The following is a 120,717-nucleotide window of genomic DNA, read 5'->3' as shown; positions in this document are numbered from 1 at the left end:
TCCGGTCGTTAATCCATAGTAGTACGAGTTCTAAACACAATTCTCCTCCTCCATCGTATGCCTAACTAATCTCTAAGGACACGTCACATCATCAGCATCTACACTAGCTAGCTAGCTAAGCTAGCGGCCAATTATTACACCATGGAATTCCACTGCTTCTTCCCAATTCTACCCTGGGTTCGGAAGTTTCTTCGGCGCCGAGCGTACAAGCAGTTTAGCACGCAAAGCACATGGGAATTGAAGAGATGGGGGCAATGGTATATGTATGTTAGGCATGACACACAGATAAACAGTGTTTAACGTACTTAATTAACTAACTATTTACCACTCAACGTTGTCGGTCTCTATTAAGTAACTTCGGACAATTACAGTTTCTTTAAGAATAAAAGCTCCTCAACAATTTAGTTTTCATTCAAATCCTGGAAAACTATAGCTGTAGAATTAAGAAAATAACTAGTACAAGCTAGAAGCTTGTTTTCCTAGCTTTTCCAGATTTTTACTAGCACCAGGTGCTTCTCAAAATTTTTAGCTTCCCAACCGATAATGTATCCTGATTCCTTGAACTAATGCACAACCATATAGCACTTGTCACTACTGCAGGGATGCGTATCTACCGTTAAAAAAACTGATAATACCAAAATCATTTTTGATAGTGCAAAGATTAATAACACATGTTAAATCTAAGAGCAAATTTCTGAAAATATAAGATAAGTACAAAGAGCATTACCAAAGCATCGTAACATTGAACTGCTTGTTTGGGCCCTTGACCTTTGTGACGCTTTGGGCTTAGGGCGTACCCGTGCGTGCTTTGGGCTTTAGGCCGAAAGCCTTGTGGCCCAAACAGGAACAGAATCATAGCTACCTCTAACCTAATAATAATGTCCTTCACTCCATCTTCATACATTCAGTTCTTTCATATATGTGTGTAATGTAATAATCACAACTTCACAAGGACCTCAAGTTTCGTATCTGCTGTAACCAGTTAGCTATATATGGATGGGTTGCATGAAGTTTTATGCTAATAGTAGAAAGCTATATACTATACAGTAGTACATGCCAATATGGGCCTAGTTCTGACGATGAACTTTTTTTTTTTGAAAGGAAAGCTCTGATGATGAACATAATTAACGTTTATTCAGAATCAGTGGAGTCAAATTCAGGAGGCTAAAGTCTCGTTGTTAGTGAATGTTATTTTTATTTGTTAGAGCAGGTTTAATAGTGGAGCTAGTAAGCACCGGCGCCAATTTATATCCACGTCATTTAGAGTATCTTCACAGAATCATTTTTTTATGTGTGTGTGTGAGGACCGCCAGGTTTACTCCCATTGGACCATACTGGAATAATGACATGCAGCCGTGTAAAAATCAACAGAGATTAGAGCAAGTTTAATAGTATAGCCAACTACTAACTCCAATTCATCTATAGCCAATCTAATAGCTCATTCGTACAATAGATATATACTACACTATTAATACCCGGTCCCACCTGTCATACACACACTATGTCTTGGAGTCCGTGCTACAGCTGGCTATAAATTTGTAGCCCGCTACTCTTCTCTCTCATCATTTATCTCCTTAAAATATATTTGCAGCTGGCTTATAGCACTACCCTAGGCGCTTGCGCTTGGCCGGCTCTCATGCAAGCGCCGGCTACCTTCTCTCTCCAGGACTCTCTCTCTTCCATGTAGATGTAGGTTGGCTATTAGCCAGTTATTGTACCCGCTCTTAAGCTGGAAGACTGGAATAAGACGCATACAAACCATATCACTCCAGGTGACAGATGGCTTTGGTCACGGAGGTTCATAGCCAGTGCTGCTTATTACTTAGTCTACAGTGTAATTTTGTCTAGTTTCCCCTCATCGATCTTGTATTCATTCAGCTTGGACTATTGGACATTAGTTTCCAGAAATGCAGAGTATATTTAGTTAGTCTTAGACATGACTGTCACTGTCTTTTGGGATGAGCATTTTTTAGAGTTTGTTAACCATTTAGTTGGTGCACACACTACTAGCAAAGTATTTCAACTAGTCGCGGTTAGTCGTATACTAGTCGTAAAGTCAGTCAAGTCACACGACTAGAGGGCCACGACTTGACCAAAAAGCAAGTTGTGCAATTAGTCTTGGTTATTCATAAAGTCGGTCATAGATTAGTCGTGATTAGTTATAGCAAATCATAATTTCACCATGCTAATTGTCTTGTTGTGTTTAGTACTTTAGTTTTATGTCTTGAACTTATTATCTTGCTGGCTACTCCATTGTCCATAGTTTGTAATACTATATATAGTGCTTAGTATAGTATAATGGTAGTAGAGACTAGAACTGGGACTTGGGCCGTGCTTTCTCGGGCTAGCCCACGGCACGATGGCCCAGCACGAGGGAAAGCACGACACGGCTATGGGCCAAGCCGGCACGGCCCGTAGTTGGGCCGTGCCTGGGCCAAAGTTGAGGCACGCGCTGGGCGGGGCCAGCCCAGCACGAAAAAAAGGCCCGAAGGCTGGCCCAGCACGAAAAAGGCCCGAAGGCCGGCCCAACACGAAAAAGGCCCGAAGGCCAGCCCGAGCTCTAGCCAAGCCGAGTGCCTGAGGAGTCAGGAGCGCGTGCAATTCGGGACTTCCGCGAGGAGATCAGGAGGCAGGAGCGCCGAGCCGCTGAGCATGCATGCGTGGTCAGACTTTAGCCGACGCGTTCATATATGGGCTGCGACCGCGAGGAGTCGCGTTCAGCCGGCGGCCGCGCTGAATACTGATCAGTAACTGATGAGCCGTGCTTTCAATCTTTCAGAATTCAGAGAGCTGTGCATGCATGGAAAGCATGATTTTCTTGGCTAATTAATTCTGGGATCACTTACCATTAGCGATTAGTATCGTGTATATCCACTATTAGTCAATGAAATTTTTGTTCGTGGTTTTTAAACTTTTTAAATGGCTAATGACCCGCGTCCTTGTTCACTGCAACGGTGCATGCATGGAATTATGGAAAGCATGTAACGCAGCAGGCGACGGCGGCGACTCTCGGTGTCGACGGCTGGCGCGGGCAGCGCAGCAGGAAGCAGGCGGCGGCGGCGCGACGCGGCCGTGCGGACCCCGGCAAAAACCCTAGGCACGGCACGGCTCCTCCTCAGGTAATCCTAGGCCGTGCTTGGGCTGACACGGCCCGAAGAGGCCCGACATGTCTTTGGGCCATGCTTGGGCCTTATCTTCTCCACCTTGGCCTGGCACGACCCGGCACGGCCCGTTCTAGCACGAAGCACAACGGGCCGGGCCGTGCTAGCCCAGCATGGCCCAAGTCCTAGCTCTAGTAGAGACTATATAACACATCTCATGTTTTCGTATGAGCAAGTTGTGGATTTAGTTCATTAACAAGGAGAAGTAATACAACATTGATATCATGTGTCAGCTGCACTAATGACCAATGTCCCTGGCTCCCTATGAAGTTGTATCTCTCACGTCAACACTTAAGCTACATTAGAAATACTTCCTCCATCCCATAATATAACGTGTGCACGTATTTCAATATTCAACCTTTAAATCATTTGACCAACACTTAATATAATATGAAATGAATTTTATTTGTTAAAAATTATATCATTAGATTGTGATTTAAATTTACTTTCATATAATCTTGTTGCTACAAACTTTATTGTATATGAGAAATTATAAGCTAAAAATTAGTTTTGAAGACCGTGCCAACTTTGACCATGCTTTATATTACGGGATAGAGGGAGTATATAAGAACAATTTATGATACTTGATCCTTCGTGAACTGCAAGATCTTCTGTAAGATCTTCGTGAACTCATTTTGAGGATATCGTACTATTAATTATGTATAAAGTTGTGTGTTAGTTTTTTTTTTTTGGGGGGGGGGGCATGTGCCCCTTGCCATACAATTAGGTAGTAGACATTTTGATTAGGCAATCTGAAACAATTAATTTCCTTGGTTTTAATTAGTAGGTTACTAAGTGGTAATAGTTATTGATATGCATGTGGTCATATGGTAATTTGGTTTACACGACATCTTGGTCGTTTTCATCCATTAAAAGAATGTTCCTCCTATATACCCGGAAATCTTAGTATATTACGAGCACCTCGTGTGACACGTCTATAACCACACACTGATATGAAATCTGAAACATCAATATGTCTCAATGAGTTCATGACTAATCATATCTTGATTTATGTTAGTAGATATCTCATTGTTTATAACTAGAAGATTTAGATTTAATATGGTGTTTGGACTTATAAGAGTTTTATGAATGTAATTAGCATATGTGAAGATTGAAAATAGACAATTAGGAACATTAGAACACCCTACAAGTGCATCTGGCCCCTAAGTGGGTTTTGAGTGATTAACGAAATGTAATTAGAGATCTGATTGTTTCATGAAGTAAAAGTGCATTGTCATAGTCCCGAAAAGTTTTTGAGATGAAAAAAACCTCCACCGGCATTTAAATTTTTGCAACTTTTAAGATGTGGCAATTAAGGATTTGTCACTCACAATTTATGACATGTGGGTCCTCGTGTGTCTATGACATGTGGCTCCAGTGACAAATCCTTAATTGCCACTTGTAAGAGTGGCAAATTGTTAAATATCTCACGCAATTGTGGATCTCTATGATGTGGAAAACAGAGTCATAGGATTATCATACTATTAAGAGAGGTTCTTAATCTTAGCCAAAGTTCGTATCATGTGCTCAATTCCAATCCTTTGATATTTATCGAGAGACATTAGGCACCGCACTCACAAGGGAAAATGAGTGATTTTCTTAAGTTTCGTCGGAGCGTGTCTGGTCAAAATGTTTGGAATCTATGTTCAAAACATGCCGTCTCACACTTCTATGTTTTTCCTACCCTGCGTTTCAAAAAGACCTTACTATGTGAGATTGATACTTGAGCTGATAACGAATGATTCATATATAATGTCAATCACTTTATATTGCAATGTAGATTGGGTTGAATGCATGTGGTACACAATGACATTGTAGCTCTAGAGCTTAAGCATCAATGCTATGCTTGCAAATTAAACCAAACATCAGTAAACAGAATCAGAAACCTGAACACAAGCAAACCAAATCATGAAATCATGATCACTGCGCCGTACTTGGCGACGAACGCGGCAATGTTGGCGTCGGAGCTGCCAGTTAAGTGTAATATAAGCTATGTAATGTTGATGAGTCCAACCAACCTTTCCACAACTGAATCTTGCAAGGGAGTCTGGTAACTGGCATTTCCCAAGATGACAGACAAAACTATCATTTATTCATTTTGACAAACGATTTCAAATTCGACACTCAGATGACACGGAAAATTCAGGAATTCTCAGCTGTTAAAGCTAGCTCAGAGTATTATGTACCAGTAGCACAATATGTACTACCTCCGGCCCCAAATATATATTTGTCCAGATTCATAGCTAAATCTTGTTATATTTTAGGACAAAGGGAGTATCATTCGGGAACATGCATGGAAAAAAGGGGTAACAGAGGGTGCAGACACACACAAATTTTTTCAGTTGTTTGATGGTTTGCTCGTTTAATATTCATCAATGAAATTTGATGTACAAGGGGTGTGTCACTGATAAGTGATCTTATTAGCATAACGTGTTTAACTCTAACATGAGTAATTCTCAGTAATCTGTCTATGAAATCCAAATGGTTCAGAGAAGGAACCATTGCAAAACAAATCATAAAAAACACATGTAAGTTTGACACCATCTTGTATATCCAGCAAGGAAATAAGACTATTCTCATCCTGAACTCTGCTGGTCTCAGTTTTGACCTTTGCCAACAACTCAGGAAAATGGGAAACGTTGAGCACAGTAGCAGGTACCTCAAGAGCACAATTACTGATTATACTGCATGACCTTGCTGGAATTGACGGTTTCTGCACCATGTTCTGAGACACAGATGATGCATTTACCCAAAGGTATACCGTGTTTCTACCATGTAAATGAAGGCAAAACATAGGTGGGATAGGAGCCATGCTTGCGGCACAATGAATCGATGGTGTCCTCTCCAGCGATTTCTCCAATCTCATTGAGTCCAAGTTCAGTTGCATGAATCCCTCCAGTAATGAATGCAGAAGCGACTCTAGATGCGTTTGCACCTTTGATGTCGTGGTGCAGTGAATCACCTACTGTGATACATTCATGAGGATTAACCCCTGCCAGGGACATTGCTGATGTATAGATCACCTGAGAAAGCAATATCAGATTAGCACTTAGGCAACCGAACTAGATATGTTACCGATAGATGTTAAAATTCATGAAGGATAATCACAGAAAAAAACTGAAAGTTATTCAAGAGAAAAATAATTACACATGGTTACAACTATAGGTTATCAAACTTGTGGCTCATCATAACACATGACTGACATTTCAACATGTTGAAGTAGCTGAACCATTCAGTAATATATATAAAAAAATACATGTCCTATACCTTATCAGGCTTCCCCATCCATTTCACCTCACCACCAAGACTCTCATATTTGGCTGCCAGAGTGCCTAAAAGGACAGATTGGCCATTTATGTTATATTACAACAAATGGTTGACATAGTGAAAAGCAGTATAGCTGTAGTTACAGTATGACTAAACTGATCCATGCATCAGGGGAAAATGATTGTTATTAGGTATCTGCTAAATTATCAGAATATCATGAAATATGAAACAAAGTAACATACCAGGCATGACTCGCAGATCTCGTGCTTCAACAGTAACATAATCAGGGTTAGCTACTACCATTGGCAGTCGCTTTTCTAGGCATAGCATTAGAACCTGCTCAAGCTCCTCAAGACTTTTGGGAAGTGGATCCCCTGAAGGTAGACCCAGGGCCTCAGTACCATGGGCTAATATAAACTCTGCCTCTTCGACATTGCTCACGACTTGCAAACCAAGGCCCTAATAGGAGAAAGTAAACTGATTTCATAAAGTCCATTTTGAATGCAAATACTATCAATAATAATTGTAAAATATTTTTTATCTCTTGTTTGTCATTGTCAATATTAATTCTTCAAATATGTTGATCTGCCTTACTATTGGATTGCAAGTTTGCAATTGCAACATAGCCCGAACAAATTCTAATGCTAAATTGCTAATACTGCTTGAAAGAGAGAAATAGGAAGAGAGATGTAACAGGAACAACAAACCTCCAGAGAAATTGCGCCTCGATTACCCCATGTCAGATGGACGCACTTTCTTCCAAGAGCTGCAAACCAAGGATCATCTCTCCTATAGATTATTTCGAAATTCAGTGTAAGCTACACCAAGTTACCTCATATAAACATATCACTGTAAGGAGTAATCTCCAACTAAGCGAAATAAAGAACTCTACTTAGTATCAGAAACATTGTTTGCTTAGTGTAATATGGTAAGGTAACTTTAATTCTGATCATAATATGCATTGCACCCCACATTCCTCAAGGGGGCTCCACTGAAACCTATGTCAGCAGAAGATATCAACAGCAAGAAGCTCACTTCTGAAGGTACTGATGTGTGAGTTCCCCGCTAGTAATGGCCCCGAGGAAACAGGATGGGTCAAAACCAAGGCTCTCTAGCTTCTCCATGGTTACAGACGACCTCCTCGACGAATTGCTAATGATTACCATCTTCGCCCCTTTCTCAGCGAGCTTCTCCACTGCAACAGCCAAAATGAACCTAAATCAGTGCATTGCATCAACGAAGGGGAAAATATAAACTGAACAATATACAGTCTGTATACCAACATACACGCGAGAACGGCACCAGGGTAAGGCTTCTTCCCATCGTGAAGAACACCAAACTGATCGAGGAACCACGCCTGCAAGCCAGCCAAATGCAGATATAAACGAACGAGCAGCAGTGGTAGTGGCAAATGCTACGCGCAGAGGAATAAATTTCTAGTCGAAATTTCCCCCCGTTCCCTATCCAGAACTGAATCGACCGCGTGATTCAGTTCCAGAACTGGGAATCCCACGAATAATCAATGGCCTACTGATTGAGCAAAAGCAGCAGTAATTCCGCGCAAAGCTGCTTACTTAATGGTGGTGGGGGCTATTACCTTGAAGCGGCCGGACTCCGCCAGTGCCCGGATCCCGGCCAGCCTCTCGAACGCCGGCGCCGATGCCGCGGAGGCCATCCACCCCCACCGCCGCCGCCGCCGCCGCCCGAAGCCCAGCAGGGAGGAGGGAGGGAAGGGGAGAGAGGAGAGTGGGTAGAAGTCCGAAATGGGTGAGGTTCGTTGCCTTTGGTGACCTGTGGGAGACACGTAGTACTGTATTACATACTGTTAATTCAGAGGTTTAAAATTTAAGCAAATTTTACATTGAGCCACATGTTTCTCTGGGAAAAATAGAGTACGCAATGAACCATTTTCATTAGAATGTATCCAAAACCTTCACATCTCGAACCGCTTGGTCAGACACATAATCATCCACAAGTTTCAGTAATGTGAAACATTTTCGTCGCAAATTCACAATATACTGTAACCTTCACATCTCAAGTCACTTGGTCAGAGAATAGAAGTTCTCAGCAGCTAGTTTCGGCACAACACTTGAAAGCTAAGAACAAGAAGGCAGGTTTGAAAACAGATTATGCTATTTCATAATCTGATCCCAAACATTCAGGTACGCTTTCAGAAATAAAGGTACAATCGGCTAGGCTATTACAAAGCTAACAAGGTAATGGATTCATCCCTTGCACACAAATGGCGATTTGGGGCATGTTCTGCATTAATTTAACTTATCAATTAATTCGTTGATTTTATCTTCACGGTCTCCCAAATCACCACCAATCCACCATCCTTGTAGGGTTTCTTCTCCATCTGTAACCTCCTTCTTGACACTTGAGCTTGAAGGGCATGAGGAAGTTTGAAGCTTGTCTGAAGTGTGGACCGACTGTTGCGATTTCATGCTCATCTTCCAAACATATGATGCCATGTTCTCCTAGAGCCTGTTTTCAGTGAAGTACAGATGGTGATGTTACAGTGTACATTACCAAACCATGAGAAACAGCTAGAAGTATCTTCTTTACTCCACCAAAAAAAGGGAAACCAAATATCCTTTTTTTTGTTTTCCTTTGGAGACAGAAACTGCATCTTTATGTCTGGGAAGTTACAAATGATCGAGACGGTTATCAATGCAAAAATTTAAGCATAACCCACTATGATTTTTATACTTGTGGCAGGACACCAAAAATTGCTCTACCGAACAGGTGACAATGAAGATGATCCTAAATGAAGTCCTGGTAGCATTTTAAATTTGAGCTCTTGAATCCAACAAAAATATTAATTGAGATTAGAGAATCAGATTTCAGACATTGTTACACCTAGTGATTTTTATTTTTATTAATTTTTTTTTTGTAAACTAGACCTTCAAAATAAGTCCACGCAAAAAAAAAAAAAAAAACTGAGAGCTATGTGTTATTGAAAGTTCCAAATTTCCATGGTTAACATAAATTTTTAGAAGGTGCAACAAAAGAAATACCTTCTTAAATAGATCACTGCTGGTAAGCCAACTTTAATTCTGATCATAATCGATAACCATCTTCGCCCCTTTCCCACTGCAACAACCAAAATATAACTCAACCAGTGCATCGCATCAGAGAAGGGGGAAAAAAAGTAAACTGAACACTAGTGCAACAACCAAATATAACTTAATCAGTGCATTGAGTCAGATGTAGAACAAAATAAGAGAAATGGATATATAAGTTAGAGAATATAATTATATACAGTGTGTACCAAGATACATACATGCAAGGATGGCACCAGGTAAGGCATATTCCCATGGTGAAGAACACCAATCTGGTCGAGGAACCACGCCTGCAAGCCAGACAAATGCAGCTTTAATCAAACGAGCAGAAGAAGTGCTAGTGGTAAATGCTAGTACTACGCGCTGGGTGGGAAATCAACTTTCCCCGTAAATTTTCTAGCCGAAATTTCCCCCAAATAATTCCATATCCACCCCTGAATCGACCGCGTGATTCGCAGTTACCATAACTAGGAAACGCACGAGTAATCAATGGTTAGGGGAATAATCACAAGCACAAGCGCAACTGAATGAGCAAAACGAGTAGTAATCCGCGCAGGTCGGCGGTTGCTAACTTGATGGATAGGTGAGGGGGAAAAGAGGGGGCATACCTTGAAGCGGGCGGAGTCGGCGAGTGCTCGGATCCCCGTCAGCCTCTCGAACACCGGCGCCATCCACCCCGCCGCCTCCTCCGCCGCCTGAAGCCCTGAACACCGCGGCGGAGGAGGGAAGCAAGGACAGAGCGGGGCGAGTCCGCGAGAGGTGAGATTCGTTGGTGACTTGTGAGGGGCAAGGCAGTGAAGGGACGGGACAAAAAACTCCAAACTATACCAGCGAATGCATCAGAAAGTTGAGAACAGCAGCAATGGCCTAATGTTTGACAAATTTAAGTCACTTCTGGATGAAATATTTGGCAAATGACGAATCAGTGAATCATGCCGCGTACTTTCTGTCGTTGACTCAGTTTAACATGCGGTGCCAAGCCGAAATACTCTCCACCCTCTTGGAAGCGTCTTACCAAAAATGGGCAGTCACGTATAATCAGGGATTTCAGGGCCGGGAGACGTCGAACGAGACCCTCAGGGAACTTCTCTATCGGTAAACAGTTAAAAATCTCCAATTCCTCAAGAGCTGTGAAGCCATTCATCCCATCGGGCAGCATCTCCAGCATATCCATGCAATACGTAGTAAGCGATCTGAGTCTGGGCAGATTTCCCAGGTGCGAAGGCAGTGCCACTAAACTTCGGCAATGTGAAACTTCCAAATTCACAAGTGACGTCGGCATCTTGGGTATGTCCAGTAAATTGTCACAATGCGATACTTCAAACCTCTCTAGTTGGGGCAGCGGAAGGGCTTCATCCGATAATCTGCACTTCCCCTCCAACTTGCCACATGCACGAAAAGACAGATGTCGAAGGCAAATCAAGCAACGGAGCTCCTCCATTGGCCACTGCACAAGATCATCACAACCATGGACAGTCAAATCCTTCACAAAAGCAAAGCACTCCCAGAGCCCAAGATGCACTTTTGACAAACTGCACGTTGCGAGAACGAAGACTGCCATCATTTGCTTGTGTCCTGTGATTATACGGCGGCAGTTTGGTGCAAGCTGAGACGTTGGTGCAACATTAACGTTGCAATCCCTGCGGAAGATGGCAGGCCGCTTGCAGATTGGTGGATCGCGACAAGACGGCGTTTTCAGAACACGTATAGGACGGATTTCGATAGTCTGTTCATGCTAATTTGTTGGCTTATCTGGAAAGAGCGAAATACAAGGATCTTTCAACACATCGCCAAGTCGGTTGACTGGCTAGCGGGTGACATCAACGAGGAAATCGCAATTTGGAGGGCAGTAGGGATTTTTTCCCAGGCTAGCGAGTAATCCCGATTAGAGGCGGGACTTGCCCCATTTTTTCCTTTTCTTTCCGGGCTTGAGTTTGCTTGAGACCGGCGCGACATCCTTCATGTCGTTGTAATTAAAACTTTATTTCCCCCAATCTTAATGAAATTGGCCAGCCTACCTTTGGCCGTCCCGGCAAAAAACAAACTGCACGTTGCTAAGAAGCAGTTAGAACCACGCAGAGTCAAGCTCCGTAGGGCTTCGAAGGGTCTACGGCTTTTCTTGTCTTCTAGAGGCACCATCATGTTCGCTGGTGAGCTAACATCTAAGCTCACGGGAGAAGCCCAACAAGGGTCCAAAGGCATCCTCATAGAGTCAATATCACCTGCTTTGTAATAAAGGTCAGACAATGATGTGAGATGTGAAAGTGAGAAAATTGAGAGGCTGTAACACCCCAGAGCCTCCAGCCTTTTGAGAGCCGGGCTTTCCGGAACACTTGAAATTTTCATGCAACTCTTCAATTCTAGGCTTTCAAGCTCCGGGAAAATGATCACATCATTATTCTCCCCCTCACTGTTTTCTGCCCACCTCTCCAAGTTCGGTAAAACAAATAATATCAACTCCTTCAACTTTGGAAATAACTGCACTGGGGTGTTCCCATCAATGTTCTTACATAATGAGATCAAACTAGTCATATAAGACAAGGACAAATACTCAAGAGAGGCTGATAGCCACACTGTTGGAATGTCCTTACATCTTGGACATCGTTCAATAATGAGCCTTTTTAAGCACCGGAACATTTGAGGGTCTCTCATCCACACTGAGGCTTTACTTCCACCATAACCATATAAATCCAAAATTTTAAGCTTGCTGTGAGGTTTAAGAGATTCCAACATTTCTTCCTCATTATTGTCTTTGTCTCCAGGCATGTAGGATGACATGCAGCCCCAAAATAATTGTAATATACTCAGCTCTTGTTTCTGATGGAGATTGGCTTCTTTCGCGTTTGATGTACTCTTTATTTTTCTCAAATTGTACAGCCCCAACATATTGGTAAGGTATCTCAACTGTTTGAGCTCCTCAATTCCCCTGCCAGCATCGGTGTCCACGACAAACGTTGTTAGTGTCAGTAGATTGTTCAGTAGACTAAAATTTGGGGGCATCCGTTTTAATCTATCGCATCCCAACAGATAAAGGTGGTTGAGTTTCCTTAGATTTGCCATGCCTTCAGGTAAACATTCTAGATAGCTGCAGCCATTGAGCCTCAGTGATTGTAAGTTATACAATGCACATATTGAATCTGGCAGTCTATGTATATTAGACCTAGAAAGGTCAAGATATCGTAAGTGTTTCGTATTTATGAGATGGCTAGTGATAATAGAAGAATCGTACCTACAGTGACACCACAGTCCTCTCAACGACCTCAGTTTTAACCTTTCTAAGAAAAATGACCTCAGTTCCAACACTTCAAGACCCCTGTATAATGGTAATTCCATCAACAAAGTGCGGAGAGATGTTGTACCTTTGAATGATCCACTGATTTGTTTTAATTCACCTTCTGATATTTGCACATGCCAAACATCTTCAGATGGTGCTTTCTGTTGAATCAGTTCTTCTATAGTTGCACATTCACTTGAAACGTCTTTTGCTAAGTCATGCATTAAATCATGCATTTTACATACAACAAAGTCATAATCTAAGCTTCTGAATAATATTGTTTTAACATCTTGAAGAAATGACCTCCAAACCAACTCACTGAAAACAAACTCGCCTTTTTGTGACAACTCAATTGTGCCCTCTTCTTGAATAAAACCATTTGCTATCCATAGTTGGATCAACATGTCCTTCTCCATCTCATAGTCCTTGCAGAAAATTGCACAGAAGGTGAAGCATTGTTTCATTTCAGATGGCAAGTGTTTGTAGCTCAATTTTAGTATTGATAAGATTTCGTCTTTTCCTTTGACACTATCACCAATATTACTTCTTGCGATGGCTTCCCATTCCTTGACTTGGTGTTTGGAACTCATTAGACCGCCCATCGTCTTCAGAGCAAGCGGCAGCCCCTTGCATTTATGTACAATACATTTGCCAATGGTGACCAAATCTTCTTGCTCTTGTACGTCTCTACCAAACGCTCTCTTCGAGAACAATTCCCATGATTCATCTTCACTTAGACATGCTGGCTTATAGGGTTGAAGGGTTTCCATTATAGATGCCACCCGCCGATTGCGAGTTGTGATGACTATGATGCTCCCTAGACCCCCGACAGAATTCAGAAGTGGCCTTAGGTGTTCATTCCACTTGTTGTCGTCCTCATTCCATACATCATCAAGAACAAGTAGAAACCTTTTCCTGTCAATGACTCCTTCAAGTCGCCTTCGCAACAACTCAATTGAGTCAGGTAGGTCACATTTTCTATTTGTAGCCAACTCAATGATAGATTTCACAATAGAAATAGGTTCAAAGTTCTCCGAAACACAGTGCCACATCTTCAGTTGGAAATGTTTCTGGACAATCGGATCGTTGTACACCATCTTCGCAAGCGTTGTCTTGCCCAAACCGCCCATCCCCACGATGGGGAGAACCTGGAAATTCTGTTGATCATGCTGATCCAGCATCAGTTTAACCAACACCTCCTTGTCATGCTCTCGCCCAAATATGTCTGCTGACTCGTCCAGCCCCGAGTGTGTTAGCCGATAAGGAAGCTGTGGCGCCTCTGCGTGCTCCATCAGGCTAAACTTGTTCATCTCTTCAACCAGATCGTTGATCTTCTTGAGGACATCGCCCAGCTTCCTACTCATGGTAACACGGAACAGGAGTGGGCTGTGCGGCGTGAAGTAGCCGAGTACCTTGCGGGTGGTGGAGTCGCCGATCTTGACCTCGCGGCGCAGAGCCTCGTACTCGAAGTCGTCGAGGACGTCGTCGGCCTCGTAGGCGACAGCCTTGAGGTCCTTCATCCAGCGCTTGACGGCGGGGTTGGTCTCGCTTAGGGGTGTAAGTGGCTAACCAGTGAAACCCACTTATAGGCTAAAATAAGCCGCGAGCCCGCTTATTTTGACCTATTAGTAGGTTCGCGGCTGACCCATTTACACCCTTAGTCTCGCTCTTCGCCTCGGCATCGGCCAGCTTGCACTGGACGGCCAGAAGCTGGCGCTCCAGCTTGCAGCGGTAGCCGTCGACGCCGCACACGCGCGTGACGCTCTGGACGAGCGCGTTCGCCGCCTTGCCAGCCACCCCGCGCACCACCGGGAAGCGATTCCGCCATGTTGCGTTCTCAGCTGCAAAGCACGGTGGAATGAATGAAGATGAAAGGCAAAGCATGAAGCGCTCTGGGCACTCTGGTCCGTAATTCAAGTGGGCATGTTTGGCCCGTATGAGTATAATATGGAGAAAATTTACAACTTGACTTACTTTTGCGTCCTTCTCAAAAAAAAAAAAAGACTAACTTTTGCGTAGTGCATTCATGTCGTGGAATCCACCAGTTTGGTTGGCAGTTTCGTTGAAATCTCCTCGGCCCTCGCCGTCTTTTCTTATCAGCAAAAACATACTTTGCTGAAACAAACTGGCACGGCAGTCGGCAAATCCTGGGCTTCGAATATGATCCTGTTGAGACGAATGCATCAGAATTCAGAATAGCAAAGGCCAAATTTTGACAAAGTCTGGATGAAATATTTGCTAAACATACTTCCAACGAACAAATCCCAAACAAACATGACGAATTCTCCCAAAAAAAAACAGAGCACGAAACCAACCATTTCCATGGGAATACCCAATAACGAGAACCTTTACATCTCAAACCACTTGGGTCAGATATAATCAGCAACAAGTTTCAGTAAGGCGGAAACATTTTCATCACAATATGCCGTAGTACCTTCCAACTCAAGTTACTTGGTCAGAGAGGTTCTCAAAAGCTAGATTCAGTAGAATCACTTCATCAAAACTAAGAACGAGAAGGCGGGTAGGAAAACAGATTCTGCTATTTCATAATCTGAGCATGAACACTCTATTAAGCTTTCAGAAATAAAGGTACAATCTGCTAGGCTATTACAAAACTGATAAGGTATAACGGATCCATCCCTTGCACATGAATTACGACTGGGCATAGGTTCTGCACTAATTCAACTTCTCAATTAATTCATTGATTTTATCTTCACGGTTCCCTGAGTCACCACCATCCTTGAAGGGTTTCTTCTTCATCTGCAACCTCCTCTCTGGACACTTGAGCTTGAAGGGCATGAGGAAATTTGAAGCTTCTCTGAAGTGTGGGCCAACTGATGCGATTTCATGCACAAGATCTTCCAAACATATGATGCCATATTCTCCCAGAGCCTGTTTTCAGAAAAAAAGCAGAGATGGGTATATTTCAGTGTGCATTACCAAACCATGAGATTGTCTTCAACATCGAAAACTGAAACCAAATATCCTTTTGTTTTATTTAGAGACTGATGAAAATGTATCTTATGTCTGGGAAATTATACATAACCGAGATGATAATCAACACACAAAAAAAAAGCATAACCACAGTGATTTTTACACTTGTGGAAGGAGACAGAAATAGCTCTACCAAAGCAGTGCATGCAACAATGGAATTGATCCTAAATGAAGTATTGTAGCATGCCAAATTTGAGGTCCAGAACCCAACAAAACTATTAGCCGAGATTAAAGAATCAGGTTTCAGACAGCGCTACACCTAGTGGTATTATATAAACTATATCTCCAAAATAAGCCAGCCCAATTCCCATGCTCATTGCAAAATAGCCTGTTGTAGACAAATTTACTAATGCCGTGCAACCTCAAGTTTTATAAGGTGTAACAAAACAATACCTTCTCAATGAGATCATTGCTGGTAAGAGGGAAAGGTTCCTTGTCCAGGAACCCACGGCCCTTCTTGTAAATAAGATCCTTCACATTCTTCAAATTTGGGAACCTATATTACACAACAATAAATAAAATTTCAGCACTGCAAGCTACAGATGGACAAATCAATATGTTTTTGTACAAAAGAACTGTTAATAGAGAAGCATGTTTGAGTTCAGTTACCCATAAGTGATAAACGGCTCCACAACAAGAAGCCTCTTCATAGTAGCGTCAGTGGCCTTGAGGAACACGCCGGTGAGGACCTGCGTCAGCCGCAGCTTGCGCAAAATCCTCCTCATGTGTGGATGCAAGTCCATTGTGCTGCAGATTACACACAAACAAAATTGTTAAAATTGTGAACCGCAATCATCACCAATGAAAAGAGACAAACCTTGCAGAAACAAAAACAAGAACTCCTCATCACTTGTACTGCTGCTAAAATACAGTAATAATACTGACCCAGGGATGCGAATCGCGAAGACGAGCTTGGAGTTGAGGGTCTCGGCGGGGGGGAGCTTGCGGACCTTGAGGCGGGTCTTCATCCGGACGAAGTCGAGCTCCTTGTTGCGGAACTCCCTGACGAAGTCCTCGGGCCTCTTGATGGCGCCCTTGCCGTCGTCGCGGCGGCGCTGCCTCTTGGCCGCCTTCCGCTCCCGGTTCTTGACCGCCCAGTCCTCGTTCACCTTCCGCTTCTTCAGCACCGTCTCCCGCACGTACGGCAGCTGCTGCGTCCCCTCCTCCGCCATCATCGTCGCCGCTATCTCTACGCAAGCTTCGCCCTGGACGACGGCGGCGGCGGCGGAACGACGCGAGGGAGAAGGGTTTCGGGGATCGGCGGGGTCTGGGTCTCACCGTCTTATTATGGCCTTTTCATCTCTTACTGGGCCGGGCTCACGAAAGTTTAGGCCCATTAATGATGTGTGGCCCAGTTGTAGTGGGCCTGTTGGGCCTTTTCTTGCTGGTTGGTGTGGCCCAGTTGTAGTGCCGGTCAGGTTGGGTCGGCGGCGATGACACGTACAAGAACAGTCGTCGTGACTCAAGACGACGACTCACTCAAAGGCAGCGGCGGCGAGCCACGCCTCCGCCGCTCTCTCCTGCTCTTCAGTCGGCGGGCGATCGCCGGCGGCTCTTCCGGCGAACTCGCGAGTCGCCCCCCCCCCACCTCCCCTCTAGCCTGTACTAAGGAAGGTATGTCATGTGAGGGGTGGTCTATGGTCGCCGCCGCGCCATGGCCACGAGCTTTTCGTGTTGATTCTAGAAGGTGCGCTTATTTTCTGAGTGGAATGGCGAATAAGTGCACTCGGTGATGTCCTGTGATTTAGTTGTGCTTGGAATTTTGGGTGTACTGAATACTGATGCTTATGTTCTTCTTGCTGTGTCATTCAGGCTTGTAATAATTTATTGGATTTTGATAATTTATTCGTGCAATATGGTTCGCGGTTCTGTTGATGTGGCAACCAAGGAGATGGAGGCTTTATGTATCGGACAAAATCAAGAAACCAAAGTAGGTGTGCTGCACTAGTTTCATCTTTGGCGTGAATTAAATTGTTTTGTGCACTAAGCAATACTGCTGACCATGCTTTGCACTACCATGTTCCATAGGTGATACCGTGATAATAGATGTGTAACTTTTGAAAATTGGGTGCCAGACAATGATGCGAATGCCGTTTAGAATTAACCTGTTATTCAGTGTTTGCAGTGTTTTCTCATTTATTGATATTGTTAGTTTGGTTATGTTCATAGTTTACCTTAATATATCCTTGTAAGTTGTTACCAATGGCCTGTTTGCTAATCTTTTTTGTTAGAGATCAGAGGTATCATTTCCATACCAGGAGTTTGAAAGCTATATGTATGATTTCAATACTCCACCTAATAGTAAATGACATTTGGTTTCTAGGATAGCTGAACCTCTCATGGCTTCCATCTTTTCATTGGTCCTTGGCTCATTGCCTTTCTATAAATTTACTTTCTATTAAGTTAACATTATTATTACTTCTTTGGCTGCAGGAGGAAGTCAGTTTTGAAACACAGGAGGCCTCATTAAAAGCAAGCAAAGTTGCAGATAGCAAAGGAGCTCCGTACTCACCACCAGAAAATGATGATGATGCAGAAGTGGACTATCCATCTCAAGATGGAGCACAAGGTGACAACTCTGACTTGCAAGCTCTTATTGCTGAGTTCCTCAGCTAGAGTTGAAGCTTTTGCAATTCTCTTTAGCACTTGCTATTAAATAATCTCATTCCAAGTTAAAATAATCTCATTGCAAGGAACAGTAATAGCTGCCAAGAAGAAAAAGAAGAAAAGCAAAGCGAAGTAAGTTTATGTTAAATTAAGCCATTACTGTTCCTTTTCTTTTTAGAACCATGCTTTAATTTATTTATTCTGTAGAAAGAAGAAGGGACCTCTTCAGCAGACAGATCCTCCATCGATCCATGTTGATGAACTCTTCCCATCAGGAGAATTTCCTGAGGGTGAGATCCAACACTATAAGGATGAGTAAGTATGCATTTATCCTCATAAAATTTGTTTTTTTTTTGACGCAATCCTCATAAAATTTGTATATAATAGCAAACCTGGCACACTAATTTCTTAGCCATTTTCACCTCTAAAAATTCCTAATGGCAAATTCAATGGACTGTAATAACAGTGAGCATATGTTTGCATAAATTAATTGTGCTATTGCTCATCAGTAACTTATGGAGGACAACTAGTGAAGAAAAGCGGGAACTGGAAAGATTGCAAAAGCCAATGTACAATGCTGTTCGTCGGGCAGCAGAAGTTCATAGACAGGTTTAAAATTTATTGATATCTTTGAATATTTGCGAATTCATTTGAATATGCTCTATATGTTACAACTCTGAAACATATGTTGTGGTTTGCTAGGTCCGGAAGTATATGAGAAGCATTTTGAAGCCCGGGATGCTAATGATTGATCTATGTGAAACTTTGGAAAACATGGTCAGGAAACTTATCAAGGAGAATGGATTGGAAGCTGGTATTGCCTTTCCAACAGGATGCTCCTTGAATTGGTACGGTATTCCAGTATTTTACATTTAGTACTTCGTAAGTTCCTTACTCTGCATTCCCTTATGAAACTAACGAAAACAAAAATGCAATGCTTAGTGTTGCAGCTCACTGGACTCCAAATGGTGGTGATAAAACTGTACTACAATATGATGATGTGATGAAGCTGGATTTTGGGACACATATAAATGGTATGTATATTGTTTTTTATACGCGACAGAGTTTTTTGTGGCTTTGTCCTTGAAAGTATAAACTCACACCTTTTCTATTGCCAAAAATAATTTGGTATTTCAATTCTTCTCAGGGTACATAGTTGATAGCGCATTCACTGTTGCATTCAATCCCATGTTTGATCCATTGCTTCAAGCATCAAGAGATGCCACAAATGCTGGTGTTAAGGTAATTCTCTACACTTTTCTGTGCATTTTCTGAAGCCCTCAATATAGCAAATCAATGGGCTTGGAAATGGCCCCTTAAGAAAACACCTTTGTCATGTGACTTGTTAAGTGCTTGTTTTAACGGAATCCATTCATAGTTGTTCATTAAACTGTTAGTCAAATTGTTGTGTAGCATTTATACAGTTTTTTTGGCTAGTTATTGCATGGTGTTCTTCACTACTGATTTGATGGATGTATAATGAATCTATTGTTTTATTTTCTCTAAATTGTAATAGAATCTACCATTGTACTTCAGTAGTGTTTTGGTTGTTCCCTTCATTTTAGGAAGCTGGAATAGATGCACGGCTATGTGATGTTGGCGCAGCAATTCAAGAAGTCATGGAATCATATGAGGTTGAAATTAATGGAAAAGTATTCCAAGGTAAGTGCTAGTGCATCTTTTTCCCATTTCACACTGGTAACGTAAAGTGATAAGTTGACAACGCAAATTAAATTATTGCTATGCGGCAGTAAAAAGTGTGCGGAACCTCAATGGACACGGCATTGGGCCATACCAAATCCATTTTGGGAAATCAGTTCCAGTTGTGAAAGGTGGTGAACAAAAAAAGATGGAGGAGGGGGAATTTTATGCCATTGAAACTTTTGGATCTACAGGTATGTCAATCTATAGCTTAGGTTGTCACATTACTAATAGTTGAAATTCAGTTTTGCATCAAATATAACAAGTAACTACTAATATGACCCTCCTTGGCTAAAGTGTAGAAGTTTTCAAGTGTTGAAATTATCTTTTTTTAAATAATGTATATCAATCCGGCCTCTATATGTTGAAGTTCTTGAAGAATTTTATGCTTACTGTCTGTCATAATGTTTGCAGGAAAGGGATATGTCAGGGAAGACTTAGAATGCAGCCATTATATGAAGAACTTTGATGTTGGCCATGTACCTTTGAGGGCAGCAAAAGCTAAGCAACTACTTGTGACGATAAACAACAATTTCGGAACACTTGCCTTCTGCCGGAGGTATCTGGACCGGCTTGGTGAGACCAAGTACCTCATGGCACTGAAAAATCTGTGCGATGCTGGCATTGTTGAGGTATGTATAGAAGTCCATTCTCTACTCCAATATTGTTGTAGGTCTTGCCATAACCATATTCGTGGTTGCTCATAGTTGTATGCTTTAATTGTTGGCAGCCATGTCCTCCAATGTGTGATGTGAGGGGAAGCTATGTGTCACAATCTGAACACACCATTTTGCTCCGGCCAACCTGCAAGGAAGTCATATCCAGAGGTGATGATTACTGATTGCAATGGCTGTCCCTCTTGTACTGGTTTTGTGAGATCATTGCTCGCCATTTTTTATTTTGGGAAACCTGTATACACTGTTGTATGTATCATATGATATCACTATCATAAGATAAATAATGTGCAGTAAGCACCGTTTGTTGCTGCTGCTGCTTACCACTTGGCAGTTGGTACTCTTTAAATAATTTTTAGTGGAAGCTTGATACTATTTCGAAGCACAGTCTTCATTTTGCTGGAAATGTGCCAATCTGTTGTATTTTGGTTTATTGGTATGTAGGATTACCATCTAATTCTGATATGTTGGCAAAAAGTAATAGAGTTTCCAGAGAAAAATGCAATTGCAAATTTACAATAGAAGAGAAGAAGCTTGAAAGAGGAGGCCCATATTAAAGCCCATAAACGAAAGCTTAGCCCATCTAATTGGAGCCCTTCTATGCCTAGGCCCACCTGCAGCGAGTGATGGGGGCATCTCCGAAAACTCGCGCGCATTTAACTAAGGGTTACCAGCTCAATATAAAGTGTGTCTTCCCTCCCCGCCGCCGCCGCCTCGTCGTCGCCGCTGCCGCAGCCGCCGCGGCCGCGCGAGAGGAACATCCGTTGGCTCTAGGGACTCGCGTGGAAGATGGTAACTATTCCTTCTGATCCTTCCCCTTCTCCCTAGCGAAGCCGGTTTCTACCGCCAAAGTGCGGGTAGGTGTTACTCATGCCAGATCGGTCTCAAGATCCGGGATGGTGTGAAGGAGAGCTGCGTTTGATCTTGCTTTGTGCGGCATGTAGCTTGGATATTACGCTGCTGAGGAGATGCCGCTTTGTCTGTGGCACTCTGTTCCGTTATGGTGACAGGAATGTGGGAGGAGATTTTGAGTTGGCTGTTGCTTCAGTTTATGATGTTCCGTAACTTTCCTGTAAATCTGTAATTGGTTGATATGTGCCACTTGTTATTCTATTGCTAGGTTCAATTTGAGGAACGAGTGCTTGGTAGTTTTTGCTTGCAGTGGTTGCCCATCGCTACCGTGTTCCGTTTTCTATTACTCCCTCCGTTTCATAATGTAAGACTTTCTAGCACTGCCTGCATTTATATAGATGTTAATGAATCTAGACATATATTTTAGATTCATTAACATCTATATGAATATGGGCAGTGCTAGAAAGTCTTACAATTTAAAACGGAGGAAGTAATAATTTTATCAGGCTCTGAAGTTTAGTTCATCCCAGATTACTGTAATATAGCAATTGTTAAGTGGTATATTGACTGGAAATGAATTCCAGGTTGTGTAATCTACACCCGTTTACCTAGTTTGTAGGTAGGATTTCTGTATGCTCACCAGGACTAGTTATGTTTTCCCAATATCCCTGTCATGGAACATTTATTTTCGTCATGCTACTGCTTGCGTGGTTTCATTGATGTGCATGTAAATTTCAAATGTGATATGATGCTAGAATGGAGCCGATTAATTTGTTATCTACTGTCATCCTGTGTCTAAACTCTAAACTAAACAATTATTATGATTCCGTAGCCAAAGCAGATTCGTGAGATCAAGGACTTCTTTCTCACTGTGAGAAGAAGGATGCTCGTTCAGTGAACATCAAGAGGAGCAAAGATGTTTTCAAGTTCAAGGTCGGCTGCTCCAAGTACATGTACACCCTCTGCACCTTCGAGCTGAGAAGGCAAAAAGGTTGAAGCAATTTATCCCACCAGGTTTGTAAAAAGTGGCTCTAGTTCTGTTTAGCACTATCTCATTTCTGTTTGGGTATCTGAGTAGTTTGTGCTGGTATAAATCTTGCTTACAGTTTTGTTCTTCTTACTGATGGGCATTCTTTCTCTGCAACATGATGCTTTGTTCCAATATGTTTGTTGTTTATAATGCTGGTATTGCTTATATCTGTTGGTTGATGTCCCAGTGACGATAAAATTTTGCTCCAAAGATGATTATTCTCTGGTTTTAGCTTCAAGCCCTCTGTCATACCATTTTGACACGGATGGCTTGTGGCTAAAACCATTATCAAGAATCATCAATGATGGCCAATAATAGCTATGAGATCTGAGGGACAACCCTACAGTACAACATATTCTGGTATCTCAATTCTTTGTTATCCTTGGTTCCTATTGAACTGGATGTGTTATTGGAGATGTCAACACATTCTGGTATCTCAGTTCTTTGTTATCCTTGGTTTCTCTTGAACTGGATGTGTTATTGGAGCTGTCCCCAAGGAAGATAAAAACTTTGTACCAAAGATGGATTTGCAATTAGTTTTAGCTTCAAGCCATCCTTCCTAATTCATATGATGTGTGTGGCTTTTGGTTAAAACTAGGTTATGCTTTTAAGTTCATCAGTGATTGGCAATAGCTATGAGATCCGAGGGATATGGGTTATGGTTTTTTCAGCCAAAAAAAATACTATTAGCAGATCAAGAAACTATTTGAGCTGTCAATTCTGTTTTTTTTAAATAGAGATGTTTTTAATGATGTAGAGATTTTCTTTATATAAATTTCTGCAGCTGATAATTTTGTTTTCATTGATCCATGTCTGAGCGTCCAAGAGGTATAAAGATACAAAGGCAACATCTTAATGAAGTATCCAAGGACTTTGGTGCTGAGAATGCAAACAAGTTGAAGCAATTTCTCCCACCAGGTTCACAGAAAGTGTCTGGTAAGTTGATGCCCTAGCGAAGATAAAGTTTTGGTCCAAAGATGTTTGGTGTCTGGTTTTAGCTTCAAGCCTTCTGTCTGACCATTTTGACAATTGGATGGCTTGTGGCTAAAACCATTATCAAGAATCATCAGTGATGGTCAATAATAGCTATGAGATCCGAGGGACAACTGTACAATATAAAATATTATGATATTTCACCTTTGTTATTTGGGATGTCCCCATGAAGATAAATTGTTTGGACCTAAGATGGATTTGCAATTAGTTTTAGCTTTAAGCCATCCTTTTAATTCTTATGATGCATGTGGCTTGTCAAAACTAGTTCAATTTTTAAGTTCATCAGTGATGGGCAGTAGCTATGAGCTTTGAGGGACGTGGACTATGGTCGTTTCAGACACAAAAGGCTGTCACCTTTTGTTCTCTGTCTCGTTTTGTATGGTCCTTCACTGTTCTGACCAAGAAGCTATTTGAGCTGTCTGTTTTGTTTTGTGAATGCAGAGTTTTTTTTTTCATGTACCAAAGTTTTGCATTTGATGACTTTGCATTCCTTGGTCCAGGTTTGAGCATCCAGGAGATCTGAAGACACAAAGGCAACATCTTTAGTGTCCAAGTTTCTGTCTGTTAGCAGTTCATGCAATGTGTTGAATCTTTTGGACTCCTAAGCAAATTAGACCTGCCTGTTCTTGATCTGTAATCTCCGCTTTGGAGAAAAGGTGTCTTTTGCCACAGTTCTGTGATGCAGATTTTCAGCTTATTTTAACCCAGCAGATTTTCAGCTTATTTTAGAAATAAACTGCTTACTGGATAAGATTTCTCTCTTACAGTTTACATTGCACCTGAATGAAGCTTTTTTTTTGTCAAAGTACCTTCTGGGATAAAGGTGATCAAATGCGATATAAAATCGTCCTGTGCTGCTGTCACGTATCACCCTGCCATATATTCTGGGATCTCAATCATGGTTCATAGACGGGCTACAGTGCTTCATCTTTGATTCTTTGTTTAACTTGTGAATCATGCATGGATAATATAAGTAGCTATTAAATCCTTGATTCTCACTGGAAGAATTGAAGCTACTTTGGCCGTGTTTTTAGTTTATTTACCGGACTGTGAAATGGATTACTTTGCTCCATGTTTTAAAAATATATTTTCTTAAAAGTACTTCACTTAGACTGCTTATTTTAAGCTATTTATTAAATTTATTTCTAAAAACTATTTAATTTATTCATATATTTAAGTAGATAATCCATAACAATAATCTAAGGCAAACATCGGCTATTGAGAGAAATCTAACTTTCTCTGTTTTTTTTCGTTGGGCCGGCGAATAGCTCGCCGATGTATATTAAGAGTAAGAAAGGGAATGTCAAGGTAGCGCGATAAGTCAATGCACCACCATTATAAACATAAAAAGAAAGCTAAAATCTCACAGAATGAGTTGTTACAGAGTGACATATGGGGTTAACAAGTCGTGCAGCTATTCAAGTCTCTCATTCATCCGCCCCAAGTCCTGCAGCTATGCAAGTCTCCCGTTCATCCCCCATGGAACCGATGCCGCGATCCCTTCGAACACCCTTGTGTTTCGCTCTTTCCAAATCAACCAGGTTACAAGGATCACCCCTGCATCGAATGTTTTATCGTCAACCTTAGCAACAGATTTTCGGGCTATAAGCCACCAATCAGCAAAATCAGCCGACGGCGCTCGCAAAATCTGACTCTCTGTGATTTCTTTTGTGATGAAGTTGTACTTTGGGCATGAAAATCTTTCACTATATCGAAATGCACAATTTGTAACTTCAAACTGCCATTTTTCATTGTCTTTGAAAGGTTACCACTTTATTTTTTTTTACAGGAGGTAAAATAATCCTATAAACTTTCAGTTAGTAAAGCAGCCCGATGAGATCGACGGCGATGTTACAGTGCGTCGCCGTCGTCCTGTCGATGTCGGCCACCGGAGAGACCTTCGAGCGGCGGACGATCATGTTGCCGCACATGATCCCGGCGTAGTAACCGGCCAGCTGGTGCCTGACCACGTCGAGGTACGCGCCGCCGGAACTGTAGGCGTCGACCGCCGCCTGGGCCTCGCCGGCGGCGAGGTCGTACATCCACCAGCACTCGAGCAGCGTCAGCTCGAGGACCTGGCCGTGGTTCTCCAGGAACTTGCCGTACACGGCGGCGGCGCTGGACTTCACGGTGGCGGCGGCGATGTCGACCGCGATGCCGGCGAGCTGGTGCACGGTGGTGGCCCTGGCGCTCCGCCGGTCGGCGCTGAGCATCTTCACGCACTCGGTGTGGTTGGTGCGCTTGCACGTGCGGGCGACGAAGCGGGCGTCGCCGACGACGGCGGAGGGGAGGGAGGCGGCGACGGAGACGAGGACGACGACGGCGAGGAGGACGGTGACGGCAGCAGCTGGTCTCGCCATTGCTGAACCCAACTCAGTTTGATCGATGAACTCTAGTTCTTGTGTTTGTTGATTTTGCCATGAGTGTTCTAGCTAGTTTGTGTATATATAGGCTTTGAAAAGAATCCCAAATATAAAAAACTCATTAATTGAAGCATTTAATGTTTTTTTCCCTTAGAGCAAGGTCAATAGTATAGCCAACTACTGACTCCAAAATATCTATAGTCAATCTAATAGTCTATTCATACAATAGTTAACTATAAAAATATACTACACCATTAATACCTGGTCTCATCTCTCATACACACATAATATCTTAGAGTCCGTGTTACAGCCAACTACAAATCTGTAGCCTGCTTTTTTCTCTCTTCTCTTTTCTTCTCGATATATGGTTATAGCCAGCTTATAGCTTGCTATTGTACCTGCTCTTATGGAATCCAAATAGGAGTAATGCCTTTGAGCATCCAATTTGAGGAATTTAATGCTATTTGGAAGAATTTAGTGTATGTATCTTTAATGAATTTATTGCCTTCACCCCCTAGAAATTCCAATTTTCTTGAGGACTTCATTGTATTTTCCTCAGGAACCCAAATGTTTGTGTGCATTTATTTTACGTGGAATCCAATATTTTGCTATGAAATTTATTGTGGATTTTTTTTCTTTTTGAACCCAATTATCTAAACCCAAACCGTGCAGAATATTAAAAAGGTCATATAGATAGAAAGATGGTGATTTAACATTGGAAGTACACATCTTAGAGGAACGTGACTATACAGCTAGTGGTAGCTGGTTTGTCTAAACCAGCTACCACTCCATCTATGTTAGACCCTATCCACATATACTTCAAATAAAATTTTCTCTTAAACTACTCATTCGATCGACGATCCGATTACACCGTTGTGTTAGTAATAATTATTCCCTCCGTTTTTTAATAGATGACGCCGTTGACTTTTTTTACATGTTTGACCATTCGTCTTATTCAAAAAAATTTACGTAATTATAATTTATTTTGTTATGAGTTGTTTTATCACTCATAGTAATTTAAGTGTGATTTATATCTTATATATTTGCATAAAATCTTTGAATAAGACAAATGTTAAAACATGTGAGAAAAAGTCAACGACGTCATCTATTAAAAAACGGAGACAGTAAATCTTTATAACAAGATCTCATATGATTATATTTTGATGAAAAAAATATAAATTACTTTTATAATATATCTAAATTACTTTTAGATTTCACTAAATTACTTCTTGGATATATAAAAGTAAATTCAATAAAACCTAAAAGTAATTTACATATATTGTAGAAGTAACTTATAACAAAAAGAAAATAACTTTAATGCATGCCTTTTTTTTCATTTTGGACGTGACTACACAGCTAGTGGTAGCTGATTTGTACTCCATCTAGTGTCTCATTTTAACTTGAAAAATGCAATAGTATGTATCTTTTTTAATCTCTTTAATAACTTATATCTTTTAAATCACATATTTTTTTAAGATATATTTATAGAGAGTTACTTCTGAACCATGCAAAAGTTACTTCCATTTAACATTGAAGTTATTTTTAAAAATTGTTAAAACTTTCATGTGTTGATCTGTGCTGATTAAATTTAATTTCTAGATAGTCATATTTTTATCCCTACAACAAATTTACCTCTAATGTCGTGACAAAGTTACTTCCGTTTTATTTTAAGTTACTTTTTATAATATATGTAAATTACTTTTAGACTTTATTGAATTTACTTTTATATGTCTAAGAAGTAATTTAGTCAAATCTAAAAGTAATTTATGTATATGATAGAAGTAACTTACATATGTAATAAAAGTAATTTACAAATATAATTTTATTTCATCGTAATATAATCATGTAAGATCTTGTTCTGAAGATTTAATTGCAATGAACACAATTGTGTAATTGGATTATAGATCGGATAAGTAATTTGAGAGAAAATTCTATAAAAAGAAAAAAAAAATAGACATGCATTGTGTGCACTAGTAACAACTGGACCTTTTCTCACGTAACTATACTAGCAACACTGGACCTTCTCTCACGTACTAGTAGCACTGGTCCTTTTCTCACGTATGAATGCATCGCTCTTTAACACTAAATCGAGAGCGCTGTCGGTTTAGATTTTGCGATCTTAGAGCTTATACTAGTTATAAGTAAGATTGGAGCTAGTAGTAAAGTATAGGTAAGCTCTGATCCAATATTGAGCCCCTGAGCTTTACTCCTTTGCAACTATACTCCTGTGCAAACAGTTAGTGATGATTCATAACTGCTGACTGAAAATGGACGTTAGATGTCTATGATATGATCTCGTTCAGAAGCAGAACTGCAGAAGCATTAGGGTTTGTTCGGTTCATGCATGATCCTGCCATGATGCATGACATGGCATGCTCAGTTCGTTGAGACACATTCAGAATATGGATGGATCAAATTGTCAGACAACTCTTTTTATTTAGGAGTACATTTTATTTCCATCCAACTAGATGGTTTGATCTGGACACAAAAAATATCTGAAACTCTGTGTTGATCGTTGTTATTAATTTATCTGAAAATCAATACAGGGATTTGATGCACAAATACTTGTTACAAATTTCACACCAAGCACAATCTATCCAAATACAAAAATTTGGCTCATACATAGCTCATTGCTAACATCTATCATCACTTGTACGTAATGGGCATCCATGTACATCATCGGAATTTTTTTCCCCAATGGTTTCAGAAATTACGGCGTAGGAATGATCAGTTGAGCCTCTTGATGCGAACGATGCGGTTGAGCTCCTCGCGAACGGAGACGAGCAGCACGTACGCCTCACGTGCGCCCTCCACCTCCACGTCCACCACGTGCTCCACCGTGCCGGAGTCGGGGTCGTAGTAGCCGCCGCCGCCGTCGACCACCCGCACCTCGCCGCCGTCGACCACCGCCACCTCCTTCTCCGTCGTCACCGTGAGCAGCAGCACGGCCCCGTCGTCGTCGACGTACTCCACGCACCGCACCGCCTCGCGGACGCCGCCGCCGTCGTGGAGCGCCGCCGGCACCGTCCTCTCCTCCATCAGCGGGAACACCTCGCCGGCGATCTCCAGGCACTCGCGCGCGTCCTCCTCGTCGTCGTCAGGGACGAGGCGGCGGCGACAATCCTCGCGCGAGAAGAAGAGCGGCTTCCCGTCGTACTCCACGCAGTCGCGCACGACGCCGCCGGACGTCGCGACGCGCCACCTCGTCAGCTGCGGAGCGTACAGGGACGCCATGGCCGCGCGCCGCCGGTGTCGCTGGATCACACCGGAGAAGCTAAGCTAAGCTAAGGATCAGCAAGTGCAATGCGCTCTGATCGATGGCGACGATGAGCTTGCGATCGAATTGCTTGAGCTCTCATCAGGGCCAGCATCTGAATTTATCATGAGCATCAAACTCAGTGTGGAATTCGGAGTCGGACACCGACTCCGAGACACAGTCGATCCGGCACTGCCGCTCCTGTGGGACCCACATAATGTATTCTCCTGGAGCCCATGGGCCCATGACCAGTTCAGTGCCATCTTGGGCTTCGAGTTTCTATTCTCCATAGGAATAAGTTCATCAGAGGTCCCTTAACTTGTCAACGAATCCGATTTTCGTCCTGGAACCCCAAAACTAGATACAACGGGTTCCTCAACTATCATAACCGGTGCAGATAAGGTCCCTCGGTGGTTTCAATGGCGGTTTTGGCTGACGTAGCGCCTACGTGGTTATTTTGACTCGGTCTTCATCCGACGTGGCACTGATGTGGCGCTTAGGTGGCAATTCAGTGTAGAAAAATAATAAAACCTGTGGGACCCACCTGTCAGTTTCACATTCAAAAATATATTTAAAAAAGTGGGACCCACGTGGGCCCCACATGTCATCCTCTCTATCTTTTTTTTCCCTTTTTCATTCTTTTTCTTCTTTTAAGATGGCATCCGGAGGCCGATGCGAGCGCCGCGCCGGCGGAGAGGGCGGCCGACGGGAATGGAGCGACGGCCGGCAGGAGGGAGGGAGAGGAGTGGCGGCCGGCGGGTGGGAGGGAGAGGAACGGCGGCGCGCGCCGCGCTGGCGGAGAGGGCGGTCGATAGGAGCGCCACGAGGGAGGAGGCGAGCTCGTTGGGGCGGCCGGCGGGAGAAGAGGCAGCACGCGCCGGCCGACGGGAGGGAGGGAGAGGAGCGGGAGGTGGCTCCGGCGGCTGTGGGCGGAAGAGGAAGGGGCGGCGAGAGGTGGCCCTGGTTGCGGCTGCCGTTGGGAGAGGAGACGGCGTCGATGGTGAGGAGGACGTACGCTCGCGGCGCTGGAGACGCGGTCGCTAGGTTGGTCGAAGGGTGAGAAGGGAGTGGCGAGGGAGGTGACGTCGGGGCGCACTAGTCACGGTCGGCGAGCGCGGCATGCACGTGGCGGACCGGACCGAGAAAGGCAGCGGGGACGACGACGAGAGGAGATGGAGCGCGAATCGGGACAGTAGACGGCGGCGGCGTGACCCCGGTGTCGAGGCCGATCGAGGTCGAGTAGCGTGACCCCGGCGTCAAGGTGCGCGGCGACGGCGGTCGCGTCCCCCTCACCTGCCAACTCAGGATATCTGGTGGTGGTGGTGGCCGGCGACGTCACACTCCCCGGTCTAGGAGGAGCGGCGGCGCGGGCGGTCGTCATCGCCGGAGTTGCGCGGAAGATGGGGAGTTCTTGTTGTTGCCGGACGGGCGGCGGCCGGAGGCCCGGAGCAGAGTAGCGGAGCAGGCCAACTTTGCCACTATGGATCGCCACGGCCACCTCCTCGCTGGCCATCCCACTCGAACGCCATCTTCGTGCGCGCTCGCCGCGGGCCACTGTTTTTCTTTTTATCTGACCGACATGTGGGCCCCACATTTTGTTTTTATTTTTTATTTTTATATTTTACTTCCAGTGCCACGTCACCGCCACGTAGGACGAGGACCAAGTCAAACCGGTCACGTAAGCGCCATATCAGCCAAAAACCACCATCAGAACCGCTGAGGGACCTGCTTTGCACCGGTTTTGATAGTTGAGGGACCTGTTGTATCTGGTTTTTTTCGGTTGAAGGACGAAAATCGAATTAGTTGACAAGTTAAGGGAGCTTAAGTGAACTTATTCCTTCTCCATATATTGGGCCAGATGACTAAATGGGCCGGACACAGACTTTGTTTCTGCTGCTCTCCCTGTGGTCTACTGGTCTCGTCGCAGAGCAGCAGCATGGCAGTTGGCCTGAATGCAACGCAGAATGCTTACTGTACTACTTGCTTATTGCAGCATATTCATTGAGGGTTTCAGAAATTCAGTCTCAGAATGCAAACAGTTGGATTCTCTAGAAATTTCAGGACCAACACATGTAATCATCGATATGAAGCATAAATTGCATTGGGTTAAAGTTCAAAGTCAAGGATCACAAATTTGACAACAAATCACGGAAACTATCACCAGTTGTTCGAGCGTAGCCAGTTTGCAGTGCCATATATACTGCCATCTCTTGTTTCCATCAGAACCTACAAGCTAGGAGGAGTACCGATTAAACTTGCTTTGTAATTGCATCCCACCAAGATATAGTTATGAATTCATGACGAGGAGCAGCACAAGGCTTGCATTGCATGGCTGCATCATAGCTTACCATACTCCATAACTGTTACTCCTAGCCCATCCATCATGATGCATATGCCTTGCCATGCTCTCTTCAGACTTCAGATCATGGATTGATTCATCGATCGTTTCGTCAGAAACCTTAGTTCCCCAAAAAAAATTTCCTAAAAACATCACATCGAATTTTTGACACATGCATAGAATATTAAATATAGATTTAAAAAACTAATTACGCAATTAGAGGAAAAATTGCGAGACGAATCTTTTGAGCCTAATTATTAGTTCATAATTAGCCATAAATGTTACAGTAACCCGCATGTGCTAATGACGGATTAATTAAGCTCAAAAAATTCGTCTCGTGGTTTCCAGGCGAGTTATGAAATTAGTTTTTTCATTCGTATCCGAAAACCCCTTCCGGCATCCTGTCAAACATCCAATGTGACAAAAAACATTTTTTTCTCGAACTAAATATGCCCTTATTTTGATTTCCCATATAGGATTACTTCCTAGTGCCATTCAAGCAACGATCACTGTTTAGTAACAGTACATCATGTCGCACTCTAAAAAGCACATAATTTATCTGAAACTCTGAGCAGATCTGTTGTTTCTTTGGAGTAACAGAGATTCAGACAACAGAATGATCAATGCAGCACTTACAGGTAGGAAAAAGATTGGATTTGGGGGGAATTGATGCATGCAAGATGGGAGTTGATAATGCTCTGTTCAGAAAGTCAGAATTCCATGCCCCCACGCATGTGACATGTAGCAATACCACCATCCATATCCACTGCCTACTCAAGTGTTCCTCATCAACTGCCATTTTCTCCTTATTAGATAATGGAATAATCCTATCAACAGTCCATGGAACACAGTAATTTCACAGTACCTACCTACCATGACAAGTCATAAATATTTCTAAAAACATTCTGGTGTTCCAAATGGCACATTAAATCCTGAATTAATGTGCATGATGGATCAATGGGACAGATCTAGTACATGATTAATATTTCAAAACAACAAATTTATCTGATCTGTAAAATTATACTCCTACTCCTGTTTATTTTGTTACGGTTGTCTGCATGCAGTGTGATGCTTGCCTGTCATCCAGTGATTATTGCAGAAGCAGCAGCAGCATCACATTCACATCCCACGTTGGCGCCGACATCCTGTGCAGCAGCCACATGCGCATGACAAAACCGAGAGGTATTAAAAAGGGGATTAACCTAGCATAAATCCAAGATTAAATCCGTTTTTGTATGCTTTGAGATTGGTGGGAGGCTGGGAGAGAGCACATGCTCACCAAACCGTTTTTCAGTTAAGCCACAGTTGTTGTGATGTGTGATGATCTATATGGACCATCCATGCAGGGCTAGGCTGCAGCCATCCATGCATGCATGAACCAATGCAAATGCTTTTGATAATATGCAGATCTGAACTGGTTAATTATTTCCCAGAAAGCTACTACAGCCTAACATCTCTCACTCTCACCATCATGGGTGTCACTTGGTTGCTTTGCTGCCAGACTGAAAGTTTTAACTGTCCAGAAACTAGAAGCAGTCGAGTCTGTCTAATTACTCTTGTATTTTGGTTATGTACTTTTGATTTAGATGTAGAGGCTGGGTTTTAATCAATTTTCTAAAAAAATATATACAGAAGGTATTGTACATATGGATCAAGTGGTTTTACTTAACTCATCTGAAAGAATGAACGAATTAAGCAGGTTTATTCTTGGACAGTACTACAGTGATGCCTTGCAAATTGAGCAAAGGCAGGCAAAACAAGTACATAAATTTCCCCAGATTAATGGAGTGAGACAGCTAATAGTACTACTATGGTACTGTTAGTACCTTGCTGCCACTAATTCGAGGCCATTTTTTATCTGACTTTTTGTTTCTTCGAGCACTTGGGTTCAGAACCGCATGGTTTTTGTTTTTCGTTTCGAGAAAAAGTGGAGCTCTGTTCCTTGCTTTTCAAGTGAACTTCTGCAATTTCCATCTTGTTCTGCTTCAGAATTTTATTTGTACATACATGAATGTGAAAGATATCAAATGTGTACACATGTTTGTAGTCTTGTAGAGAGTATGATCAATGATATCAACTAGCTGCTGCATTACTAGAACCACATGCAGATAAGGTCGAACTAAACCAAATCAATGATAAAATTTTGAGTTATTAAAACTAAGTACTTTGGCTGGTGCAATGATATCGACGGCTCCAATACACGACGACATAATACAGGCATAAAAATACTCTGGCAATTAGTTTACCAACCGGCAATGCAAATTATACGACAGTGGTTAGGAGATCCCTATCAATTAATCATCGGCAGCGACTGTATTATTCTGACGCTTGACCAAAATGGGGGCTGGCCTGAACATTAATCATTTTCAGGAAAATGTACTTATCTGAAATCTACAAAATATCAATGTGTTTGGTTAAATTTAACCCTTTCTATAACATGGATTAGTTGTACATTACAATCTGAAGTCAAACTGGAGTACTGCAGAGACAGACTGTCGGTAGTCCGATTTTTGATTCTGCGTACAGTCGTTGACCAAATTAGATTGGACCATTTCATGGTTACTGCAGTCTGCAGGAGAAAGAAAAGAACACTTGATCTGCACTCAAGCTTGGGTGCTTATCTTAAGTCACAACCAACCACATCTTAATGACCTGATGAATATGAGATGAGCTTGGTGCTTTTATGAGAAATTGACTTCTCCCAGGAGGTCCCACCATGTCAGTTTCTAACCCACAAATTTTGTACAAAAACTAAATAAATTCTTGCAAAACTCCTACTATTACTACAATTTTTCTTAGACAACAGCACACAAAACCTTACTATATCAAATACTCTATCCGATCCAAAATATAACAACCTAATACAAAATAAGACACGTCATACTACTATGAATCTGAACAAAACCCTTGTCTAGATTAATATTTACTAGTATCTTTATCTTAATTTGATCATCCCCTAAATAAAGGGCATCGAGACCAAATACACTAATCCAACATTCTAAAATTAATCCTCATCGATCAAAGGTGCTCCGTCGCTTCATGTTCAACAAGTTAATTCACACTTTAAATGTTGTATGGGTTGAACTAATAGAAATCAATCTTGATTTTGTTGTATGCATGTGGGGCATTCACAATGCACATGTACTCTTTACACAAATAAAAAAAAGAAGCAATTTATTAAATAGTTATTATTTTGAAAATATCTTAGATGATGATTAAATATACTCCTATCTCTACTTCGGGTGTTATATTTTAGGTTGGAGGAAATAGAGCTTAAGCTTGTAAGATGCTCCCTCTATCATAAATTGTTTAGAACACGATTTTTCTTTTGCTTTAAATCCAGGTATGCCAGGAAATATCGATGATCGATATTTTGAAAGAGCAATCGAATCTCGTTCTAAAGGTCGGATATTTATGACGTGTATTAGGGCTTTTGCATTGCCATTGTTTACCCAAATGTTTTAAGCATAAAACCATGTCAAGATTGTTTTTTAACTTTTGGGTGAAAACTTTCACAGTTGGAGCAGTAACTAAAAGAAAAAAAAAAGGCTTTCCCTTTCTCCAAATTGTCCTTGGAACTCCACTTTGCCCCATTGAAAACGACGCCTGACCTCAACGAGAGCACCACCCAGGCACCCACCCACTGACTTCCCGGGCCCCACATGTACAATCCCTACAATCGAGAGAGAGAGAGAGAGAGAGAGAGAGAGAGAGAAAGCTCGAAGCTTTTCCCAAATAACTTTGCCACAGTGCCTCCTGCTTCCCCCCTGTGCTTGCAGACTTGCAGCGCAGAGCTCAGCGTAGCGTGCTCTCGCCTCCACACTCCACACCACATCACAGTCGCCTCTCTCCTCTTTCACCGAGAAGCGAAGCGAGAGAGAGACTGGCACCGCCGCAAGAAGCCAACCGGCGGGGGAGGGAGAAGCAGAGCAAGCGGCAGAAAGAAGAATCATTGGTTAGGCTCTGCAGAGGAGAGGCGGCACTGCACTGGAGGTGAGAGGCTGAGAACGAGAGGTAGAAGAAGAATCGGGACAAGGATCGTCTTCACGGGAGGAGCAAGGAGGGGATAATTAGGCTCGGATTGCCATTAGGCTGAGGGGGGATTCGCGAGGCTTGTGTTGAGAGGCTTGAGAGGTGTGTGCTCGCGTCCCTCTGCTTCTTCTTCTTCTTCTTCTTCTCCATCTTACTGTATTCTTTATGCTGCTTCTAGATTTGTCTCTTGTATCTGTGATGTTGATGGAGTTCGTCAGAAATGTCCCTTCTTTTCTTCTCTTCCTCCCATGATTTCTTCGAGCAGCATCTTTCTATATTCTGTTCTGTTTTTCCCCCCTCTGAAGTACGTTTTGGAACTATGATGATTCCATAACAAGTTGCTAGTCGAAGATTGCTTGTTACTCTATTGATCAATGGCAGTTCTGCAGCTGCTGCTTAAAATGGGTTCTTTTGCTCAAGATTTGATTGTGCTTTCTCCTTCTGTATCTCTGTTGGTATATAGTTCTGGGACAGGTCCACTTTGATTCTATCATGGGACTCCTATTTGATTGTGTTTGAGGTCCTCACTGGATCTGCTCACACCTTACTTGTACTCGTATAGTATCCCATTCGGATTGAATTAAATGCATTTCCTAGAAAAAAAATTGCTCTACTTAGTCCTTGCTCCTTGCAGCCTCCATTTCGAGTACACCTCTATTTATTCGATGCTTGACTTCATTCCAAGCAGTATTGTTGGGCAGCTAGGTGTACTTGTCTTCTCCATTCTGCACTCAAAATGTTGTAGTTAATGGCACCTTTCGTGCTCATTGAGTTTGGTATGCTTTTTATGGTTCAGCAAAATGGGAGTAGCAAATTGTTGTGCTTTGGTTTCAATTCCAGTGACAATTTCCAGCCATATTACTAGTTAGCATTTACTGACAAAATGCATTGGTTTCGTGTTCACTGTGAGCCATCAAAACGGTTTGTGCTACCGACATGTTAGCCTGGATTGAGTTTCACTGTAAAGTTGCAACCTTTATTACATTTGGTTGTTGGTGATTTCACTTTCGTTAGGACTACCCAGGTTGTCGACTATTAACTCATTAGACTTTTGTCACTTTCAAGTTCTAATAATTCTTTGAAGTCCTCTGTATGATTACTGTGATTTCTGAATTGTGCTTAACATTTGCAGGTAATGTGCTTTAGAGTCGACAGCAATGGCTTCGCTGGTACCCGGGGTCCTTCTCAAGCTCCTTCAGCACATGAACAGCGATGTTAAAGTTGCCGGCGAGCACCGTTCGTCCCTTCTTCAGGTGGTCAGCATTGTTCCGGCCCTCGCAGGGAGTGATCTGTTTACCAACCAGGGTTTCTATCTCAAGGTGTCCGATTCCTCGCACGCAACATACGTTTCCTTACCAGAAGAGCAGCATGATCTCATATTGAGCGACACAATTCAGTTGGGACAGTTCATCCATGTAGACCGTCTTGAGGCAGCCACTCCGGTGCCAATCTTGAGGGGAGTCAGGCCAGTTCCAGGTCGGCATGCTTGTGTTGGCAGTCCAGAAGATCTTGTGGTAACAAACTCCACTTTTCTCGGAAGTAAGAAGGCACAACAATCCATCAACGGGTCAAAGGATGCCAGTACTTTATCACTAGAAAAGGAGCAGAGCAAATTGGAGAAATTAAAACCTTCAGTGAAAAACAATGGGGCAGAAATCAAGAAACCACAGTTAACCAAATCAAACTCTTCTCTCTCGAAACAAGCATTGAATAGCATTATAGACAAGAAGGAAGTAGTCAGCTCAAAGACAAAACCTACCAGTGCTAGGTCGACACCTTCATCTCCGACCAGCGTTTATTCTCTACCGGCATCATTTGAGAGATTCTCGAATGACATAAAGCAGAGAACAAAATCAAAAGGAGCAGATAAGTCATCACCTTCTAGGCTTTCCTTGTTAGAGAAAGCTGCTTCTGTTTTGAAGGCTACTACAGCAGGGAGGAAGTCCTCTGCAGGTAACTTGCTTAGTAACACCATGTCAAGTATTGAATCGGGACCAAAGGCCCTGAGAAGAAGCTGGGAAGGGAATGCAGAAGCAAAGAGCAAAGGAAATTCAGATTCAAAGGCAGCCAAAACTGAGAAGAAGTCTGAGAATAGAAGCACATCGGTACGTGCGGTTGTTGTCAACGCTTATCAGTTATATTTGTCTACAAATGTGGCGTGATTTACTTTATTGAGTATCCTTCATGTAGTACTTAAGCTATTGCCTTAAGCCCTTAACACATTGTAGCCTTTCAGTAACATTTGAATTCATGTTTGATCCTTTACTGCCCATCTTTTTTTTTTCCAAAGTTACTAATCTTTGCTGGTTCTTTTGTTATCAGACTCCAAGACGCAAACCACTAGTAGAAGAGAAGCCATTGCATAAGGATGACAGTAAGATTCAGACTCCTCCAAGGAAGAGCTCAGCAAGTGCCCCTTCAGATGATTCTGAGAAAATAGTGAATAAGCCTTCTTCTCCTTTGAGGAGGACGTCTGGAGTTTCAAGCAACACAAATATTACAAATCTAGTGAAGATTGCTTCAAACAGCAAAAAGTTGACAGATGCTAGCGCTTCATGGACATCACTTCCTCCTTCACTTGCTAAATTAGGGAAGGTATGAATATGCTCATTCACATGTTCGCATAGGTTGGCTCATTGATGTGTTCACTATGGCTGTTTGCTACAATAGGTCTAGCATTGCAAAACCTTTTGCAATTTTGAGGGTGCTAATTTAATTTTTGTCTTTGCACAAATATATACTTAACAAAAGAAACGATGGACAAGCCCTGTTTTACTATGTGAAATGATGGCTCCAGTTCCCCTGGGCATCAACAAAGCAATTTTACTATACCATTTTAGTCATACTGTCCAAGAGGATTGAAGGATGAGAGAATTGGAGATCATTTTTCTCTGTAGCTGTTGAATGCTTCATTAATGTCATATTGAATCTTTAATTGCATCCAACTTTTCACAGGAGCTTCTGAAGTACAGGGATGCAGCACAAATGGCTGCTGTTGAAGCTATGCAGGAAGCTTCTGCTGCAGAGAACTTGCTTCGATGTTTAAGGTAATTTTTTCACTGACATATCCTTTGTGATGTTGCAACTACAAAATCTATAATCAGCACCATTTCAAGGTATTGCCAACTCCTGATATTTCAATGATATTGAATTGTTTCTCTTGAGCTATTCCTTGACTTCTTAGTCTGATACTGATACTACCTAAGTACTAACCATTAGTATTTATTTCCAAATTGTGTTTTGTATGCATAGCCGTATGCATGTGCATCATCGCTGTAGTTATTTTGAGAAATTTTGTTAACTTTAAGGTGAAAATTCTTCAAGTCAACTGCTTGCGCCACACTATGCTCATTAACTTGTTTCCAGCCTAAATATGTCCTTATGGTGTGCGTAATATGTGCAGCTGATATGATCTGCCTTGGATTTTCTTTTTTGTACTTAGTTCAAATTTGAACCCAAAGCCAAAGATTTGAATCCAAGCCCTCCCTATCCAAACAGGGCCTTGAGGATTTTGTTGCCTGTCCTAGCATGTTGTATGCTTACAACAAGCAATTTTATGGATAAGTTTCAAGTCCCACATGGCATCTAATTATTAACATGGTTGATAATCGATGGCTCTCTTGATGTTTATATCACATGGGTTCTAAAATAATCGATGACCAATCGGCGTCAGGTCGAAATACCTCAGCTATAGCTGTCAAGCAAGTTGCAATGATATTACCAACCACCAATTAGCTCCCTCTCCTTTTGATCCATACAAAGGCTTGATTATGTCTGCACATGCTTGGAATTTAGATTTCGGATTGAGCTTGTGTTCCTGAGTGCTCTACGGACAGATTGAACAAGTTCCTGGAGTCCATGCTAGCAATGCATGGAACAGCCAGCTGTTCTTGTCTGAATAAAGCTAGGCTGTATAGTGTTTATCTTCTCAAACAGTCTGAACTGCTGATTCCTGTATCTTGACAAGCATTGCCAGACAAGAACTCCTAACAATTCAGTACTTGTCACTGCAATGTACCATGAAATAAAGTAGTTTGCACTTTCTGCTCACACACTGGTGCTTGCAGTGCTCTGACAGTTCTGTGCCTAGTCACAACTCACAAATAGTAGTACTATTGTAATGTCAAATGTGACCTTTTAATCTGATCAAAATGTGTGTTTTACTGATGGTCCCATCACTGTTACTGAATAATGCATGGCTGATTGTACAGCACAAAAGTTCAGATTTCTGCAACCTTTTTACCATGCACTGTTGTAGAATTTGTGTACTCCTCCCTCTGTTTCAGGTTATAAGACGTTTTGACTTTTGGTCAAAGTCAAACTATTTTAAGTTTGTAGAAAAAAGTAGTAACATCTTCGACCCAAGACAAATTTATAATGAAAATATATTCAATTATTGATTTCGGATTGAGCTTAAAGCGTCGTATGACCTGAAACGGAGGGAGTAGTTAGGAATGGTGCATTTGTTGCCGAAACAACTAAGAAATGTCCTGTCACTGTTGTGTTGATCTGAATGCTTATCAAATGAGCTTTTATCTGATCAAAATGTGTGAGTTTTACTGATGGATCATTGTTACTGAATGCTGCATACGGTTACTTCTACAGCGCAGAAGTTCAGATTTCTGCAACATTTTTACCTTGCTTGTGTCGTTACTCGTTACGTTCGTTGCAGTAATAACAGCTAAGAACTTACCTTTCACTGTTGTGTTGATCTGGATGCAGCTCGTACGCGGAGGTGAGCTCGACGGCGGAGGAGCAGAACCCGCAGCCGGCGGTGGAGCAATTCCTGGCTCTCCATGCAGCCATGTCCCGCGCCACCGTCGTCGCCGACTCGCTGACCAAGGCCACGGCGACCTCGACGGCGATTTCACCGGACCGATCAACACCCAGTGAAGCCGCAGCCGTCGTCGAGGAGTCCCTTGCCGTCGCGGTGGAGCGCCGGCGCCGGGCAGCGTCCTGGGTGGGCGCCGGGCTCGCCACCGACCTCTCCGCGTTCTCCCTTTACAACCTCAAGCCGCCACCCGCCATTGCTGCCTCCCCGCTGGCCGTCGTGCTCGTCGACGAGTCGGCGAGACCGGCGGCGGCGACGAAGGCGTCGCCGCCCGCGAAGTCGCGGCTGTTCCCGCCCAAGGTCAAGGGGAGGGTGGGACCCGTCGCTGCGGCAGTGGCGGCGGCGCCTGTCCCTCCGCCGGAGTGGGAGAGGGGAGGCGGCGCGGAGGAGAGGGGCGAGCTGGCGAGGCGGCTGGGGGAGGAGGCGAGGGGGTGGTTCCTGGCGTTCGTCGAGCGGTTCCTCGACGCCGACGTGGCCGCCGCCGCCGCGCCGTGGGATCGCGACCGCGCCGCCAGGATGCTCCCGCAGCTGAAGCGCGTCAACGACTGGCTCAGCGAGATAGCGAAGCCCACGGAACCGCCGCCGCCGCAATCCGACGCCGACGGCGAGGAGGCCGGCGGCGGCGCCCCCGCCGTTGCGAATGGAGGCGGCAACACCGTGCCGGAGGAGACGATAGAGCGGCTGCGGAAGAAGATCTACGAGTACCTCCTCACCAACGTCGACTCGGCCGCCTCCGTGCTGGGCGGCGCCGGCGCCGGCGAGGTGGCGCTGCCGGCAGCGAACGGGAAGAGGGTCTGAGCGACATGGGCCATCAGATCTTGCACGAATCTCGAGGCCAGCATGGGGAGGCTTAACTGGGCTCGCAAATGGGCTGAGTTGTGGCCCGCTTTCGAGTTCTATCTAGAATTTCTGCATTCTCTAAAAGAGCATTCTAAAATCTAAATTTGATGCGGAAAATGAAAAAGAGAAGGTAATTTGTAATGATAATGATGTATACAGTAATACAATTGATTGTTTCGATTGTTGAAATGAAAAAAGAAAATGAAAGAGTAAATTACACTCGTGATACAAGGACAACAACTTAGCACGCAACCCTTGTCAATTCCTTAGATTGTCTTCTTTTCTTCACTTTCCCAACTCATCTCTTTCATTTTTCCTATGCCTTTTCAAATTACTAAACGTTTGTTTTTTTTAAAAAAAATTATATACGAAAGTTGTCTTAAAAATCATATCAATTCTTTTTTTAAAAAATAGCTAATCTTAATTTATTATGTGTTAATGCATACATTGTTTTACGTACGGATAGGAGGGATTCCCAACTCCTTTCGTTTATTAGAACAAACATTTCAACTAATAAACAAATTTGCTAGAAAACTTACGCAAGTTTTTTTTTCCCATCTACACATGTTGCGCGTAAGATTTTAGTGATAGCTCGTGTAGTAGTTATAACGTAATTACATTTTAATTATACTATCATTACTAAAAATACTTGCGGCAGATTTTTAAGATATTCTCACTAATAAAATTGTGCCATCCCTCTCACTACACACAGAGCGGGCAACGAGACGCACATGTAGTTGCTAGCTATCAACGGTACCGAGATAGAGTATTATTAGGTACTACTCCACAGAGTGTTAGTTTAGTGATATTATACCTCCTAAATCCCGATTAGCACTAGAAATACCTCGACCTCATAATACCTTTTGAAGAACCGAAAATTTCCCTTTTCCTACTGTTTCTGATTTTACACTAAGCACATTATGTTCATTCGGCAACCCTTGTCGGTTCCTTAGAACAACTACATGACAGAACTAATAAAATTTTGTTTTTTTTTAAACTAGGAAGCAGAGCTCCCCCAATTTCATTAAGAGAAATGAGAGCTACAAAAGTCTTTACATGCTACTTAAACCAGTCTAATAATAAAATCTTGTACTCAACACAGGACATACTTGCCCACAATCTACAGCCAAAAAGAATTAATGGTCCCTCTAGATCGATGTACTGTATGGTAAATCATTTGCTTCATCATCCTTTTTGTAAAAGATGTGGAAAACCAGAAGAGGATGTATATATATATTCCTATGCATGCTTTCACTCATCATCAAGACCTGGTATGTACAATAAGTTGACGTCGAACATAACTGGGCTGCTTGGAGCCACTCTTGGCCTTCCAGGAGCTGAAGTAAGGCCCTTCGGAAATGCTAGCTGTTCAGATCAAGAAAGCACGAAAAATCAAATTATCACCCTCCTTTCAAATCTCTGTGCTAAGAGGGGAAAAATGATGCCATAGCAATGGCTGCAATTGTCTGGCCCCAAATTTACCACATCTTTCATTTTCTCTTGCATAATATTTGTTGACATTGGGGAGTTTAGGCTACTTACCGGGCCAGGTATGTATAATCGCCGTAGTCCTCCAACCTTCATTGACAATATCCCTTCATCAAGTCCCTTTATCACCTAATGTTTACCACCACAAATGGATGAGAGAAAATTGAATTGTTTTAAAACATTTTAGTTAGAAGGCGCATAGTGTGTTTTCTAGAGGGTAGTTTGGTTACTGATGGTAAAATTCTGGATTTCAGTTTTTGAATTCAAAATTTTTTATTCAAACTCTTGGCATGGCTAAAGTGTAATGGAATATAAAATAAAAAATCTACCATATATATTGTTCAAAGAAAATGTGTAGTACACATTAATAAATTAGTGTACCAAACATTTTCTTGCAACATAACCTATGGTACATTAATGTTTTATTAATAATATGAACTACACATTTTTCACGAAGCATTATGTATGTTACATTAGTGTATTTCATATGCAATTTACACAGGCATACCAAGAGTTTTAATTTGAAAACCAAAATCCAGAATTTAACCGGCATGTTCCAAAAATTTGTTAGCAGCTTGTTACCCTCAATTACTAGTTTATAGTAGAATATTTTGGATTCAATCTTTTCCAGATAAAAGTGGTAAGTGGTTGGTTGCCCTTTTTCAAAGGGACCAGTTGGTATTTTGTTCTGAAACTAATATTCAAAACCTTGGTTCGTACTCTTTAACATTTAAGTTTTAAATATTAATTCAAATTGTTCTGGGCTGTTATACCGATAGCCAGTCGATGGCTTAGGATCGGTAAACCAGCCGAGATTCTGATTCATGGTGCAGACGCGATCAAATATATGAACCGTATATAACTGTAAATTACAATTACAGTCATCTACAGTTCATGTATTTGATCAGTTTGTAATTTTATTACTCACATTTCAGTGGTAATATTTCAGAACACAGGCTACAAAGTACCAACAGGAATATGTAGGGAAAAAAAATAAATACCTGTCCTGAACCAACACGGAATATGTAGGGCTGCCCCTTTTCCAGAGAACTGTATACAACAGACACAAACAAATTTCAGCTTGCAGCTTGCAAGTGTACTTGAACAGCATCAACTAATCTCGCCTATATAAAAGATGGTTAGTTTGGCATCAAAAGTTCAGTTCGCACCTGTCAAATATCTGTCCATTCGGTACCATGGCAACATAATTTGCAGCAACCTAAATGGTAATCAAAGAGAAAAAAAAGAAACAGATTAAGAGCATGATCATGAATTGTTTTATGTACAGTTTCATTCTTCTCTATTCAATGAAATTGGCGGGTCGCCGATTCGTTCAAAAAAAGAAGAACATGATCATGAACATCTGCACTGTGAGAAATCAAGTGAGCACCTGGAAGCCAATGGGTGGACTTGGGCCTTCACCCACTTTGATATCCTTGTACTGAAGACCAGACTCTGTAGTCACCATAGGCACCTTGGGCATGCAACATGGTGAGTTAGTTGCTGAGATTTAGCATTGATTAGATGATTAACATTTACTAATCTCAGTGCAAAACATGATCTTCCATTCATGCTTAGCTCAAGCAGGGTTGAAATGTTCCTAACCACAAAACAATGCAAGAAAGAAATTGCAGGTAAAATTTGAAACAAAAAATCGATCGGAGTAAGTACATTTTCGAGGTCCTTCTCGCAGGCGGCGTCGCAGAGCTTGGGCTTCTCCTCGGGAGGCAGCCCGGCGGCGAGGGCATCATCGAACGCGGCCAGGCCGAGCGCGAGCGCCGACGATACCCCCACGGCCACTCCAAGAACGCTTCTCCGGGACCGGGTGGTGCTGGTACAGACCACGCCGCCGTCATCCACTCCGCGCTGCGGCGCCTCACCGGCGGCCTCGCACCTGCAGCAGCAGCAGCAGCATCGCCGCGCTGCTGAACTCAGCGCCCTGCTGCCTCTGAACGCCCTGCCGTCGGGAAGCCACGGTTTGGAGGAAGGGAAGGGGCGGCGGGCCGAGGGGAGGAGGAGCGGCGAGGCGGCGGCGGAGGAGGAGGAGGAGGAAGCGGTTGCAGCCATGGTGGAAGAAGAAGAAGAAGAGGAGGAGAGGAAGGCGAAGGAAGCAGGTACGGATCAGGAGACGTGGGAGAGGAGGAGGAAGACGATGCGAGAGCGAGAGTGGATACTGGATAGCGCAACGCAACGCATGCTGGGCTTCGCCTTCGCGCGCGGCCTCCACCACTCGCTGCGTCCCGAACTGAAATGAAATCTTTAGCTTCCGGGTGGTCCACGTGTCAGATCACAGGTCGCTCTCTCTCGCCTCTGCTTAATAGTATAGCTACTAGCTTCAATTCATCTATAGCCAATCTAATAGCTAATTTACATAATAGTTGCTTACTATACCATTAATATACGGTCCCACCTGTCATAGACACATTTTGGAGTCCGTGCTGCAGCAGGCTACAGATCTGTAGCCCGCTACTTTTCTCTCTTATCTTTTATCTTATTAAAATATGTTTATAGCTGGCTAATAGTCTGCTATTATACCTGCTCTTAGAGCAAGTTTAATAGTATAGCCCACTACTAGCTCTAAATCATCTATAGCCAATGTAATAGCCAATTCATACAATAGTTGCTTACTATACTATTATATCTGGTCCCACCTGTCATACACATATTACGTCTTGGAGTCCGTGCTGCAGCTGGCTACAGATCTGTAGCCCGCTGCTCTTCTCTCTCTTCCTTTATCTTTTTAAAATATGTTTATAGCTGGCTTATAGCCTGCTATTGTACCTGCTCTTATAAGACGCATAGGGACGGCGACGGCGGCGTAGGGGGAGCTTGACTCTTCTCCTCTGCTGTCGGTCTGAACTCACGCGCTGCTCGTCTGCTCCTCGAACACATTGCCGAGGGGAAAAGAAACGACGAGGTTGGAAAGGAAGAATATGCATTTCTTCCCCCCTTCTTTGTTCTATATACATTGTGCACAATCTCAATTCTGAACTCTGAACAAGTGGTTATCACAAGTTCAGAAGAAATACAGTAATAATTCTGAAGATTAATTTGCTTGTATTCAATTGGTGTCACGGTGACACTGGTATCGCAACATTTCTTTGCAGTAGGCAGTAGCACCATCCCAAGCCAGCCAGATTCTTTTTCATAATTATACTTTCGGTAATAACATGTGTCAACTGTCAGACAGAAAACACATGATCAGAGAAAGTATAAACACAACTGCATATACATTGCAAATTTGCGATTATGCAGCTCAATCGCTGGTTCGTAATCCCTACTACCACCGTAGGGTTTATTCTTCTGACATAAAACATAAAAACATGGCCAGATTGCAGGGCATGGACGAATTATTGTACAAAAAACATCATCCTGGCAGTATTATATAGTTGATGCGATCAAACAAGCTATTCGAGTCGCCAGATGTTCTAATAAATAGAAGTGGAAGGTTCTTCCAAGTGATAGAAAGTGATGATGGGACTCCTGACAGCGTGGTGCAAATGATTGCTCTGCTGATATTGAGCTTCCTCTCACATTATCTAATTAAACTGAGCTTCCTCTCAGGTGCAGCAACCAACCAGCTGCATATATTGTCAGTGAACTGAAAATAGGCTCTCCTGGAAGCTGCACTGAATATAAAGGTGGTTGAAACGATGCAGAATCCAAACGCAAATCCCAGCAGAGTAAACATGTATGTCAGCGTGTCAAAAATCTCATGATGCTTGTGTTTGTCGCTGCCCTTGTGGCAGCTTCTTGTAAGTGGAGCCCCACAGAGATCTTCATTTCCCAAAAAAGAGTCTCCTTCAAAAGTCATAAGTTGGTTTCCATATGGTATCTTTCCTGAGAGGTGGTTGTAGGATAGATTCAGGAAGCTCAAAAATAACAGTGACTTCATGCTCTGAGGAATTGGGCCTGATAGATCATTCCATGAGAGATCAAGTGATGCTAACCAGGCCAGATTTCCGATTGTTTCAGGAATACTTCCCTCTATGTGATTCCTTGATAGATTTAAGGACGCTAGTCTGTAAAGATTTCCTATTTCACTGGGTATCTCCCCGATTAAATGGTTCTCTGAAAGATCAATACTGGTAAGGAGGAATGATATCACGGAAGTAAGTCTGTAACCTCTGAAGGTTGCCTGTAAAGTATCTTTGTACACAGAAAAGTAAGCACCCCCAACGCCATAAACCATGAATTGGAAAAAAGGCGATGAGTCCCATTCTAGATTTCGTGAGAGCAAGGACGTTAGTTTTCCCAGAGAACGTGGTATAGAGCCAGAGAGTTTGTTGTTACTAAGATCCAGATATTGAAGGGCATGAAGTTGGGATAATTCTTCAGGTATTTCACCGGAAAACTGATTTGACCCTAAAATCAGAAGTAGTAGAGTTTGTAGGCCATTGCCTATCCATGTTGGTATGTATCCTGACAAATTATTCTCTCCAACGTCAAGGACTAACAATCTTTTACATGACTGCAATGAGGTGGGCAACAATCCAGATAAGCTGTTCTTGCTGAGATGCAATGCTGTAAGGGAACTTAGAGAGCCCATAGTGGATGGTATTTCACCCCAAAAATTATTGCTGGAGAAGACTATGACATACATACTGGAATTCATACGCCAACAATTTGGAAGTTCCCCTGAAAGATTGTTATTGGATATGTCAATCAGTTCCATTGATACCATGTCACATAGATATGCCGGGATTACTCCACTGAGAATTATGAGAGAGTGACAGGTATTGCAATTCTTTGTCTCCAAAGCTTTGTGGTAATGATCCAGACAAGTTGTTGTGGGATAGATCCAGCACTCGAACACTATTTGGCATATCAGGAATGTATCCCTCAAGTTGATTATGCCTAATGTTCAGAGTTATCAGCATTTTTGATCGCACCAAACTTGCAGGCAACTCACCAGTTATGTTGTTCATCGAGACATTTAAGCTAGCCATTGGCGAAGAGAAGTTCCAGATCCAATCTGGCAATGCACCCCTGATGCCTGCACTGCCAAGATCAATCATCTTGATTCTAGTTTGTGATTGCAGCCAGGTTGGAAACTGTGGTCCAACCAGGCAACCATGCAGTCCTAGCTTTGTGAGCTGAAAGGGTGGAAACCAGCTATGCTTGACTACAACCTTGAAAGAATTTGATGCTAAAACTAAAGCATCCAATCTTGATAAATTGGTAAAGTGGAGTTCTGATAATTCACCAATAAGTTTGTTGAAGGAAATATCCAAGTATGTCAAGTTCGATAGCCTGCTAATGCTAGTTGGTAATACTCCAGATAATGAATTCTCACTGAGATCAAGAACTTCTAGACTTGCCATGTGCTCGAGCCAACCAGATAGCTGTCCAGTTAATTTGTTATCAGCAAGGTTAAGGATCTGCAACTTCTTCATGCAGGGAAACATGCTCCTTGCTGCTTCTGAGAGATTTCCTGACAAAATGTTTCTAGAAAGATCTATGTGAACTAAGTTGCATAATCTGCTCATTGACCGTGGTATTGCTCCATTCAGCTTGTTGTTCCCTAGTCCAATAAACTGTAGTGCTGCTAGTTTCCCTAGCTCATCAGGAATCCTGCCTGAAAGTTCACAACTAGACAGGTCCAAATCTGAAAGGGAAGATAGATTCCAAATCCAATCTGGTAAGGAAGAATTCAGTTCATTATTCTTGAGATCAATTACTTTAAGGGCAGTGAAGTTGATCTGAGAAACAGAATTAAGGTCCATAGCTGGAAGGTTTGCATCATTCAAGCGAAGCACTTCCAGCAAATGAAGCATATTCACAGCCTGCAGCCAATCCACAGAAGCAGCAAGGTACAACCAACTAAGGTCGAGATACCTCAGGGAAGTTAGCTTCGAAACCCACTGGAAATCGTCCGCAGTGATCACATGAGAACCAGATGAGCTCAGATCAAGAAAGCTGAGCCTTGACAAGTTGCCAAGCTGAGGAGGGACAGTCCCACCAAAACCAGCATGCGAGAGATCAAGATACCTCAACATCTTGAAACAGCCGATGAATTCTGGGATGGGCACCCCACCGAAGTCACTTTGACTCAGGTTGAGGTACACCAATCTTGTCAGACCAGACAACGATGGATTGATCTGACCATTGAGAGTGTACTCGCCGAGGTCCAGCTTGATGACATGGCCAGTCTTCTTGCTGCAGCTCACACCACTCCAGCTGCAACAGTTCTCGCCATGCCATGAGTGCAGCCGCCCATCAGGATCCTTGATACTGGTGTTGAAGGCAACCAAAGCATCCCTCTCTGTGGAGATGCACGCAGCTATCTCCCTGAAATTGATGGTTAAGCACAACAGAGCCAAAGCAATAAGCAATCCATTCATAGTATTTCCCATGTTGGTGGATAAAACTGTCAGTACTCAGTAGCTGGTGGTAGAATAGAGAAGATAGGTCGAGTTGCACCTAATTGGATAAATGGAAGTGCTGAGATGAAGACTTGACCAGTTGACCTGATGACCTCTGGTCTTCGCTGCTAGTCTAGTCTTTCTGCATTTTTAGTCATCTGAAAAACTTGCTTTCCTGTGTATTAATTGCATTTTGCAGTAACTGGCCTTTTTGGCTTGACGGCCAGGGAGGAACTGCAATTACCGTTCGAGAAAAGGGTGTACACAAGGGATATGTTTGCTGAGATTAAAGCAGTACCACCTGTACACTCTGGGAGGTTACAAACTTACAATTACTGCACTCTAATATTTTTTTTGATTGAAAATACTATCAGGCCTTGCCTATATATTAAAGGACAAAGAGCATTCTTTACTGCACTCAATATTATAATTCACTCAAGAAAAACCAATGTTGTGGTCAGCCTACCCAGGTTCAATTCAAGTCGTAGGATTGGCTAGGGTGATGTAGAGCTCATGTTTAGTTTTCAGATAAAAAAGGCAAGTTCTTACTCAATTTGCTTTTATACTTGGATTCACAAATTGATCTCCTCTTCCCGGGAAAATCTATATCTTGCTCATTCATATTTATTGGCCTGAAATTTCTGGTAGATCTAAGCACTGCATTCTCAGCCTGACTAACATCTCAGAAAATGCAAATGTTACTGAAACATAAACCAATCCCCTCCTGCTAAGCCTAAGGCACTAGGGTAGTGAAGTGAACTAAACTACGAAAGGATTGGCACTAACGAATTTACAGCGGGATGTACAGTAATCCGGAAACAGTAAATCGCACAGAGGAAGAAGCCTGTGCGGCCATAAACCTGCAACCCGAACTCCCAAACCCCTAGTTGCGTACCTCGCAGCGGAGACCACTCCACGCTCCGCCGCCGGAGACGTCAGCCGGCAAGCCGCCACGGCGAGCAAGCAGCACGGTGTTGGAGACCAGTTTGCCGCCGTATCCGCTCCACGGGTAGCTCGGCGAGGATGAGGGCAGAGCCTACTGTCGGAAGCGGCGCTTTGGTTGAGGGATCTTCAGGTGAGGGTACCTGCGGCGGTGACCGGTGGAGCTACGCCTGGAGCGGCGGCCGCCGGCGGCACATGCTCGCCCTATTCTATTCGATATTGGGCTTCCCGTTCATGGGCCTTCAAGTTAAGCAGTTTCTACTTGGAAAAAGTATACTTTGACTCCCTCAACTATCACCCGAGTATGATTTATGTCCTCCAACCACAAACCGGGTATATCGACTCCTCCAAGTATCAAAACCGGTGCAAACAATGTCTCTCGGTGGTTTTGGAGGTGGTTTTGGCTGACGTGGTGCCTACGTGGCGGTCTTGACCGAGTCTTTGTCCTACATAGAGTTTACGTGGCATTAGAATAAAAACAAAAATTAAAAAAAAATGTGCGACCATATGTCATTCAAATATATATATATATATATATATATATATATATATATATATATATATATATATATATATATATATATATATATAGTAAATTTGTTTGGTGCTCTATGGTGTCCGGGCTCCATGATTCAAATTGAGTATATACTCAATTCAAATGAGTTTGAAATTTTTTCAAATGTTTAGGTATTAACATTAACTACTTTACTAACTAGTTCAAAACAAGTTCGAACTGAATTTAAACATGTTTTTATTAGAATTTGATTCTAGGTATATAACATCCAAACATATAATTAGTTAGGTATGTAATATTGGATTGTGAAATAAAGTTAAATTTCAGTTGTTTTGTTGATAGGTATGGGTATGAATCGAATACTTATAACTAGGTATATATATATATATTGTGAGACCCACTGACATGTGGAACTCATATATCATCCTCTCTCGTTCCCTTCTTCCTCCCCATCTCTCTCCCTTATAGCTCACGGGAGCGGTGGCGGTGGGGACGAGGCGAAGGGGAGTGGCGGCGACTGTGGGTGTGGGGAGCGGCGGAGGGTAGTGGTGGCGGTGGGGACGAGGCGGTGTGGAGCGGCGGCGGTGGCGCAAGCACGAGCACGAGCACGTCGGTGGTGGCGCAAACACGAGCTCCTCCTCGAAGGACACCGTCCTCCTCCTCCGCTCTCCTCCGCCAGTCCGCCGCATCCTCCCCGCAAACCACATCTTCTGCCTTCTCCTCCTCCTCCGACCGCCGCCGCTGCCGCTCCCCACCGCCACCGCCGCCACCGCTCCCCTCGGCCTCGTCCCCACCGCCACCGCTGCCGCTCCCGAGAGCTATAAGGGAGAGAGATAAGGGAGAGAGAGGGGGAGGAAGAAGGAAAGAGAGGGAGGATGACATGTGGGTCCCACAATACTTTTTCTGTGTGTGTGAATGACATAGGGTCCCACATATTTTTTTATTTTTGTTTTTTCTAATGCCACGTAATGATGAACCCTGAGTTCCTCTCGACACTCAAGGCTGTTGTTGGCCCGATCTTTCGGTGAGTTGTGATAACTACGATTTGGGAGAAACGTTGACGATCCGACTACAACCGTACTAGACGTTGTGTTGCGCCTTAGCGATCGATACACCTCTCCGTGGGTTGCTGATCTTGCCGGTGCAGACCAACCCTATTCCTGCAAGCAATCGAGAACAAGCAAGAACAAGATATAAAGCAACTGAATTGCTAGATAGACAAGACACACAAAGATAAATTGATACACTATAAAGTGGGGTTCCGAACAAGCAGACGGACGGTCTAGCCGACACGCGCGCTGCAAGCGAAGTAGCAATGGCTAAACTTACAATTAATCAAAACCCAAGAAACTCTAAAGGGGTACCTAACTATTTAAGGAGGTGGGAGGACGACCTAAGGGAACCCTAGGGTCGTGCTCCACCTGGTTGGGGCGCACCCCACATGGGCCCCACTTGGGCCGGGGTCCCAGACGAAGTTACAAGCCCATAGGCCCATTATAGGTGACGCAGCACCTTCTTTTTGTGATTTCGGCCGACTGGGATGGAATTTGGTGATGAAGCTGGATCCATTGGAAAGATGACTCCGAGAGCTTTCCATCAAGTACTCATGGACCCAAAACGGAGCTCGCATGCATATTTGGCGGCCGTTTGAAGTTGACACTGTAGGAGGTGGCCGAACTAGATTGCAGAACTTGGACGGCTTGATCTTGATGTGAACGACGGTTGTATCTATAGTAGCCATGGTCACATCATCCTCCCCTTCTTCACGGAAAACCGTCCTCGGTTTTTCCATATGGTGCTCTTCGTGTAGTCCATTTAAAACTACCTGTTTCTTCCAATCACAACAAGACAAACTCGAGATAATTTTGTTAGCAATAACATTTCTCTCCAGCTTGCATGTTTTATCCACATGTACAGGAGGTTCTAAATCTGAACAGATGTAAACTCTATGCACCAAATATATTCCTCTATCATTATATTCACCAAAGAGATGAAAAATAGCGTTACTTGGACATGGCAAATCAGACTTAGCAAATAATTTCTCCTTCAAATTATCGAGCTCATGAAAATCAGCAAACTGAACATAGCCCAAAGTATTTAAAGAAGATGTCAATTCGCGTTCCTCTACTCTATTAGCAATGTGAACAACATGCTTAAAATCAGTGCAGTTAGTATTAACAACAGGAATAACATGTTCATTCACTAGTTGTGGCATGGATATAAGTGAAGCATTATCGCACAACTCTTCTTTATCACAAGGAACAGCAAGTAAATCAACTTGTGACAAAGGCAACTCAGCAATTGATTCCACTAATGGTTGCTCTACTATAGCATGAAAAGTGGACAAGTGTAGCTCACCTTGAGAATACTCACCTTCATTTCTCTCAGCACCATGTAATTTACCTTGCGAACTTTCTTCAGACATCGCAGGTGCTTCATCCTCTTTCTTCTCAAGTATACCATTCTCCTTTTCTTGGATGTGCTGATCTTCCTGCAAAACGTTAGTAACAGGGGAGACAAAAGATTTCTCCTCCAATGTTTGCACATCATCATTACATAAGTATATTGGGGATTCAGAAATAGGAGATAAATCACATTGGTCATGCATCCTCGCCTTTGATATGATCTGACTCTCAATACTACGAGCAAGCATGAATAGGTGCCCAATATGATTATATGTCACATTATCAAGCAAAACCTGAATTTCAGAATTAAGCCCATTGAAAAATCTACGCATTGTATTTTCATTGCACTCTTTGAGACCACTGTAGATGATACAGACCTTAAATTCATAAATGTACTCCCTAACAGTTCTATCACCTTGTTTCAGATGTTCTAATTTCTCCCGAAGAGTACATTTGTAATAAGATGTCACAAAGCGTTTTCTCATCATGGTTTTCAATTCATCCCAAGTTTCAGGTTTATTATTAACATAAGTCCACCAAAATAATGCAGAAGAGGTAAACTTATTACTAGCAGCCTTAATCATTTCAGCATCAGAAAAATCATATATATCAAATTCATTGTCTACTGCTAGCTCCCAATCAATGTATGCAACAGAATCATACTTCCCATCATAGAATGGTAACTTAGATGCAACTTGTTCAAAATTATAGTCATGTACCTCATATGCATTACGTGGAGAAGTCGTCATATCTTGTCGAAGGTGTAGATGTCGATGTTCTCGTATTCCCTTACACAATCCTGCCATGGTTAGTAGAAAACAAGAAACACACAAGAATATGCACGCTCCTATCAACTACTAGGTAGTGGCAGTTCAAATATCACACACACTCAAGCTTTTAACCAAGCTCTTACAAGTTCTTACCAAAGCAAGCGGAATGGTGATGTACACCGACTCAACCAAGCACCCCAATGGAGTTTGGATGTATCGATGCCTTGGCAAACACTTGCTATACGGCTGCAATCAAATCTGTGGAGCTCTGGGTAGGCTTAAGTATGTAGCAAAGGAATAGCAAATGCTCAAATCAAAGAATGCAAAGTTGAATAATGGTTCAAAGTCAAGTACCGTGCTGGTCCAAGGCTAGAACGTACTAGAGACACGAGCCTAGACACAAATGATACCACAAGACAGCACGACTCAAGCACAACTCTGATACATGAAAATGGTCTCAAAAATACAACTGATTTTCTCCTTCCTTTCTTTCTTTTTCTTTTTTCTTTCTTTCTTTCTTCTTCTTTATTTTTCTTTCTTTATTTTTCTTTCTCTTTTTTTTTTGGTGCGGCTTTTGTTTTCTCTCTTTTTTTTTTTGCACCTTTCTGCCTTTTTTTTCTTTCTTTTTTATTATTTTTTTAAACAAAAGCAACTCAAGGACCTGAATGCAAGATTACAGGGACTCAAATGTAAATATAAAATATACAGGGACTCAAGTGTAAAAGTGCAAACCCAAAAAATAAAATTATACAAAAATAAAATGCTGAATTTATGCCGGTTCCGTTTTTGCAAACAGATCTCGATTCCGACACTCTAAAATTTTTCATCAAAGTGTCTAGCAACTCACGGTGTACGGTGGGGAGGTGGAGTAGTACGGTTGGGAGGTGGTGAACTGGTACGGTATCCAGGAGTTCAGATTTGGTGCAAGAGATAAAACGGGAAACTGATTTTCAGCCAATCCAATCTACTATCTCTTTCTGGATCAAACTTGCATACTTCCAAAAACCGATTTGGTAACTCTTCTTCCTCCTCTCTCGCGCACAACAGAACAGCACGCACGGCACAGAACAGGGACAACCACACGGCAAAAACCTTAGATGCAACTCAATAACACCAAAACCGACCGACAGAAACTTCTGAAAACTACAAAAATCGAACCCAGGCGGTGAGATGAGTCCGTTTTCGTAGGTCCTGACAAGAACAAAGATGATGGTGGCGGTGGTGACCGTGGTACAAAACGTGACCAGAACTCGAAACTCTAAACGGACTAAACGCTAAGACCAGCAACACGACTCGACAATGCAACACAAAATTCAACAAAGCAAAACCTGATAAGAACTATGCAATGGCACAATATGGCTAGGTATAGGATACAATTTTTTTTATGGCAATTTTCTGGTAATGGGTAGATAAAACTCACCGAGCAACGAAAGCTCTGATACCACCTGATGAACCCTGAGTTCCTCTCGACACTCAAGGCTGTTGTTGGCCCGATCTTTCGGTGAGTTGTGATAACTACGATTTGGGAGAAACGTTGACGATCCGACTACAACCGTACTAGACGTTGTGTTGCGCCTTAGCGATCGATACACCTCTCCGTGGGTTGCTGATCTTGCCGGTGCAGACCAACCCTATTCCTGCAAGCAATCGAGAACAAGCAAGAACAAGATATAAAGCAACTGAATTGCTAGATAGACAAGACACACAAAGATAAATTGATACACTATAAAGTGGGGTTCCGAACAAGCAGACGGACGGTCTAGCCGACACGCGCGCTGCAAGCGAAGTAGCAATGGCTAAACTTACAATTAATCAAAACCCAAGAAACTCTAAAGGGGTACCTAACTATTTAAGGAGGTGGGAGGACGACCTAAGGGAACCCTAGGGTCGTGCTCCACCTGGTTGGGGCGCACCCCACATGGGCCCCACTTGGGCCGGGGTCCCAGACGAAGTTACAAGCCCATAGGCCCATTATAGGTGACGCAGCACCTTCTTTTTGTGATTTCGGCCGACTGGGATGGAATTTGGTGATGAAGCTGGATCCATTGGAAAGATGACTCCGAGAGCTTTCCATCAAGTACTCATGGACCCAAAACGGAGCTCGCATGCATATTTGGCGGCCGTTTGAAGTTGACACTGTAGGAGGTGGCCGAACTAGATTGCAGAACTTGGACGGCTTGATCTTGATGTGAACGACGGTTGTATCTATAGTAGCCATGGTCACATCACGTAAGCGCCACATAGGACAAAAACTCGGACAAAACCGCCATGTAGGCGCCACGTCAGCCAAAACCACCTCCAAAACCACCGAGGGACATTGTTTGCACCAGTTTTGATAGATGAAGGAGTCGATATACCCGGTTTTGTGGTTGGAGGACATGAATCATACTCGGACGATAGTTGAGGGAGTCAAATTATACTTTTCCTTTCTACTTCTGGGCTGCAACTTCATATGGGCCGTCCAAGAATACAGGCTTCGGTTTGTTCATTCATGGATTGGAGAAAGTATACTTTGAGTCCCTCAATTATGATCTGAGTATGATTCATGACCTCCAACCACGAAACCGGGTATATCGACTTCTCTAACTATCAAAACCGGTGCAAACTTTGTCCCTCAGGGGTTTTGGAAGCGGTTTTGGCCTACGTGGCTTTGTTGACCTGTCTTCATCATGCGTGGCATCGACGTGACGCTTACATGGCATTAGAATAAAAAAATAACGAAAAAAATGTGGGGCCCATTTGTCATTCACACAGAAAACAAATTAGGGGACCCACTCAAATGTGGGCCCCACGTGTCATCCTCCATGCATCCCCGGTCATTCCTCACTCTCTCTCTCCATCCCATCTTCCTCGTTCCTCTCCCCCCCTCTGTATGTCCTTATCGCCGCGTCGCCCCGCAACAGTGATAGCCCCGACGTCGACAACCATGGTTATGGCTAAGGCAGCTGCGTTAGAGACCAAGGGAGACAGAGAAGGACAGACGCCGAGGCCAGAGCAGCAAGGAGGGTGTTGATGCAAAAAACACACATTGGCCTGGAAGATCTGCTTAACTCCTGAGCAGGTCCAAAATCTTGCTTTTAGGTTCGTGAGCGTGCCAGTTGATTTGATCCTGCAACCAACAAGAATAAAAGACAAGAAAAACGAGGTTAAATTCATAAACGATAGCCGATCGGCTAGGAGCCGATGACATATCGTCCATCATTAAGCAGATGTTATTGGTGATAGATCGGCAATGAAAAATGAAGCAATATAAAACTAAATCTACTCGATCGGCTGTAGATATTAACGATATATAATCCTTCTCTCAATGCATATTTGGATTAAGTGATTGGGATAGATCGAGCATCATGTCGAGACAATATAAATCACATAGATTCAAAGATACAATAAGATGACGATTATATGAACGTTTATAACATAGCTAATCAAATAGATCTAGCATGTATCGGCTAATACTCCGATACCACTTTATATTAAGATATTAAAACAGACAAAACATATTAAGCAAAGGCCTAATATACTCTAATGCAATAAGATCTTGATATAAATGGCTGATATAAATGGTGGATTTAGCATAACAATCAAGCATATAAGATATGAAATAGCTAAATCAGGTAAGATTGGCTGAAACCCCGATGCTATCTCTTTCAGTTATCATAAAACATGCTAGATATTATAGTTATAGATATTACTTAATAGATCGAACTCAACCGATGCAGCATTAATCATAAAAATAAATACAAGATCTAGGCAAGGTGATGAAAACCTCTAAGAGATGGTAGATATGCGATACAATCTAGATTAATAACAAGATTTAACTTTATCGGCTGCTCTCTAGCAGTAAAAACCAACCGATTGTGAGTTAAATAACGCAATCAACAAAGATTATGAAGCATATATGATAACTCGACGAATTACATAAACAAGATTAGAGTATCATAAAGATGGAAGCACTAATCCAGAGAACGCAAACCGCCATGACAAGTTTACCTCTAGTTGAAGATCGAAATCGATGCAGCTCAACCCGAAAGCAAGAACTCGTCGAAACAAACGAAAGTGAAAAAGGGTGGTGATGCGCCGAGAGTGTTATTGAACCGTTATTTCTAGATTACACGGGTTCGGGTCATATTTATACCCGAGATACATGATAGGTCCTTGCCGGACACGACTCTTATCTCTAACAAACTCTAAGATACACATAAGTCTTTACGGCAGACTTTTGCCCAAACATATCTCTAAGGAAATTACATAAAATATCCTAATTAAAAGATACAATTGCCTAACTGAGAGCTTATCTCCATCGTTGCAATACTTGTGAAGCACGTTGACCGATTCCAGAAACAGTTTTACAACCATCTCAAAAGAATCGGCTTCATCGGCCGTATCGGCTGTCCCCTGTCCGACCCATCTTAGCCGATGCAGACTCCAGCCGATGCCTTCGCAGCCGATGCGCACTCTGTTCTTCGAACGCAATCCTTTGCTAAATCCACTTTGATTCCAGTACCAAACTTGATTCATTTCTTACCAAATTTGGTCGTTAACAGAGGGACGGTTAGGCGCGGAGCGAGGGGAGTGTCGGTGAGGCGATGGCGACCAAGGGACAGAGGTCGATGGGGTTGTTGACGGTGAGGGAGGCGACGATGGGCACCAATAAGAACGCCATGGGGAGCTTCGTGCTACACAACGACATGTGGTCGCTCAGGTCTGGCACTAACCCTGGTGCCATGCGATGGTCCATGAAGAGGAAGACGGATGAGGAGAAGAAGAAGGGGGATTCGGGGGTGGTGCTGGCGTGAGTGGTGGCGGAGGACGAGGAGGCGACGCTTCAACTGGCGGCGGCGGTGGCGACAGAGTAGACGGCTGCAGGCTTCCCTCTTCAATTTCTCCGTCGCTCGATGTTGTGACCGGCGATCCTCCGCTGCCTTTGCCCCTACGCCTGCCTCCGCCGCCGACGCTCCGGCCCTTGCCCGCCTGCTGCCCGTCGCCGCTCCAGCGCCCGTTCCCCACGAACAACCGAAGGGTAAGAGATAAGGGGGAGAGAGAGTAAGGAGGAACAAGGAAAGGGAGGATGACCTGTGGGTCCCACAATATATTTTGTGAATGACAAATGGGTCTCACATATTTTTTGTTATTGTTTATTCTAGTGCCACATAAACGCCACGTCAACGCCACGTGGGATGAAGGCCAGGTCAATAAAGCCACATAGGCGCCACTTAGACCTAAACCACCTAGAGATAAAGTTTGCACCGGTTTCGATAGTTGGATGAGTCGATATATCCGGTTTATGGTTGGAGGTCATGAATCATACTCGGATCATAATTGAGGGAGTCAAAGTATACTTTTTCCTCATAGATTCACCAGGCGAAGTCATGGGCCAGATCACAGATAAGTCTAAATCGAATGAATCACTTAAGAGTGAGATAATTTCATTAAATATAGTAGGCTAAAAACTGTACATTGTGAAAATACAAAACAAAAAGGAGATCTAAGATATAATTTGTGCCAGGCGTTTCGCTCCTGCTAGAGCCCAAGTCTTGGCTCTTCCTTGATTTTAGCTTCAAGGGAAATTGTTCGGACCTCCAGGTTCCAACCCCTCGCACTCGTTTTCTGCGCGCACGCTTTTTAAACTGCTAAACAGTACGTTTTTTAAAAAAATGTTTCTATATAAAAGTTGCTTAAAAATCAAATTAATCTATTTTTTTAAAAAATAAATAGCTAATACTTAATTAATCACGCGCTAATGGACCGCTCCGTTTTCCGTGCGCTAAAGATAGGTTCCCATCTTCCTCTAGCGAACACATCGGAAGGAGCAAGGTTCTAAACTCATCTCCTAGGTTCCTCATGGTGGGTTTCCAGCTATATCCACCAACCGTGGATTGATGTCGGTTGGTCCCAATTGGTCGGGTTGATGTGCACTCTATACTCCTTTAAAAGCCTCAAGTTATGGTGGTAAGTCACCTTGCTATTGCTTTTATAAATTGTTCCCTAATATTTTTTAATATTATGAAATAGTACAACATTTAGTTTGAACAAGTGAATAACAGATACTAATCAAATAAACAACCAAGTGATACTAAGATATTTGATTAAAAATTATAAAATATATTTGATAAAAAATATTTTGTTATGGTATATTATAATATTTTTTTCTCTTTTGCCCATGGTAAAGCAAGCGTATAGTTTAACATGAATTATGCAATCAACTTTTTTTTGCCAAGATTAATGTTCGTTCAAATTACTTATTTTAGTTCATTTTTTTGCCCGGATTAATCAACTCGATTTCTGTCCAAGTTCGTCTCTAGTGACCCGTGGTGATCATCGTGGAGATCAGAGTTCATGCTGGGATTTGTTAGTCAGTGACACGAAAAATTCTTCATTTGTTAGTCAGTGACACAAAAATTCTTCAATTTCTCACTCTACTGAGGCTGTATTTAGATCAAAGTTTGGATCCAAATTTCAGTCCTTTTCTATCACGTCAACCTGTCATACACATACAACTTTTTAGTCACATCATCTTTAATTTCAACCAAAATTCAAATTTTGAACTGAACTAAGCACAGCATGAGCAAGTGTAGACGCATGCAGAGAGTTTTTCAGCCTGTGCTGCTTCCCGGAACCCCAGCAACCATGAATTTCAAAGTCCAATCCACGGCCAAGGACAGCAGCCTGTCGCCATTCCCATTCGGATATACGGAACCCACAGAATTCAACAACGAACTCCTACTTGATTGACCATAACAGAATGAAGAATATATTACTCGCCTTTTGACCTGTCCAACACAGTTGATGTCATATGCTAACAGTGTGCTACTTCGTTCTTTTCTTTCAAAAAGGAGGCTTACTTGAACCTTGCTGGTACAGATTACAGAATGATTAGCAGATAAACACAGTACGGCAATAATTTTTTTTAGTCTGATACGATCTTTCGTAGAACCGATTCAGACATGCTCTGAGTTTTGATTTTATTACATTATCTCTTGCATGAAAAAAACATTGATAAATGTCCAAGTGATTACACAATCACATGGAATTTTTTTTATAAAAAAAAATAAGGATTCAGCATGCGTTTTCCAGGTCCAATATCTTGACTTCCCACAGGTAACAGGTCTGCTCACAAATCTGCACTGGGTCAATGTTTTCTCCGCACAAGTTTGCTCTTTCCAAATCCATGGCTCCACACAATCTCTCCACCAACTCATTTCGACATTTTTCTACTGAACACATGCGTCAACTGCTCCAGCCAACACGCAATCAAAATGCTTACAAATCAAACCGCCTCTCGAACTACATATAGAGCAGAACACCAGCCAAAATGTTTCAGAGAAAATTTCAGAGTTTCAGTTTGGTGTTAAGCTCTCTTTGTCTCGGCCTCTGAATCTCTGAAGTTTCTGATGGGTTCGTGGAGGAGACAGGCTCTTGCCGTGTTCGTGCTCGTCGCCGCCGTGGTGGCCATGGCGGATGCGGCGAGGCCGGCGCCGGCGGAGGCGGAGGCGCGGCTGGTGGACTGCGGCGAGGGGGGATACGAGTCGATGGTGTACCCGGCGATGGTGGAGAAGGCCAAGGAGACGGTGGAGCTGCTGCTGGCGAGGTTGCCGGCCGGACCGAGCCCCAAGGGACCCGGCCACTGAAGATCATTGTGATGATTACAGTTTTTTTTTTTCATTTTTGTTCATAGTTTGATTTCTCAGAAAGAGAGAAACAAAAGGTATTCTTTTTACCTGTATATGATATCAGTAGGAATACTGGATGTAATTAGACAGTGAATTTACTGATTGCTACGAAGGTTAGGATTCTTTGATATGGCTGCTGTCATTGTGGTCATGTGTTGTGTTGTGTGTTCTTGCCCATTCGGAAGAATCGGAATCACCAACGAAAACTTTAGCTCTGTTTCCCATGCCTCGAACATATCGAAATATCGAGAATGTGGAAGTCTAGAATTAATTCATTCAATTGGGGCCAGAGGTTTGAACAATGATCAAAAGAGGGGGAGAAAATTGGAAGACAGGTGACAAGAGGTTTGAACAATGATCAAAAGAGGGGGAAAAAATTGGAAGACAGGTGACAAAAAAAAAAGTTAAAACACTGCCCCCACGCAGGATCGAACTACGGACCTTCAGTTTACAAGACTGACGCTCTACCACTGAGCTATAGGGGCGCTTCTTGTAGGGTTATTGTGTATTTCTTATTTATATTAATTTATCATTCAGTCGACAAGATGGAATCTCTCCGTAGAATTGCATGGATGTACAGTCAGGTTTGATCATGTGGCTTTCCTGCTGCATTTTGTCTTGAAACTTCGTTTATGGGTACGGATCTAATCTTCGGATATGCGGTAGTAGTATGTAGATGAGCAACGCGGTTATGAGATTGCTTATGCAATGGTGTTTTGATTATCTCTCTCTCTCTCTCTCCAGATTAATATCCAAACGACTTAACCTGACACGGACTCCGAGTCCGATTCCCACACGAGTTCGTGTCCCTGATAAATTCAGATTCTGGCGATGATGAGAGCTCAAGCAATTCGCAAGCTAGCGCATCGTCGCCATCGATCAGAGGGCATTGCCGCCATAGCCACCTTCGCTTCTTCGTCGTGTGATCCGGCGTCACCGGCGGCCATGGCGTCCCTGTACGCTCCGCGGCTGACGAGGTGGCGCGTGGCGACGTCCGGCGGCGGCGTCGTGCGCGACTGCGTGGAGTACGACGGGAAGCCGCTCTTCTTCCGGCGCGAGGACTGCCGCCGCCTCGTCCCCGACGACGAGGAGGACGCGCGCGAGTGCCTGGAGATCGCCGGCGAGGTGTTCCCGCTGATGGAGGAGAGGATGGTGCCGGCGGCGCTCCACGGCGGCGGCGGCGTCCGCGAGGCGGCGCGGTGCGTGGAGTACGTCGACGACGACAGGGCCGTGCTGCTGCTCACGGTGACGCCGACGACGGAGGGGAAGGAGAAGGAGGTGGTGGTGGTCGACGGCGGCGGCTACTACGACCCCGACTCCGGCACGGTGGAGCACGTGGTGGACGTGGAGGGCGCACGTGAGGCGTACGTGCTGCTCGTCTCCGTTCGCGAGGCGCTTAACCGCATCGTCCGCATCAAGAGGCTCAACTGATCATTATATTCTACTAAATCCCTAGGAAATTTGATTTGTATTTGATAGATTCTTATTGTTTGTGGGGAAGTTTGTAACAAGTTTTGTGCATCGAAGCCCTCTGTTATTCTGGGTTCTCAACATTATAGTTCAAATTAACTTCGAATCATACTGAAATCGTCGCAGTCCTAGTTAGTACAGTGCAAGTATATACCATGCTGCTGTTACATGCTTTTTTTACCATACGAATTCACAGTTCTTGTACGATTTTTATATATTTTTGAACGAACAATTATTTATATATTACAAGTAATTTAAGAATGCATATACTCAAAAGCTTTGGAATTTTGTTTACATGTATCCGTGCGCCAACTTACTCTGCCACTGTCACTGCTCGTCCCGCGCGCGGCGGCTCAGCGGCTTCCATCTCCTGCAGCTGGCTCGCCGGCTGCGCGTGCCGGTAGATCGCCGGCGGCGGCGGCGGCCCGGTGGTGCCGCCGGCGCCCCACATCTCGATGTCGTCGTCGGTGGTCGTCGGGCTGTGGGGGTGGTGGTGGTGGTGGTGCGCCGCCGCTCCGGCGACGTTGAGGACGAGGCAGCGCGCCACGGCGCAGATGAGCAGCCTCGCCGCGACGACGACGACGACGACGATGAGCACCGCCAGGAAGTAGTCCAGCGCCGACCGGTGCACGCGCTGGCATTCGACGACGCTGATGCAAACCATTTCTTGCACTTGCTTGCTGCTTAAATTATGCTGGTATGCATGCAAGAACAAGAAGTATGTGTGCGAGAAGTTGCAGGGACAGTGAGTGAACTTGTAGCTGATGATATATTTTTATTTTTGGGCCGTGTGATGAAAAGCTGGAGAAGATTTGGATTCGTTGCTTGGCTTGGCAAGAGGATAGAGAGATGTTTGAACCTGTACCTTCCTTGGGGCTTTTGGGATCTAGTCGCATTTCAGACAGCGATTCATCAATGGCTTTTCGGAATGTCTTTCTGAGAAATGGATCAGCCTCAACTTTTAAAGGTTTAGTACAGGGGATCGACGGAGAAGCTATGATTTTCTTCATCGATTACCAACTTAATTACATGCAGTTACAACATGTGAGTTTTATTCCCAGTCTTGTTCATGCAACATAATACAGCTGAATTTTGTAAAATCCAGCTATGCGAAGCCGCCATTACTGTAGTTTGGATGTGGATTTTCATCTCTCGAGATGTTCCCTTGTTGCTTGCATATCATCTAAATAGTTATCAAAAATTTTTAAAAATCATTGATAACATAGATTAATACGAAATATATCACTTCACAAACATAGAAGGCCAAATTCGAATTCTACAAGTTAAAAAAAGAACAAATTAAACTGAAAATAGTTATCATACATTCGTAGTTATATTTGTTATAACTTAACATGCATATTTGTGAAGTGATATATTTTATATTAACCTTTGTTGTAAATTTTTTGAAAAAAATTTATGACTATTTAAGTGACATACGTGAAAACATTTTCCCTGTAGTTTGTCCAATGTAAGAAATCTACCGTGAAGCTCAAAACCAGTAAACAGTGTAGTTTGATCCAAACTCCATCACTGTAACGTACGATCATTCGATCAAATCGATGATTAGATGCAGGTGGAGATCGATCAGCTAGCGATCTACGGACTGGAGGAGGAGGCGAGAGCTTCACCTCCGGTCTCCTCCTCCTCCTCATCTTCTCCGACCTGATGGGAAGCGACGGATTCAGATGCCGCGTCCTCCTCCTTCCCGTCTTGAACCCGCGGCGGAACGACGATCCGCTGCCTCTTCTCCTTCCTCTCACCGCGGCAGGTGATGATGGAGGACGCCGTGTCCTCGTCGTCGTCCTCGTCTCCGGCGACTGCGGCGGCGTGGCGCTTAGGAGGGCGGTTCAGGGGGAGGGAGTAGCCGGGGGGTAGGAAGCCGGAGAAGGCCCCGGACATGAAGTCGGCGAGGGTGAAGCCGCCGCCGCGGGCCTCCGACCTGAGCGTGACGCGCTCGTAGAGGTCGGCCCTGGCGCGCGCCACCTCCTCGGCGTTGGTGCTCTCCCTCACCACCTTGGATAGCCTGCGCTCCTTCTCCTCCGCCTCCTGCCGCGCGAACACGTTCCGGTGGTACTCCATCCGCTCCGTCAGAGTGTCCCTCGTCGCCCACTCGTCTATCGGCGGCGGCGGCACCCAGATCCACCGTAGGTACTCGCGCCGCCCCATCAGCGACACCATCGTTCGCTCCATCTCACTTATTGAATTGGATTCTGCAGATTTTTCTCGCGATCACAAGTTTATAATAACTGACTTGCTAATCTGATGACTCGAGGCTGACTCAAACGACTCCGTCCGATTCCGATATACACACCAATCCTTTCAGGCCGCCCGCTCCAGTTTTTGGATCGAAATTGTGCTTGCAGTGATAATATTCATATTACTAGCAAACGAGATGTGATTTTCCTCGAGGAATAATATTTTTCATACGTACGTATCCACCATTCATTTACACAGGCAAAACCGCCTCGACCTACAAAATGTTTTCTTTTTTTTTTTTTTTGGGAAACCGATCGATCGTCCTACAAAATGTCAACTTCCAAAGAGGGCATACCAACAGTTACAATCTATCCATCTCATTCCTTGGGCGTTCCAATAGTCTTCTGCAAATGCAAATCCAGCGGTATGTGAGTGTAGTTTGTCCAACGGAAGCAATCGTCGTGGAGCTCAACGAATCCCACGAAAACATGTTTTTCACATCTGAAGCACCACATATGCCTTTGGCAGTAAATGTCATGAACTCGATTCAGTTCCATCACTTGTGGTAAACTTCGATTGGGCGGTCAAAACCAGTAACAGCACCCACCAGTTTGTCCGTAACCACCTCTACCGACCTGAATCCGATCTGCAAGGAACAATGCATGGTGAGGCAAATTCCGTTGCTGGGGCCAACAACTGAACCTAGAATTGCTGGCTGACAGTCTGACACAGAACATATACCTTGTCTAGAAGTATCTCCCGGAATTTATCTGGATGTATTAGGATGGTATTGAAGTTCTCTTTGGCAACCTGAAAGATACAACACAAACAAAAGTGTGAAATGTCTTAACGAGGACCAAGATTTCTGCCAGTATGTTCATTCTAGTATTCTTAGGATTGAAATAACAGGGGTTAAGAAAGCAGGTCCAGCAAGAGTGAGACCCCAACATACTGACAATAATGCCAAGCAAGCAATTAAAACCAGAACTACAACTATAGCTTTTACACATGCAAGGGGCAGAAAGTAAAATAACTCCAGCCTTCAAAGACTGATATAGAAACACAACAAGCATTTCAAACTTCAATGCTGTCCAGAAAACGATTCAATTGGGTGTCAGAGATCAGCATTGGAGAAAATGATACCTCTGAAACCAATCTGTTTCTCCTATATGAGGTCCAAGGTTGAGGCTCCATGATAAAAACTCCACCCTGGAAAACAAGAGAAGCCAGTGGGAAAATAGTTTCTTAACATCTTATCATTGACATCTAATTTACCAAAAAGCGCAGGAACATAAGGACAGATAGATACCGGTCTTAGAAGTCTCCAGATCTTCACAAATAAAGTAATTATGCCATCGTCACCCCAGTTCAGGTGGATCCATTTGGTCACACTCAAACTGCATGAGAATAAAAGCATATAACGACGGAAGTGTCAATATGACATCCAATGTGGGTAATGATGGCAATTTTTCACAAAATATGTTGCAATATAGAAATGACAAAATGACTATTATTAATGACAGCAGAAAATCTGTGAGATTTATATTGTAATTTGTAACTTACCAAACAATTGTATCATACTGTTCGGAACTTGTACACATGCTGTCCACAAAATTCTCGCGACGAAAGGAAACAACTCTAAAAATATCATGATGATTGCCATTAGAAATATCCCCATTTGATATCTCAGGTGCCACTTTTTCCGGACAGCTTTCAGACAGTGAACCTGATGAATTGTGAGCCTTGGTGTTTTCTACAGCCACCTTATCCTGTCGAGAAATCCTTCTTAAATTCCAGTTGGCAGTTTCAATCAAACCTAACAGGACAAGATCTGGATCAGTATAGCAAGAAAATAGCTTAACAGAATTTATAACAATACGTTTTCCTAGGAAAGACATGAAACATTAGTTACCTACAAATAACAGTTCAAGCATGGTTGGTATCTACTAGTATCAAATATTATTCACTAATTGAGGACCGTGCAAATACTGTAGCTGACATGTATTGCATATCCAAGTTCACCATCATCCATGCCCACACCTTCACCAAAACCATATAGTGAAAGTTACCTACACATCTACAAGGAGCTTCACCATTATACATGTCCAAAGAGAAAAAGAAAAATCACCACATGGGCAAACAGGAAGATATGACTCAGTCATCTGATTTTGAAGGTGTGGGCATCAGAAGAATTGTATACCTTTCAATACACAGATAACATAACCAATACTGCCCCCAATGTAACTCACTAGTTTTGACCTGCAACCACAAAATTGTTGCACACCTCAAAGCGTTGTCTCCCTAAACTGATTACCAGGCAATAAAAAAGGTAGCCAATAAAAAGGTCAACACGTGAATCAGTTGTCAACAGAACAAAATGTCCAAATAAATTATCTTGTATCATTTGGCAATAAAGAGCATCTCTGCTCTATATAACAGGGTCAGGAACACCACAAACAAATAAAAAATAGCCATGAAACATTTACATTAACCCAGTACTTAAATTGATGGTACACTGTATTTTATAAGTATTTAAATCACCAAAAATGCAATTAGAAAACATAAGCTCATTAAAATTTAGAAGAATCAAACCTGAGTCAATATCAACTCCAAGAATGCTTTGGCATTTAAATTTCGCAGCTGCACAAGGTTCACAAATAAAATGAGAAACCATACTAGTAATAAAATTTAACAACACATACATACAAAGTATCTTAAAGTAAGACATGAATAGATAAAAGAATCCTGCAAATAGTTTAAATTTTAAATACTGTCTCTGTTAACATTGATACAGAATTCCCTATTCTATTTATAAGAGGTACAACAACGTAACTGTACAACCATACAATTCTGAATTTCTGATAGCTAGAACTGAAACTGAAACATGAAATTGGCATTGCGGAATATTAGATATATCATTTTTGTAACAAATGGACTAGACAGATCATCAACCAAACAAAATAGGACTAAATATTGCATAAATATGATTACCTAGACCAATTGTTACCAAACCCTGGTTGCATCCAATATCAAGACAATCCTTGCTTTCAAACCACTCTCTCTTAAATATCTTAAGACGAGGGTCTTCATCAACATTACGGTCAATCTGTAGAACATTAGAAAAAAAAAGAAAGATAGTATCAACTAATAGAAACATCAGAAGACAGAATTTATCAGACGAGAACAAGATAAGGATTGCAGTATCTGGCCATTCAATGGGATTTACATTGTACTAAGAGAACTACCATATGCAGCGCTGGATTTTTATTTATTTATTTATTTTTGAGAACACGGCACTGGAAGTAGAATGTGAAATAAACCCTTCCCCCTCCTTGTCTGAAGAAATCTACAGTACAATTTGGCATTGGCAAATCTTAAGGAAACAAGAAGATCTAACTAGGCTCCCTGATACTTCACTCCTTCCTTCGCCACCAGGTGTACTTATGATATGCAGGGCATGGGGGCATTTTCGGGCTAGCTTATCTGTTTTGGCTAAATAATCGGTCAAAGTAAATTATATGATTTTGCTTTCCTGAAATAGTGAAATTTGTAGTTCACTTAGATACCTGACACAATTATGCTGATAAACAACAAAATGTTGAACTAAGGCAACGGAATAGAAATAGAAATTCTAATATCTCCATTCTACATGCCCCCAATAAAAGAACCTACACTGGTCTACTGCAAACCACAACAAATTAAATCAGAAATGGCACCACTGTAACTAAGGTACATTCTAAGCAAGAGCTCCGACTGATATCAATTCAGCGTTACAATCCAATCCCATGAACCATTCCAATCCCACGAACACCGCGACCACCATCGAGGCATTCCATCGAACAGTTGGTGTGCTCACACACACAGCAACGATCTGCGCGCCCGCAAGAGAAGCGACAGGGGGAGGGGTGGGTGTTCACTCACCCGGTAGCCGTAGTAGTTCCTGTAGTTCCCGTAGACGAACACCTCCTTCCTCTTCCGCTTCTGCCCCTGACCCCCCTCGCCGCCGCCGCCGCCGCCACGCCAGTTGCTCTGTTTCCTCTTCGCCTCTCCTTTAGCCCCCTTGGCCGCGGACGGCGCGTCCTCCGGCGCGGTGGTGGTGGCCATGCTCGGAGAAGAGACGCCTCTCTCCCCGCCGCCGCCGCCGCCGCGTGGTTCGTGCTGGAGATGAAACGAGAGGGGAACAGCGCGGGACGAGGTGGCGAGATGGAGACGAAACCCTCGCCGCCGACTTAAGAAGAAGAAGTTCAGAAATAGCCGTTCCAATATAGAGGTCCAGTTAGGCCCATCAAAATTTGGGCCTATCGATGTTTGGGCCGTAAGCGATGGTAGAGATCGAGTTCGGCCCATCTAATTTTGCTCGCAAACGATAAGCAAAAATTCAGGTTATATCGACGTGCTATGCCTTACAGACAAAAATTCAGAAGAGTTTTGGTCGCACACTCGCATTCGATCGGTGAAAATTCAGAAGGGGGCATTGCTTTGCTTGATGTAATGCAATGCAAGTTCATATATACGATTCGTGCCAGCTTGCTGCAAGGATACCATGTCATACTACTAATGTGGATCAGTAGTTGTTGCAGCAGCAGATGGATATGAAATGCTCGATCAGTTTCTCATGCAACTCTTATGGGCTAGAGTAAAGTCCATCACCGGTCTCTAAACTTGTACCACTGTGTCATCCTGGTCCCTAAACTCGCAAATTGACCGTTCAGGTCCTCAAATTTGTTCGACTGTGTCATCCCGGTCCCTAAACTTGCATATCAGTCGTTTAGGTCCTCCAACTTGTTCAGCTGTGTCACCCCGGTCCCTAAACTTGGATTTGAATATCATCTGGATCAAATAGAACAGTCTAAAGACTTTATATTTAAAAATAATTTATAAATTTTTCATGTGAACTCTAATGAAGACAAACTTTATATCAAACTTATAGCCCTCGATGCGATCTACAACTTTGTAGTTGAATTTTTTTTTATTTTAAGTCATTTTTTGTCCCAAAATGTAATTTTAAAATTAAAATTTCAAAATCTATAAACATGCAATAATATTTTGGGACCCTAAACAGTTTTATTTCAAAAACTTTTCAACTACAAAGTTGTAGGTCGCGTCGAGGGCTACAATTTTGATATAAAGTTTGTCTTCATTAGAGTTCACATGAAAAAGTTATGAATTATTTTTTGATATAAAGCTTTTAGACCATCCTGTTTAGGGACCGGGGTGACACAACTGAACAAGTTGGAGGAACTAAACGACTGATCTACAAGTTTAGGGACCGGGATGACATAGTCGAACAAGTTTGAGGACCTGAACGGTCGATTTGCGAGTTTAGGGACCGGGATAACACAGCGGTACAAGTTTAGAGACCGGTGATGGACTTTACTCTATGGGCTATTACCGAATACGTGATAAAGTGTTAGTAACATTGAAAAATGTTACTATCATTTTGTCGGATGAAGAAATGACCAAAATAAAAGTTATAGATCTTGATGAGTTATACAACTTTGTTGTTGATGTTTTTTTCAGTTAAAATCATTTAGAATTTGAAATTGTTGTTTGAAGTTATCATATTTTTAAATTCAAATTCAAACTGTTCAAAAAATGTTATATAGACAAATGACCAAAATAAAAGTTGTAAATCTTGATAAGTTATACAACTTTTTTGTTGATGACTTTTCCATTTGAAATCATTTAATATTTGAAAATATTGTTTGAAATTGTCATATTTTCAAATTCAAATTCAAACTGTTCAAAAAATGGTATATAGAAAAATGACCAAAATAAAAGTTATAGATATTTATGAGCTATACAACTTTGTTGTTGATAATTTTTCCATTTGAAATAATTTACTACCTGAAAAATTATTTGACACTCGTGTGGTCGTGGCGTTGCCACTATGTGCAGCCTTGGACCTTGCGCCCTTCAGCCACCTGACCCCATGCAATCACGCCTGCCTAACCTCCACGCTCCACACTGACTAGCTACCTCGCGGTTGTGCTGCCTCTCTCCACATATTCATGCCTTCTTGTTACAGGCCATCGCCCCTTCCGTACTACGCCGATCGGGTCAAGGAAATGACAGATCCAACCGGAGGGACATTGGATCTAGTGGTCTTGTGCACTGGCCGGCCTTAGCACGAGCACCTTATCAAGTATAGGACTAATAGCCACATTTTCCTCGTCCAACTCCCATGCACACCATTTTGCCTCCTTGGCCACTACAGTGGCGACCTTCTCCATGAGTCACAAGAGCCTTATGATGTAGTATGATGAAGGAGGAATAAAGGACACCTCACCACTACCATTGTCCTTGGCTCCTTGCAGCCAAACGGGCTCCAGCTGGGCTGCTCTAGCAGTAGCGATGGGGAAGAAAGAAAGATCGAGGTTGCGACACTAGGTGGTCCCATGGGAGTGACGCATGAGCTTTTATTTGTTTCTATATATTTGAGTTCACTATAAAACACTAAAAGATTATACCATATAGATTTATAAAGGACTTTTGCTCTAAGCGACTTTAGATACCTTTATTTATATAGAAGAAACAAAGTTCTTGTTGAGAAGTATGCGAGTGATACCTGCATTGCATAGTGCAAACTTTGCATATACTAGTTGGCAACTCGGTATGCAAACAAGTAGTGACGAAGGCTTTTGCTTTGTATGATACGAAAAAGACTCCTCTAACACACTACTATTCTCTGAGGTAGGTCGCTGACATGTGAACCCATATTTATAAAATTTATATATCAGTCACTTAAAGTTAGATGATCTAATATGCAGGATAGCTGGGGTGAGATAGCAGCGGTAGAATACAGCTGTTGTCTCATCTCATGCAGCTTAGCTGTGAAGCTAGGTAACGTACGTAGCGGCACATATTCCGATTCCATAGCAGTAGCAACGCGGCACCCGAAACACGTTTTACACCGCGCAAACTCTCCTACAAGCTGTACCCACCCGGATTCCTACGCGCCTCCCATAAATAAATTGCTACGCTCTCTCCCGCCGCATGCACTAATTAAAAAGCCCACACGCGACGCGACACGCCCGGCGAGCCGCGCGAGCGCGACACACACAGAGGAGGAGGCCGCGCGCGCGACGCGAGCTCGCCCTCTGCGTGCGCCGCCGCGAGGTCGCCGCCGCCGCCGCCGCCGCTGTCGATCGGCGCCCGATCGATGGGGGGCTGCTACTCCGCCTACGCCTCCTCGCGCAAGCTGCGCGGCCGCACCAGCAAGATCTCCCTCGTCATCCCCGACCCGGTCCCCGACGCCGAGGCCGCCTCGCCGCGCAAGGACGGCGTCGATGGCGACGGCGACGACGTAAGGGGTGGTGGTGGTGGCTGTGACGATGGCGGTGACGTCGTCGCCATCGCGACGACGACGGCGGACGAGTTCGCGCGGCGGTACGTGCTGGGGAAGGAGCTGGGGCGCGGGGAGTTCGGGGTGACGCGGCGGTGCAGCGACGCGGCGACCGGGGAGGCGCTGGCGTGCAAGACGATCCGGAAGCACAGGCGCCTGGCGCCGCCGCGGGTGACCGCGGCGAAGGCGGCGGCCGCGCACGGGGAGGACGTGAAGAGGGAGGTGGCCATCATGCGGCGCATGTCGTCGGCGTCGTCGTCGCGCGGGGGCGGCGCCGCGTCGTCCGCCGCCGTGGTGCGGCTCCGCGAGGCATGCGAGGACGCCGCCGACGGCTCCGTCCACCTCGTCATGGAGCTCTGCGAGGGCGGCGAGCTGTTCGACCGCATCGTGGCGCGCGGACACTACTCCGAGCGCGCCGCCGCCAACATCTTCCGCACCATCGTCGACGTCGTCCAGGTAATAATCAAGAACGAACACTACACATCATCTTCTTCTTCTCCCATTGATGCATCAAATCAAACGAGTAATCACTAATTAATCACCAACAATCTGTGATCGATCGGTCGATGGATGCAGCTGTGCCACTCGAACGGGGTGATACACCGCGATCTGAAGCCGGAGAACTTCCTGTTCGCGAACAAATCGGAGGACTCGCCGCTCAAGGTCATCGACTTCGGCCTCTCGGTGTTCTTCAAACCAGGCACGTCGATCTTCAGCAAAATTTCCACCTCTCATCGTCCATGATTTCTGTCAAATCCTCCATGGTTTCTGAAACCAATCAAATGTTGATGCAGGCGACCGGTTCACGGAGGTGGTGGGGAGCGCGTACTACATGGCGCCGGAGGTATTGCGGCGGAGCTACGGGCCGGAGGTGGACGTGTGGAGCGCCGGCGTCATCCTCTACATCCTCCTCTGCGGCGTCCCTCCATTCTGGGGAGGTATACACTCACCTTAATTACCTTCTTTTTTTAATATACAATGTCATTGATTTTTAAAGATATGTTTGATAATTTTTTTGAAAAAAAGATTATGTGATTACCGCTTATTTTATTGTGAGTTTATTGTTAATTACTCTTTAAGTATGACTTAAACTTTTTTTTTTATAGTTTGCAAAATTTTTGAATAATACGAGTAGTCAAATATTTATAAAAAAATTAACGGGATCATATCTTAACTTCCTTTTTTACTATATATATATATGATACTATTTAACTTTCTAGTCATGTTCAATCATTTTACCTTATAAAAATATTAAATATTTTTCGTTTGATTTATCCCTAAGAAACTTTAAACATTATTTATGTTTTAAAGATTTACATATTTTTTTAATAAAACGAATTGTCAAATATTAAAAAAAAAAGTTAACAGTATCATTTATTAAAAAAATACATTACCAATTCACCATGATGATGCAAATCATCTCCCCTGTCAATTCTTGTCATGAAAAAAAACTATAACTGTAATCTTGTCTGAACTTGCAAATGTGCAGACAACGACGAGAAGATCGCGCAGGCGATCCTCCGCGGCGCCATCGACTTCAACAGGGAGCCATTGCCGAGGGTCTCCGCCAACGCCAAGGACCTCGTCAGGAGGATGCTTGATCCTAACCCATCCACCCGCCTGACGGCCAAACAAGTTCTTGGTAAGTAAACAACTTAATCAAACCTTCTCAATGATTCAGATATACACATGATTACTGGAAATCAAACATCATTTTGTTTGTTTCGTCGATTGGTTTTGAAACAAAAACAGAGCATCCATGGCTGAAGAACGCGGACACGGCGCCGAACGTGTCGCTGGGCGACGCCGTGCGGGCGAGGCTGCAGCAGTTCTCCGCCATGAACAAGTTCAAGAAGAAGGCTCTCGGAGTAAGTCGTCGAGTTGTTTCATTGTTGCTGTGTTTTGATGATCTTGATGAGACGTCGTCGCCGTCGACGTCGCCGGAGCTAACAACGGCGGTGTCGTCCTTGTCCGGTGAAGGTGGTGGCGCGGAACCTGCCGGTGGAGGAGGTGGACAAGTACGTGCAGATGTTCCACCACATGGACAAGGACAAGAACGGGCACCTGTCGCTCGACGAGCTCTTGGAAGGCCTCCACATCAACGGCCAGCCCGTCCCCGAGCCCGAGATCAGGATGCTACTCGAAGCCGTAAGCTTTCTCTCATCTCCTCGACCTCGATCTCAGAATCATTTTCTTTATTAAGATAATGGAAGATTTTTATCGAGCTCATTCAATTACATGGAGATGATCTCAAAAATCATTTTTCTTGAGTCTTGATCTCAGAATCATTTTCTTTTAAGATAATGGAAGATTTTTATCGAGCTCATTCAATTACATCGAGGAGATCTCAAAATCATTATTTTTCTGAAGATTTTGTTGAGCTCATCCAATTATATCGAGAAGATATTACTGTAAACCGTTGAATTGTGATGGAGGATCATACTCTCATTTTCTCGGTCTCAAAATCGTTTTTTAAAAAAGATAATGAAATATTTTATCGAGCTCATCCAATTACATAGTGAAGATATAACTGTACCGTTGAATTGGGGTGGTCAGACCCTCATATTCTCACTCTCAAAATCGCTTTTCAAAGATAATGCAAGATTTTTATCGATTGAACTTATTAGCTTACTTGTCTTTTTAGACAAGTAAACGGTCTTAAATAAACAATTATAGCCACCATTTTCTATTACAATATATATATAAATATTTTAGAAAAAATATTTTATTGTAGTATTTTTAAGACTAATTTTTACATATGGTCTATATTTCTACGATTTAAGAAAGTTTAACCAAATTATTATCCAAAACAATAAATATCATCAACTCGGAGGTATTACATCGAGGATATAGTAAGAAGATGAGATGGTGAATTTGCAGGCGGACACGGACGGGAACGGGACGCTGGACTGCGACGAGTTCGTGACGGTGTCGGTGCACCTGAAGAAGATGAGCAACGACGAGTACCTGGCGGCGGCGTTCAACTACTTCGACAAGGACGGCAGCGGGTTCATCGAGCTGGACGAGCTGCGGGAGGAGGTGGGGCCAAACGAGCAGGCCATCCTGGAGATCCTCCGCGACGTCGACACCGACAAGGACGGCCGCATCAGCTACCAGGAGTTCGAGCTCATGATGAAGTCCGGCGCCGACTGGAGGAACGCCTCCAGGCACTTCTCCAGGGCCAACTTCAGCACCCTCAGCAGGAGGCTCTGCAAGGATACTCATACTCCCTGATGATCGATGATGCCCAACAATCTCATCATCATATCAACTTTGTTTCATCAAGGCTTATAAACTGCACGTCCATCACCTTCACCAGACAGGGATAACTAGAGAGAGATACAAGACCAACTTAGAGAAATGGACTTGGAGTGGCAACACGATGCGATGCTGCGCTTGGATTGTGAAATGAGAAATGGAACTGAAATGGGGATCGTACCGGTTTTGCTACTCTTTCGGCAAATGGCATTCTGTTTGCTATAATATGCACACAACATAAAAATTTCCATCCATTAAAATATGCAGCTCGAACGACGAATCTATAAGAAATCAGGCACTGCTGAGTAAACACCATTTTCCCACATGATATATCAACCATAGATTATGACGAGCTTTGGTAATTTACATGACCGCTCAATAGATAAGAGCTACATCTACCATTCTCCAGCTTCACAGGTTGGTCAGTACAGGGGTGGAACTTTACCCACCACATCATCTCATGCCATTTAAACAAAAACAGAACATTGCCCACCACATTAACACAACTACAGACCATAACTAATATGTACATAATATAGGCTAGAAAGTAAAAAAAAAAAAAAAGACTACCACATGTTTGTACCCCATCCACCTTCGCTCCATAGTCGGTCCTGCATTGTTGTTGCAAACTAGATACCAGGGACCTTCACTGACACATGTACGCCATTGCTGCCATTGGAAGCTCTTCTTCAACGCCACATAATTTAGGAACAGAACTACAATCAACAATCTTCTCATGAGCTTTGAGTAAGCACCCACCTTCTCAACAGCTTCGAGATTTATAGGGGGCACTGGCTTTCAGCCAGTTTTTCATCTAGTATCTATGCTTATCGCAAACGCTGCATGCATCCACCGATGAAGGGTTAATAAACGTGCAGCGCTCACAAGGCCAGCCTTCATCTGAGTTGTCCGAAGATGTTCTAGGAAGCTGCTTCTTTGTTTTGCCTTTAGTGACTGCTTTCTTGGAGGGGATGTTGGTGGCATTGCTTGATGTGGTACCCTGGGCAGTAGAGTGTACATCCTCCAAGCCAGCCTCCAGTGCTTGAACAAGGTTCTCAAAATAATTCCGAGTCACACTGCAGTGGAGACGAAGCAAAGTCAATATATCGTAAACAAAGCTCATATGACAATAAAGAATAGGCAAGGAAGCTGCTATCCATGAGCATAAACAGCATCTCAAGCCATTGTAAAATGCTAGTAAGTAAAAACATTTGCGACAACGACTAACATAATCAAAGAAGCAAGTCTAGGGTCAACAAGTAAAGAGCATAGCTGAAATGTCCACCTCTTTGACTGTTTGACTACTTTACATGATGGATTAATACTAAATCATTACCAAGAGAAAGGTGGGCACAAACAAAGTTCATGTCCTTTATTAGAATTATAAAATCTCAGGCTTCTAAAATTCTCGAATGGCATTTAAATTATGGCATAATTAGTTACATTCATGTGAACCTACCCAAGGATTGTTAAGAACAATGTAAGAACGTTCAAGGATAATTTGGAAGGAGCGCAACGCCAAAATCTTTCAGCACAATCAGCACACCGTGGAGTGGTTATTGGAAGACATCAAAGAAGTTTCGGTGTGGAAGTCTGGAGGTTATTTTCATATTGTGTAATAGAGACATCAAAATTTTATTGTAGCCTTTGGCCTTTTCTGTATGGCTTCGATTGTTTTGGGGGGGGGGGGGGGGGGGGGGGGGGGACCTGTCCCCACCCTAATCTCGACATCCTACTGTCAATATAAAGCCCATTTGTAATTTGTTCCCCTTTTCCTTAATGAAATTTGGTCGACAGAACCTTTCGGCCGACCCGGCCAAAAAAAAAAAAAGTTCAAGGATGAAGAAAAGCAAACCCTTGGGTTCATCCTAAAAACTAGTACTAATTGAAACAAGAGTAACTAACTTAAAGCATGCAGTAGGTGAATATGTGGGGGGGGGGGGGGGGGGGGACCTGTCCCCACCCTAATCTCGACATCCTACTGTCGATATAAAGCCCATTTGTAATTTGTTCCCCTTTTCCTTAATGAAATTTGGTCGACCGAACCTTTCGGCCGACCCGGCAAAAAAAAAAAAAAAAGGTTCAAGGATGAAGAAAAGCAAACCCTTGGGTTCATCCTAAAAACTAGTACTAATTGAAACAAGAGTAACTAACTTAAAGCATGCAGTAGGTGAATATGGCCAAACCCAAAAGGATATAGGAAAAACCATAACTGTGAAATACCTTGTCAGCCCCGCAAGCTTCACCCGGAAGTCACCGAATTCAGCAATTGATGGTGCAGGTTCAGTATTATCAGATCTCACAGTCAAAAATGATTGCAGGTCTTTCTCAGCACATTGGTGAAGACGCTCCAGACCAGACTCAGCTTCACCTATAAAAGATATAATATACATACCATATGATTTTTGGCAAGCACGTGGTAGAACTTAGGATTTTATTTTGAAATGCAACAAATAACTACCTTGCAGGTACTCGAAAAATTCGCTCTTGACCTTGTCGTCCAGATAATAGCCATAAGCATATGTCCATTTGAGCACCCGCCTGCATTCAATAATCTGAAATAGACATAGTGGAATGGTGCATGCATCAGACGCAGGTGAATTGTATAGTATCGAGTGTCATTTGGGTCATGACATATTTATGATATCAAACCTGTGACCAAGCTTCAATTATGAACTTCAGTTGGGTCTCCGGTATTCCAAAAACATCTGTTAATTTTGCAAGCTGTAGCACATAGAGAAGAAATAGAGTTAGCAGCTATCAAATACAAAATACGAATGAATGGCGAAGATAAACAATTATGTCTTGCCCTAAATGCAACGCCCCCAACCTAACATGATGCAAATGCTTACTTGTTCCTTTTCTGCCTTTTGCAGATCTGCTTGTGCCTTCTGCCTCGACTGGCAATATAAGTGAATATGTCAGTACAGAAACTTGCATACTACAGCAGAAAAAATTCCAAGTTCAGAATAGAACAATGCAGAACATTCATCCCAAGCATGTACAATAGATTAGAAACTATATACCCATCAGGTATAGAAAAACATCTGGAACTGTATTTTTTTATATCATGAACTGATAAGGTAATACAACATAAAAAATTAAAAAAGAGCATTTATTAGCACCTACTACCTTCATCCTATAATGTTGATAGGATGACCCATCCTAGAACAACGAATCTGGACATGAGGCATGTCCAAATTCGTTGTCCTAGGATGGGTCTCATCCTATCCTAGGTTGCTACATTCTAGGACGGAGGGAGTAAGAGATAAACTTGGCAAGTAATCTTCAAATAAAGCTGCAGCTAGTTGGGCTACATTCGGTAGGTACGAATTTAAGTCAAAATTAGTATCTGCCCAAGCATATGGCCAACACAACACTTGCCAAGTAAACCCGAAGGTTCAAAAACACAGAGTAAGTTATGAGCACAAGAATGACTAAAGCTGCACGTATAGTTGTAGAAAGAAAAAAAAAACTCAAAGAGACATCAAACTTGAGCATGTTGAATATACCGTCTGATTAGATGCCCAGCGCTCATAGTAATGCATGTATCTCTCAAGTGAATTTTTGGCTCTTTCCCTCCTTGCTTCAGTCTCATCATACTGCATTAGAGGTAATTAAGTTAGGAAAAAGTAACCCTTATGATTCTATGAATGAATGAACTAATTGAACAAACTGTCAAATTGGACTCGACATTGACTTGTGGGATTGAAACATTTAATTCTACAGAAGCAATAACAAAATACACAAGACATCTAGAAACTGATTCCTTCTACTAAATGCAATTGGATAGTCTCAAGATAAAACATACAACTCCCTCCTTCTTTGCTGATTCATAGCGATTACAAGCGTAAAATCCACCAGTTCTCTCCCCATGTTCAGCCCATGAACCCAGACATAACCTGAAATGTTCAAAGAAAACAAATGAGAGGTACATACACTAGTAATATGGACATAAATATTTCAGCAAGCATAGGCATTGGACTATACCAGCAGAACTCAAATTTGCAAGGTGGAGTGCAAGTCATATGCATGCATCCCTGGTTTTTCTCTATTGGTCGTTTGCATTTCGGGCACGGCTTAGAATTAGCCAGTATCCTGAAAAGGATCATCAACAACATGATAAACTATCTGACATGATTAGATGATTTCAAGCAACATAAAGACCTTAAATACATTTGAGCATTCATGGACTAGCCATGAACTGAAGAATTGGTATACAATTCTAACAGCATTGTATAATAGGCAAACATTCCTGTAATGTAAACATGGCAAAAACGCTTGAGCAGCATAATGTTCTCACTAGAGCCTCCACAAGTTTTTCCATAAAAAGAAGTCATCAATTGATAAAAATGGAGTCAATGCCAAGTATTTAACATAAATTAAGAGGTGTTTATTATGAGGTTTAAGCCACAGTGCCACATATAATACATGTTTTCCGTCATAATATATTGTTAAAAAACAATGCATCAGCCCTTGCAGCCCTGACTCAGCAAAGAGTTAATAGTGTTCATAGTTCCTTGCATCCTCAAATCTTCCGCTTCCAGACCACCAGTCACACATATGAGGATGTCCACAAAGTTTGATGTTTCTGAATACATAACATCTGAATATACGTACGTAAATTAAATGCACAATTTTTTTCACCACCTCAGGTTTTACTCATAACCATGAGGAAAGTTAGAAGATAGCTGCAATATTGGCATCAAGGATAGGTTAAAAAAAGAAGTAAATATACAACACAAATGTTTGAACATAGATTTATCTCCACAAAAATTAATGAATTCCTTATCTATACACTATCTGTACACTATGGCTTAATAAAGTTTTGAGCCTGAACCATACCAGTTCATATTTTCAGATTCTGCGCTATTCTTTAATATCCACCTAGAAACAGTCTCACAGTTCACTGGTCGATGAGCTTCCTCCGTGCACTGCAAACATCACCAAAGCATTGATGAAGCTCCACACTTTTCATCACTAGCAATAAAAAAAAGTAGAATTAAATCATCAGGAAAATGGAGCCAGAAATACTAACGTTCCAACAAAAACTGAATTTGCAATTGCATGAGACATCATAGTTCCCATCGCTGACAAATTCCACTGCACATGTACAGTCAGGAGCTGGACACCATTTAGTCTGCAGGAAATGCCATAGGTTATACAAAAGGTTAACAGAAAGAGCACAGCTCATCATTTCAAATCGTTAGAAAAATAAACAATAAAAAAAAGATACTCCACAAAGAACTATCAAGTGGAGTAATTAGTTAGCTTGTTCAAACATATTACCTTCTTGCTATCTTCAACATATGCACGTAAGATAAATCGTGCATATCTCACTTTATCATCATCTTTAGCTAACTTATTAATCATGTTCTGAAGAACCATAGCACCACAAGATGGATCAGGGCATCGCAATGACAAACATCCTGGACCATCACTTATTGCAGCACTAATATAACCTGAAAGGTTGAATTTATATTATCAGAAATTTTCATTATTCTGAGGGAAAAATAAAATAACTGCAACACAGGAATAGATCTTGATCATGTTTACCAAAAACAACAACTACAAGTCTACAAGATAGTCTATACATGAGCACTGATGGTGAAACCATCTGAACTAGTGGTGGAATTGCAAAAAGGAAGTTATGCACAAAAGCATGCACAGAGAGAGAGAGAGAGAGAGAGACCTTCCCAGCATTCATGGCAATAAAAATGATCACAACCAGCAGAACTCATCGCATCAGAAGAATACCCTTCAAAACATATTCCACAAGTTAGCTGCAACCAAAACAGCTGTCAGATGTAAGAAACAGTGTATATGTAGCCACAGCCAAAGGTTTGATCAGATAAGACATGTGGCCAGCACAACAAACAAGTGATAACAATATACTGGCATTTGAATAAATAATACAAACCTTTCTAGAGTTAGGAAGATCAATTCCATTTAAAAGTAATCCAACAATATCACGAACTTTTTCTTCATCCGCAAACCATTCATCGCTTAGCTTGCTGATGTTCCTGAACAGAGAACTCATAAAGATTAGCAAAGAACAAATACAAACCTGCACCCTTATTTCTACATTCCAAAAGTGGAAAATCAGCTTATTCCAACCGTCAAGTAGTTAGAAAATCCCACATCATACCACTTGCATACCAGCAATGACACGTAAACTAAATTGCCAGCATATACAAAATCTGGAGGTACTACCTAAGACTTCACAGTGATAATTTTCAAGAAATTATCAAAGGGAAGCTTGCAGACAGCACCTTGAAAAGTGTAACAGAGTAAAAACAAACTGCATGTGCATCAAGGGAAACTTGGATAGCTCACTACACCATGTATTACATATGTACAATCTCATTTCAGTAAACACTTACTCCCTCCGTCCCAAAATACAAGGGATTTTGGGTGGATGTGATATATCCTAGTACTATGAATCTGGTTAAGAAACCTGTCCAGATTCGTAGTACTAGGATATGTCACATCCACCCAAAATCTCTTATATTATGGGACGGAGGGAGTATAATGATAAAAGAATATTCAATGAATGACGGTTAACAAACTTACCATTTGTAGTGATGAAGAAGAACACACGCCTCCTCCCTTCGAATCGATAGTACAGCAGATACCTTGCCTATATCTTCCTCTTGACGCTCATTTATATCCTTTTCAGTTAATACAATGTATCTCTGTCCATAGTTACCAAACATGGGCCAGTTTTTAGAGACACTCAAGGATATCCAGTGAAACAAGATGACATAGAAGTGCCAATCAACATGTACGAAAACAGCCAAACACAGTACCAGCTTGGAAATTATGGAAAGAAAGCACAGAAAGCTCTCTAGAAACATATGGTATTTCATCGTGATGCATGCGATTAATTATCCGCCTTTTAACCTTTGTATTTAAGCTATCAAACTAGCAACACATTATCAAGCATATAATGGTTAACATATAATGGTTAACATAGAATCATAGATCATGATTTGGCTACGTCTGTTGATGCCCAGGTGTGAACCTTGCTTGGATCAGCACAAACAAAACCCAGGAAAGCAGTACATCATCACCGATCCATGAGTTCCATTACAAAGACTAAACTCTCTACCATGTTATTCCTTAAGCGTAAACCTGTGCTCACTAATCAATATTCACCATGTATAGCATCAATATTGATTGAGCAGATAACAATCTAAGCATCTTAGCACTAACGTAATCATCAACTTGTCGGCTTGCGCACAATGCGAACAGGTATAAAACACCCAAGGCTGTCCTAGCAGCGGAAGATAGATCACATCTAGGCGCGGAAGCAGAACCATCCTTGATTTCCCAAAGAGCAGATGTGAATCACAAACAACTACTACACATCCGAGTACATGACAAGCACCCTGGACCATAAATCTTATCAACCTATTTCAGTTGCGTTAGCTGTCTGCTACATCAAAATTAAGAACTTCCGCGAAAGCTCATCCCAATCCTCATTTCAGAAAAAAAAAAGTACGCCATAAGCTCATCCCAATCCTTATTTCAGCAAAACGACGCCATTCTCGAGACCGTTCGACGCTACCAATCTAGCACCCCTGATCTTCCAGGTCCTGATCTACGTTCAGCTCGCCTTGCCTCCCCGCTAAGCTATACCCAAGGGGGGTGTGATCTCGAGTTGTATCAAAACTTATTTTCCAAAATCTTAACGAAATCGACCGTCGCGCTTCCGGCTAAAAAAAAAAGAAAAAGAAAAAAACACCACCACCAGTCCACCACCTGATCTGTTTCCGACCAAAAATAATCCTCACCTGCTCGCGGCGGGACACCACCTCGTCGCTCCCCTCCGCCTCGCGGCCCTCGTAGTCGCCGCCCACCAGCTCCTCCTCCTCCCCCTCCTCCTCCTCATCGCTATCTCCCCCCTCCCCGCCCCCGCCGCCGCTCCCATCATCGTCCTCACCCATGTCATCACTGTAGTCGTAATAGTCCTCGTCATCCAGCATCTCCTCGTCGCTGGACATGGGCATCTCGGCGTCGGAGTCCATCACCCCGACCACCGAATCGGGCGATCGGAGAGGGGAGGGGAGGGGGGCGGCGGGGCTAGGGTTCCGGCGAGGCCCGCGGCCGGTGGACGGGGGAATTGGGGAAGGAAAGAGTCGGAGTTGCGTGGGCGAGTCGGCAGGCACACAGGATGGGGTGTTTTTTATATACCAGTGTGGTACACTTTTGGGAATTGTGAAGCAATAAGAGGAGGGGATTCACTAATTTTGGGATGTAATAATCAAGATTAGGAGGTTGGAAGATGCAATTTGCACTTCTCAGTTCTCACTAGTACCACCAAAGTTGGGTTCTTTCAATTTTGGTGTGACTTTTGGCATGCCTTTAGTCTAAGTTACGAGGTTTTGTTCAACGGAATTGCTTGAAAATTTTCATGCGGCTTGTTTGGTAACTCGCAGGAAGGAGATTGGAAGTTTACACGAGGGAATTGATGATGAGATTAAGATAGGAATTTGATTTTTAATCCTAATATTTTGTTTGGTAGAGGTGATGGAAATTGATAGGGAGTTTAGTTGGAGATTAAGTCATTAATAAAAACGGATGGCTGAGATCTGTTTAGAAAAAGTAAAGGATGAATTCCCTCCCAATTACCTGCCCCTACCCAGGTATTGAAAAGGGGGAGTTCCATCCTCAATTCCCCATCCCCATCCCACCAAAATTCCTGTTGGCGGTATGGCATGAGGCCCTTTGAAAAATCTGCCAAAAGCTATGCGAAGAGTGGGGATCCAAGCCCGAGACGTCAAAGTTAGTCGGGGCGGAGTCCCCCCCATGGCGAAGACTATGGAACAAGGACGGCGAGAGGCGAAGGATGCATGGCGAAGAGTATATGCCGAAGGGAGACAACTTCGCCAAAGCAAGCTCGTCCCCGCGAGGGCCGAAGAAGCCTTTTCCGGCCCATCAAGCCTAGAGGCTATTGGGCCGACGATCGCCCGACAGCCCATCAGGGGTCCATGAACCTCAATTACACTATGTACCCATGTAAATGTCCTCTTCATAAGGGTAACCATGTAAATTCCCCTGTATAACCAAAACCCTAGTAGTAAGAACCTGTAATAGGGACTATAAATAGTCTCATAGGGCCATGTAATGGGGGGATCCCAAGAAAAATTCTCTAATCAATACACTTTCGATTTTGCTAAACATCTGGCGACAAATTTTACCCCCCAAAATCACTCGGATTTCCTTCCCTTGGATTTGTATCTGCATGATTTAATTAGCGGCTGTGATGCCTTTCCTTCCCACGCACGCATGAGGCTAGCAACATCTAGCTTGGCACATAATTGATGAGTACACGCATCGCACGTCGATGCAGCTAGGCAAAGAGATTGAAGAAAATTACATTCCTATATAACTAAAATTACATTCGTAAATTCAGTTGATACGATATGTAAGTGCACGGTAGTTTTGGTAAAAATATTGCGTAAGTAAATATGTATTTGCTATTTCCTTTAAAATATAAAATTACAGTCCTATATAACTAAAATTACATTTGTAAGTTTTATTTGATATGGCATGTAAGTGTACTGTAATTACACTATAGTTACACTCTAATTACACTATAGTTACAGTGTAACTATAGTATAATTACAGTGTAACTTTTAGTAGATGGGTTGGTGATATTTTCTCTTACAATGTAAAGATCTAACAAATAAAATATATGCAATATATGTTGATACATGTATAGACTCTTCTAATCAAGTGATCAAATGAGTCTAATCCAACTAATCTAAAATCTGTGTGATTTCGACCCAAAAATCTGTCGCGTGATGGATAGCTAGTCCTATACACTTTACTTTCCAACCACTGTTGAGTAACCACGTCTTTCGACGTATGCAGTTGTCATTTCGACAACAATTCTCATGTCTCCCAACCAAACAAAACACTTGATAGCCTCATCCCTCTAAACTCCCAATCCCTCCTAAAAACTCCCTCCAACCAAACAGGCCGCATAAGTTTTTATCCTCAAAATTTTCTGATTTGTAGTCATCGGACTTCCTCGAGATTTTTGATAGAATTTTTTTTTCAAATATGTCATGCGTAAGATCTCGGTTCTAACCAACCAAACCATAGTTAAATACAAGTTTTATATAAGTTATATTATAGTTACAGTATAGTTACAATGCAGTTACACTTTAATTATACTATAGTTACATTTGAAAGTTTTTCACTCAGAAAACTTAAAAAAACTTACGGCAATTTTTTAGATACCCCTTATTCAATATCTAAAATTTGTATACCAAAGAATTTTCTATTAGTAGTAAATCTAAAACTAAAATTTGATGATAGAACAAAACAATCACAAGAGTATGAGACTAACAATCGAGCAAATACAAACTTAATCTAAAATTGTACGTAGATAGAATTAAGCAAAACCAAGATTGAGAAAATTCGTCGAAAGAAATACCTCGATATTTTTTAGTGCAGACATGTAGATCTAGTTGTTCGCACCATGGGCCAACCATGGCAAGGGATCTGACGCCTCGGTTGACCCATGTTCCCCTCCCCCTCCATCTCCCTCACCCCATCTTCGGATATCCAAATTCTCACCCCCTCATCTTCGATGATTTCTAGGAAACTAGGCCGTGGGTACATCCATATAAGGTTTCAAGTTTGCGACATGGGTGTGGAAGGGGATCAAGAGGACGGGCTAGGCGTCAAAGGAGGTAGGGGCGACTATGGAAGTAGTGTTGTCGTAGCTATAACATCAAAGGATGACAATGGGCGTCGTGGATGGGATGAAACGAAAGTGTTGGTAGATGGTGGTCGCTGGAGATAGGAAAGAAAACATAGTGGGGGTATTAGCTGGTTGTGGAGAAGTCGGCGACGAGGGGGTTAACAAAGTGGAGGATTAGATGGGGTGGGGTGGTGGGGAAGGGAGATGGCGGACGGAGAGGAGGGGATGCGATGGATGTTAGAGATAAGGTTTGTCCTATGCACAAGTTTTGACTAATTCGATAATAAAATGTGTCGGTGTATATGTATGTAATTCCTTTTTTATTTCTCTTGAAATGATTTTATTTTGTTTTTCAAGACCCATCTATTTTGATTAGTTTAACACAGTTTTATTAACAATATATCGATTGACCACTATTTACAAATGAAAAAAAATGCAACGGAACCAAAACTTTGGAACACATAATTTAATTGGTTTTATCATTTATCATAGTTTGGAATAGTAGCATTTATGGTAGGTTGGAGTTAACAGCATTTATTATGGCAGTTGAAAAAGTAGCCCTTACATGGAGAATGAGGTCATCAAACTTAGAAACAACTTTCTTGCTACCTAAAACTCATAACTCACTCTACGTGTTACTCAATATAAGCGGTTTGTTTGTAACTGAGAAGTTTAAAGTGACCTTTTAGAATTGAGAAATTTATACTAGCAGTATACTTCTGGATTTTCTATGTAGTACACAACAAAGAGGGGTGATTTGGGATGTTAATAATCACAATTAAGAGGTTTCTCCCTTCTAAAATTGTTGTATTTATTCTATTTTGGTATTGATATACATATATATCTATAATGTACAGATTTTGGCATGATTTAAATCTAAGTCACAAGCTTTTGTTCAACATCCAAAGTCATCTTCTATTTCAGTACTGATATTCATATATCTATGCCTTTTTTTTTATCAATTTAGTCTAAGTTATGGCATTCCGATCGACTCCAAAATTCATATATCAAGATATCTTATTTCTAGCAGTGAATCTAAAACTAAAATTGAAAAGGGATTCTCGTAGAAAAAAAAGCTGACGTGAGAGCATAGATTGACAATAGAGCCGACATGAGCTTTGCAATCTAAAATTGTACATATATAGAATGAAAAGGTAGAAAATGAGAAAACACATGGAAAGAGTATGTTGCAAATATGTAGACCCCCATGGTCAAACTAGGTAAGGGATCTGATGTCTCGTTGACCCTATCTCAAATCACTAGATTCGCCTTCATATCCGATGAAATCTTGGAACCTAAGTGGCGGCACATCCAGATAAAGTTTTGAGTTTGGGAGTGCGGGTGTGGAGGGGAATTGGGAGGAGGGCCCGGGTATCAAAGGTGGTAGGGACAACTATGTAAGTAGCCTCAGCGTAGCTGTAAGATAAGGGTGGACAGTGGGTAGTGATAGGTGGGGTGAAAAGGAAGTAGCGGCTAGGAGCATCAGGTGGTGCTGGAGTATGTATCTGATGGCGATCGTTGGACATGGGAAGGAAAGCACCACATATGTGAAGTCAGTCAAAAAGGTTAGGGAGGCCGCGGATTCAATAGGGGCAAGGCGGAGGTAGGGAGATGGCAGCAAAAAGAGGGGGAGGGGTGGATGGATGGATGTTAGAGAGGAAGGGAGGCTTAGGGTTCGTTCTATGCACAAGTTTCGACTAATTTGGAGAATAAAATGTGTCGGCATGTATGTATATAGTTTCTTTTTTTTTCTTGAAATGGTTTTATTTTGTTGTTCTAGACCCCTCTATTGTGATTACTTTAGTGAAGTCTTATTACCAATGTATTAGTTGACCGCTATTCAGAAAAGAAAATTTATGGTGAAACCAAAACTTTGGAAGATATGCTTTATTTGGTTTTAGCATTTATGGTAGTTTGGAATAGTAGCATTTCATTTAGAGTGAGGTCATCTAACTCGGAAACAACTTTCTTGGGACCTAAACTCATAACATACCACTGCCCTACGTGTTACTCGAGATAAGCGGCTTGTTTGGTAAGCAGTTGGCTGAGACATGAAAATTTAAATTTTGTACAATCATATGGAACAATATAATTTTGTGAAAAAGGAAAGGTGAAACAATGCAGAGTTTAGAACAAGGCCTTAGCATAAATACTGAAGATTTGTGCTCCATCGTTATTTCTTTTTCTATAGTACGGTCAAGACATGCATGTTCTCTTTGGACCAAAGTATTGATTTTATACTGAGATACCATGTTCTATATTCGTTGGATGTTCTTCTCTTTTCTTCGAAAGCCTGATGCTGAGTTGCCTCCACGTGCAAAGTGTTCTTCCAAGAGAAGTTTTAAGTGCTAATTTCAGCCCCAATTTCACTCATGACACACGTACGATGGAATCATCATGGAACTGGAATTGTTGCGTAGGTCCTCGCAATCCTTTGTTGTAAATTTATCCGTCATTGCAAGTTTGAACATACTGCATAACGACATGTGGCCAAACTTTTTATTAATCAACGTCTACGTTAAGGTTTTCCATGCAAAAACGATGCCTTTTTATTTTCAAATCTTTTGAGATGGAAAAGGAAAAGTTGATGCCTTCACCTTTTGGTAGAAGCTTGTACTGATGATCATGGCCTCAAGTACATGCAATGGCAATCTACAGGTCCCTTGAAAAGGCAACAATGGTCGGTGTTTATTTGGACCAATCGTATGAGATTACATCATGCCATGAGTTTCACGACTCATAAGATTGCAGGATCTGACACCAATTTCAGATTGCCTGTCACTGTCATGCTTATGCATGCACCAACATCAGGTGTGAAGCAAGCCATCAGACTATCAGGCTATCACAATCAGGTCGGGTAAACTGGTTATTATCTAGTGACAACATCAGTGGCTACTTGTTTCTTCAAACAATGGTCACAGTTTCACAATGTAGGTTCATCTGATAATGATCAGTACTTCAGTGTAGCATCAAAGAGGAAAAAGGAAAACTGAGATTGAAGCTGATTGAAATGTCACAAAATGGCACAAGAACAATGATACAGAAAATTCCCTATTTATTTGGGTCGATCTTTTTCTAACTTACTACAAGATATTGTAATCTCTACAATACAATGCGCTAACCGGAAATAATGGTGCTACTTTCGCACCGAACGTGTTCTCAAGAGTTTCCATTGGTGTTCTACATTGATGCAGTTTCCTCACATCTCTCAGTGTCTGCAGCTGGTGCTTCATCACCAAAGCTTGGAGCCTTGGGAATCAGACCAAGGATCTTGAACATCGCCTGGTCTGCATCAAAGTCATTGTTTGCGGTTGTTAGAAGTTTCTCACCAGCGAAGATGGAGTTGGCCCCAGCTAGGAAGCAGAGCGCTTGCTCTGGCATGGAGAAACGTACTCGTCCTGCTGAAAGCCTCACCATTGCCTTCGGCATCACAATTCGAGCTGTGGCAATCATGCGGATCATTTCCCAGATCTCTACAGGCTGAAGTTGAATGTTAATTAGAGATAATGGATACAGAAATCACAACATATAATCTTATACCAAAGCTTATTATAGTCTGCACAGTTTATATATCCTGATGCTAGATGCAAATATCCAACCTAGAACAACTAATCAGCAGCGCGGAATACCTTCTGATCTTGAAGGGGCGTGCCTTTGACAGCAACCAATGCATTAATAGGAACACTCTCTGGGTGTGCAGGCAAAGTAGCCAGTGTATGCAACAATCCTACACGGTCCTCCTCTGCCTCTCCAAGACCAATAATTCCACCTGCACACAGAGCATGGCGCTTCAGGTTATACATTGAAGTCATTAAGTGCCCATTAGGGCCCATATACAAGCAGCAGTCAGCCTCCCTAGGGCCAGTGAAATTGCACATCAACAGTACCTGCATGGTTACTATCCATAGTGGTTGTTCAGATTGGAGATAAGATTATATCGATTTGTTAGCTATTTGCTGGATCTTGGAGAAAAGTTTGTAAGGAGTAGTCCTTATTCTCTCCCTCCCTGGTGCCACCATGGCTAGGTCCAGGAAACCTCAACAAGGACTAATGTCCCTCAGCCCAATTATGCCCGTTACATACACACGACAAAGATAAACATGCATTTACCCTGAATTTGTAGTACGAGAGGAATGCCTGTAACACTGATATTCACCTGAGCATATGCTTATTCCAGCTTCACGGACATGCTCAAGAGTCTGCAGTCTATCGTCATATGATCTTGTGGAAATAATGTTGGGGTAATATTCTCTTGATGTATCTAAATTATGATTATATGCTGTAAGCCCAGCCTTCTTGAGTTCTTCAGCTTGTTGCTTCTCTAGCATGCCAAGAGTGCAACAGACCTCCATGCCCATACCTCTGCAGAGATTTATCCACAGAATGGTAAATCGAAGTCAAGATAGTGATAAAGCAAGAAAACTACCTTCATGCAAATATTCTATCGTAATGTATGCAGAGGCTTAAGTCAGTGTCCTATATGGCTCAAGATTACGTCTGTTTGTAAGTGAACAGGCAAAGAATAGTTTAATTTTTACATTCAAGATTGACAATACTAATATGTTTGGAAATACAAAAAAACAGACGAATAAACTAATGATGACATAGCAATGGCATGGAAGAGAGCATGCGCATCAGTGCATGGTTATGCAAGACTCTGCCAAATACTTGCACACAATAATTCTATTGTGCTATCTTTCAAAAATAATACCTAATGTCCTTGACATATTCAAGGATCTGATTAAAATTTGTTTTCCTCCCAATGGTTTCTCTCCATGCTGCTCCCATGCAAAAGCGGGTGCTCCCAGCCTCCTTTGCCTGAGCGGAAATAGATCAGAAGAAATAATGTGAAATGATATTACAACCCATAATTTTCTGAACTAAAGCTGAAGTCCTCAGTCTGTAAGAACTCATGTTACCACTTCGCAAGATTTTTAAAAACAACAACATAAATGAACTTGGTCACCTTGAGATAAAGTTACAAAAACAGTACCTTTTTTGCTGCTTCTAAGACAGCATCTTTATTCATTAATTTTTGTGCCTTCAATCCTGTACTGTATCTTGAGGACTGGGGGCAGTATGAACAATCTTCGCTGCACCCACCTGTCTTTATTGAAAGAAGAGTGCACTGTTGCACTTCTCTGAATTTATGGACACTTCTATGGACTTGAGCCTATAGAAAATGCAAGCATTATCTGGTTAAATGAAAATACATTGCAATTGAGAGCTATTTCCCTATTGACTAATGTGAAGGCCGGACAATAGTTTTCCTTCCCCTTTGAGGCTTTGACTAAAATGATCAACGAAAAGCTTGGGATATGTTCAACATATAACCAACAGAGATGCACTAAGCTAATAATGCGACTAAGATATGCATTTGAATGAATGCTGACAAGCTATCGTGCATCAAGCCAGTCAGATCGTTGCAGATTGTTGTGACCAAACATGTTTGATATGGGCCATTCATTACTCAAGCTAAATTTGCAATATCAAGTCCGAATTGTCTGAAGCCCCTATATGGGAAATCCTTAGCACCAATTTCCAGATTATAAATGCCCTTGAGGGCATTACTTCCTATTAATACTAGAGCTTGACCAAGCAAAAGCTTAGCCTCAAATCCATATGAGCACATTGTAATTTCTTGATAGCATAGGGATAGATCACATCATTTCAAGTTTTTTCCGGAACAAACACACAAATTTAAGCACTAGTGATTGTACATAATGAAAAAGCTAGCACCTGCTATAACAACAGTAAACAAATAATATCCCCTGAATGTTAAAGCCTTTCCAGTTGGTGCTTAGCATTATGCTTTGCGTCAATCATCACTTCCCACAGTTCAGCGATCCTAAGTGGCAAATCTCACCCAACACCAAGTACAAAATCCGCACTAAGTTTGGTGTGAATAATTGGTAGTCCCACTACTAAAAGGCTCTAGTATGTCATAAGATGCTAATCACTATCATGTATCAGAACTTCGGTGACAGATTAGTATCATCTTACTACTAATTCCAGGCAGTGCTAGCTGGACATGGACGCGAGTCTACCTGATGCTATAGCCATAATATTAGATATTTGACTAAAAGTAAAAAAAAAAAAAAAAAGAAGAGAAGTATCCACTACTCATCATCCCAGATGCCACCAAAAAAAGGATGTTTATCGAGAACTACATCCACCGTGAACCAGGATCCACAAAGTAAAAAAGTTTATCTTGGCATCACTATTCCCCCGGCTGCTACTACAGGAAGCCCACCAATTCATTCTTCTCCCATTCTTTTTCACTAGCAAAAAAGGAGCATTTCTCAAGCACATCTAGAAACAAAGAAAGGCATCGCATTCGTTGCTCCTCATCTACTCTCTCACACTCCTAATAATAAACTTCCCTAACGGCAAGGAATAACTACAGATTGAAGTCGAAGGCCGTAAATAATAAAAAAAGATTACCAATCAAGCGAGCACACATACACAGACAGAACAAAAAAAAAAGAGAGAGGAGAGATTGGGATGGGTACCCCGTGGAAGAGGAGGTCGAGGAGAGGGGAGTCGTAGACGGCCTGGATCTCGGGCCGGCTCCAGTCGTTCCTGGGCCCGTCCCGTACCGCGCGCTCCGCCTCCGCCGCCGCCGGCGACGGGGCCGACGAGAACGCCGCCGTCGACGCCGCCGCAGCAGACAGCGGCGGGCAGCGGAGGCGGGAGCGGAGGACGGCGCGGGCGAGCAGCATCATGGCGGGGAGCGAGCAGTAGAAGATGGGGTGGTGTAGTTAGGCGATACGGCCGAGGAGTTTTCTACTCCTACTTGAGACTTGTGAGAGCTCAGGCTTTGGCTTTGCTGCTGAGAAGAGACCACATGGGGTAATCGGCGGATTTCATTTCAAAACGTGATTAAGGATTCGGCTTAAGGTTATTATAACCTAAATTATTAGGACTAATCTGAAACAAATCTTTATATTGTTACGATGAATTATTATAATCTAGAAGACATGTTAGTATACTCTGGTAAGCTTTTCCAAAGGAAAGGAAATGGAAAAGATTTAGAAGTACGTAAAAAAATGTAAACCATTAGCCTATGACTTTTTTAATACTCAATTGAGTATTGATTATTTAGAATTTAAAGAATAGATCAATATAATATTTAAAACAATCTTTCTATACAATTTTTTAAAAAAAATATCATTTAACAGCTCGATAAATGTGCACGTGAAATACAAGAGATTTTTTTCCCTCTTTGCCCCCTCTATCAAACACAGTCTAAATCATCACTGAACAAGTGAAAATGAGTCAAAATCATTTTATTTCTGTGGGTTAAAACCGACTGCGATTAAACCTTAAAAGTCAGATACTACAAGGAGAAGGAGACGTGAGTTGATGAAGGGGAAAGGGACATCTGAGTGTCTGAAGTGTGTAGTTGAGCTACCATGGTGCCGGCTTCGCAGTTGCTAGGTCGATCTACCACGATTAACTTAGAATTGATAGGAATACATCATAGTACTTCGTATTAGAATTTATCCATTCCAATCTTATATTACTATATTTTGAAATGGAAACGGAAGGAGCAGTTGAGATGAATTTCTGACGAAGACGGAAGCAGTAGGCTTACTGTGAGTCTGAGAGACTCTGAAGCTAGGCCCATATGCCCTGAAAACGTACGTGTGTTAGGCCCGTGGTGCGATCTGTTCGAACCAACAACCAAGCGGCCCATCTCACTAACGGGCTGGACCGTGACACGTCACCAACAACGCAGGTGGAGCTGGAGCAAGGCCCATCAGATAGAGGGTAAGCGGTGGGTAAGCGCGGTTGGTAGAAACAGGAAGGCAGACAGCGAGTTTCTTCAGATTCAGAAAACCGAAAACCAACAGACACAAGAAGCAGTGTTTTTCAGTGTAAAAGTAGAGATATTGGAGCACTGTTATCTTATCAGTTTTCAGTTCACAGAGCAACATGAAAAAAAGAAGAAGGCCGTGTTTAGTTTTCCTCCTATTCCTAACTTTCCATCACATCATATCACATCAAAAACTTTTCTACACACATAAACTTTTAACTTTTTTTTTTCAAACTCTCAACATTTTTTTTAAACTTTTAACTTTTTTCAGGAACTAAACACACCCGAAGAAGGAGAAACCACGAGAGAGAGACACGGCGTGGTGGATCTTTGTGGCGATGGAACGCTCCAAACGCTTTTTGGCATGAAAGATTGCACAGCACAATACGAGTACAGCTTTGGGGGTGGGTCAAAAGGGGAGAGCAGATTCCCGGCGAAATGTCTCTGTTCAAATGATGAAAGCTATATAGGCCTCACCGTCCGTCCGTCTCTCCGTCAGTTCACTGTCTATCTGAAACTCTGAAAGTTCATCCTTTCTTCTCCCCCAACAGGCAGAGTTCATGAATGTGTATGCATCTATGGCCTTTTCATTGTAGTATCATGCTAATGGTGCTAGTAGCATCTGTCACTGTCGGGTGTGCTAATGGTTTCACATCAAGAAAAAGGTCGAACGGTTTGGTTTGGTTTTTTGCCACAGGAATTTACTCGTGTGACTCTCTTACTGAGAGGTAAGTCAGACATGCTGGTGGATGTTTCGCAGAGGTTTTTTGACTAATTGGTTGCTTGCTTTAACTTTGTAACTGTGTTTTCGTTGAGAGTTGGGGCTATCTATGTGCATCACTTAGACAATTTTAAGGTTCCAGTTGAATTCTGGGGCACCTGATTGACTTCAACCGTATCAACAACAAGACACCTATGGTAACTTCATCAATTTTAAAATATACCGATTCAAGTTTTTGGAGGCATTTATAAAGGTAGGATGCACGTTAATAGAGATAAAGGCGCACGCATTGTGAGCACCTACATTTGTACCATGTTTAGTAAAAAAAAAAAGTATTTTCCAAACCATGGCCCTGTTCACTTTGATACCATTTTCAACCTTACCAAATTTATCAAAATTTTGGTAGGATTTCTTATATAGTTACCAAAATTTGACAGCAAACTAAATGTAGCCCTTTTTTTAGTAACTTTACTAAAATTTGGTAAGGTTAAAAATGTCATCAAAGTAAACAGGCCCCATATATCCCTATAGTCACCTCTGGCCACATCACCACCCTGATCTGTCATCTTATTACTACAAATTAAATTTGCTTGAAATCCTCTTTTATTTCAAATCTTTTTTGTTTATCTAAAGCTGAAGGTTTAAAGTTTACATGTGGCAATCGCATATCCAGAGGGTGTGTTTAGTTCATGCTAAAATTAGAAGTTTGGTTGAAATTGGAACGATGTGATGGAAAAGTTGAAAGTTTATATGTGTAGGAAAGTTTTGATGTGATGGGAAAATTTGGAAGTTTGAAGTCAAGTGGCGTAAACCGTTTTTGTCGCCTGCAACGCATCCAAAACCAACCTCCAAAGTCCAAACAGCTCAACACAAAAGCGGCGTCAAGTCAGGAAGGAAAGAAGGATCCGACGGCCCAGATGGCCCCCGCACGATTCACGAGACGTCAACCTCCATCACCAACCCTCCGATCCTCCCCAATAATTTCCCCCCGCGCCAACCTAATCTCCTACTCCCTCCCTATCATCCACGACTCCCTCACTCCTCAACGCCATATCCAAATCTCCCGCGAATCCCTCCAAAACCCAACCATACATTGCACGCGCTCGCGCCACGCGAGAGCCGAGAGGTTTGCGCCCTTGCGGTTGCGGGGTGGGAGGGGAGAATGGCGCCGCCGCTGCTGCCGGCGGCTGAGGAAGACGGTGGTTGCGTGGCGAGGTGGATGCGGAGGGATGTGCTGCTGGGGCTGGCGCTGGGGCAGTTCGTGTCGCTGCTCATCACCTCCACCGGCTTCTCCTCCTCCGAGCTCGCCCGCCGAGGTGATGATCACAATCTTATCTGTTGGTTTGGATGATCGTATCACTGCCCTACGAAACAGCGAATTTCCTATCATACCTCTCCTGTTTTTTTTAATTTTTTTCTTTGTTCTGTTTAATTGGGGTAGCAGTAGTTTGTTACGATTGGCTCTCTGTTGGACGGTGGAGACTTCTCGTTCTTTCCGTGATAAAAAGTTTGGGATTTCTTTTTTTCACTTTTTTTTGATGAGGTAATTAGTTCCAGGAGGGAAAAAAAAAAGATTACCCTTTTGAGTGGTGCAGCGATGGAGAAGGAGAACACAAAGATTCGGGATTGTTCCTGCATCTTTTGTGTTGTTGCTCTGCAGAGCCTTTGCTAGACAGAAAAGATATTTCTTGGAGCCTTTCGATTAAATTATGGCGTTTACTGCCTAAGGGGCTTTATGCATCATCTGATGTCGTCAAGGTTCTCCTCTTTTAGTTCGTGTTTTTCGTTTAACAAAACTACCAGGGGAAAAGATGAGTGTTTTTAATTAGTGTCAGTTAGTTTGGATGTTGTCATGTCAGTTCAGAAGCAGGGCGGATCCAGGAAAGATTAACAGGAGGGTCTGAACAAACTATACAAAATTATTTTTTTTTAGAGAAGGGTATTTTTTACCCGGCCTCTACATCCAACCGGATATATACGGCCATTGAAGTAGGGAACTTAGCCCTGCAAACAACCCAATCTGAAATTCGCTCTATAGGAGATTTGAACTCAGGACCTTGGGGTACTACTCAGGTCACTGTAACCACTAAGCTACATGCCCTTTCGTAACTATACAAAATTATAGTCCCCTCTTTTAATAGATGTATGACAAAAAAATTTAGTGGGTTCTTCATGGGGTCTCCCATGGTTACAATATGGGTAGTGGGGTCTCGAGACCCCAGAGACCCCATGGTGGATCCGCCACTGTTCAGAAGGTGCCGTGGAGCATCAATTTTAATTAAGTAAACACAAGGGCCAATTTCTCATTGCTGAAATGATTTTTTTTTCAGGTATCAATGCACCAACATCTCAGTCTCTGTTGAACTACATCCTTCTCGCCCTTATCTATGGAGGTATACTCATCTACCGGAGGCAGCCACTCACGGTACGTTCCACATCCTGTATCCTCAATCTCCAGTGAAATTTCGTACTCAATCTCCAGCGAAATTTTGTATATAGTTGTCATAGTGAGATGTTTGATGAGCATTTTTCAGACATGAAATTGTTCAGAAACGTACTGAACCTGGAGTCCTGGACTGTTGCTCCTCTTAGCTATATATGTAGACTTCAGCACATGGCCAGCCTTCAGTTTATTCTTTTTGACTAGTTGGTAGTAGTTTGGTTTGCATTGTTTTCCTTCTGCACCGTTGATGATTGTAGGCTACTACAAGATTGGCATATCTTATCTTTATAGACAGGACCTGTGATTGCTGCCTTTATCTACATGTTCGATGAGACTGATGCTTATTCTGATTCTGCTCTTCAGAGTTTGTACTTTGTAGACTAGTATTTGGTTTTTGGTTGGCACAACCATGTGAAACTATCTAGGATAATGATTGGAAGTTTTCCATTTCTTCCGTGCAGATAAAATGGTACTACTATTTGATCCTTGGGATTATTGACGTGGAAGCGAATTATATAGGTATGTAGCAAAAAGAAGCAAAAAATTATAGACTACTTTTATCACTTATGTGTTAATGTAAATTCTATTTAATAAAATGGCATGTTTTTTGTTTTTGGAAAACATGCAAATCTCTTGTTGTTTAAACAGTTGTGAAGTCTTATCAGTACACATCTTTGACAAGCGTGATGCTCTTGGATTGCTGGTCAATTCCTTGTGTGATTATTCTTACATGGATATTTTTGAAGACCAAGTATGGGCTCAGGAAGTTCATCGGCGTTGGAGTTTGCGTGGCTGGACTTATATTAGTAGTATTTTCAGATGTCCATGCCTCTGATCGAGCTAGTAAGGGCATAACTTCTCATGATGCAATTTATACTAGTTACAGCAATATATATTTTTTGTGTTTTTTGTCACAAATTCTGATCAGTGATCAGAATATAAGTACAGTTTCTGAAATGTATTGCAGAAGGACCAAACCCTTTGAAGGGAGATTTGCTCGTAATCTTTGGTTCCATGCTTTATGCTTGCAGCAATGTTACAGAGGTAAGTAGCAACTCTTATCACTCACAAGTCACAGAGTATTTCATTTCACCTTTCCCCATTTGCATGTTGCAATTATCTGATTGCTTATTGGCATGATGTATAGTCAACAGCACATGAACATATTTATCAATTTTTTATCCCTAATATTTCAGGAGTACCTGGTCAAGAAAAGTAACAGAATTGAGTTGATGGCAATGTTGGGACTTTTTGGAGCTGTTATCAGTGGAATACAAATGTATCCTTGGACTTAATCCTTCTATTTTAGTTGATATTTTTCTGTTCAAGCAATCCTTCTGTTGGAAGCGAATCCGTATTCAGCATCTTGATTACTTTATTAGTATGTCATCTCATCGATCGTGATGGATTGATCACATTTGCAAAATTCTGTTTTTCTTTATCTGTAACTGCTGTACACAGTACACCCTGTAGTTTTTCCTTGACATAGCTACAGAAGTATACTTGAGCGAAAAGAACTTCATTCAATCAAATGGACTGCTGGCGCAGTAAGTCTCCGTCCTCCTACTTTGCACATGGCACACTATTTTTGAGCAGTACTAGCCATGATGGAACTTCTTCACACTTTTGTTTAAGCCTCTGTTTGTTATAAACAAACAGCAAAATGGTTTTAATACTTGGCAACTTACAAAATCATTTAATGAACACTCTGTGTGATCACCATGGTTCGCAACCCCGTTACCGGAACGTAAACGTCTCACGAGCGGTATCTCCGGTTCTGCAAAAAACATTGGTAAACCAGCAAAAAACGATGAAATTCGGACAAATTTTATAAGATTATTACCGAATAAGAGAGTAATCTGTGTTATTGAGTTGGCCCGAGAAGTCTTTTTTCGTTTTTTCGTGAATCCGAACTGGTTTTCGGTGGGATTGTGAACCTTGGTGACCACCCAGCCGAACCATTCCAATGCTCATCTGCTTCAAATCTGCAGGGTAATTTTGGAACAAATTTGAATAATTTTTGTTAAATCAGGAAAATGAAATTTTCGGGCAAAATAGTTCCGTTCTTTATTATTATTTTTTTGGGGGGGGGGGGGGGGTTCCCACAGTTTCATAAATTTCGAACCAAAATTGCAAACCCGATCATCTTTTATATCTGTTGGCAATTGGTAACCATTAATTTTCTTGCCATGACTATTTCTACTATTCTCACAGGTGCTTCCTTTTATTGGATTCGCATTAGCGATGTTCCTGTTCTACTCAACTGTACCTACAGTACTGAAGGTATGACACATTGTTGTGCTTTTCACTGATAGAAATTGCTGACTAAATTTCAGAGATGACAACCTAACAGTTGTATGATAAAAATGGTGTCAATGAACTCGCACTTCACTCTCTGTAAAAAAAAACCCTCAACTTTTGACAATAATCAGAAGTTATTTTTTCCTAGGACGGAGAGAGTATGTTCCGTTGCTTATAGTTGAGTTGCCTGTTGCAGATATGTGGGGCAACCATGCTGAACCTCTCACTGCTGACTTCAGACATGTGGGCTGTTCTGATCCGAATCTTTGCGTACCATGAGAAGGTCTGCACTCTCAATGCACATATCTCTACACATGGTGATCAATTCTTTAACTGAACTGTACTGAATACTGATCAAAGCTGTGTTTTTTTTTGCTTATGGCCAGGTCGACTGGATCTACTTCGTTGCCTTCGCCGGCACGGCGGCTGGCCTCCTCATCTACTCATACAAGTATGCTGCCTTTAAGCTGTCAATTGCTGCATCCTGACATGCTTGCATGGCTCTGTAATCTTTTGCCATTTCTCTTGAAACTGAGAGAGCTCTGATGCACGCAGGAGCTCCAAGGAGGCAGAGGAGACGGCGCAGGTCGCCGGAGCTAGTGACGAGCATGGCAAAACAGGTGATGAAGAGGCCGGAATGCAGAATCCGGCGTGAAGCTCCTGTGCCTGCATCTCTAACAAGGGATCGTCGTTAACTGCGTGGGAATACACGTACTTACAAGGAAAAATGTAGTTGATGATGAATTAGCAGAAGGTTTAGGCGGGTGCAGACGTGCAGTGAGGGAGCACAGGCAACCATTGATTGGGCAGATGGGTAGAAGCGATCCAACGATGGACTGAAGGAGCCGAACTGAGAGCCAAACAGGCACTGGAGCTTTCCTCACATTTTATTATTTTATTTATACACCGATAAATAGATGTGCCAATTTATTTTTTCTTTTTATATATCTTTGCAACTGGCAGTAAGATGGTAAAGGTACTACAGTTTCCACCAGGAAACTAAACTTATATACTTGAAAGAGAATGGTACATGAGGAAAAAAAATGGGAGTAAAACTTAATGTTGAAATTTTCAGAATTATACATAATTTTGAAACACTACTTGATGATACAATGGCAAGTATATGAGTATGGAGGGAGCAAGTTGTATAAATCCAGTGGCAGTTTTGTATTACAGAATCTTTAGATCTGGTTTGGGTTTGATCATGTTAAGTTGCTGCTGCAGTTGTTCCTTGAATTCGGTGTAGGTCTGGTCATAGTTATAGCCCAAGAGTGAAACTTCCTTTAGGCTCGAGACAGTTTCTATGCCAGAAAACCCACCATTGTGTATATCCCAACAGTTCTCCACCAGTAGCACCTTCAGTTTAGGAGTTGCAACTCCTTCAAATTTCACCGACTCGAGGCTCCACCAATTGACAAGCTCCAGTGCCGTCAGACCTGTCAAACACTTGAAACCAAAACGGAGTTCATTCTCAAATGCTTTGTCCTGGAGACGTAGAATGGCCAGCATTGGTAGGCTTCCAAGCACTTCCATGGTAGCATCTGCCTTCAGATTGGTGTTGCGAAGGCTCAGCTTTTGTAGATTTTTAAGATCCTTAATCCATTCTGGTAAAGTCACCAGATTGCCATACAGTTGGAGGCTCTCAAGCTTTTCAGGAGGGGGTGACAAGTCATCCAAACAACCTTCTAACCCAGCCTTACCATCTGCCCGCAGTAACAAGGACTGCAGGCGGCCATGGCCGGCAATGGCAGAACAGAGTTCTTCGCAGTTATTCTTGTTGATGCCAGACACACCTAGTTTACGCAGTTGGGTAAGCTTTTTGAGGTTTTTGAGCAAGGCTTTCCCCCGTGCAATGTTCACGATGCTCAGTGTGTGAATGGCCCTCAACCGTCCAATCCCTCTTGGCACTTCAACACTAAATAGATCCAGATTTCTCAACCAAGCAGTGATGAGCAACATAATAAATGATACAACGAACCTGGTTCCCGTCTCTTTTTGGATTGATCTGAACTGACGCAGTAGTATAATTATCCTCTGACCATAGCTTCTAGCGCCATTCTCACCACCTGATGGTATGCCAGCATGGAGGTATTTCAAGTTCTGTAGCCTACCAATGGTTGCAGGCAACTTCGTAACCAATGTTCCCCTGATATCTAGTGTCTCCAGGTTCAACAGGTTACCAAAGGAACTTGGAAGATTGAAGATTTCAATAGAGTCTCGTAGAGACAAGTACTTTAAATGACGAAGCTTTCCGATTGGCACAAGGTCAGAATCCCGAAGACCTTCTGCATCTTCTAAATCAAGCACCCGAAGCATCCTCATCTTCTTAGAAAGGAAAAATGATCTCCACTCTCCAAAGACCGTCAGAGATCGTATGTGGGACACATCCACTATATTTTGCATATCGTTCTTTTCTCTGCTCCAGTTCTCGCTCACAATAAGGTGGCGTACTTTATCTTTAGAGTGCGGGGTGATGTGGTCATCTAGAACAAGAACAAGGTTTTCTTCTTCAGACTTTGAAATGATGATTTCATGCATGAGATTATAGACTTGGCAGAAACCTGTCTTCCCGCTGGCAATTGTTTTTGATTGTTGGATCATACTCTTGTTGAGAAGAGCTTTGAACTGTTCTTCTGCCACTTTCTCGTTGCTCCTGTTTCTCGTTGCTCTTGAGTAACCCTCTGCAGTCCATCGCCTCAATAATCGTCTATATCTGATGTCATGGTCTTTAGGGAAAATCGACATATATAAGAAGCAAGATTTCAAGTGGTAAGTTAAACCGTCATAGCTTGATCTAAGTATTTTCTTCATCTTCTCAAGACTTGGGTTGTTATCAAATTCTTCACTGATGTGATCACCAAACTCCCTCCATTCTATGATATTACGAGGTCTGGTAGACAAGAAACCACCCACTGTAGCGACTGCAAGGGGAAGTCGGCCACACTTCTTTATGATGATTTCTGCTTCCTTCATCATGTCAGGTTTCAATTCGGATTCATCACCATCCATACGTACCTACAGCAAATGTCACTTAATAACAAGCTAAATACTTGAAATATCTAAAGATTTCATTCTCACTCACAAGGAAGTGTGCTCTAGTTTTTTTCTAATAATAAAATCACAATGGAAAATTTTGGAAAATTTGAAAATCTTAGTTGTCCGAAAATTTTGTTTCATTAATTTTAAAAGGGAAAAGAATGTAGAAGGCAAAAATCGACATGATACATAACAAAGCAATCTGCCTCACAAGGATGTATACACATGGATGACATAGACATGGCAATCAATTATTTTATACTAGCCGGTAACATGTGCATTCACATGGACTATTTATATTACATAGCTTGTATGCAAGTAAACTAATTTTGTTTTATTAATACTTAAAAAAATTAGTACTTACAAAATTGTATCAAGAATCCACTCTAACACTTTATTCTACTTATTCTATTTTCTTAATTCAACATTCCGAAATACGAAATTAATAAATATAGGAAAAAATACGAATTGCCCCCCTGAACTATCGCGGGCGACCGAATTACCCCCCTAAACCCGAAAACCAGACACTGCTCACCCTGAACTTTCGGTACCGAACGAATTACCCCCCTCTACCCAATCCAGAGTGGTTTTGTCCTACGTGTCGTACACGTGGCAATCCAGTCGACATTTTCTTTTTAAAAAATGGTGGGACCCACCTATCATACCTCTTCTTCCCCTCTTCCCTCCTCTCTCTCATCCCAAGCGGGGACGACGGGGATGGGCGGTGGACTCGTCGCCAGAGCCCGCCGCCGTGTCCCTCCTGGCATCCCCCACCCTCACGCTCGCGGGGGCCAACGCCCTCGCGCCCTACCTCGTCCCGGGGACGCTCGTAACAGAAGAGTGGAGATCGGGGGTGGCGATGGTGGTGGAGTAGGGGCAGCGGTAAGGGGAGGGGGAGACAAGGTGCGCCGCCTAACCGGGGGAGGCCGAGGTCGCTCGAGCACTGGCGGGGGAGAGGCGTGGGGGGACCTTCGCCGCCGGCCGCGGAGAAGGAGAGAAGTCGAGACGGCGGGCTCGTCGATTCCTTCCTGTGAGCTCCGTCCTAGGCCGCGCCACAGGCCCACACCATCCCTGCCATGCCCGCAGCTGGCCTCAGGGCCCGCTCTCTTGACAGCGCCACACAGAGAGAGAGAGGGGGGGAGCCACTTGTTGCGTGCCCTCGCTACAGTTGCCGCCGCTCGCCGTGGTCACCGTCGTGGGCTGCGCCGCGCGCCCTCGCCACCCCCGCCACCAGCCACTGGGTCGCCGATCCCGACGGTGCCACAGAGAGAAGAGAGAGGGCCTCAGCTGCCCGCCGCCCGGGCGATCTCCGCCTCCGCCGCCGGCCTCCCAAGCGAGCTCCTTCTCCGCCGCCGGTTGCCTGGGCGAGCTTTGCCTCCCCTGCCGGCCGTCCGAGCGCGTGCGCCTCCTCCTTCGCAGCCCGCAGCCAGCCGTCCGCACGCGCGCGCGTGAGAGAGAGGGGATTGGGTTGAGTAAGGGGTATGATATGGGGTAACTCATGGTTAGGAGTTTCAATTAGCAAGTTGTAGCTGGCGTGCACTGCAAGATAAAGTAGTACTATGTTTGTGTTAATGCCAAAATTTGGTAAGATTCTTAGTGGATTCGGTAATGGAAAGAGGTCAATCAACTGACAAAAATTTATCTAGAAAAGACCAAGTTCAATAAGGAATCATGAAGACCATGGCGTGAGAACTTATATTCTATCTATTAATTAGGGAAGGTTTAATTAGTTTTCCTTTATTTTTAGGAAGTTTTGTGTAGTGTCCAATCAGGACTTGTATTTTTTTCCTTTTATCTTTAGGAAACATGTGTCGTGTCCGATATAGACTAGTATCCTCAAAAATCGTGGGCCCTGTGCAGCCGCCGCATTCGCACATGGCCGTCGATGGCCCTGGTTCGAGATATGGCATATCCTAATATTATGAATGTGAATAAAGGCTTGTCAGATTCATAGTATTATGATATGTCACATTCCGTACTAGGTTTATTTATTTTGATACGTTGAGAGTATTTTAGAGAGTGGAACTCTATCTTTGTGCAATCATGTGTCCTCGATCATCACCAGTTCCAACATGCTTGTCGTCACCTCTGGCACTCAAAGTGCTCCCTGCCCGAGCAAGAGCAACAGGCTAATAAGAAGGATCATCTCGTCATTGTCGGCCCATCCTTTGCTGGTGTCATCACAATTGATCTTGGCTTAATTTGTCATCCAACACGCACACAAACTACTATTGGACACATGCCAATGAGCGATCGGTGATCGCTAATGAGCGCCAGTTCAATATTTATTGCATTAGCCTAGCCGTGTAAAACAACTCTGAGGCGAACTCCAATTCTTCAGTTAATTTTGCTTATTTTTGCATTGGTTCGTCGTGAATGAGCCCATCAACCGGACAGGATACACACGCCTGTCCTGCAAGTGGGAAGGCGTGTATCCAGGAACACGGGCGGAAGCAGATTCAAATAATCAGATGACGCTACAATGGAAACAACTTAAATTTTTTAAGTAGAGTATAGATATAGATTTAATTCCAAAATTCAAAACTAATAAGTAGCAAGTTGCAATTAGCGTCGCTTGTTCTTTTAGTAGTCTTATCTCATTGCGATGTGGTTCCACCTAGATAAATGGCTAGGTTTATACTGAATTAGAGGATTGCCCCATGCAGTTTTACACGGAGCTGGATAATTCATGTGGAGTTAGATTTAATATACAACTCTAAAATTTTGTTTCTAAATGTATCATTATATGTAAGTCTATTTGGATTTCATATACAACTCTTGGCTTCTATTTCTATGAGCATCTGGATTTCATAAACAACTCTTAGATTCTATTTTTATAATCTCTAGATTTCACTTACAACTCTTAGCTTCTATTTCTATAATCCCTGAATTTCATATACAACTCTTACCTTCTATTTCTATAATCCATGTGTTAGGGTTATGGATAAGGCATACCACCATAATCGTGGGTTACGCTCGGTGCGGCCAACTATATACTAAAGTCTTATACGGAATCATGCCTCATATACGAAAGGTGTTCCAGATAAGGAATGAAAAGTAGAGTTTAAGTTGGAAACTAACAGGACTACTCGAATCGTATCCATATGTGTCTCCCTAATTCTACTTGTACAAGATGACATCTATGGGTACAAATACAAGACCCCATAGGATGAGAGAAAGAAAGGGAACATAAATCAACAAACACCGAGATAAGTGCAAACCTAGACAAACACAATTTGGAGCCACAAAGGCCACATAAGGGATCTAGCGCTATACTCTATCTCGCCGAGTTCGTATTCGACGAGGAAGACTACTATGTCGTCGACTACGTGTGGAGATCCATGCCGGCAAGTCAACGATAGCTAGATTAGATTGTCCCAAAATTATACTCGTGTGATACTGATATATAGAGCAACACCGACTTCGGCCAACAGGAGCGGAGCTATTACCTGTTGAGGGGACCCGAACCTGTACAAAAATCCTTGTCTCCGTCTCTTTTACCTCAATCTCGTATATACCCTGGCATCAACGATTCCCATACCATGTAAATACCGTAGTCGTGATCTACAACGTCGACACCATGGATTTCATATATAACTCTTAACTACTATTTTTATATAGATATAATTATATTTTATATATAACTATGTCAATCAATCTATATTGTATAATCCAGACCAACTATTAACTAGCGGTTAAGAACTTTTTCTTTTTCTTCAATTAATGTGGAAATTTCTAGCCTCCACAGCGAATGTGGTGTCTCCTTTCAAGGCTATTTTAATAATATAAATAGATAGACCAGTGGCCATGTGAGGTACAACATAATGATTATTAATTTTAAATTGAAAACTAAATTTTTAGGCTCCACAATCGATGAGTACATCTCATATTTATTATTTCCAAATTTCGATGTTACTGATTTGTTAAGAAATTGACAATCCAAAACACCTTTAACATTTTATTAATCAATTCAAAACAAAAGGCAAAATTTAAGACTCCAGCCAAAGACTTTCCATTAACTAATTCAAAATTTTGTAAGGAATTCAGGAATTAACAAAAATTGAGGTCCACACAGTTACGACTTTGTATTTATTATTTTTGTATTTGTGTAATTATTAAGATCAAGAAATATAAAAACAAAAACATATTAGGATATCACATACATATTAGTAATTATCAATTTTAGATTTTGGGGTATAATTATGAAATTAAATTGATCTATTCTAAAATTCGTAATTGTTCATTTATACAATTGTAATATAATTTGATTATTTGAAACTAACATATATATGGGGGGGAGAATTGTTCATTTGACCCTGTTCTGAAGCCTAATTATCAATATATATAACATAAAAATTTGAAACTAACATCTATGAAGGATATAGCATAGTGGGCAAAACAAGCTAGTACTATGTGTGTGGGAGCATTTACCTTAGTTAAGAATAGCTCACGAGCATCTTCGTCTGTTAGACCTTTGATATTGTACATGTACATTTCTTTCTTGGAACAACGTTGCGCAACATCTTGAAATCTTGTAGTTAGTATGATCCGGCTACCATTGTTGTTTATAGGCAAGTTTCTTATTATCGAATCCCACTCAACAAGAGATAATAGGTCATCAAGAACAATGAGGTACTTCTTCCCTTCTAAGTCTTGGGACACCTTGCCCCTTAACATATTTAGTTCCATCTTGCTTAAATCATTCCTTGGAAGCCGTAGCTTAGATTCTCCCTTCTTTTCAGGGGAATCTTCATCTATACACTGAGCTAAACTCCTAAGCAGCTCAGTTTCTTTGAGTGGGTGTGGTATAGTTACCCAAGCACGCCTCTCAAACTTAAGCTTCTCAAGATCAGAGCTCTGATAGATGCTTTTGACGAGAGTGGTTTTCCCAATGCCAACCATTCCCCACACCGAAATCACTTGATGGTTCAGATTACAATCAGAAAGCAGTTTGATGACATCATCCTTTTCTTTTCCTCTACCAATGAGCTGTGTCCCGCTGCGAGTCAGTTCCTTCACAGCCGCAGTGTTGGAATCTCTGTTGAGGAAAGGCCGTGAACTGCTTTCAGGCAGGTCTGAATTAACTGACTGAGAGACCACCTGAAAAAGAAAATGCCATTAGACAATAGTTAACTACCTCCAAAATTAAGTACATTTAGTTGAATGGAAGCATTATATTGATCGATCTGGATTATTGTTTGTTCAAAGTTTTTTTTTTCTTTAGTTGGTGAATGCACTATAACTGAGAAACAAAAAATGGTTGTTTGATTGTACTCCAACTATTCAGTGAAGGTTGGTCAAATCAATAACAACAAACATGCTTTAGCTGACAAGGAAAAGAACTCTTATGCTAGTAGGTGGCTTTAATATCATTATCTAAAAGAAGGTGCCTTAATACGATGAACATACTCCTGAATATCAAGTCATTTATCAGAATCATATTGAAATATAATGTTTGGGACACGGTGAATTATGTTGTTACTGCATTTAAGATTTTTTTTTCCTATACAAACACTGTGAATGAGTGATGGTATTCATAGTTTCATCCAAAATTTCTTGTATCCCTACCTGAAATAAAAGGCAAATCGAATTTGCAACTTATGCATATTATTTTGTTATGATTTTTTTCTGCATCAACGTGAAGGGTTGGATATATAACCATTACCTCCTTGTAGAAGACATAAAGAGGTTTGGCAAATGACCCTTCATGTTGAATCTCAGACACCTTGTACGGATCATCGGTACAACAGCTTGCAACTTCAGCTTGCTGTGTGTACACTAGGACTCGGCTCCCGTTATGATTGTTTGGAAGATAAGTTTTTATCCAGTCCCACTCTTCTATTGTAGACAGGCCATTAAGCACGACCAAGTATTTCTTGTTGGTCACATATCCAGTAAAGTCATGAAGCAAATTATAATTTTGTGCTTCCATCTCATTCAGAACAGACACCCCAGAAGGTGTTCCTTGTGGTGTCTTGCCAGTACCCTCGTGAGAGTTCGCTTTGAACTGCCTCACCAAGCTCCCCATGAATTCGTTTGCATCAAAGGAGTGCATCAGCCTTACCCAGGCGTGGCATTCAAACTGTCCTTTGAGCTTTTCGTAGGCGGCTCGAACAACAGGCACTGTCCCAGCAGGTCCACTTCTTGTTTCCCACACAACAATCACTCTAAGTCCACCTTGTCTGTCGTTGGTGATGAGCTCCGAGAGGTCCACCTTTTCTCGTTGCTTGGCGGCACGTCTAGCCTTATCAAAGTCGTCGATAGTGGTGGTGGACTGCAGCAGCTCAGCAGCAGTAACGGAAGAAGAAGACTGTGGAGCAGCTGCATACACACCATGGTAACGCATGTTTCTCTGGCTGACATCCTCAACCTTGGCTCTCAGCTCCTTCATCTCGTTCCCGATGCGACGCCTCTCCCGGTGTACCGTGCAAGGGAGGCTCCACCAGGGTGGTTTCTTCAACCGGGCGGCGTAGTCTTGGAGGCAGTCTTCAACGTCGTAGGCCACGTCACGTACTTGCTTCACCCAGGTCGTGATGACCTCGTGATGATGTCCATTATGCTCTTTGTCTGCAGCCAGCAGGAAAGACTGCATCATCTCAAGCTCATCCCTGATGAAACTTTGGTCCCGCTGGACCCCCAGCTTCAAAGCTCCCTCTTCCGCGATCGCGGATTGGGCATAGCTAACTGCTCCACCAAGCACCGACTTGCCCACGCTCACCGCCGTCGCCTCCATTGCTGGCCAGCTCGCCTCTCTTCTTCTGACTCTTCTTCTTTGATTGTGTGGATGGGTCTGCTTCTACTGCCAATGCAGGGGACTTGAGCAGAAACCAACGGGGGATTAAAATGAGGAGCTTCAGCTTAGGGACAAACATGCCAAGATGGTGGGGGCCACCTGGTTCTTATCCATTGATCCAAAATTGAGCTTATTAGCCATTGAATCATCATGCAGCTGCAGCCTCTCATTTCTTCGTTGTCACTTTGCTAGCTATTTGCAATACCAGCTGCAGAAGTGCAGGGTTGACGACGAAGCCACCGGCACCAAAGCAAGCTCTACACGCTACACCTCCATCAGCCCAGCCCTCATATTCACCATTTTGTGGTGTACTTGGATTCCTCCCACCTGTTTCACATACTCCATGGCTAGTCTCCAAATCTGATGCGTCAGTTTCCCTCAAATCGAGCTCCTAGCTCGCCCATTCAAAATTGCTAGCTTCACCACTAAATACACCTCACTTACATCCACCATAACCAAATTGCTTCACCAAATTGCGCTGGGAATGGCTGGACCGCTGGAACTGGAATTGAACGAACATCTGGGGCTCTTCAAGATACATAGCTGATAGCTAGTGATAGGATCGCGGATGCAACCACATTTAGGTATCATTATCAAAAAATGCGAATATTAGGGAAAGATCTAATATCGAATAAATAGAAAGGGTGAGGCTTTGAACCCAGGCCAACTAACCCACCATCTTATGGAGCTAGCCGGAAGATCCCTGGACGTTTCTCTAGATTTAAAACAATCCCCTCCCATAAGGAGATTTAGTTTAGTACCCAAATTAAGAGCTAGAGGTCAAAAACTGATAAACCTAACTGAGGACACATCATGCGAATCTTAAATTTGACAACTGCTGAAACTATTTCGGGGCCTCAGCAGAGTTCAAAAGGAAATACCAGCAAAATTTCAGAAGAAGTTCATGCGCAGACGAAAGATTTGGCGACAGTTTGGGGGCGAAACGGCGGAAAGAAACCGGCCACCCGCAGGCACTGCCGCTGAACCCACCGCCGCCGGCGCCGGCGCCTGCCCCCACACCCTTTTCCGGCCATCGTGGCAATGCTGCACTGTCGAACGGGCGGCGGGCGCCCGCCGCGCCGCCGCACGCCCGCCGTTCCAAACCGGATCTTGCTTTCTCTCCATTCTGTCGCCACAGGTGTGTGTGACGTGTGTTGGGCCATGGAAGAATGAATGGGCTGTGTACCTGTGATCATCAAGGAAGCGCTTCCAAAAGGAAAAAAAATATGATATTTTTATTTTTCTTTTGCCGGGACTGCGAAGAATGCCGACCGATGTATATTAAGGAAAAGGAGAAAATTGTACAAACCCCCGGAGGCACTGCCTTTACAATAATAAGCAAATTACAAAGGTCATAACCTCTCCAAAGCTAGCGCTGCGGCAACACTCAACGAGCTAACTAGCCCGGTTGATTTCCAAGTTTCCCATTCATCACATATGGTCGCACACAATTCATCACATATGGTCGCACACAGTTGTGTGACCGACGAGGCCGTTCCCTCGAAAACTCGTGCTTTGCGCTCTTTCCAAATCAACCACGTAACGAGGATGACCCCGGCGTCAAACGTCTTGCGATCAATCTTCGCAACAGATTGCCAGGCAGCGAGCCACTAACCGGCAAAGTCCGAGGACAGCAGCGAGAAGGAGAGGCTCAAACGAGCCTGAACCTAGCACCCAAACCTGTTGCGAGAAGGTGCAAGCCTGGAAGATGTGTTGACAGGACTCTCCATACTCAGAACAAAGGTGATAATTTGGTGCGAGCTTCCAACCACGATTGTGTTGAATGTGTCTTTTTGCTGATGTGGTAGCTTCATTATCACTGAAATTATAAAAAAAAAATGAGACCTACTTGTTATCCTCTCCCTTATCTTTCTTCCCTATCTCCTCTATATATCTCTATTGCCTTCTCGGTGGCACCATGGTGGCGACGCTCTTCTTTGTTGGTAACGACTATCGAGAGGTGGCCGTGTTAGCGACGCGCATAGTGAACAACCCAACAATCGACCGGGAGGTGGAAAGTAGCTGGATGTAATGTATGAATCGGTAAAAAAAAATGAATGGGGCCACCAAACGATATATTTGCAAACGAAAATTAATTTGTGAATAAAATTTTTATATATGTGTTCTTAGCCATCTAAAAGTAAGGCTAGAAAATAAACTATGATAAAAAAAAACCTTAAAATTAACTTTAAATTTGAAGTTGAAAATTCAGATTTCAGCTTATAAGTATAAGTGAAAAGATAAGGCTGGAAGAGATTGATCTTTTCCGCATTCATCAAAAGAAGGTCAGCATCCAGCCATTTCATTTTTCTTTCCAGCCCGAGCTTTCCAGAGTCCAGATAAACCTGTACATGTCAAGAGAGTGTGGTAAATAGCGATCATCATCCCTGCGTGTTGCAATACTCAAGCGAGGAATGGAAGCATCGACGGCAAGTTGCAATTTGCACAACGACAGGTAACTTCTTCAGAGCACACACCGGCGAGCGCGCACGGCGGATAACGCTTGCTCGCGCACCGGACAATCACAACGCAGGGGCTCTGCATCTAGGGGCCGTTTATATCCGTTTAAATGTAGAAACCGGTTTAATCTATTATTAAAAAAATCTAGCTAGCAGATCCAGCCAAATTCCATATTCTTCTGGGAAGCTCCAGCGACGGCGACACGGCAAGGCCTAAGTGCCCCCCTTGTTGCCGCGGGGTCTCACTGTATTTTTTTTAAAAGTTTTTTAAATTTTTGTGATAAATAGAATACCAAGTGTGCGTCACGTCAATGAAAACCACTAGTCAATACTGTCATTTTACATAGTTTTAATAGTTGAAGGAATGATTATACCGGTTTTAGAGTTAAGGGATACGATTAAGATCCAACCTATATTTGAGAGTCTAAATATCCTTCCAAAAAATACTGACTGGTTGAGCCGGCCCATATAAGCAAGGAAACGAGACGTACGCCACCGTTCTGTAGTGCCTTCTCTTTGAGAAATACTCCCTCCATCCCTAAATATTCACCGTTGACTTCAACATGTTTGACCGTTCGTTTTATTAAATTTTTTTAAATATATAAAACTATATGTATACATAAAAGTATATTTAACAATATATCAAATGATAGAAAAAGAACTAATAATTACTTAAATTCTTTGAATAAGATGAATGGTCAAACATGTTTAAAAAAATTAACGACATTAAATATTTAAGGACGGTGGGAGTAACATAAACATAAGTCACAAGTGATTTCACAGAAAAGGAAAAGACATATATATCAGCTTTAATATCTGCGCAGTACTAAAAGAAAAAGGAAAATGCGGATAAACAATCTCGATTGCACTAATGAAAACAAGAGAAACAAAGCTGGGGCACACAAGTCATCGTGAACCACAGCAGTTGTGTGGCAGCCCCTTCACCGTATCTTATGAACTGCCACTGGGTAGCAAAGAAATATGAATGGCGGCACCAAACGACGCAAATTAAAGAATGATGATCCTGGAGCCAAACTGCTCATGCGCCCATGAGAATAACAAAGGCGATCTACAGGAAGGCATCCTTTTCCAGCAACTTGAGAACCTCATCCTGGTTGTTGAGCTTCGCAACGTCAATGGCCGTCTTGCCATCCATGTTTTCGAGGGTGCTGCGATGCAATTCGAGACAGTCAAAGAATGCAAAAAAAAAAAAAAAGATGTGATCGCAGCTAGCAAAGCGAACAAGGATGAGCAGGTTTAACTTCACTTACACAGCGGCTCCGTTCTTCAGCAGAAGATCCACGCACTCCTTCATACCATAGCCAGCGGCGTAATGCAGCGGAGTGTTCTTGTTCTTGTCCAAAGCATCCACTGCAGCACCCGCCTCAAGAAGTACTTGGGCACACTTCAACTGAAAAAAATAAAAGTTTGACCCCAAATCCTGATTAGTCAGTGAACAAGCAAGGAGCAGATGCAGTTCCCAAAAAAAGTCTCACACCACATTCTAGATCCACAAGACAATGAATCAAAAGGTAGTTTGTCGACGGCGTCTTTTGGCGTCGCGACCCTCGTGAGGGCGTCATTTTAGAGTCTTCGTGTCGTAGTGGTGTCGTTAGCTCGGTGGCGGTCGGTCTCGCATAGCGATGGCCGGTTCGGTGCTTGGCTTTCCTCTCTGTAGTGTGTGTTTGGACGGTTGGCACATGGTTCGGGGCGTGCGCTCTGGTGCACATTCTTTCTCGACAGCCCGCTGTCGATGTAAAACTTTTCTTATAACTTTTTCTTCCTATCTTAATTACACATTCGGTCATTCCGGTAAAAAAAAAAGGTAGTTTGTCATTCATTAACTTTTGTGCTCTAGCATTGCACACCAACTGCAATTATACAAACAGCAAGGTTATGGAAACTCATAGTTCGATACTATTATAGCTAGGTGAGAGGTGCACATTGATCTGGCAAGTTTGTGCAATGTTCAATGGACAGGTTACTGTGGATTGACCTGTGAGGTCTGGATTATCATCAATGAACTGCCCCCAAAAAACTAACAAAGTAAAACAGCAAGCTCTGCACCTTTCCATCTACTACCTCCGTCCTAAAATATAACAACTTCTAGCTATGAATCTAGATGTACATATGTCTAGATTCATTGCATATGTCCAAAATGCTTATATTTTGGGACGGAGGGAGTACCAAAAAAATCTTGAAACGTGTGTTAAAAGCAAAAAAAAAGATAAATCAATAAATTTGTCAAAACTCATCATAGAATGCAAAAAGACAACTAGCCCCCAAATAAGCTGAATTCAACGATAGCTCGCTACCAAAAAAAAAAAAACATTAGGGGAACTTCAATTAGTATCGGGGATACTGATGGCAACAATATATTCACTCGTTTGCACAATGAACTGTCACATTGCATACATGCAATTTTCTGAAGACTAGTAAGGCATACATGCAATCCGTTTTGCACAGGATTCGCAACGAGATGTTTTTATCATTGCTAACCTAGTCATTTGCAATAACAACAAATAGGTACTAGTAGATAATAGTAGTGTTTATTAGATAATAGTAGTGTTTATTCGGCATTTTCTACTTGCACAGGTTTCGACCCTTGTCGAGCACGCTCACCAGGGGAAATATTTACCTCTTCCTTCTTAAAACCATCGACTCCAAGTCCTTCCCTGGGTCTAACCTTTTTTTTTTTTTTACTTGCACAGGTTTCAATTGTCATTGGGTTTAGTTAAGCAGACTTGCATACCTCCCCATATCCACATGCAAAGTGTAAGGCCCTTCTGCCCTCTGAATCTTCTTCGTCTTTGTCTGCTCCACCATCTAAAGCCTTCTTCAGACCCTATTAGATGACTTAAACTTGTAAAGAAAGGCAAGCTGAATTGACAATGAAACAAAAAAGGCCATCGAGATCACAATTTGTGCGAAAACCTAGACATGTTGTTCAGAGCAAAACCAAAACGGAGAGGCATATTACTGTAATTGAAGATATTATATAACCACACACACACGAATGGACACTTCTCAAGTAAATTATACATTACACACCAACAAGACAGAAACATATGCAAACTCTCAAGCTCAAGACTAAATAGTATTATTAATAATAATTTCAAAACCTTAGCTGTACTACTTAGCACTCTGCCCCCTTACCTCATCATCACCAACACTGGCAGTGTGATGGACAATGGATTCATCTTCATATTCACCTTCTTCCTCAGTTCCTTCAGTTCCAGAAGGTTCAGCAAAATCAGGGCCGCAGCCGCCTAAAGGCCCCATTGCCTGGCTGATCTTTCGAAATGTTTCTGGGTCATTCCAGTACCTATTATGAGCAAAAAAGCAGGATACATCAATAAGTGATAAACATATGGTCATATTCCCATATCATCAGTAGTAAACATGACCTACTTTATCAGTGCAGCAGGATCACCAGTCTCTAACTCATCCATAATTGATTTCACGGCTGGATCTTCCTTCATACGAGAAACACGCTCTTCTATCTTTGCATTATGCATTGGACTAGTCAAGTTTTCCAGCAGACTGGACATTGCAGGATCCTAAACCATGCAATTGAATTGTGGAGCATTTAGGACAACAATAGCCAAATTAAACAAGGAAAATGAACACACGGGAGATATTTGGACAAACTAGGAAACAAACATGGTACCTTCACAAGAGCATCCCCAAGACGCTCTGCCATTGTAAAAAAATGGGGGCTTTCCATGAACTTTTGCATTGTTTCAATGTAAGGGTCTATTGCAGGCATGCCCTGTTCTCCTTCGCCTTCCAGTGCCTGCTCCGCCATCTGGGTGAACGCAGGGTCCTTTGCAATCTGATCTGCTATCTCCTTTACAGATGGATCCTGAAAAACATAGGTGGAGACTTGAAGCAATTGAAAAGGGAGTACCGAAGGTTCATAAAATCTAAAGCGCAAGTATGCAGCTGGCAGGATCATGTAAAATAACTGTAACAAACAAAATGTATGAAGAATTCAAGTGAACAGAAACCACAAAATGTATTTAGAGTTCAAGTGAACAGAAACCAATTGGGAATCCAGCATGTAGTGCAAACTTATTATAATGGTGGTGGAGGGGGGGGGGTGGGGTCATACATTGAGCAAGCTGTGCAAAGAAGCAAAATCAAAAGTATTTGCAGGAGAGCCTCCTGGCAGAAACCCTTGATGATCATTGGATGATCCTTGTGGTTTTGAACTTTTTTTCTCGTCTGCAAGAGAATTGATCAAATCAGAAACATGCATCACATGGTACCGTAGCCAGCTTTGACAACAAAGCATAAAACTGGCTAGTAAAGAAGCTGAATAAAAGAACTGATTCCTTGCTTCTTTTCTACCTTTTCTTATTACAATATATGAGGGAAGCTGCAATAAATCTTTTCCGCGAAAAATTGAGGTTGCAAAGTGGATTAGAACGCAACTACTATGAATGAAGATGGATTTGACCAACGCACCAAATAATTCCCAATTCGATTTTATCAACTCATCAGCTGCCAGTCACATAAACAAATTCCAAAATGCAAAACAATGTCGGTCATAAGAATCTCTACTATAACACCAAATCAAGGTTGATATTTTTCTTATCAGGATGAGGATATGAACAAAAAAAACTAACATGATATGATAAACTCCCTTCGTTCTATGAATGTGCAATGTCACTGTGTAAACCTCATCCCCTTTTAATTCAAATTCAGGTGGGGAAGCTCTCCCCCCGGTGACTTATTCTAAAAAAAAATAAACTTCCAATTTCAGTTTCTTTACTCCTTTACAACGAGCTGTGGGTGATGATGGTATGATCTGCCTTGACAAGTTCTTTCTTTCTTTTGGCTAGATCTACATAAACATAAATGAACCGAATCAAAGAAACCGAAGGGATCATTTCGTTTCAGTAATTCAAAGGTTTATTACACCTAGACCACATAAACAAAATCCCTATAAACCAACAACCGAAACAGTAAATCACGCACCCCGAATAATCAACGAGAGCACGATCCATCGCATCTTGGGCACACTACAAAACCCACGAGAGAGAGAGATAGAGAGAGAGAGAGAGAGAGAGATTCACATTGACATTACCATTACCAGTCGGCTCCGACGAAGAAGAAGACCGCTCCGCCATCGTGGAGATCAGCGCCGCAGCACCGTCGACGAGGAGGAGGAGGAGGAGTCGAGTCGGCGATCGATCGGCTGGGGGAAATTGAGGCGATATATGGGCCGGGCCGAAGGCAAAAGGCCCGCGAATATTTTGGAGGCCGTGTGGTACAAAAGGAGACGGATCTTTATTCTGTTTGGAGTTGGACACGGCACATCCCTAATTCCCTAAAAAAATTGCATGTCAGGATTCGCGATACGTATACGTAGAACGAAATTTTCCTTATATATTTACCAGAAAAACTAGATTTAAAAAAAAAAAACAGTAGGCTCTGAATTACAAGTCCCAACTCTAAATCCCAAATCCACCGAGTTCCTCTCCGGCGAGTCGACGCCGCGCCATCGACTCCGACGACGCCCCGGCCGGTGACTTGATGTCGTCGTCCCGGCAATCGATCGACATCAACAGCCACCGCCGCCAGCCGATTCTCCTGGACACGAACGTCCTCATCACCGACGCCATGAACGACGACACCGTCGCCACCATCACATCCAGCAGAGGCCACGCCATCAAGGTATCTTCCTGGATCTCCCAACCCCCGGCAATCTCCTACCTATCGTTCCACTGCCACTACTCCTCCCACCCTAAATACAACAACTTCGACGAACTTGATGCCATAATTGTCGGAGCAGAAGGCTCGTTCATCCTCCTCACTGCTCTCGCAAGCCCTCGCGGCAGCGAGAGATACGACTATTTGATGTATAAGCTACATGGCTATGGTGGCTATGGTTACAATGGCGAGTCGTCGTCGTCGCTGGAGCAGGTTCCACTTCCTCATGTTTATCCTCTACCGGTAATCGAGGAGTTCGGTATCGTCCCAAATGGTGGTAAACATTTCGATCTAGCTGCTCTCGTCGTCGATTATCGGTCACCGATGAAGTGTTCGTATTCGATGCACATCTATTCATCCAAGGACACTAACTGGAGAGTCATTCCGATGGTCGATCCGTACCCGGAGGTTAGGAAGGTTATTGCAACCAAGGTGATCACGATCGCGGAAGGTGTGCTTGGATGGGTCGATCTCGATCACGGCGTGATGGTTTGCGACCTGCGTGAAGATGTCCCCGGTTTACGCTACGTTCCTCTACCCGCGCCGCTGCCTCAGAACTGGTACAGATTGAAGGAGTTTCTCCCAGGAACTTTTGCTAAGTCGTTCCGTGATCTCGTGTGCGTCGACGGTGTGATGAGCTTTGTCGAGATGGAACACCGTGTGATCGTAACAACCGAGAAGCCGAGTGATCCCAGCAAAATGCAAGTTCTTTACGACACTGACCTGATAGTGTCATATAACCTCAAAGATTTGGACAAGAAACCCCAGCAGCTGCAGAGAAAGGATGGTTGGAGGATTGTGTCATGGAGTCGGCCTGTTTCGTCCAACTGTTGGGAAAAAGGTTGTGAGGTCGATGCTGTTGACATCTCAGGGTTAAGTCCAAATCTTGCTGAGAATTTAGCTTCTCCAACCCTGGGTGTGGATGATGGTGATGTTGTGTACATGAGATCTAATGCTAGCTTGGGTAAGGGGAAGATAGTAGCTATTGATCTTAGAAGGAAGAAAGTGAAGGCAATTGGACCATATTCCTTTGAAAATCATGATCCTTTTTCTTTGAAAGCTTTCTCGACATGCTTATTGCCTCCAGATGATTCGAGGAAACGACCAAAGTATAAGTAACTGTACCTGATATTAAGAATGGTGTATATATGCGCAAATCTTATTCTCTAATTAATTGTACTTAATACTCTTAATGAGACTTCTTGTTTCTTAGGCTATCAGCTGAGAATGTCGAAGGCTATTGGCCTCCACAGAGGTGCTTCAATCCTGTTCTAGACATACCTGGATACCTTGATGTTCCTCGATAGTGTCCTGAGGTATGTTGTAGTATTCCATATGCCTTACCCATGTGTGCATTTTCTCATCATCATATATCATATAGAAAGATAAATTAGAATGTGCCTTAAACCATAGACGCCTAGTTACCCTTGGGTCCACGTACTGGTGGACCTGATACCTAGAGTCTTGCTTGCAACTTCTATGGTAAAAAGAGATTTTCTCCGGTCCAACAAAAAGTATCTTGAGATACCAATACCTCATGGTACTAAATCGTTTCCGATTGTTGGATTTAACAATGTACATCCTGCCCAGATAAATCCAATAATCAGATGATTTATTTGATACCGTGAGGTATCGGTATTTCGAGATACTTTTTGCTAGACCGAAGCAAGTCCGATAGTAAAAACAGGTAGCCGAAATTTACTCATGTAATTTATGTGTTCTTACTAGTAGTAATTTTGCCACTTGTTCTTTACATCCATACACATCCATACTCATGGTTTACAAAAAAAACGATAGCTCCCTAGAATACGCTAGTTTTGGCAGTATATGTGATTAGCTCTGGTTTTTGCCAAAAAAAAAATGGAAACCGAAATTTGCATCAAAACATGGTTTTTGAATGAGTTGTGAACCGAACCAAACTTGTTTCGAAAGCTAATTGATCATGTTCACCACTTTAAAATTATTGAAAAAATAAAAAGCCGTTCAATTCTATATTGAAAAATAAAACTGAACCGTTCTAATAAAATGATTGTTTGAGTTCATCTTAGAATGGAGTACTTAGTAACAAAAATGAAAGTTCTGCTCGGATGGAGGCCGGCCAGGAGGAGTCACATGTCGAGCAGGAGGTGGTGAGATTGATCGAGGACGACGAGGGCGTTCCCGAGCCAGGGAGCTCTATCTCGACTGCCTGGTGCTTGGACGGGGAGAGGCGTCTGCTAGCTGGCAGAGGAGTGGGTTGTTGGTGACGCGGCGAAGGCGACCGCGGGCGAGAGTGCATGGAAGGGTGGCTTGGGGACACCCGGCGCACTGGCGAAATCGGCCGAGGCGGCCTGCGACCACGCCGACAATGTCAAGCTCTATGTCCAGAAAGAAAGCAGAGGAAGCAGCGCACAGGGTCACGGCAGGAGGCGGCACGGTGGTCGTGGGCAAGACACACGAAGCACTTCCCTCGAGTTCTCTCTTGGAAGAGGTGGAGGGATGCTGCATCGGCCCAGCGCAGATGGTATGCAGGGCGCTTTGAAGGAGCGCCTGAGCGACTTGTAGGTGGACGCTGGCCGGTGTGTGCGGAGGCTGCTTGCGGCGCCACCGAAAGCGTGGTTTGACCTGCGTCCATCCCTCCTTAGGGGAGGCATCGGGTGAAGTCGTATCGTCGTGGCGACACACCGTCTCCTCTGTGTGGTGCAGAGCTCGAAGGTTACTCGGGGGGGGGGGGGGGGGGGGGGGGGGGGGGACGACGGAGTTCAAGGCGGGTCGTCGAGGTGGCTGGCGATGCTCAGACCTTGCTGATGGCGGAATCGGCAATTCAAACCGGGAGTTGGCGCTACGGGCGGTTTCCTCCGGCCGAGCTAGGGTGGTGAAGGGCCAGGAGGGGGTCAGCGGTGTCCCAGGGGCTCGTGGCCAGTGGAGAAGCGCGGTCGGGAGCGGCTGGGCCAACGCCATACCCCGGGCTGGCGACGGCTAGGTCACCACTTGGAGTGAGGAGGAGCGCAGGGGCATCCATAACTGCGT

At 42.8% G+C, this 120,717-nt stretch overlaps 17 protein-coding genes, 1 long non-coding RNA gene and 1 other non-coding gene across 24 annotated transcripts; 7 read left to right on the top strand and 12 right to left on the bottom strand.

Annotated features, from left to right (window-relative positions):
* Positions 1-5,449: 5,449 nt before the first annotated feature.
* Positions 5,450-8,233, bottom strand: LOC127781901 (uncharacterized). The gene is made up of 7 exons (XM_052308966.1): positions 8,026-8,233; positions 7,716-7,785; positions 7,464-7,623; positions 7,136-7,217; positions 6,671-6,887; positions 6,429-6,493; positions 5,450-6,184 (listed from the first exon to the last, which is right to left on the bottom strand). The coding sequence occupies exons 1-7, from the start codon at positions 8,101-8,103 to the stop codon at positions 5,930-5,932; spliced, it is 927 nt and encodes a 308-aa protein (XP_052164926.1). The 5' UTR covers positions 8,104-8,233; the 3' UTR covers positions 5,450-5,929.
* Positions 8,234-9,447: 1,214 nt separating this feature from the next.
* LOC127783147 (putative disease resistance protein RGA1) lies at positions 9,448-15,091 on the bottom strand. Its single transcript, XM_052310389.1, has 6 exons — positions 15,083-15,091; positions 14,777-14,933; positions 14,421-14,608; positions 10,102-14,332; positions 9,715-9,783; positions 9,448-9,524 (listed from the first exon to the last, which is right to left on the bottom strand). Exons 1-4 carry the CDS (start codon positions 15,089-15,091, stop codon positions 11,453-11,455), a joined length of 3,234 nt encoding a protein of 1,077 aa, XP_052166349.1. The 3' UTR covers positions 9,448-9,524; positions 9,715-9,783; positions 10,102-11,452.
* A 1-nt stretch (position 15,092) lies between these two features.
* LOC127781902 (60S ribosomal protein L7-1) lies at positions 15,093-17,032 on the bottom strand. Its single transcript, XM_052308967.1, has 4 exons — positions 16,647-17,032; positions 16,371-16,508; positions 16,155-16,257; positions 15,093-15,659 (listed from the first exon to the last, which is right to left on the bottom strand). The coding sequence occupies exons 1-4, from the start codon at positions 16,934-16,936 to the stop codon at positions 15,444-15,446; spliced, it is 747 nt and encodes a 248-aa protein (XP_052164927.1). The 5' UTR covers positions 16,937-17,032; the 3' UTR covers positions 15,093-15,443.
* A 192-nt stretch (positions 17,033-17,224) lies between these two features.
* On the top strand, positions 17,225-21,125 carry LOC127782459 (methionine aminopeptidase 2A-like). 3 transcript variants are annotated; one of them, XM_052309649.1, is made up of 13 exons: positions 17,225-17,375; positions 17,574-17,691; positions 18,195-18,330; positions 18,455-18,500; positions 18,576-18,683; positions 18,878-18,977; positions 19,071-19,216; positions 19,311-19,402; positions 19,516-19,610; positions 19,934-20,030; positions 20,120-20,263; positions 20,484-20,701; positions 20,800-21,125. In XM_052309649.1, the coding sequence occupies exons 2-13, from the start codon at positions 17,617-17,619 to the stop codon at positions 20,908-20,910; spliced, it is 1,368 nt and encodes a 455-aa protein (XP_052165609.1). In that variant the 5' UTR covers positions 17,225-17,375; positions 17,574-17,616; the 3' UTR covers positions 20,911-21,125. The 3 variants fall into 3 exon arrangements, with proteins under 3 accessions (XP_052165609.1, XP_052165611.1, XP_052165610.1); XM_052309651.1 differs by having other exon boundaries at positions 17,225-17,448; positions 18,461-18,500; XM_052309650.1 differs by having other exon boundaries at positions 17,225-17,448.
* Positions 21,126-21,447: 322 nt separating this feature from the next.
* Positions 21,448-24,358, top strand: LOC127782872 (uncharacterized). The gene is made up of 3 exons (XR_008019231.1): positions 21,448-21,535; positions 22,428-23,561; positions 24,119-24,358. It is a non-coding gene; the product is annotated as an uncharacterized LOC127782872 (long non-coding RNA).
* Positions 24,359-25,371: 1,013 nt separating this feature from the next.
* LOC127783400 (uncharacterized) lies at positions 25,372-26,016 on the bottom strand. Its single transcript, XM_052310663.1, has one exon. The coding sequence runs from the start codon at positions 25,976-25,978 to the stop codon at positions 25,436-25,438; it is 543 nt and encodes a 180-aa protein (XP_052166623.1). The 5' UTR covers positions 25,979-26,016; the 3' UTR covers positions 25,372-25,435.
* Positions 26,017-35,295: 9,279 nt separating this feature from the next.
* Positions 35,296-41,492, top strand: LOC127782328 (uncharacterized). The gene is made up of 5 exons (XM_052309484.1): positions 35,296-35,709; positions 36,740-37,712; positions 37,930-38,202; positions 38,563-38,654; positions 40,330-41,492. Exons 2-5 carry the CDS (start codon positions 36,765-36,767, stop codon positions 41,234-41,236), a joined length of 2,220 nt encoding a protein of 739 aa, XP_052165444.1. The 5' UTR covers positions 35,296-35,709; positions 36,740-36,764; the 3' UTR covers positions 41,237-41,492.
* A 766-nt stretch (positions 41,493-42,258) lies between these two features.
* Positions 42,259-44,972, bottom strand: LOC127781501 (peptidyl-prolyl cis-trans isomerase FKBP16-3, chloroplastic). The gene is made up of 6 exons (XM_052308462.1): positions 44,438-44,972; positions 44,157-44,240; positions 43,936-43,985; positions 43,768-43,816; positions 42,821-42,895; positions 42,259-42,643 (listed from the first exon to the last, which is right to left on the bottom strand). The coding sequence occupies exons 1-6, from the start codon at positions 44,831-44,833 to the stop codon at positions 42,530-42,532; spliced, it is 768 nt and encodes a 255-aa protein (XP_052164422.1). The 5' UTR covers positions 44,834-44,972; the 3' UTR covers positions 42,259-42,529.
* A 2,360-nt stretch (positions 44,973-47,332) lies between these two features.
* On the bottom strand, positions 47,333-50,276 carry LOC127781152 (receptor-like protein EIX2). The gene has a single exon (XM_052308062.1). It carries the CDS (start codon positions 49,120-49,122, stop codon positions 47,452-47,454), a length of 1,671 nt encoding a protein of 556 aa, XP_052164022.1. The 5' UTR covers positions 49,123-50,276; the 3' UTR covers positions 47,333-47,451.
* Positions 50,277-61,064: 10,788 nt separating this feature from the next.
* On the top strand, positions 61,065-61,912 carry LOC127783028 (uncharacterized). The gene has a single exon (XM_052310319.1). The coding sequence runs from the start codon at positions 61,154-61,156 to the stop codon at positions 61,388-61,390; it is 237 nt and encodes a 78-aa protein (XP_052166279.1). The 5' UTR covers positions 61,065-61,153; the 3' UTR covers positions 61,391-61,912.
* On the bottom strand, positions 61,846-61,917 carry TRNAT-UGU (transfer RNA threonine (anticodon UGU)). The gene has a single exon. It is a non-coding gene; the product is annotated as a tRNA-Thr (tRNA).
* Positions 61,918-65,297: 3,380 nt separating this feature from the next.
* LOC127781222 (probable RNA methyltransferase At5g51130) lies at positions 65,298-69,315 on the bottom strand. Its single transcript, XM_052308151.1, has 8 exons — positions 69,020-69,315; positions 68,090-68,204; positions 67,691-67,738; positions 66,662-66,914; positions 66,408-66,495; positions 66,242-66,307; positions 65,840-65,908; positions 65,298-65,744 (listed from the first exon to the last, which is right to left on the bottom strand). Exons 1-8 carry the CDS (start codon positions 69,200-69,202, stop codon positions 65,655-65,657), a joined length of 912 nt encoding a protein of 303 aa, XP_052164111.1. The 5' UTR covers positions 69,203-69,315; the 3' UTR covers positions 65,298-65,654.
* Positions 69,316-72,094: 2,779 nt separating this feature from the next.
* LOC127781750 (calcium-dependent protein kinase 21) lies at positions 72,095-75,906 on the top strand. The gene is made up of 7 exons (XM_052308765.1): positions 72,095-72,899; positions 73,020-73,143; positions 73,238-73,381; positions 73,933-74,085; positions 74,196-74,311; positions 74,424-74,591; positions 75,324-75,906. Exons 1-7 carry the CDS (start codon positions 72,261-72,263, stop codon positions 75,675-75,677), a joined length of 1,698 nt encoding a protein of 565 aa, XP_052164725.1. The 5' UTR covers positions 72,095-72,260; the 3' UTR covers positions 75,678-75,906.
* A 110-nt stretch (positions 75,907-76,016) lies between these two features.
* Positions 76,017-83,884, bottom strand: LOC127781749 (probable E3 ubiquitin-protein ligase ARI8). 3 transcript variants are annotated; one of them, XM_052308762.1, is made up of 15 exons: positions 83,498-83,878; positions 82,275-82,396; positions 81,622-81,724; positions 81,394-81,484; positions 80,991-81,163; positions 80,740-80,841; positions 80,547-80,635; positions 79,692-79,799; positions 79,513-79,603; positions 79,214-79,303; positions 78,554-78,601; positions 78,354-78,425; positions 78,163-78,256; positions 77,925-78,072; positions 76,017-76,777 (listed from the first exon to the last, which is right to left on the bottom strand). In XM_052308762.1, exons 1-15 carry the CDS (start codon positions 83,729-83,731, stop codon positions 76,516-76,518), a joined length of 1,827 nt encoding a protein of 608 aa, XP_052164722.1. In that variant the 5' UTR covers positions 83,732-83,878; the 3' UTR covers positions 76,017-76,515. The 3 variants fall into 3 exon arrangements, with proteins under 3 accessions (XP_052164722.1, XP_052164724.1, XP_052164723.1); XM_052308764.1 differs by lacking the exon at positions 76,017-76,777 and adding an exon at positions 77,435-77,569 and having other exon boundaries at positions 77,856-78,072; positions 83,498-83,884; XM_052308763.1 differs by lacking the exon at positions 76,017-76,777 and adding an exon at positions 77,664-77,818 and having other exon boundaries at positions 77,856-78,072; positions 83,498-83,884.
* Positions 83,885-89,393: 5,509 nt separating this feature from the next.
* On the bottom strand, positions 89,394-93,217 carry LOC127781062 (biotin synthase, mitochondrial). Of its 2 annotated transcripts, XM_052307965.1 has the most exons (7): positions 92,931-93,217; positions 91,412-91,591; positions 91,130-91,236; positions 90,575-90,780; positions 90,048-90,187; positions 89,812-89,898; positions 89,394-89,705 (listed from the first exon to the last, which is right to left on the bottom strand). In XM_052307965.1, exons 1-7 carry the CDS (start codon positions 93,141-93,143, stop codon positions 89,676-89,678), a joined length of 963 nt encoding a protein of 320 aa, XP_052163925.1. In that variant the 5' UTR covers positions 93,144-93,217; the 3' UTR covers positions 89,394-89,675. The 2 variants fall into 2 exon arrangements, with proteins under 2 accessions (XP_052163925.1, XP_052163924.1); XM_052307964.1 differs by having other exon boundaries at positions 89,394-89,898; positions 92,931-93,214.
* A 2,743-nt stretch (positions 93,218-95,960) lies between these two features.
* Positions 95,961-100,668, top strand: LOC127781905 (uncharacterized). The gene is made up of 11 exons (XM_052308970.1): positions 95,961-96,274; positions 97,289-97,383; positions 97,863-97,920; positions 98,050-98,244; positions 98,369-98,445; positions 98,598-98,680; positions 98,897-98,948; positions 99,616-99,684; positions 99,899-99,985; positions 100,089-100,153; positions 100,258-100,668. The coding sequence occupies exons 1-11, from the start codon at positions 96,121-96,123 to the stop codon at positions 100,355-100,357; spliced, it is 1,035 nt and encodes a 344-aa protein (XP_052164930.1). The 5' UTR covers positions 95,961-96,120; the 3' UTR covers positions 100,358-100,668.
* A 118-nt stretch (positions 100,669-100,786) lies between these two features.
* Positions 100,787-111,369, bottom strand: LOC127781904 (disease resistance protein Pik-2-like). Its single transcript, XM_052308969.1, has 4 exons — positions 110,413-111,369; positions 108,404-110,081; positions 107,170-107,838; positions 100,787-102,717 (listed from the first exon to the last, which is right to left on the bottom strand). Exons 2-4 carry the CDS (start codon positions 109,469-109,471, stop codon positions 100,873-100,875), a joined length of 3,582 nt encoding a protein of 1,193 aa, XP_052164929.1. The 5' UTR covers positions 109,472-110,081; positions 110,413-111,369; the 3' UTR covers positions 100,787-100,872.
* A 1,354-nt stretch (positions 111,370-112,723) lies between these two features.
* Positions 112,724-117,219, bottom strand: LOC127782532 (ankyrin repeat domain-containing protein 2A-like). Its single transcript, XM_052309781.1, has 8 exons — positions 117,083-117,219; positions 116,105-116,217; positions 115,661-115,855; positions 115,402-115,550; positions 115,147-115,315; positions 114,743-114,835; positions 113,262-113,401; positions 112,724-113,159 (listed from the first exon to the last, which is right to left on the bottom strand). Exons 1-8 carry the CDS (start codon positions 117,123-117,125, stop codon positions 113,060-113,062), a joined length of 1,002 nt encoding a protein of 333 aa, XP_052165741.1. The 5' UTR covers positions 117,126-117,219; the 3' UTR covers positions 112,724-113,059.
* A 235-nt stretch (positions 117,220-117,454) lies between these two features.
* On the top strand, positions 117,455-118,827 carry LOC127782531 (uncharacterized). Its single transcript, XM_052309780.1, has one exon. It carries the CDS (start codon positions 117,532-117,534, stop codon positions 118,825-118,827), a length of 1,296 nt encoding a protein of 431 aa, XP_052165740.1. The 5' UTR covers positions 117,455-117,531.
* The last annotated feature ends 1,890 nt before the right edge of the window (positions 118,828-120,717 follow it).

The sequence above is a fragment of the Oryza glaberrima genome, chromosome 8, assembly GCF_000147395.1.
Source record: "Oryza glaberrima chromosome 8, OglaRS2, whole genome shotgun sequence".
NCBI classification, from domain to species: domain Eukaryota; kingdom Viridiplantae; phylum Streptophyta; class Magnoliopsida; order Poales; family Poaceae; genus Oryza; species Oryza glaberrima.
This window is presented reverse-complemented; position numbering and strand designations above follow the sequence as displayed.

Bases quoted from the DNA above. Each gene is read 5' to 3' on its own strand.
- LOC127781901 (XM_052308966.1), bottom strand. From the start codon at position 8,103: ATGGCCTCCGCGGCATCGGCGCCGGCGTTCGAGAGGCTGGCCGGGATC. The intron at 7,218-7,463 runs GTGAGCTTCTTG...AATAATCTATAG, and splicing joins ACACATCAGTACCTTCAGAA to GAGAGATGATCCTTGGTTTG. The intron at 6,185-6,428 runs GTATAGGACATG...TTGCTTTCTCAG, and splicing joins GGATGGGGAAGCCTGATAAG to GTGATCTATACATCAGCAAT.
- LOC127783147 (XM_052310389.1), bottom strand. The intron at 14,609-14,776 runs GTTAGTCTTTTT...CGTGCTTTGCAG, and splicing joins CATGAATGCACTACGCAAAA to CTGAGAACGCAACATGGCGG. The intron at 14,333-14,420 runs GTAAATGGGTCA...TTCACTGGTTAG, and splicing joins CGAAGAGCGAGACTAAGGGT to CCACTTACACCCCTAAGCGA.
- LOC127781902 (XM_052308967.1), bottom strand. From the start codon at position 16,936: ATGATGGCGGAGGAGGGGACGCAGCAGCTGCCGTACGTGCGGGAGACG. The intron at 16,509-16,646 runs GTCAGTATTATT...TGTAATCTGCAG, and splicing joins TTCGCGATTCGCATCCCTGG to CACAATGGACTTGCATCCAC. The intron at 15,660-16,154 runs GTATTGTTTTGT...TTCTGAAAACAG, and splicing joins GCAATGATCTCATTGAGAAG to GCTCTGGGAGAATATGGCAT.
- LOC127782459 (XM_052309650.1), top strand. From the start codon at position 17,378: ATGTCATGTGAGGGGTGGTCTATGGTCGCCGCCGCGCCATGGCCACGA. The intron at 17,449-17,573 runs GTGCGCTTATTT...TGTGTCATTCAG, and splicing joins TTTCGTGTTGATTCTAGAAG to GCTTGTAATAATTTATTGGA. The intron at 18,978-19,070 runs GTTTAAAATTTA...GTGGTTTGCTAG, and splicing joins CAGCAGAAGTTCATAGACAG to GTCCGGAAGTATATGAGAAG.
- LOC127783400 (XM_052310663.1), bottom strand. From the start codon at position 25,978: ATGGCGAGACCAGCTGCTGCCGTCACCGTCCTCCTCGCCGTCGTCGTC.
- LOC127782328 (XM_052309484.1), top strand. From the start codon at position 36,765: ATGGCTTCGCTGGTACCCGGGGTCCTTCTCAAGCTCCTTCAGCACATG. The intron at 38,203-38,562 runs GTATGAATATGC...AACTTTTCACAG, and splicing joins CACTTGCTAAATTAGGGAAG to GAGCTTCTGAAGTACAGGGA. The intron at 38,655-40,329 runs GTAATTTTTTCA...ATCTGGATGCAG, and splicing joins AACTTGCTTCGATGTTTAAG to CTCGTACGCGGAGGTGAGCT.
- LOC127781501 (XM_052308462.1), bottom strand. From the start codon at position 44,833: ATGGCTGCAACCGCTTCCTCCTCCTCCTCCTCCGCCGCCGCCTCGCCG. The intron at 44,241-44,437 runs GTACTTACTCCG...TGCATGCCCAAG, and splicing joins GCGAGAAGGACCTCGAAAAT to GTGCCTATGGTGACTACAGA. The intron at 42,896-43,767 runs GTATTTATTTTT...GGTAAACATTAG, and splicing joins TCCGTGTTGGTTCAGGACAG to GTGATAAAGGGACTTGATGA.
- LOC127781152 (XM_052308062.1), bottom strand. From the start codon at position 49,122: ATGGGAAATACTATGAATGGATTGCTTATTGCTTTGGCTCTGTTGTGC.
- LOC127783028 (XM_052310319.1), top strand. From the start codon at position 61,154: ATGGGTTCGTGGAGGAGACAGGCTCTTGCCGTGTTCGTGCTCGTCGCC.
- LOC127781222 (XM_052308151.1), bottom strand. From the start codon at position 69,202: ATGGCCACCACCACCGCGCCGGAGGACGCGCCGTCCGCGGCCAAGGGG. The intron at 66,915-67,690 runs GTTTGATTCTTC...TTGTCCTGTTAG, and splicing joins TGGAGTTGATATTGACTCAG to GTTTGATTGAAACTGCCAAC. The intron at 65,909-66,241 runs GTATCATTTTCT...TGTATCTTTCAG, and splicing joins GAAACAGATTGGTTTCAGAG to GTTGCCAAAGAGAACTTCAA.
- LOC127781750 (XM_052308765.1), top strand. From the start codon at position 72,261: ATGGGGGGCTGCTACTCCGCCTACGCCTCCTCGCGCAAGCTGCGCGGC. The intron at 73,144-73,237 runs GCACGTCGATCT...ATGTTGATGCAG, and splicing joins CTCGGTGTTCTTCAAACCAG to GCGACCGGTTCACGGAGGTG. The intron at 74,592-75,323 runs GTAAGCTTTCTC...GTGAATTTGCAG, and splicing joins TCAGGATGCTACTCGAAGCC to GCGGACACGGACGGGAACGG.
- LOC127781749 (XM_052308762.1), bottom strand. From the start codon at position 83,731: ATGGACTCCGACGCCGAGATGCCCATGTCCAGCGACGAGGAGATGCTG. The intron at 82,397-83,497 runs GTGAGGATTATT...AACTATGGACAG, and splicing joins TGGTGTCCCGCCGCGAGCAG to AGATACATTGTATTAACTGA. The intron at 80,636-80,739 runs GTTAGTATTTCT...TGATGTTTGCAG, and splicing joins AATTCAGTTTTTGTTGGAAC to TGCACGGAGGAAGCTCATCG.
- LOC127781062 (XM_052307964.1), bottom strand. From the start codon at position 93,143: ATGATGCTGCTCGCCCGCGCCGTCCTCCGCTCCCGCCTCCGCTGCCCG. The intron at 91,592-92,930 runs GTACCCATCCCA...CATTTTCTATAG, and splicing joins TCGACCTCCTCTTCCACGGG to GCTCAAGTCCATAGAAGTGT. The intron at 91,237-91,411 runs GTACTGTTTTTG...ATTTCCGCTCAG, and splicing joins TCTTAGAAGCAGCAAAAAAG to GCAAAGGAGGCTGGGAGCAC.
- LOC127781905 (XM_052308970.1), top strand. From the start codon at position 96,121: ATGGCGCCGCCGCTGCTGCCGGCGGCTGAGGAAGACGGTGGTTGCGTG. The intron at 98,446-98,597 runs GTAAGTAGCAAC...CTAATATTTCAG, and splicing joins CTTGCAGCAATGTTACAGAG to GAGTACCTGGTCAAGAAAAG. The intron at 100,154-100,257 runs GTATGCTGCCTT...TGATGCACGCAG, and splicing joins CTCCTCATCTACTCATACAA to GAGCTCCAAGGAGGCAGAGG.
- LOC127781904 (XM_052308969.1), bottom strand. From the start codon at position 109,471: ATGGAGGCGACGGCGGTGAGCGTGGGCAAGTCGGTGCTTGGTGGAGCA. The intron at 107,839-108,403 runs GTAATGGTTATA...TTTCTTTTTCAG, and splicing joins TTTATGTCTTCTACAAGGAG to GTGGTCTCTCAGTCAGTTAA. The intron at 102,718-107,169 runs GTAAATGCTCCC...CATTTGCTGTAG, and splicing joins GTGAGCTATTCTTAACTAAG to GTACGTATGGATGGTGATGA.
- LOC127782532 (XM_052309781.1), bottom strand. From the start codon at position 117,125: ATGGCGGAGCGGTCTTCTTCTTCGTCGGAGCCGACTGGTAATG. The intron at 116,218-117,082 runs GTAATGTCAATG...ATTCTCTTGCAG, and splicing joins GTCGGAGCCGACTGGTAATG to ACGAGAAAAAAAGTTCAAAA. The intron at 114,836-115,146 runs GTAAGGGGGCAG...GTCATCTAATAG, and splicing joins CCAGTGTTGGTGATGATGAG to GGTCTGAAGAAGGCTTTAGA.
- LOC127782531 (XM_052309780.1), top strand. From the start codon at position 117,532: ATGTCGTCGTCCCGGCAATCGATCGACATCAACAGCCACCGCCGCCAG.